The following is a 144,179-nucleotide window of genomic DNA, read 5'->3' as shown; positions in this document are numbered from 1 at the left end:
ATTATACACATGGAGGGGGAGGGGGGGAAAGCAGGTTTTTTCGAAGGCAGTTTATGGATTTATCAGGAAATGTGCGTCGATACGCTCGGAAAGTGGTTTCAAAATGTACTTGCTGTGTGGAGTAGCAGCGCAGTCTCAGGTGCCTTGCCACGGTTCGTGCGGCTCCCCCCATCGGAGGTTCGAGTCCTCTCTCGGGTATGTGTGCGTGTGTGTGTGTGTGTGTGTGTGTGTGTGTGTGTGTCTTTTGTACTTAGCGTAAGGTAGTTTAATTTAGGTTAAGTTATGTGTAAGCGTAGGGACAGATGACCTAAGCACTTTGGTCCCGTAGGAACTTGCCATAAGTTTCCAAGATGCACTTCCTCGGCTTTAGGAAACCGCAGCTACTGTTCTTCATAACGCGCCATACCGTTCCCGCCAAAAGTAAAAAAAATTCTTAATGCGAATTCCAGTAAGCAAAATGGCTAAAATCTAAAATATCGCTTTTGAAGACGTTCTGTTGAAGGAAGAACCATTAGAAAATGTAAAAATTATGAAATGAAATAATTGTAGCACATAACGAACATGCAGTAGATGAAATGGCAGAGTTAGTTTGGATCAAAATCAAAGGCTGTGTTGGCAGTAAAAAAAAAAAAAAAAAAAAAAATTCAAAATGTCAGAAGTTAAAAATCTTTTAGAACAAGCAGTAAGAACAGTGACTGCGAAGAGTGGAACAAATGACGGCCGGAGTGGCCGTGCGGTTATAGGCGCTACAGTCTGGAACCGCCTGACAGCTACGGTCGCAGGTTCGAATCGTGCCTCGGGCATGGATGTGTGTGATGTCCTTAGGTTAGTTAGGTTTAAGTAGTTCTAAGTTCTAGGGGACTGATGATCACAGTAGTTAAGTCCCATAGTGTTCAGAGCCATTTGAACCATTTTTTAGTGGAACAAATGCGTCCTCCGATACTCAAATATGGAAATTAGACGGAAATATAGATGGGAGAGAAAAATATTGCGTTATTAACCTAAATGAAAATAGTTCAAGCTCTACAGAATAAGCTTACTTGATTTTTACATTCTCTGAACGTTATTGTAACTGGTATTGTTCTTAAAATCACTTGCGCTTGAATCTGCTATGCTATCTGTCAGGTTTATACGCTTTCTTTCCTTATATTCGTAGTCCAAGGTCATAACACAGGTTTATCTCACGAGTGACACACGCTTTGCTGTGACGTCTATTAATCATTGCTTGTTTTTATGGGATCTGGGCGAATAAACTTCTGTAATAAGAAACATCATAAAGTATTTTATCTGCACTATTTTTTGTTTCAAGCCTTTTTTCCTATATTAGAGAGATAATTGCAGTATTCTTAATTTTGTGTAATTGAAAATGACTGTTTATTACAACAAAAACAGAAAATGTGACACTAAACCAATTAATATAAAATATAATTAAATTCACAAGTCGAGTTTGATGTCCGTAGTTGAATCGTGTATGGAACCTCAATTCCAGTTTTAAAGATCTATCATTAGTAAATAGCTCCTAACTATTGCATGCAAGTAAGCATTACAAAGGGAAAGGGGAGGGGGGGGGGGTTGAACGGAGAGAGAGAGAGAGAGAGAGAGAGAGAGAGAGAGAGAGAGAAGTATGTGTGGAATTATCAGATGTTATCAGACACTGTGTGTGTGTGTGTGTGTGTGTGTGTGTGTGTGTGTGTGTGTGTGCGTGTTTATGCATTTGAACCTGATGGTGCACTCTAAGATGAAATTTATTTCCAAGGCAGTACAATATTTACAGAGGTGGAACGCTATGCAGTATGAGTGTGTGTGTGTGTGTGTGTGTGTGTGTGTGTGTGAGTGTGTGTGTGTGTGTGTGTTTGTGTGTGACTGTGTGGGTGGGTGGGTGGGTGTATTTGTGTATGTGGCGTATGCACACAATACAGAGGCAAATAAATTTGAACAAAGGCTATTTTACCCAGTTCAGAGGCGTTCCAGAAATTAACTGAAGGGATGTTTCCGTAATTTTTTTCGAAATAGTGCATATCTTTCAGTTTCCGCCATTTTACCCCCGTTCATGGACCTGGCTGTACCGTTTTATACGACGCTGAAGTAGACTGGTGGGTGATGGGAAAGACTGACGGAGAGGAGAAGGCGTGGCTTGTCACATGACGATAATGATGACATCATTGATAATAAATGGCTTACTACAGTCCTGCATTGTGACGTCAGTGACCCTGCGTATAGGCAACCTGCAGTAATACTCGCACTTGACATGAGTGGTATCGCAAGATTCAATACCGCATTTAAGTGCAAAATACGGTGCTATCTAGTATGTTATCCGATGACCTACAGTTAAGGTAGGTTCCTAAACACATTGCAAATTCATATTTTTTACCTATACAAAGAGCTGTGTGCACTGAAAGAAACGATAACTGCCGAGGGGGACTAAACAGCGGACTTAGGGATTTTTAGTCTGAAACTTAGCAACCGAAATAATCTCATAGTAACGCACAACGCATTAAGAGATGTCGTGATATTAAGGTACTGAAAATAATAAACTTAATGTTAGACCTGTTGTGGATTATAGTACTTCAGGAGTAACAGACAAATGGTCGTTAATCACTAAACAAGATTCTGTTGACGGTCTTGTGTCTGAGGCTGCGGCCCAGCCGACCAATTATAAAATAGAGTTATCTAAAGTTTAGCTTGGAATGCGAATAACGATGCATTTTCGTGTTTTAGCATTCACAAAAAGTGACAAGGTTGAAACATATGTAAATAGGAGGAACCAACTCGTTTTCTTGGTCCGTCACATAATGAGCCTTATATTACATATTAAGTAACAGCAGATTGAAACTTTTGACCAACACGTATACAAAAAGTACCTCTCGGTTAGTGTTACATTATATGCACCTACCATCATAACAAGTAAACAGAATCGTTATCAGAGTGCAAAAACACCATATCGGGCAACAGTGAGAATTAGGCGGTTAATACAGGAAATTCAATGTACGTTTCTCTGTAAATCATGAGACACGCTGTTAAATGGGGGCGGTGGGTGACTACAGTATCGTTATCAACAAGTACACTGATGGAGCCAGAGGAGTACCAATGAAAACGAATTCTTTCGATATAAATACAGATAATCGCATCGAGTAATTATAATTACTTTTGTGATTTAATTGCAATTATCGGCCACTTCCGAGCACCATAAATTCGCTGACTGCCCACATTTCAGGTATAAAGGGACAAAAGCGGTTAACTCTGGCGTAGCGACAATGAAAACCCGTTAAATGTGAAATACGCCCATTGTCACCTGAATAATACACCATTAACCTATAACGTAGCGATTGGCAAAGGTGACGTACGAATAACGCGAGGCGTTTCGGGAACTACGAGAGTAATTTCCACGTAAATTCAATACTGGAAGAGAGGAAATTATGGTTTGGTATCACCAGCAATGAGAACAGTCATACTTATTGTTCAAAGCTAGACTGACGTTATTAATGCCTTCTCTTAGTCAAAACACGCTCTGATAGTTATTTATACTTTATTTAATGGAAATGACACAGGTAGCATACTCGCGGAAACTACTTAAATTTACGACGTATAACTTCTAGATGATTCACCAGGCCTATGTGCCCTACGTAAAAAAAAAAAAGAAAAAAAAATACTGAATGTTATGTGCAGTTAAATTACAAATGAGGAATGCTAACGTCTCAAGCCTTTCCGTGAAGCTAAGTATCTTAGTATTTGCTGTTAAGAAGTTCTGCCGCTGCAGGAACCTTCACGTTCACATATGCCAACGTTAAAACTAATGGTTGAGTTAAAATTAACGATGATAACCAAAATATACTATCGAGGATACGACAACATAGTTATTAATGCCCAACCATACACTCGAGTAAACAGTGAAATCACAGATATTGTTTTAGATTTTTGAAGGCTCTGGATAGATTCTTTCGAAAGTAGTGGACATAAAGGTAAGTATTCAGTTGTATCATATTCATCCCGTAATCCGTCCATCACTAAATTTGTAATCCACAAGATACCTAGCGATGCTTGGCGGAGGGCACTTCTGGTACTATTACCATTTAGCACTACTCCTTTTCTATTCGCAAAGAGTGCGTGAAAAGAATAATTGCCGCTAGGTCTCTGGGATTTTCTCCACTAGTGCGGTTTCCTAACGTGACTTCTCGCTAGCAATAGATGATGGCAGAAGCGGTACTTTCTGACTTACAAAATGTATAGGACTCGGCAACGCATCAACGTGTCTTAACTAAGGTACACTCATACGCAGCATCAACAAAATTTATGTTTGGACTGAGGATTCCTTGGTAGGGAGGACGAAGCAAATTTTCATGGATGGAGACTCATCGAAATATGTAGAAGTATTCTCAGGAATGCTTTAGAGAAGTATGTTTGGTCTCTTGCTATTCAGGATGTCTATAATGGTCTGACTGACAATATTAATTGAAACCACACTTCTTGCAGATGATACAGTCGTCTGTAATGAAGTAGGGACTACATTCCAAAAGAAGCTTTACCAAGATTCACACAGATCTTGCTAAGAGTTCCAAGTGCTACAATGACTGGCATATCGCTACAAATCTTCAATAATGTAAGACTGAGCATTTTGTAGAAAGGAGAAAAATAGTGTCCTACTATTACAGTAGCAATGAGTCATAAGCGGAATCAGAATCAGTCAACTCATACGATTACCTGAGTGTAGAGGTTTCCGAGGATGTGAAGTGTCTTTTATTTTATTTTTTATGTATTTATTCATTTTCCATCCTTGGATCACTTTTGGCAGTGATGTTGATTACGTCGGGATGTACATGAGTGTGTTACAAAGTATTTGGTATTTACCTAAAGGCACAAATATATATTATGGTGAATGATAACTTAGCAGCGGATGTAGGGAAAGCAGGGGGTAGCCTTCTGCACAGTGGTAAGAAACCGTGAAAACGCAGCCTGTCTAAAAATAAGAATGCTTACAATACTCCCGCTTGACCCCTCCGAGAAGTTACTTTGACCCGTGCCAATAGGACTAAAGGATATTGAACGTATAGATATTGTACGTACACAAAAGGGCATCGTGAACCGTCACATTTTTTTCTTTATAGTATGTCGCGGAAGTGCTGAAACCTTAAATACTGTTATTGAGTCAGCCAAAGTGCCGCTTTGATCGTCACTGTAGGAGCATTTTTTGTACAAGGGCTTTCGCCTGTATTGTCACACTTAAGATACGGATGGTTTGAATGTGGGCAGAGGGTCCTAACATAGTCACCATCAAGAAATAGAAAGAATACTTCTTAATAAAGGGGCCACAACAATTTATTATAATTATAAAACGAGTTGCGGACTATTTGTCTCATGCAGCATTCTGCAAGTTCCTAAATAGGGAAATTTTCAAGCTGTAGATTTTTTTTTAGTGTTATGAGGTGCCGGCCGAAGTGGCCGTGTGGTTCTAGGCGCTACAGTCTGGAACCGCGAGACCGCTAAGGTCGCAGGTTCGAATCCTGCCTCGGGCATGGATGTGTGTGATGTCCTTAGGTTAGTTAGGTTTAACTATTTCTAAGTTCTAGGGATTAATGACCTCAGCAGTTGAGTCCCATAGTGCTCAGAGCCATTTGAACCATTTTTTTTTTGTTATAAGGTGACGTGACGCGACATGTTTTATAGTTTGAGAGTCACCCGTCACTTGCCTCAAATCCTTCAATACCGAGAGACTGAGAGAAAGGATTTGGCTCTTTCCTTAAACATGAAACCACCCACGGGAACATTTCTTCCTCGGCCCTGATTTATCGACTTGAGAAAGCACGCGTCATGACGGGGAAATTCACTCTGACGTGACTTTCTTTTTTTTTATTTTATTTTAAATCATCATTGGTGTAGGTGATGAATTAGCAAAGAATTTAGCAACATCTTTTTTCTAATTTTTTCTTTCCACAGCTTCAGTAGCAAACTCTGTTTCATTAGTTGAGACACTTCTTCTCTCTAGCACCCACGGTTTCAAGAAACACAGGTTGACTACAACACAATGTGACAGCAGACTGCACTGGAAACAAATTACAGGTGGTCTGATTCTGTTCTAGGAATATGAGAGGAAAGGGGACTACAAATTATACGGAGTGCTGTAGTCCTGACTTCAAATTAAAAAATGTTGGCGACATAGGCGTCCGCAGTGGGGGAGGATGGGGGTTGTCAGAGGAAACACTTGCCCCCTTCTGCCATCCTTATCGTAGACACCTTATTCAGTACAGAAATAGTTCTATGACAGACTTAACTCCGGATTCAGGAATGCCGAGTCAACCGGGAAACACTGTGGCTGAAGTAAGGGCTGCATAACTTGGATTTGTTTGGTTGTCAGTATGTTCACGGTAAATCAAGGTTGTTGCAGCGGTGATTTTGACGCTGCGTTTCGGTCATGGCGGATGCGGACCTTTAGAACCATTGCCGAAGTATATTCGTGAATATTTTGCACGCAGGGCAACATACAGCCATCGGGTTAACAACTGCGAAGTTGGCTGCACAACGTACCATATTGAGGGGACGACTGCTCTGTTGGTCCAGTCGCCAGTTCAAATGGTTCAAATTGCTCTCAGCACGATGGGACTTAACATCTGAGGTCATCAGTCCCCTAGACGTAGAACTACTTAAACCTAACTAAGCTAAGGACATCACACACATCAATGTCCGAGGCAGGATTCGAACCTGCGACCGTAGCAGCAACGCGGTTCCGGACCGAAGCTCCTGGAACCGCTCGGCCACAGCGGCCAGCTCAGTGGCAGGATATTAAGCGTCTGTCTTACCAGTCAGTTTGAGGGCTATTTTGGAAGGTTTCTCACATTCATCTCGTTGAACGCTGGCCTTGAGGTATATTTTACTAAATTTTATTGAACTTAGTCAAAACAAAAAAGTGGAAGTACTGAAAGTAAGGAAATAGATACAGGGTGTTTCGAAAATGACCGGTATATTTGAAACGGCAATACAAACTAAACGAGCAGCGATAGAAATACACCGTTTGTTGCAATATGCTTGAGACAATAGTACATTTTCAGGCAGACAAACTTTCGAAATTACAGTAGTTACAATTTTCAACAACAGATGGCGCTGCGGTCTGGGAAACTCTATAGTACGATATTTTCCACATATCCGCAATGCGTAGCAATAATATGGCGTAGTCTCTGAATGAAATTACACGAAACCTTTGACAACGTGTCTGGCGGAATGGCTTCACATGCAGATGAGATGTACTGCCTCAGCTGTTCAATTATTTCTTGATTCTGGCGGTACACCTGGTCTTTCAAGTGTCCCCACAGAAAGAAGTCACAGGGGTTCATGTCTGGCGAATAGGGAGGCCAATCCACGCCGCCTCCTGTATGTTTCGGATAGCCCAAAGCAATCACACGATCATCGAAATATTCATTCAGGAAATTAAAGACGTCGGCCGTGCGATATGGCCGGGCACTATCTTGCATAAACCACGAGGTGTTCACAGTGTCGTCTAAGGCAGTTTGTACAGCCGCAAATTCACGAAGAATGTCCAGATAGCGTGATGCAGTAATCGTTTCGGATCTGAAAAATGGGCCAATGATTCCTTTGGAAGAAATGGCGGCCCAGACCAGTACTTTTTGAGGATGCAGGGACGATGGGACTGCAACATGGGGCTTTTCGGTTCCCCATATGCGCCAGTTCTGTTTATTGACGAAGCCGTCCAGGTAAAAATAAGCTTCGTCAGTAAACCAAATGCTGCCCACATGCATATCGCCGTCATCAATCCTGTGCACTATATCGTTAGCGAATGTCTCTCGTGCAGCAATGGTAGCGGCGCTGAGGGGTTGCCGCGATTGAATTTTGTACGGATAGAGGTGTAAACTCTGGCGCATGAGACGATACGTGGACGTTGGCGTGATTTGGACCGCAGCTGCAACACGGCGAACGGAAACCCGAGGCCGCTGTTGGATCACCTGCTGCACTAGCTGCGCGTTGCCCTCTGTGGTTGCCGTACGCGGTCGCCCTACCTTTCCAGCACGTTCATCCGTCACGTTCCCAGTCCGTTGAAATTTTTCAAACAGATCCTTTATTGTATCGCTTTTCGGTCCTTTGGTTACATTAAACCTCCGTTGAAAACTTCGTCTTGTTGCAACAACACTGTGTTCTAGGCGGTGGAATTCCAACACCAGAAAAATCCTCTGTTCTAAGGAATAAACCATGTTGTCTACAGCACACTTGCACGTTGTGAACAGCACACGCTTACAGCAGAAAGACGACGTACAGAATGGTGCACCCACAGACTGCGTTGTCTTCTATATCGTTCACATCACTTGCAGCGCCATCTGTTGTTGAAAATTGTAACTACTGTAATTTCGAAAGTTTGTCCGCCTGAAAATGTACTGTTGTCCCAAGCATATTGCAACAAACGGTGTATGTCTATCGCTGCTCGTTTAGTTTTTATTGCCGTTTCAAATATACCGGTCATTTTTGAAACACCCTGTATATTAGCATTATCAGATGTGACGTTTTGTAAGCAAAAAGGTTGTTATCAAAGCAGAATCAGTCTTTTTCTCCATTTACTAGAGGAGTCTCAAATAGAGACATTTGTTGGCGCTTATTTTCGCTGATTTCCAATAGGATTTCTTAAATGGGTATGACTTTTTTCTGTTTGGGACTTTTAATTTTAGGTACCAAACTGCCATTGTTGCCGTACGAATAAAACTGTATTGTGCAACTATTTTCGAACTGTATTTCGCAACTCGCAAGATTTCACCGTTTAATCATAAAAAAAAGAATTGTACTTCGCAGATAGTACTGAAAACAGCAACAAGAAACACTTCCTCATCTTAAAAGAAAACTACTACATTCAAAGAATGCATAACAGAAAAGAACCGACTCCTAAATGATCAGACGATTTTGGCAAACCACACACCCTCTTAACTGAAGGCCACGCGGAGTGGCCGCGTGGTTTGGGGCGCCATGTCACGGATGGCGCGGCCCCTCCCGCCGGAGGTTCGAGTCCTCCCTTGGGCATCTTTGTGTGTGTGTGTGTGTGTGTGTGTGTGTGTGTGTGTGTGTGTGTGTGTGTGTGTGTATGTGTGTGCTGTTCTTAGCATAAGTTAGTTTAAGTAGTGTCTAAGTCTAGGGACCGATAAACTCACCAGTCCGGTCCCTTAGAAATTCATACGCATTTGAGCATTTTTTAAACTGATTGACTAATTAATATAACATTAAATTAACCACAGGTTCCATTTACAACTACCATATCCTCCCAGATTCTATCCTATAATCACTGTCCGGGCCCATCCCCACCTCCCCCTCCCCGCCCTCCCCCACTCCTCTCACGTCTCTGCCTACGATAGTACTATTATTGGGGCAATTTTTTGTCATGTTAAGCAATGATTTCAGCTTGAAGCAATTCTACGTCCATAAAGTCTGAATATTCATATCTTCAGTATCATTGTCGTCTAAGAGAAGTCTACAAATTTCGCTAAATCTCTCTCTCTGTCTCTATCTCTCTCTCTCTCTCTCTCTCTCTCTCTCTCTCTCTCTCTCTCTTACACACACGCACACGCACACGCACGCACACACACGCACACACACACGCGCGCGCGCGCATACACGTATACTGTAGTTTCACTGGATGGCAACACTCACAATGTGAACAAAGACAAACAGACATGAACACACTGACAGTGCGGAATGAGAAGTAGTTTAAGAATGTGAAGTTTAAATAATGCAGCGCAGGAAATACTGCAGAATGCCAAAATCTGCCAAGTACAAATGTGAAATGAAGCCTTCAGACACCAACCGCTGCTATCAAGGAGGGAAGGAGAAGAATATGTAAAGGAAAACCGTAATAATTTGCAGACCAATTTTATAAAGAAAACGCTGCTTTTAATCTGAAACAATAAAAAATGTTCAAACGTATGTGTCCAATTTACAGAATAACCACGGAAGATGCTTTATAAATAAAAGCGAAACGCGTCTCGTGTAATTCTTTTTAATTAGCTTGCAGTCAGCTCAAGACGGATAACCTGTAATAACAGATACTGAAATATCGTTTACTTTTAGGTTTGAAAGTAATCCGAGCTTCAGAAACATACTGTGAATAAATGTCAAACGTTTGAGATACACGTTTCGTGTACGCCCTACCAAATTTAGTTCTTATGACACAACATGTTTTCATGCTCGCAGAACCTTATACATAAATGGCAGTTTAAGAATTATTTTATCTTGGAACTCATCCATATGGTCCGTGTTTGCATAGAAAAACAATAATATCAGAATATTGATGCAAAACACCTTGTTATTCGTTTTTTTCTTTATTCTCCCAAACTAGTTTCGGCGACAAATATCACCATCAACAGTGGGGATATTTTAATCTGAAACATGCAGAAAATAACATGGTTATACAAAGACTGTAGCACATTATTACATTTTTACTATTCTTTTTTTTTTAAATATAGTTTTCTATAGACACTTTTATACTACCTTATTTATTGTAAGTTAGAGCATGTTTTAACCTGTTATTGTCGCTGTCTTCGACATATTTTCTGTGCACTTTTTTATGTTGCCGTTTTTTACTTAGCGGACATGTTTACTAACAACCGCTCACATGGTTGCAGATGACATGATGTTGGCTAAGTAAAAAACGGCAACAGAAAAAAAGCGCGCAGAAAATATGTCTCAGACAGCGACAATAATTGCTTAAAACATGCTGTAACATATAATAAATAAGGTAGTATAAAAGTATCCATAGAAAACTATATTTCAAAAACACGAATAGTAAAAATGTAGTAATGTGCTACTGTGTTTCTATAAGCATGCTATTTTCTGCAAGTTTTAGATTAAAAAGCAACGGCCTTGCCGCAGTGGGTACACCGGTTCCCGTGCGATCACCGAAGTTCAGCGCTGTCGGGCGTGGTCGGCACTTGGATGGGTGACCATCAGAACCGCCATGCGCTGTTGCCATTTTTCGGAATGCACTCAGCCTCGTGATGCCACTTGAGGAACTACTCGACCGAATAGTAGCGGCTTCGGTCAAGAATACCATCTTACGGCCGGGAGAGCGGTGTGCTGACCCAACGCCCCTCCTATCCGCATCCTCTACTGAGGATGACACGGCGGTCGGATGGTCCCGGTAGGCCACTCGTGGCGTGAAGACGGGATGCCTATTTTTAGATTAAAAAACTCCACTGATGATGGTGATATTTGTCGCCGAAACTAGTTTGGGGGAATAAAGAAATAAACGAATAACATGGTGTTTTGCATCAAGGCGGACTCATTATTCTGATATTACCGGCAGTTTAAGAATTTCGCCGCTTCTCAGTTAAAGTTCTACGGACGCCAATGGTTAGCGGGAAACCCAAGGGACCGAAAGACATAGATATTTTTTTTTTCATTTTATCGAGAATGTTTGAAGGGACCGGGAGAACAATTCACTTTATTTACAGTTTCAAACTATCGAGTACATATCGCTTTCAATTACAGTGACAGTCTTAACAGCTCGAGGATCCCGACAATACTGCGCTGCAGATACCAGCGTCGAGAACATTCCCTGCAGAAGTTGGCAGTGTTAAAAGCAGGCACTAGTCGTAGTTGTTGCGGGCTCTGTCAGGGGTGATGGCGCGTCAGCGTGTCGTGTGCGAAGTGCGCACACGCGCTCTCGTAAAGCCAGCCCGCAGGTGCAAGTGCAGGTGGCTAACGGGCTGCGTACACCAGCGCGCGCCCGCTGTTTGCGTCACTCGCACAGTGTCCGCCAGAGCGCAGCGCTGCGCCCCTCTTTCCGTGGAAGCGTGCTGCGACGGACCGGGCGCGGCGCCGACCGGTGCTGTTAATCTAATTCACCGCGCAGGTACAGGGGAAAACGAAGCCATTAACGGCGAAAGCGCGTGCATTTACCCGCGCATGTCCGTGGCTTGGCCTGTTAATTCCGATGCAGATTCGGACGAACTACACGGTTAGCAAATTTTCACAGTTATTTCGCTGCTAAAAGTCCCGGCCCTAAGCGCATCCTGTTAATGCACTTTTCGCGCTTATCCTACGGTCTCTTAAGCCGTAGATATTTTCGAAACTGGCGCTCTCTTTCTGTTTCTCTCCCTCACACACAAACACACACACACACACACACACACACACACACACACGCACATGCGGACACACTCTTTATACGCGTGCTAGTGTGCTAGTGTTGGTATGTACGGGTCTTACATGGTGCTAATACAGGGTGTTTCAAAAAAGACCGGTATATTTGAAACGGCAATAAAAACTAAACGAGCAGCGATAGAAATACACCGTTTGTTGCAATATGCTTGGGACAAACTTTCGAAATTACAGTAGTTACAATTTTCAACAACAGATGGCGCTGCAAGTGATGCGAAAGATATAAAAGACAGCGCAGTCTGTGGGTGCGCCATTCTGTACGTCGTCTTTCTGCTGTAAGCGTGTGCTGTTCACAACGTGCAAGTGTGCTGTAGACAACATGGTTTATTCCTTAGAACAGCGGATTTTTCTGGTGTTGGAATTCCACCGCCTAGAACACAGTGTTGTTGCAACAAAACGAAGTTTTCAACGGAGGTTTAATGTAACCAAAGGACCGAAAAGCGATACAATAAAGGATCTGTTTGAAAAATTTCAACGGACTGGGAACGTGACGGATGAACGTGCTGGAAAGGTAGGGCGACCGCGTACGGCAACCACAGAGGGCAACGCGCAGCTAGTGCAGCAGGTGATCCAACAGCGGCCTCGGGTTTCCGTTCGCCGTGTTGCAGCTGCGGTCCAAATGACGCCAACGTCCACGCACCGTCTCATGCGCCAGAGTTTACACCTCTATCCGTACAAAATTCAAACGCGGCAACCCCTCAGCGCCGCTACCATTGCTGCACGAGAGACATTCGCTAACGATATAGTGCACAGGATTGATGACGGCGATATGCATGTGGGCAGCATTTGGTTTACTGACGAAGCTTATTTTTACCTGGACGGCTTCGTCAATAAACAGAACTGGCGCATATGGGGAACCTAAAAGACCCATGTTGCAGTCCCATCGACACTGCATCCTCAAAAAGTACTGGTCTGGGCCGCCATTTCTTCCAAAGGAATCATTGGCCCATTTTTCAGATCCGAAACGATTACTGCATCACGCTATCTGGACATTGTTCGTGAATTTCTGGCGGTACAAACTGCCTTAAACGACACTGCGAACACCTCGTGGTTTATGCAAGATGGTGCCCGGCCACATCGCACGGCCGACGTCTTTGATTTCCTGAATGAATATTTCGATGATCGTGTGATTGCTTTGGGCTATCCGAAACATACAGGAGGCGGCGTGGATTGGCCTCCCTATTCGCCAGACATGAACCCCTGTGACTTCTTTCTGTGGGGACACTTGAAAGACCAGGTGTACCGCCAGAATCCAGAAACAATTGAACAGCTGAAGCAGTACATCTCATCTGCATGTGAAGCCATTCCGCCAGACACGTTGTCAAAGGTTTCGGGTTATTTCATTCAGAGACTATGCCATATTATTGCTATTCATGGTGGATATGTGGAAAATATCGTACTATAGAGTTTCCCAGATCGCAGCGCCATCTGTTGTTGAAAATTGTAACTACTGTAATTTCGAAAGTTTGTGTGCCTGAAAATGTACTGTTGTCCCAAGCATATTGCAACAAACGGTGTATTTCTATCGCTGCTCGTTTAGCTTTTATTGCCGTTTCAAATACACCGGTCATTTTTGAAACACCCTGTATCATTATCGATGAAACTAAATTTTATTCATTTGTTTCGCTAAAACGTATTATTACCTAACAGCCATGTACCGCAAGTCTCTAGAGGAACGGAAAGTCCCAAATGATTGGAAAAGAGCACAGGTAGCCCAGTCTTCAAGAAGGGTTGTCGAGCAGATCCGTAAAACTATAGACCTATATCTCTGACGTCAGTCTGTTGTAGAATATTAGAACACGTTTTTTGCTCGCGTATCATATCGTTTCTGGAAACCCAGAATCTACTCTGTAGGAATCAACATGGATTCCGGAAATAGCGATCGTATAAGACCCAACTCGCTTTATTTGTTCATGAGACCCTCAAAATATTAGATACAGGCTCCCAGGAAGATGCCATTTTCCTTGACTTCCAGAAGGCGTTCGATACAGTTCCACACTGTCGCCTGATAAACAAAGTAAGGGCCTACGGAATATCAGACCAGCTGTGTGGCCTAATTGAAGAGCTTTTAGCAAACAGAACACAGCATGTTGTTCTCAATGGAGAGACGTCTACAGACGTTAAAGTAACCTCTGCCGTGCCACAGGAAAGTGTTATGGGACAATTGCCTTTCACATTATATATAAATGACCTAGTAGATAGTGTCGGAAGTTCCATGCGGCTTTTCGCGGATGATGCTGTAGTATACAGAGAAGGTGCATCATTACAAAATTGTAGCGAAATGCAGGAAGATCTGTAGCGTATACTCACTTGGTGCAGGGAGTGGCAACTGACACTCAACGTAGACAAATGTAATGTATTTCGAATACATAGAAAGAAGGATCCTTTATTGTATGATTATATGATAGCGGAACAAACACTGGTAGCAGTTACTTCTGTAAAATATCTGGGAGTATGCGCGCGGAACGATTTGAAGTGGAATGATCATATAAAATTAATTGTTGGTAAGGCGGGTACCAGGTTGAGATTCATTGGGAGAGTCCTTAGAAAATGTAGGATGTGGCTTACAAAACACTCGTTCGACCTATACTTGAGTATTGCTCATCAGTGTGGGATCCGTACCAGATCGGGTTGACGGAGGAGATAGAGAAGATCCAAAGAAGAGCGGCGCGTTTCGTCACAGGGTTATTTGGTAACCGTGATAGCGTTACGGAGATGTTTAACATACTCAAGTGGCAGACTCTACAAGAGAGGCGCTCTGTATCGTGATGTAGCTTGCTGTCCAGGTTTAGAAAGGGTGCGTTTCTGGATGAGGTATCGGATATATTGCTTCCCCCTACTTATACCTCCCGAGGAGATCACGAATGTAAAATTAGAGAGATTAGAGCGCGCACGGAGGCTTTCCGGCAGTCATTCTTCCTGCGAACCATACGCGACTGGAACAGAAAAGGAAGGTAATGACAGTGGCACATAAAGTGCCCTCCGCCACACACCGTTGGGTGGTTTTCGGAGTATAAATGTAGATGTAGATGTAGATTTCACACATCGTTTGTCCCGTCATGTTACTATGCCGATTAAGTATGACTAACAGGTTTTGAACCAGAAAATGAGAACATGAGGCAGATACGCAGTGCCTCGTTTGCCTTTTCCTAATCTATGTTAGTCGGAGCCACGTTAGTGAATTGGTGTCGTAATTATCACTATTACATTGGATGGGATTCTGAACAAATGAAGATATTGTAACAATTTAAAATTTTCACTCGTTTTAATGACGCTGCAACGAACCATCCTCCTCTAATTTTACCTTTTTTATAGAGATAACTGATACCATGTATACTATCGATTCTTTCATAAGTTAAAATTGTATCGGCTATTTCACTATAAGAATTCATGTTGTTGTTGTTGTGGTCTTCAGTCCAGAGACTGGTTTGATGCAGCTCTCCACGCTACTCTATCCCGTGCAAGCTTCTTCATCTCCTAGTATCTACTGCAACCTACATCTACATCTACATCTACATCTATACTCCGCGAGCCACCTTACGGTGTGTGGCGGAGGGTACTTATTGTACCACTATCTGATCCCCCCTTCCCTGTTCCATTCACGAATTGTGCGTGGGAAGAACGACTGCTTGTAAGTCTCCGTATTTGCTCTAATTTCTCGGATCTTTTCGTTGTGATCATTACGCGAGATATATGTGGGCGGTAGTAATATGTTGCCCATCTCTTCCCGGAATGTGCTCTCTCGTAATTTCGATAATAAACCTCTCCGTATTGCGTAACGCCTTTCTTGAAGTGTCCGCCACTGGAGCTTGTTCAGCATCTCCGTAACGCTCTCGCGCTGACTAAATGTCCCCATGACGAATCGCGCTGCTTTTCGCTGGATCATGTCTATCTCTTCTATTAATCCAACCTGGTAAGGGTCCCATACTGATGAGCAATACTCAAGAATCGGACGAACAAGCGTTTTGTAAGCTACTTCTTTCGTCGATGAGTCACATTTTCTTAGAACTCTTCCTATGAATCTCAACCTGGCGCCTGCTTTTCCCACTATTTGTTTTATGTGATCATTCCACTTCAGATCGCTCCGGATAGTAACTCCTAAGTATTTTACGGTCGTTACCGCTTCCAATGATTTACCACCTATGGCATAATCGTACTGGAATGGATTTCTGCCCCTATGTATGCGCATTATATTACATTTATCTACGTTTAGGGAAAGCTGCCAGCTGTCGCACCATGCATTAATCCTCTGCAGGTCTTCCTGGAGTACGTACGAGTCTTCTGATGTTGCTACTTTCTTGTAGACAACCGTGTCATCTGCAAATAGCCTCACGGAGCTACCGATGTTGTCAACTAAGTCATTTATGTATATTGTAAACAATAAAGGTCCTATCACGCTTCCTTGCGGTACTCCCGAAATTACCTCTACATCTGCAGATTTTGAACCGTTAAGAATGACATGTTGTGTTCTTTCTTCTAGGAAATCCTGAATCCAATCACAAACCTGGTCCGATATTCCGTAAGCTCGTATTTTTTTTCACTAAACGTAAGTGCGGAACCGTATCAAATGCCTTCCTGAAGTCCAGGAATACGGCATCAATCTGCTCGCCAGTGTCTACGGCACTGTGAATTTCTTGGGCAAATAGGGCGAGCTGAGTTTCACATGATCTCTGTTTGCGGAATCCATGTTGGTTATGATGAAGGAGATTTGTATTATCTAAGAACGTCATAATACGAGAACACAAAACATGTTCCATTATTCTACAACAGATTGACGTAAGCGAAATAGGCCTATAATTATTCGCATCTGATTTATGACCCTTCTTGAAAATGGGAACGACCTGCGCTTTCTTCCAGTCGCTAGGTACTTTACGTTCTTCCAGCGATCTACGATAAATTGCTGATAGAAAGGGGGCAAGTTCTTTAGCATAATCACTGTAGAATCTTAAGGGTATCTCGTCTGGTCCGGATGCTTTTCCGCTACTAAGTGATAGCAGTTGTTTTTCAATTCCGTTATCGTTTATTTCAATATTTTCCATTTTGGCGTCCGTGCGACGGCTGAAGTCAGGGACCGTGTTACGATTTTCCGCAGCGAAACAGTTTCGGAACACTGAATTCAGTATTTCTGCCTTTCTTCGGTCGTCCTCTGTTTCGGTGCCATCGTGGTCAACGAGTGACTGAATAGGGGATTCTGAATCTGTTTAGTGTATTCATCTCTTGGTCTCCCTCTACGATTTTTACCCTCCACGCTCCCTTCAATATTAAATTGGTGATCCTTGATGTCTCAGAATAAGCGCTACCAACCGATCCTTTCTTCTAGTCAAGTTGTGCCACAAACTCCTCTTCTCACCAATTCTATTCGATACCTCCTCATTAGTTATATGATCTATCCATCTAATCTTCAGCATTCTTCTGTAGCACCACATTCAGAGAGCTTCTATTCTGTTCTTATCCAAAATATTTATCGTCCACGTTTCACTTCCGTACACGGCTACATTCCATACAAATACTTTCAGAAATGACTTCCTGACATATCAATCTATCGATATTAACAAATTTCTCTTCTTCAGAAACGCTTTCCTTACCATTGCCAGTCTACATTTTATATGCTATCTACTTCGACCATCATCAGTTATTTTGCTCCCCAAATAGCGAAACTCATTTACCACTTTAAGCGTCTTTTTTTCCTAATCTAATTCCCGCAGCATCACCCGATTTAATTCGACTACATTCCATTATCATCGTTTTGCTTTCGTTGATGTTCATCTTATATCCTCCATTCAAGACAATATCCATTTCGTCCAGTGGCTCTTCCACGTCCTTGGCTGTCTCTGAGAGTATTACAATGTCATCGGCGAACCTCAAAGTTTTTATTTCTTCTCCATGGATTATAATTCCTACTCCGAAATTTTCTCTTGTTTCCTTTACTGCTTGTTCGATATATAGATTGAATAACATCGGGGATAGGCTACAACCCTGTCTCACTCCCTTCCCAACCACTGCTTCCCGTTCATGCCCCTCGACTCTTACAACTGCCATCCGGTTTCTGTACAAATTGTAAATAATCTTACGCTCCCTGTATCTTACCACTGCTACCTTCAGAATTTGTGAGAGAGTATCCCAGTCAACATTGTCGAAAGCTTTCATAAGATTGTATGTACGGTGGTTTATGTTTCAGGCTAGTAAAAAAAGGAATTAATGTGTTACAGTCGATATGTACTAACAGTTAAAATTACTCTTCTTTTAAGAACAATTGAAATTACAAAATTTCTGGCATACTTAAAATTCATATTATTAATTGCGCAATCAAACGTTAGTTATTAAATTTGTTTCCGGGTTTATTTATGAAATAAATTTTGTAACTCTGTTGCTTTTTAAACTCTTTCAAAATTCTGAGTACCGCAGAATGTAGGGTGTAGTGGGCATGCCTCAGATGAAGTAGAGGTTTTTAGAGGTTTGTTACCAAAAATATAATTTTTTTTAATGTGGAAATTATAATGTCGGTGTGATTTAGAAGATTGGGATAAAATAAGAAGATATTCTTAGCAACAGGAAACTCTTCATCAGTTATTTCGTCTTGGAGAAACGGTAACGTTAACTCAAAATTTTCAGCATCAAGAATGTACTCATAGATGCAACAAGATTTTGAGCCGGCAACAACTACCACAACAACGAAATAATCAAGATAAGTAAAAAAGTACTCCTTTTTTATCTTACTCCCCTTCAAGTTTTCAGAATTTGTGCAAAGAATGATAACTTTAATGGTGATGTGTTGGAGAGTAAGAATATGACACGTAACGAGTTTCTGAGCCTATACTCTACTGTTATGGACGGTTACACATTTCACCACTACACCTTACCCAATTTTCATATCGCTCACACACGATTTCACTCATTTACAGAGCTACGAACTTCCAAATACTCGTATGTCAACTACTTTCCTGAAACAGGAGAACCCTTAGCTTTTCTTAAGGAAAATTCAGAAATACTTCAGCAGACTTTCAGGGCGATTGGTCAACCATACAGGATAATTCTCTATTAGGATTATCATTTTAACGAGTCATAGGTGAATTACGCACTTCTGGGCGTGGTACACCAAGCATTCAGCGAAAACACAGTTGATGTGTTGCTCCCAAGCATAGGACACCAGTTATTTTGTCTTCATGTGAGGTCCTGGGTACAGATTGGACTGTATTACAATATCGACGGGACCCAAGAGGGAAAAGAATTATTTATTTTATGTGCATTTTCAACTTCTCGCGGCGTAATGAATAATCCATTAAATTTCGGCCATGTAGCCTCGCAAATAAAATTTCCTCCACTGATATTTCGGCTGGGTATCGTCCGGCCATCCTCAAAGTGAGGCAAATAAAATTTCCTCCACTGATATTTCGGCTGCGTATCGTCCGGCCATCCTCAGAGAGAGTCACAACACTTGTGACGCACTCTGAGGATGGCCGGACGATACGCGGCCGAAATGTCAGTGGAGGAAATTTTATTTGCGCGGATGCGTGCCCGAAATTTAATGGATTATTTAATTATTTTACGTGTTCAGGATGTAGATAATAGAAAATAGCGAAAATGCAGTACAATAACACAAAATAATAAAACAAGAACAAAATCAGGATTTTCTGTTAGACGGACCGTAAGCATTAGAATTCCGCTCTCTTGATGGCCTTATCGCTTCTGCGGTGCAGACAGTTCTGTCCTCAATCGGTTTAGTGCTTTCCGCGTCACACACGGCAGATGAAATCACGTAGTACGTTCCTCTTTAATGTTCTACCCGTCTCTGTCGGTTAATGAATTTCGCCATTTCTTTTCTTTTTCTTTCTTTTCCGTTTTGAGTCACCAGTCCTATATTGATTTGATGCCGCCCGCTACGAATCCCTCTCCTGCGTCAACCTCTTCATCTCAGAGCAGCACTTGCAACCTGCGTTCTCAGTTGCTCGCTGGTTATATGCCAGTCTCCGTCTGCCGCCACACCTCCCTCCGGTACCATGGAACTTATTCCCTGATTTCTTAACATATGTCCTAACATCCTGTCGCTTAGTCTTGTCAGTGTTTTCCACATCTTCGTTTCCTCTCCGATTCTGCACAGGTCCTCCTCATTCCTTATTTCATCAGTCCACATAATTTTCAACATTCGTCTGCAGCAACACATCCCAAATTTTTCGATACGCTTCTGTTCCTATTTTTCGAAAGTCCATCTTTCACTATTATTCAATACTGTGCTCCAAACTCATTACGCTGTCCATTCTGTTCATTAGGTTCTGTAATTCTTCTTCACTTTCATAAGGGATAGCAATGCCATCAGAGAATCTTAAGATTGATACACTTTCACCTTAAATTTTAATCCCATTCTTGAACTTTCCTTTGACTTCCGTCGTTGCTGCTTCCAAGCATAGACTGAACTGTAGGGGCGACAGACTCCATCCGTCTTGCAACCTATTTAATTTTAGCACATTTCATCCCGAGTCATATTGGTCCCTCTTGTTTCTCGTACGTACTGTACTTTCCCCGTAGCTACTGCTATTTTTCTTAGAATTTCGAACATATTACATCATTTCACATTGTCGAACGCTTCTTCTAGAGCGATAAATCCTATGAGGATTATCTTTTCTTTAGTCTAGCATCCATAATCAGGCGGAAAGTCTCTTCCTTTCTTCTGCTCATTATTATTTGTCAGTAACTGGATGCAATAGTTTTTCAGGTGATTGTGCTCTGGTTTTCGTATGTATCTGCCTTTGCTATCGTCGGAATTGTGTGGGTGATATTTTTCGGAGAGTTTAATGATACGTCGCCAACTTCATAATATTATATACCAATTTGAATAGTCGTTTGGCTGCCGTTTCCCACAATGATTTTTAGCAATTCTGATGCAATGTCATCTGTTCCTTATACCTTATTTGGTCTTACACCTTCCGAAACTCTTTTAAATTATGATTCTAACAGTCGATCCCCTATCTCTTCTCTACTGACTCCTGTTTCTCCGTCTATTACATCAGACAAGTCTTCCCCTGACAGAGACCTTCAATGTACTCTTTTCACCAGTCCACTCCCTCCTCTGGATTTAACAGTGGAATGCCCATTTCACTCTTATTATTACCACCCTTACTTTTAATATCACCGAATGTTGTTTTGACTTTTCTATATACGGAGTCAGTCTTTCCGACTATCATTTCTTTTTCGATGTCTTCACATTTTTCACCCAGTCATTTCGCCTTATCCACCGTGCACTTCCTATTTATTTCATTCCTAAGTGTCTTGTATATCTGCATTCCTGAATTTCGCTGAACATTTTTGTACTTCTTTTCATCGATCAACTGAAGTATTTCTTCTGCTACTCATGGTTTCTTCGCAGTTATTGCACGTATGTTCTCCGTTACAATTTCTGTGACTGTCCTTTTAGAGATGTCCATTCCTCTTCAATTGAACTGCTAACTGAGCTATTCATTATGGCAGTGCCTATAGCCTCAAGGAGCTTCGAGCGTATCACTCATTCCTTAATAGCTGCGTATCCCGCTCCTTTGCGTGCTGATTCTTCCTGACTAGTGTCTTAAACTTCAGCCTATTCTTCATCATCACCATAGCTGATCGAATTCCTGATGGGTAGATATCGTTCCTCCTTGACTTCAGCCTAGGTTTTTGCGGTTGATGTACAAGGTGTCTAGGATCGATTTCCTGATACCTTTTCTCCATTTCTTCGGATTTCAGCTGACACTTTACCCACAAGTTGAAAAATTTTGGCGATAGGAGTTGGTCGTTGGGAGCCAGCTACACCGTTTCCAGTCTCATTCAGCTCCGTACACAACTGTCTGGCATGTGTGAAGTTTCGCCAACCCAAGAACGAAGTGCTCAGATTAAAAGTAGCGTACTTAAGGGATGCAAAAATTTTTCTATAACGTTTTTCAGGCATACTGAAGAAGCAACGAAGAAAATTTAAGAAATAATGTGAAGTACCATTAAAATCTATGATGAAAGGATACTAAAGGTAAGATACACCGAGGACGTTAATGTCTTTTGATTTTACTGAGAAATAATTGATGGTAATTTTGAATGGGGTGCAGTATCTTCTTAGCCCGAAATAAGGACTGAGAGTGAACAAAAAGTGAACACACGTTTTAAGAAGCAACAGTATGAGATGTTCGGCAAAGTAAAAATCACTGTTAACCCCCACTTTTTGAAATTCGATATCACTTTTCACCATAGTTCACGCTTCAGTTACAAACGACGCGGTACACAATCTAGGAATCTCTTCCCCTAATCCAGACCCGTCTTTGGTACAAACAGAGTTCTTATACTGAAAGAGAAGTCTTTTTACGGACTAAATTATTTCTAACGTTTTTCTTAATTTGGCGATCTTAGGTAATCTTGTCAAGACACCGCAGAGCTTGGTGTTTACGAAATCGTTCTTTCTGCTTTGTTACATCAGTTTTAGTTTTGTTTTAGGTATAATTAGCATTACTCTGCTAATTGCACTGTCCTTTCCACTGAATATATCTTTCACTTCTTACTTTGAATCACAAGGGATACGTCGCCTGCATTTTTCTCTTTCTAGGGAAGAATACACATTATATTAGTTCACTATCTATTTCAGTAACGACATCTACCTGTATAAGCTGCGTTAACATCTTCATTATTCGACCACTTCAGGTTCAGTCCATCATAATGGAAACTGGCAGCGTACAGCATACAAAAGAATAGTTATTATTCTGCAAAACCGTTCCATCTAAACTTTCCTATGATTCGTTAGAATAAACCAAATGTTGTACGGAGTGTACAAAATGTGTTATTTAATCAGTAGGGATTTTAACTGTGCAAATGTTCCGGTGAAATTCATACAGGTCGTGATCTTCGGAATAATCTGCATTATGCACACACGCGATGTAGACAGGTCGTAGTCAGAGCAGCATACAGCAGGATAATTGCAGGCCAAAACATGTTATTCCTAAGTTCATTTCGTGCATCAGTCCCATTGGATGACCTACGTAAAGAAAATCTATAAGGGACAGTTGGCCTGTCTTTTCCTTGGTAGTGGACCACTCACGAATCCAGTCAAACAATAACGTTTTTAACGCAGCTGAAAAGTATTCTTTGAGATAACACGACATTCTCAAATTAATGCGATTTGGCCAGAGCACCATTTTCGCAATTATTTCTTAATTTTTGAATATGGAAGCTATGGCACATTTTTTAGCTTGGATTTCTTGTTCAACAAGAACTTCACTTCCGTCATCTAATTTTTAAAGTCTTTACTTATTTCCTGTACTTTTTCGTTATCTTCTTAAAAAATTCATTTAATTTTGTAAATCAGATTTGTCATCTTGTTCCTTCTTGAATTACCACGCCTAATATTAGACATAATTATCAGAATGATCAGCAAGCGAAATGTATTCACTAATAAGCAGTGGTGCTCCTGCAGCATGTTAACATCAAATTTATCCCCCCGTTGCTTTTTGAATCATTACGCATAATAGTAGGTGAAACAAGCAAAATGATCAGCACGCCAAATACAGCTACTAATAAGTAATGACGTACATGAAGCACAGCAAATTGGGATTTTCCTGATCAACGACCACTTCAGTAATTAATTGGTCAGTTCTACGAGAGACAAAACGTTTCAAATAAACATTAGCTCGTGACCGATTGAAGATCATCTGTTCTGCCTTTAACACCGGAAGCAGTTCGCTTCATGGGTTCTTCTCTTTAACATAAATACTTTAGTGCTTAAATGAATAACAGGCGACGTTTCATTACATTTCCAGGTACTTTATTTCCCGCTTCCGTTAAAGTCCCAAAATGGGCTTTTTCATTTTTTGGCGTCAATTGAATTCTCCATTGGCGATTGACAACGACAGACAATAATACGAAAAACTAAATATCATGAGAACGGTTCCGTGTTGATATCAAACATTTAGCCGTCGGAACTAAACAGCCGTTCTCATTTTAATCGCCTTTACTTACCATCAAAAAGTTTTAGACGCACAGCTGACACTGTACTAGATGATGCCAGGGACGGCTATTCTTGATGGCAGTGAAACTTCAACGTTAAAACAGAAGAGTCACAACCACGTAGAAGCCACAGAAATGACATTCCTTAGGACCCTACTGGGGGACACTCGTCTTTATGAAATAAGAAACAGGACGCACGAAGTCAATTACAAATATTTCGCACTACGGGAAAAGTGGACGAAAATAGAAGCTACTGAGAAGAGCGTTTAGAAATAGTGGAGAATATAGGCGTTCGGAAAATGCACTTTCATGTAGACCTACTGGCCTAAGAAATCCAGAAAGGCCGAGAGCAAACATAGACTGAGTTCGGCATCGGCCAAAGGACCTAATCGCTGACATGATGATGATTGTCAGTATACCAAATCGGGTTCTATTGGTCTAATGAACTAGACCGGATGATATATTTGTGAAGACAGTCGATATTTTCGCGTCTTGGATAGCGGATGACGATGTGTTTCAGCTTGGAACGCCTGTTTGAAATCTAGGGAGACAATATCTACCTCTCCACAGGCATCTATTATTTTCAGAGTGTAGAACAAGAACAGAACCTCAAATAGTGATGTATATACACTACTGGCCATTAAAATTGCTACACCAAGAACAAATGCAGATGATAAACGGGTATTCATTGGACAAATATATTATACTAGAACTGACATGTGATTACATTTTCACGCAATTTGGGTGCATAGATCTTGAGAAATCAGTACCCAGAACAACCACCTCTGGCCGTAATAACGGCCTTGTTACTCCTGGGCATTGAGTCAGAGCTTGGATGACGTGTACAGGTACAACTGCCCATGGAGCTTCAACACGATGCCACAGTTCATCAAGTGCAGTGACGGGCGTATTGTGACGAGCCAGTTGTTCGGTCAACATTGACCAGACGTTTTCAATTGGTGAGAGATCTGGAGAATGTGCTGCCCAGGGCAGCAGACGAACATTTTCTGTATCCAGAGAGGCCCGTACATGATCTGCAACATGCGGTCGTGTATTATCCTGCTGAAATGTAGGGTTTCGCAGGGATCGAATAAAGGGTAGAGCCACGGGTCGTAACACATCTGAAATGTAACGTCCACTGTTCAAAGTGCCGTCAATGCGAACAAGAGGTGACCGAGACGTGTAACCAATGGCACCCCATACCATCACGCCTCGTGATACGCCAGTAAGGCGATGACGAATACACGCTTCCAATGTGCGTGCACCGCGATGTCGCCAAACACGAATTCGACCATCATGATGTTGTAAACAGAACCTGGATTCATCCGAAAAAATGACGCTTTGCCATTCGTGCACCCAGGTTCGTCATTGAGTACACCATCGCAGGCGCTCCTGTCTGTGATGCAGCGTCAAGGGTAACCGCAGCCATGGTCTCTGAGCTGATAGTCCATGTTGCTGCAAACGTCGCCGAAATGTTCGTGCAGATGGTTGTTGTCTTGCAAACGTCCTCATCTGTTGACTCAGGGATCGAGACGTGGCTGCACGATCCGTTACAGCCATGCGGATAAGATGCCTGTCATCTCGACTGCTAGTAATACGAGGGCGCTGGGATCCAGCACGGCGTTCCGTATTACTCTCCTGAACCCACCGATTCCATATTCTGCTAACAGTCACTGGATCTCGACCAACGCGAGCAGTAATGTCACGATACGATAAACCGCAATCGCGACAGGCTACAATGCGACCTTTATCAAAGTCGCAAACGTGATGATACGCATTTCTCCTCCTCCCACGAGGCATCACAACAACGTTTCACCAGGCAACGCCGGTCAACTTCTGTTTGTGTATGAGAAATCGGTTGGAAACTTTCCTCATGACTGCACGTTGTAGGTGTCACCACCTTGTGTGAATGCTCTGGAAAGCTAATCATTTGCATATCACAGCATCTTCTTTCTTTCGGTTAAATTTTGCGTCTATAGCACGTCATCTTCGTAGTGTAGCAATTTTAATGACCAATAGTGTATGTAGACTGAACAGGTGAATGAAAATTTGTAGCAAGGCTGGATTCGAAACTGTGTCAAGTGCTCACTAAGCAGGGCTATTCCAATACACCTGGAGAGCCCCTGCAATGCTGTTTGAGTTTAAGGGGAATAAAAAATTCAATAAGACGTGAATGGAAATTCGGAGTGAGGAGGGAGGCGTGACGGGGTAGTCCTTGAAGTAGTGCAAAGCCTCTGTGCCTGGGTGGGGTAGTGGTTAGCGCATCTTCCTGGTGATCAGGAGACAATCAGGAGACCTGCGGTCGAATCCTGACCTTGGTGCAAATTTTCATACGTCGCTACAGTCTGCACGTATTCACCATAGATATCCGAGACTTGAAAGTATCTCTGGAACCATACTGTTTCGTTTGCTGAAAAAATTGGTTTCACACCGTAATACTGATAAACTAACGCTTGAGATATTCGTAGTTCGTCCTGTTATAAACGTTTGATGTTCTAAGGTAAACATAAGTTTGAGAGAGACATGCAAATAAACATCGTGAAGACTCCCGACACAAATTCTCCGCAGTAGTACCGTCGACTAAATGTCACAACACGCCTTTACATTACTGAGTTCGTCCTTTCTCCGCTAGTTAGAGTAGTTAGCACAAGTACTAAACGTTTGGTATGCAAATGACATCGGCCTCTCCCAACGTTATCCACTATCAACTTAGCCCCCAGACAGCTATTTCACGCAGCACAAGCAACTGTTGAAGGGGCTTGACACCGCCTCCTCCGGAATGTTAAGAGGTTACACATGTCACTCCTTATTATTAAGCCGTCCCGGTAACATTCCTCGCGAAACGGTACCGTAATTTCAGTTCTCGTAATCGAATCTTCTCATTCCGTAAACATCCTCTCTACCGCTCAATGGGACGGGTTCGCTCTTGCTACCTAAAATCATTACCATTAGTTTCGGCAGTGAAGTACGTGCCCGCTAAACGGCTGCCAACATGTATCACGCCGCCTGCAGACGAGATAACGAGGGTGTTGAGTGAGGGGGTGGACGGGAGAGGGGAAGAAGCAGCAGGGGGAAGGTAGGGGTGGAGGCGCTGCTGCGAGGGAGATACGAGGCGCCCTATTGTGCCCCGTACCCCACCCACCTACCGCCCTTTGCCGACTCCTGAGGGCCTCTCTGGCTTTAATGAAATCACCGCGCATTACGGTCCCTGCGCCACCCAGCAGCAAACTGCAAACAGACGGCCGCCTTTTCAAATATTTATTTCTCGGAAGGGATATGAATGGCGGAAATGGACGGATGGGGTGCCAGTCTGCAGGACACTACAAATAAAATCTTCCTTCTTGATCGCGGTAAAAGGAGCCGACAGATGTTGACCGATCGTCTTCATATCGACGAGTAGTAGAGAGAGAGATACCATTGTCGGTAAGAAAAGTTACACTGGAGTGATTTTATTTATTTATTATATGATGACACCGAGCTTAGATCAAATGCATAATTTTAAAAAGTGTACAGTGTAAGAAATGACAAGCCAAATATATGTACAGAATCAAATGATCAAAGTATTATGCTAAATTATCTACACATGACACAAGTTCTTAGATTTCCAAGTCCAGTCTGTTGATCCAGTTGAGCCCTTCAGGTGATGCATGGTGGATGTCATTTATTGATCCAAACTAGACATGGTTGTCTCACTGGGAATTCCGCGATTGTTCATTAAATAAAATATGGCGTTTCAGTCTTCGATCGCTATTCTTTATTTTCAATTACCGGTTTCGGGCTAGCTGCCCATCTTCAGATCTGTTAGACAATGTTAAAAATGTAATTAATAAGAGAGATACAGTTAGTGATAAAAATATCTTAATTTACAAAAAGAAATTTTGGAACGTATTAAATGCCAACATACAATGTGTTGTAGTTACAGAGTAACTTGTCCGTACAGAACACACAGTTCACTGTCATAAGTAAAGTAAATTTCAATCTGTTAAAACCTTATATCGCAGTATTTAAGAGTAACCTGATTGGTAACAGTAAAAAGTGCCCTCTACCTATAACAATTGTTCATCTGTTATTATTTCGCCGTATATATTAATGGCGAATATTTTTTCTAATAAAACAATTTTTAAGGTAATAACATATGAATAATCTTTTTGAGTGGACCAGGAAACGAAAGATTTTTACATTAATTTAAAATTTCTTTATAAAGAAACATAAAATATAATTAAAATGTAGATATTCTTCCGAAAATGTGCGTTTGCTCTTCTTTGTTTTTGATTGGTGGTGGAGTGAATTTCCCTACGTCAGAAGGTATACAACGCCACGCCGAGTCGTCTTGCGCCGCGCCCAATTCACCTCGCAGCCAGTACGCTCAGGGTCGTTCCGCTGTAGCTGTTTCCTAATGGGGCGTGCTGTTGCATTCAAGAGTAAGCCTAAAACAGGTCTTTAAAAATCTCATAATAATTCCTGTGCATAAAATCACTTTGCTCATTAAGTAGTAGGCCTGGGGTTTTTCTTTGATGTGCGTATATTTCAATCTCTTCGACCACGTTGAGATAGAGACTTTTCGGAGCTTTATGTAGCACCTCCATTTGTTCATTTATATTACTCACTTCATGTCTACTCTCTTTTACATGTGTTCCAAATGCTGTTCGATTGCTATGACTGCAATGTTCCCTGTATCGAATTTCAAAATTCCGCCCTGTTTGTCCTATCTCCACTGAATGTGACAGTTATTATATGGGACAAACAGGGCGAAATTTTGAAATTCGATACAGGGAACATTGCAGTCATAGCAATCGAACATCATTTGGAACACATGTAACAGAGAGTAGACATGAAGTGAGTAATATAAATGAACAAATGGAAGTGCAACATAAAGCTCCGAAAAGTCTCTATCTCAACGTGCTCTAAGAGATTGAAATATACGCACATCAAAGAAAAACCCCAGGCCTACTACTTAATGAGCAAAGTGATTTTATGCACAGGAATTATTATGAGATTTTTAAAGACCTGTTTTAGGCTTACTCTTGAATGCAACAGCACGCCCCATTAGGAAACAGCTACAGCGGAACGACCCTGAGCGTACTGGCGGCGAGGTGAATTGGGCGCGGCGCAAGACGACTCGGCGTGGCGTTGTATACCTTCTGACGTAGGGAAATCCACTCCACCACCAATCAAAAACAAAGAAGAGCAAACGCACATTTTCGGAAGAATATCTACATTTTAATTATATTTTATGTTTCTTTATAAAGAAATTTTAAATTAATGTAAAAATCTTTCGTTTCCTGGTCCACTCAAAAAGATTATTCATATGTTATTACCTTAAAAATTGTTTTATTAGAAAGAATATTCGCCATTAATATATACGGCGAAATAATAACAGATGCAAAATTGTTATAGGTAGAGGGCACTTTTTACTGTTACCAATCAGGTTACTCTTAAATACTGCGATATAATGTTTTAACAGATTGAAATTTACTTTACTTATGACAGTGAACTGTGTGTTCTGTACGGACAAGTTACTCTGTAATTACAACACATGGTATGTTGGCATTTAATACGTTCCAAAATTTCTTTTTGTAAATTAAGATATTTTTATCACTAACTGTATCTCTCTTATTAATTACATTTTTAACACTGTCTAACAGATCTGAAGATGGGCAGCTAGCCCGAAACCGGTAATTGAAAATAAAGAATAGCGACCGAAGACTGAAACGCCGTATTTTATTTATTGATCCCATAAAGGCTCATTTGGGGCATTCACCAAGAATGTGATTAATTGTTTGCAGGACAGCTCCACAGTCACAATCTGGAGATGTTTCCCAGCCCCATTTGTGCTGTAGATATCCGCAGTTCCCTTGTCCTGTTCGGATGCGGTTGATGGTTCTCCTCTGGCGCCTGGAGACTGTGAAACCTGGAACTCGCTTGGAGGGCTTTTCAACCAGATGACCTTTGAACACTGACGGTTCCTACCACTGACTTCTCTACGTTGATGTTAAAGTCGGAGGCTTCAAGATGTCGTGCAGTTCGCCAAGGTGGTTTTCTTGACTTCAGACGCCGATGTTCTGCTATTAATATATAGGTGTGTACGGGTAGCTGGGGGCTCTTCTGAATGTTTCTCCAGGTCTTCAGGAGAGCATCTGATCTTCGTAGAGCTGGAGGTTGGATGTTACTTAAAACAGGTAGCCCCATAGTTTGAGTGCTTGTAACGCCGGAAATGCATATCCTCCTATTTCCATCTATTGTACTATAAATTTGTTTTCCTTATTTTTGTTACCTGAATATATAACATTTCTGTGTCTTCGTATAATGTAATTGTTTTACTATTTGTATATATATATATATATATATATATATATATATATATATATATATATATGCATTTATGTCGATGTATAATTGGTTTGTTTCGTAAATATTATTTGTATTTTTACGCTGGGTCTTGCCTAGGGAAAACTGCTATCGAACGATTACATCGATAGGTCGTGTGAAGAATCAAAGTGTATAGGATCTTTGGTAGTGTTAACTCTGCCGCGCGGAGCGCGGGCAGAGGGAGTCTGGCTGGAGTAGCGAGTGGAGCAGGTGTGTTGTGTGAAGCTCCCGCGAGTTGCCGCGCTTTCTGGGTTTGGCAGCATGTAATTGCGCTCGACTTGCGATGATTGTTTCTGACATGGTGTCGCGGACGGGAAGCATTAGCTGGCGCACATCAAGAGCCCGTTTCGTCTGGTGACCGGGTCGAGAAGAAGGCGCGCCAACATCCAGCTTCTGCAACAGCGACTGCCGACAATGAGTGACTGTCGCCACCTCCTCGATCGACGGCTTCAAACCTTCAATCAACCAACAAGGAAGACAGGAAGCACGTAAAGTTTTAGAACTGTATGGCAGACCTCAGCTTTCCAAACTTTTAAAATTGTTGCATCACAAAATTACAGCAACTTAGCATGAACGTTTGTTGCTCATTGTCCCAATTGCATTACCAAGCAGGGTCCCTTCCTTTTCTGGAATGAACCCGAGTGTCGTTGAAATTCAAACGCCAGCATTAAAATAATATAATTAGATTTCACTGCTTTAATTTCAAAGTTCAGTTATAGTATTCATAGCTGGCTACAATATTCAGATTACACAAGCACAAATTAAGAGTGCGAGTTTTGTTACCGTATTTTAGCTTACCTGTGACTGCAGCTCAGCTTGGTACATACTAAATTTTACTATTGTTAATTGTTCAGAATCATTTAATTCAAGTTCAAAGTTAAGTCTCTTATTTCTAAATTGCGTAGATTCGAGTAGCTTTTGAAATGATTGTTGAGGTAGTCCAAGACTAACCGTATTTTACTGAATTTCGATGTGCTTCAGAAAGAAAGCTCACTATTAACTTCAGTCACTAAATTAACTTTCGATTTTCCTGTTTTATTAATTCTTTTGCTAAATTAAGTCAGTGTGTAGCGAAATTTATTACTTCTGACAAACTTTCAGTTTTCACACTGCACGTGTCAACCTTCAGTTGCCACGCTTCTAGTGCTAATTATATGTGTAATAACCTTTCTTTTTCAGTTACTATAGTATTTGTCCTTAGGACTGGCGACCGTAATTTCCCCCAAATCTCAAATATCTAATTACCGCTAGTTAATTGTTAACGTAACGGCCGCACATTTACTTTCTTTATTAACTTTACCCCTTTTCTAAATTAATTTCCACCTGTTTCATTAGCATTTTTCCTTTCATTTAGATGTAACCCTTTCCTCCCTTTTTAGCGACAAATTAACCTTGGTGACGATTGCTTTTCCCAAATTTCCATTAGGCACAGGCGGTTTAAATTTTCACTGTCATTAGGATCGATAAGTGAGGGGGAGGTTACATGCTACGAATGCAGCCTGTGATAAGTCGCATTGTCTGGTTGAGTTGCGCATATATATTGCTACAGTGAGCACTGTTCATCCAAGTTGGACAACAGTATTCAGCGACAAAGTATGATAGTGCCAAAGCAGTTGATCTTAGGGTTTGAGCGCTGCAACCTCAGGACGTACCACCAAGCTTCTGAATGATATTTTTACGGGTCTTCACTTTTGCGGCCACGTTGGAGAGATATCGTCGGGAAGTTTGGGACTATCGAGTGTTATTCCGAGGTACTTCGGTGTGCTGCAGTACTTCAAGGTTTGTCCTCGGAGTTTAACTTCTGGTTTATAGTCAGAGCATCCGTTCGGCAGATGGAATGCTGAAGTAACAGTTTTCTGAGGATTTAGGCGGAGGCATCATTTCCTGAAGTATGTGTCCAGGATTTCCAAATTGTTCAAATGGCTCTGAGCACTATGGGACATAACATCGGAGGTCATCAGTCCCCTAGAACTTAGAACTACTTAAACCTGACTAATCTAAGGACATCACACACATCCATGCCCGAGGCAGGATTCGAATCTGCGACCGTAGCGGTCGCGCGGTTCCAGACTGTAGCGCCTAGAACCACTCGGCCACTCCGGCACTCTCAGGATTTCCATGTCGGCAGCTAATGTGCATTCAGTAGTGGTGAAACTAGGGCTCTGGGCTACCAAACAGATGTCATCAGCATATATGAATTTCCTTGAGGTTGTGGCTGGCAGGTCATAAAAGTATAAATTGAAGTGATGAAAAGAACAAAATATGAAGATAATTTTTCAGCAAAAAAAAAAGCCATCTAAATTACTAAGACTGGCTAACGTTCTGTAGCTTCTAATGCAACTGCTATCATAAAGCACATTATGAGTAACCAACATGGGAAAACTGCAAACAGGGCATTGTCAAGGTGTTCAATGCACTACCAACATGATATACAACCACTACAATATTGACCTCTGTGCACCCCTGTGGCCTAACTAAAAAAGTCTGTCTCGTAGAATAACATCACTATAGTACATTAAGGAAAAGAATAATTACCACGCTAATTAAAAGATACAAAAAATTTCAATAACGGAAGGTAGAAGTTTTAATATCCTAACAAAAGAATCCTATCAGAAAACTGTGTGAGCAGCCATTCATAATAGAGCGTTTATTATGTACCTCGCTAACTACTATTAAAAAGCACGCTAAACATTACTGACGATTAATTAAAACATGGAAATATAGTTTAAGTAATATGCATTAGTGACTGATTTGACATCTGAAATAAAAACGTGCAAACTTTTCGCACTCGACACCACAATTAACAGTTTAGCATATTATATAATATTCCACTTATAGTTTATTGACTGCACACAATGGAAACACCATGGCATTGAAACAACAACTCAATATATTCCTGGCTATATTTGTTAAATCAGAGTCACCTAGTTATGGGACAAGTTGTAACAAGTAGATTTCATAAACGGAAGTCTAATTAACAATTACAAAATATTTATTTAAAATTAAACATACCTCTTGAAGTAACAAGACACATAAATATAACATGAAAAGCTGGAGCTAATTATGTGGGACATTGGTTATGATCCATAGGCAGATTGAAAGACGAAGGAACTCTTCGTTTACGATAATGATAGAAGCTGAAGAAATGAATTCAAATTTGTGCTACAGTCAGAGCTGAAACCCAAGTCTCTTTTCTTGGTAGAAAGGTGTGCTAGTTATTACACCACTGTAGGAGTGTAGATAAAATATCTGCACAGAGTAAACTAGTCTAATTCCCTCCATAACACACTTCACTTCTTCATCTTATTTTCCTCATTATAGATCGTCACTATTCACAAGGCTGAGCACCTTATCTGAGCAAATCACAGTGTCAAATTAACGGGAGAAAAAACCCAATGAATTTTGCGTTAAAGAAGGACAAAGAAACAGCTCAGTGTAAACTGCTCAGAGAGTATGGACTCCGAAATATGAAACTTACACTTTGCAAAAAGTGACTCTTACTTGTTTAAACTGCACAGTCAGCTCGTGACAAAATCTAGGAACTGAATCATAAGAATTCAAAGTTCTCCATTCTCCAACGGCATACTTGTAGCCAATTTGAGGAAAATAAAAGTGTTCCAGAAAATTAAAATAGCGTTGAAGGCTACATAAATTTCCCTGACATAGCGAGCAAATACGCATAAGCAGTTTATGAAGTTGGTATGGAGTCTGAACGTCCATTTAATATTGGTTGATACAGCATACACAGTGTCTAAGAAATAAACAGTAGTGGTCAGGAGGAAATTCTGTTGAGATGGTGCAAAAATTTTCACGTTTCATGGGAAACAAAAAGATGGCTTTCTTGTTGACATATGTGCTGAACAGATACTTGCCACATCTCATGTGGACACTTGGTGCTTTGGCACCTTTGCGACGGTGCATCAGATATTCACGCTAAGAAAACACTGCTGCAGAGTACAGGCAAAAGGCGCTGGGGAACTCCAGAGGCTGCCACCCAAGACCTGAGTAAAGCTTTTCTGGCAGAACTCGATAATAATAATCATGGTATGCACCCCTGCCTCCCCCCCCCCATCTACAATTATGTATTGCCCGCTTTTATTTACGAAATAAAATGTAACTGAATTGATACAGAATTCTGAAGCGACCTGTAACAGCCATATTGTAATAGCTGCTCCATAGGCGAGTGAGTAATAGCTTGCGATCCACTGGCCCTGTAAAAAATTCATAAGTAATGCTGACTAGAGAGGTCTGAGTTCGCAAATTCAGTAATTTAACCACAATTGTATCAAAATTTGTGGAATGTGGACAATGACAAAGGAGGAAGAACAATTAGAAAATGTAGATTCTCTGTAGGATCGCAACCCATGCCATTGATTTTTTAATACTCACTCACCAACGCAGACGCGTTCGTCCGTACCTGGGAAGATTTTGGACCTCCGTCGTTTGCTATAGGCTCCAGTACATTAGCTAAATTAATCTTTTTACTACTGTAATGGAGACATTGAGAGAAGTTGGGACGCAGAATTAGGACAAATTACACCGGAAGAAATGGAAATAGCTGTGAAGAAGATGAATGCGGGAAAGCCCCAGGACCTGATGAAGTATCAGTGGACATGATAGAGCAGCAGGTCAGGTGGGAATGGAGTGGCTGTGTAGACTACTATCAAGTGTGTGGAGAAATAGTACAATATCTGACGACTGGATAACAGGAGACATTGTTCCCATCTTCAAAAAAGGTAATAAAAGACTCATGAGTCATACAGCCAAGATTTTTGAAAGAATTTTACTAAATCGAATAAGTGAAAAGATAGAAAAGGAGCTGAGTGAAGCAAGATCGACCTGATATTTTCTATCCGTCAACTGATGGAAAAAAGTTGGGAGTGTAACAAAAGGGTGAAAATGGGTTTTATAGACATAGAAGAGGCATATGACTCAGTTAATAGAGAAAGACCCTGGGAAGAAATGAAGAAGATAGATATAGAAGATGGATACATTAATGTAATAAAGACAATGTACAGAGGACACAATTGTAGAATTAGAACACCACTGGGGAACTCTGAATACTTCGAAATAATACAAGGACTTAAGCAAGGAAGTATGCTATCTCCTGCACTTTTTAATGTTGCGACGGGGGGGGGGGGGGGGGGGAGGGAATGAATAGGGCAGTTAAAGACATAGTAAAAGAAAAAGACAAAAACATGATTTTTGCAGGTGATTTGGTAATATTGGGTGATTAAGAGGTAGATATACAGTTACAACTTGATGTGTGCAAGGAAATTATGAAAAGGTATGGATTAAAAATAAATAAAGATAAGAGTGAAGTAATGGTATTTGGAAGAGAGAAAGGTATCAACGGAAATATTACCTTGAATGGAGAACCCCTCAAAGTGGTAGGAAGTTTCATTTATTTAGGGAATGAAATGTCTAGGGATGGAAGAATAACTAAATTTCAGCCAAACAATAAAATACCTGATTTGGAATAAGGAAGTTTCAGAAAAAGCAAAGCTCCTTATGTATAAGAATTATTACTTCCCTATTGTCACCTACGGTGGAGAAACATGGACAATGACCGAAAGGGACTGGAGCAGACTGCAAGCGGGGGGAATGAAATTTTTCAGAGCAGTTAAGGGAAAAACAAGAATGGACAGAGTACGGAATGTAGAGATTAGAAAGGACCTTAAACAAGAAATTATGAGAGAAGAAATTGAAAAAAAGAGATAAAAAGGTATGTGCATGTTAAGAGGATGTATGGGCAGAGAGTCGACAAAATTATGGAAGAACTAAAGATGGATGGGAAAAGGCCTACAGGGCGCCCAAGAACACGGTGGAAAATGGGAGTGAGGATATCTGTGGAAAGAGAGGTGTGACCTGGCAGCAAGTGGAGGAAGAAAAGTGTAGGGAGGACCGAGCCAAATGGAGAGGACTCGTCAGCACCCAGAGCCGGCAGTAGCTGGAGCGGGATCCGGATATAGATAGAGACTACTATCACTGACTGTATACGGACTTTGTGTTAAATGGGAGAGCAGCTCGTGTTAAAATGATTTGTGAGATCAAGATGATCTTTTGCAATCTATAAAATGTGCATTTGGTTTATTTTAGCAGAGAAGATCCGTATCAGCGTTACCGAAAACAGTTACAACAGAGAAAGGAAGTATATTTTAGTGGTACATATGTACATGAACTTTCAGAAAAATAAACTGGGATTGTTTTAAGGTTAGTACATGAAAATACACCATGCCTAGGATTTTCACTTTATGAGTAGCACTCAGTTCCATCTATGCCACACTTTTGTTTAGGGCACTAGAAAATTACGCACATAAGATAGGTACGATCAGTATTGCCTCAGGTCATTGTGCTGCAGGAGGCCGGAGATAAATCGATTTTAGAATTTGGTATTTCAGATAAACTTTGAAATGATTGCGTAAACATAGTAACTGGTTGCTGCTTGACCTGCTCTTATACTACTATGCGAAGGAGTAAAACCCCCTAACCGCAGAAACTTTTAAAACCAAAAAGTAAACTGTTGTCAACCGTCAGAGGTCTCTGATAGCAGTAAATATTGTCGTCTGCTGGCAGATCCCACAGAGATGGAGTCAGAGACGACGTCGATGGGCCAAAGGAAAACAAGTGACGCGGTGTTAACAGTGAGTCGCTCAACTAATACTGGGAATTAGATCAAGGAACTCATTAACTGTATCACAACAAACCATCAAAGATATTAAAATGTAAATTCTTGTAGAGATCTCGTTCTTGATTTGCAAGGCGAGATCTTTTTACTGAAGATTTCAATGTCTTCTGTTATATTGAGTAACCTTCCCTGTAAAATACAACGTTTTCATGTTATTGTCGATGGCGCGAGCAGTGTGCCTTTCCGCATAATTAATCATTCCGAAAGTTGTTTGTTTTCGGTTTGCTCCCTAATCCGCAGCAGAAATTGGCGTCCAGTTTGGCCAATACAAAAAATACAGGTAAAAATCATTTAAATTAACCGTATACATTCTGGAATTGAAAAACGTATCACTTTTGTGACAGATTTTGTGCTGTAGTTATAATTGTAGGATTCTTACTTTTCATTCTGAGCGTATCTTTGATCCGTCGTTACAACTACAATAAAATGCGTGTTTTTCTCACCAGTGGGGTTTCGCTGTGTTGGAATCATTAGTGGTCCGTAATTCAATGCATTTACAACTTGATTCGGTTTCTGCAACCAAAAACAGTACTTTAACTCACTGCAGGTTTTTACTTACCGTAACATTAGCTTTGTTTTTCGCCCACATCAGGAAATGCCGCCTGATAGCACAGTTTTGGATCCTTTTTTCGCTTAGCATCGACAGTTATGATCTATTTTTACGCTAATTTGCAGATCTGTGCATTGTTTACGTTTGATACAGTACAATTTCGCATACCGCTATTAACTGTTTATTTATACTTCTAAGAGAGCATCGAGTTTTCTAGTTCTGCCGTCACTGAAATTAGTTTTTTAATGTATACTTTTTGTATAATGGTCAGCTCTTTTTTGTAATCGGAGGTGTATAGGAGGGTCATGTTCAGTCTGTTGAACAGAGCTGGCCGTTATAAAACAAATAGCATAAAAATGGACACAGAGGAACACTGGTAAACAAACCAAACCGGAAAATAAAGACACAGATAATGAAAAAACCTACCAAACCACACCAGTTACTCGATAACCAAAAAAATATCGGAAACTAGACACTATATAATATATATACAAATATATAAAATATTTATATAAAATGACATGAAAAAGGGGATTTTTCATCCTCCGCCCTCTCTCCCTCAATTGCCTCCCGCCTCCACCACCCCCCCCCCCCCCCCACAATTTTATTACACTTGCTGCTGCACACCTTTTCCCTCCAACTCGTTCTACATCACACTACTATGTTCTTACTGTCCACTCATCTTTGCTTCCGTCCCCAATCCCCCAACCATCTTTTCAACACACAAATTTTGAACACCATCAGAACACCTTCATTTCTGTTACCCAAAAATGAATCAGTGCATAAATGCACAATACCATAATTAAACAGAATAAAGCATAAACAATAAACTACAGAGAGAGAGAGAAAACATACAGATCGAAGAAAATCTAGTGGAAATGTTGACAACACCACGAAACACGATACGCACTTTGAAGTATACAAATAAACAGTGAACAGTGGTGCACGAAGTCGTGCTGTGTCAAAATTCATATCTGTAGTTCTACCAGTGGCTAAAGAAGAACAAAAAACGTGCTAGCAGACGTACCGTAAGTGGAAATCAACAGTTTGTTAACGTATGCATCCAGAATCAAATTGTAAATGTGTTTCATTACAGGCCACTGATGATGCTTTACTTCAATAAACCGAAATCCATCCGGTAAGAAAAAGCACGCATTTCCTTCTAGTTGCAACGATGGAAGAAAACTATCTTCGGAAACTGTAATGCAACTAGGGACAGTATGACCTTACAAATGAAGAAGTTTTACTTTATATTTATTAAATTCTTTCTAATTATTTGTGAGATCTTGTCGTTGTACGTTACGGAAACATATTTAGAATCTCTTTACTGTTGCTAATAGAATTATTTACATTGAAGTTTCTTTATTTCTGACTTCCTTGAACACTTTTGCGACGGATTCGGGTTTATACAATTCTGTCCTAATATTTTCTCTTTCATCTACTCGTATTTTTGTAGGCGTCAACCTTATTCACGTTAAAAAGTATGAGAAGTGAACAGAAAGTCGCCATATTATGCATTTGTCATCCAGAAACTGCGATATTCTTTGTGAGTTCCAGTCTGTTCCGTCAGTCAAGCTGTAGAATACACCAACATGGGCAGAATTCTGAATTTTCATTTCTCTTTTAAACTGGCTACACTAAAGTTTCATGCTTCGAGATATTTAACTCGAGAAAATTACATTCAAATTCCACGCGGAAGTATAGAAACGAAATAATTTGGCCTCTTATGCTCGGCTTTCCCCCTTTTCCTGCTGGCTTGTATTACATCCTCCACTTCTGCCTCCTTTTTTTTTCTTTTCTTTTTTTTTTCAGGCATTCATACGGGAGAGAACATCTGGGCCTTACATCGCAAAGTCTGTGAAATGCCGTGCTTCCCTTCGCCTTCATTCTTTTGTTTGTAATTTATATTTAAACGTGGTTTTGTTAGAGAATTTACGAAATAATAATTATTTTTTAACTTTATTGTCTGGTATCATTTGTTCTAATAACGTGGTGCAGAAATTTATCGCCCGTCATCAGACTGATTTGAAAGTACCGCTAGTAAACAATCGACAAGTTGTTAGGTGAATTAATAATAATTTTAAAACTAAAATGTATTAAATTTGCTGCAGAATAAGAGTGACGCGTCTGAGACCCTGTGATACTACACAATTCTCAATTTTACAACATATCTAGTTTATTTTTCCACATAATCATCGTTCACGTACACTTTCTGTAATGTTGCAACAGCTTCGTTAAACCCTCTGCATAGACGTCTGCCGCCTGGTAATTGAGCCAGTTGGTACCCCTGTCCTGAGTTCATCGCCCTTTTGAAATCTTTGTCTACCCAGCCCCTTTTTCAAATCCAACAACAAGAAATAGTCATCTGGTGGAAGAACGGGACTGAAAGGAGAATGATCGAAGACTTCCCAACGAAAATTTGGAATCTTCCCCTTGATTTTCACAGTGGTGTGAGGGCATGCGTTGTCATGAACAAGTATTATGACAAACGACACTTAATTCTATGATGAAACGACAGTTTCTTGTGACACCTCTTAGTTTGCTGACCCTTGGTCCATGACGTCAATCAAAAGGACGCTCATTTTGTCCCGAAAAATGGTAGCCATTATTTTTCGATTTGAGAACTGAGATTGCTTGAACTTTTAGGTCTGGACGAACTTGAATGGCACCATCGCATTTACTGTTGTTTCGCTTCTGCATCCGTGTACGATATCCACGTCTCATCACCCGTAACAATGTCGGAAGACAAATCATCTCCATCTTGTCTATAGCGCACCAAAACAGTGTACACTTCTCATTCTTCGCTCTTTGTGCTGATCAGTGAGCATTTTTGGAACCCACCTCGGACACAGTTAGTGATATCCAATCTGTTCAGCGACATTCCTGTAAACTGAGGTTCGAGAAACATTTTGGAATTCATTAGCCGGAACACTAACTGTCAATCCCCTATCACTTCAAAGTTTTTCGTTAACTTGATCAACAATGTCGTCGGTTCCAATACGGAGCCTGCCTCTCCGCATTACATTGTGAACATTTGTGCTGCCATTTTGAAATTCTCGACACCATTTTAGAACGCTATTGTCACTCATTATTTGAGGCCTATACGTTAGGCATCACTCACGATCTACTTCAGCAACTGAAGATCGTTTTGCCAGCAAAATTCTACCACGCTCTTCTTTACTAGAGAGGGAGGCCGCTGTGGCTGAGCGGCTCTAGGTGCTTCAGTCCGGAACCCCCCCTGCTGCCTTGGTCACAGGTTCAAATTCTGCCTCGGGCATGGATGTGCGTGATGTCCTTAGGTTAGTCAGGTTTACTTAGTTCTAAGTCTAGGGGACTGATGACCTCAGATAGTAAGTCCCATAGTCCTCAGAGCTATTTGAACCATCTACTAGCGGGATCTACGATTGTCTCGGCTATTGCGATCTGCACTTAACCGACTGGCAAAGACCACCGAATCAAACCGACACTGCAGTAGATTCCTACAGAGTCAGTAGACAGCGCGGCAAGCGTGAAACTCCGTTTAGGCCTACCATCAGTTAAAAGTCGGTCACCCGAGCTTAGTTTTGGAGTACGCCTCGTTCTTTAGTTGATGCAAGGACTAAGGGTATTATCCACGCAACAAAATTATGTTCCCCTCTGCCCAGCATCACTTTCAAAAACCTTCGTTTCTGTATCTTCAACCTTTCAGAAATAAAAGAGAAGCAATTTTTACGTAATTCAGTCTGTATAAGAAGCTCACCGAAGGACGGATGTGGCGTTACCGTACGCTATGAGAATGGAGTGAAAATATTTTATTATGCAAAAGCGTAGCCAACAACTTGAAAAGTTTACAAGTGTAATAGACCGTTCGCGAGATGACAGATGTTACTCTGAGACCTTCTGCAAAATACACTGTCCTAATTCTGAACTATTGACTAAAGTATGTAGTTGTTGTGTCTAGACAAGACAGCCTATGAGGAAGCCGAAAGGCACGCGCTTAAACTCACGCAGGCTGGCGTGAGGTCTGAAACAGGATACGTAATGAATGCTATAAAGAAAAGTACGTAGCTTCTGGAATACTTAACTTTAATCCACATTTGTAGAACATCGCTCTTGATGATCCATTATAGAATCTCAATATCAATTGAATACGGCGCCTTGCTAGGTCGTAGCAACTGTAGCTGAAGGCTATGCTAACTATCGTCTCGGCAATTGAGAGCGTAGTTGTCAGTGAACCATGGCTAGCAACGTCGGCTGTACAACTGGGGCGAGTGCTAGTCAGTGTCTCTAGACCTGCCGTGTGGCGGCGCTCGGTCTGCCATCACTGACAGTGGCGACACGCGGGTCCGTCGTATACTAGCGGACCGCGGCCGATTTAAAAGCTACCACCTAGCAAGTGTGGTGTCTGGCGGTGACACCACAGTAGTAGACTATGCATAGCAATTAAAGGAGTTAATTAGCAAATGTAGTGTAAATATAGCGTTTGCAACAACGAAAGATCAGGTGGCTGTTTGTTTTGATTAATTTCAAAGGAAGACGATCCATATGGCGTAAGGATTTGTCAGGAATATTTGCTGCGCAGAAAAAGGATAATACAAAAACATCGGCTAAAAATATAACTGAAGACAAAACAGCGATCTTGTCGCTTGTATTCGCTAATTCCTCCTTTCCATGGATACCACACACACCCCTTCCAACATAGTTAAACTAGGAAGTATAACTCTTAGTAGGAATTATGGTTAACATATGTATAACATTGTCTGTAACGTGGTCATTAGAGGCAAACCGCAGTTGTAGCTGGGTGAGGAGATGGGAGAGCGTTATTTCTGATGTTGTCTTTGGAGACCAGTGGACATCAAATGAACGTGATGGGATGTTGCTTCCCAACCCGCACTTCCCGAACGTAAAACCGATGTGATAACCGCAACGCCACCTTCCTCATTTATGTACGTTCTAGTAATAAAATGGAAGGTTAGGATTTAACGTCCCGTCGACAGTGAGGTCATTAGAGGCGAATTAGTGGAAGCATGAATTTAGGAGGTATGGGGAATCTTTCAAAGGGACCACTCCGGCTTCCGCCCTCACCAGTTTAGGAAAAATTACGGAAAACCTAAACGCTGATGGCCGAGAGGCGATTTGTGGATTTGAATCGTCGTCGTTTCGATTACGCCATGTTGCCGATGCATCCAAGAAATGTATTACGGCCACGTTTTTATGTGTCTTCTTGTAATGTGGTCAGACAACCTGCCTGTTTCATTTATGCATGGTGTGTCGAATGCTTGATACCACACACCGTTTTTCTTCACTTGGTTACAGTTTATAGAAAACCCTTTGCGGAACACTTTCGCTTAGTCTTCAGCTGCGCATTTAGCATGTAGACTTATAAACAGGACTCAGAAAGAATATATTTTAGGCAGCGGTAGCTTTTTTTAGCACAATGTCTGGTAGCACATTACGAAGGCCATCTTAGGTATTCCTTGAGATGCTGATACTTTACAGGTACGACATGGATCTACGTATTTACGTAATAATAACCAAGGAAACATTTGATATAAATAATTGTTCATTCATAGTACAAGACAAATGCCCTCAAACCGCAGCTGGGCTCGAACTTCACAGTGCATAGTCCAATTGGAGGTTGTATGCCCCCCCCCCCCCCCCCCCTTCTTTGACTTTAGAACTGAGTTGTTTGGTTTTGAATGGACTCACTCACAAATTAACATGGAACTGCGCTTCAGCATGTTATTTTTCACAAGTGCATTTCACAGTCATAAATGAAGGAACTGACAACTGACAAGAAAACCTTTTGATCATTTGAGGACTGAAACCCAAACTTTTAATCCCGCGACCGGCCATCCTGATTTAGGTTTTCCGTGATTTCCCTAAATCGTTCCAGGTAAATGCCGGGACGGTTCCTTTCAAAGGGCACGGCCGACTTCCTTCCCTAATCCGATGAGACCGCGATGACCTCGTAGTTTGGTCTCTTCCCTCAAAACAACCCAACCCAACCCAAACTTTTAGATTTTTAGTCCGACGCTCATCAACGTACAAACTCATGTCCATACCTAAGAGGACTGGAGGCTTTTATCATTTCCTGTAGACTCCAGTAAATTAAACTAAATTACGCTTTTTACTACTATTACAGACTTTGTGTAGTAATGAGAATGCAATTCGTGTTCAAACGATTTGTGAGATCTCGTTTATCTTTTTCAGTTTATAAAATGCGCAGCTTCTTAATTTACCTGAAAAATTCTGTAACTCAAATTTCGAAAACAGACACAAGAAAGAAAATAAGTATATTTTAGTGCTAGTTATGCACACAGAATTTTCGGAGAAAAAAATCTGTGATGATTTCAAGAGCAGTACATGGAAAATACGTTTTGTCTAGCTTTTTCACTTCATGAGTAGCATTCAGATTCGTTTCAAGTTACATTCTGTGTCACATTTTTGTTTAGGACACTAGAAGATTAACGATAGGAGATAGGTACCATCAGTATTGGTCCTCGTAAAGTACTCTGAAGTGAAATCGATCTTCGAACATCGTACTGACAATAATAAATTAAATGATTTCATGAATATGGCGTTTGCTTGCTGTTTCACCTGCTCGCATAGCTTATCGCGCACAGCGCTAGCTAGGGTCGACAGGAACGTGAGGTAGACCTGATCAACTCGGCACGGCGGATTATGGCTCTGAGCACTATGGGACTTAACATCTATGGTCATCAGTCCCCTAGAACTTAGAGCTACTTAAACCTAACTAACCTAAGGACAGCACACAACACCCAGCCATCACGAGGCAGAGAAAATCCCTGACCCCACCGGGAATCGAACCCGGGAACCCGGGCGTGGGAAGCTAGAACGCTACCGCACGACCACGAGATGCGGGCACGGCGGATTAATAACCTTTGGTCTGATATACTGACCTCTCTGAGTGTGATTTTGACGCAGTTTTCCACGTTCGTCTTGGCCCTAGGCAGATTCTGTGCTTGTGGCCGATTTGCGAATCAGAAATTACGAAACGCTGGCAATTTAAATTCAAAACACATGGTACAAAGTTTACGTGGTCCACAGACAGACGGCGCGCGGGAATTTCCTCCTTTTGGTTGAGCAATGACTATTGCCAGGCCAGAAAGTTAAAATAATTTTCAAGTTCATGAAAATTTTTCCTTTCGAAACTGTAGAAAAGCGACAGTGGCTGATTGCTGGGTTTTAATTTTCACCACAACTTATCTCAGTCTGCTGCCCTTCATACACGCTTATTGTCGTCCAGACTGTTGCTTAATTGGTGACTCCCCCTTTCTCCATCGACCGGGCGACGTCAGCGGCGAGGCCAAACCCACAGCCTTTGTTGGGTCGCCACGAAAATCTCGGATACCGCAACATCTGCTCGTCATCGGCAATCAATATCAGCGGCAGTAGAAGCAGCAGCAGCACCACAACCCGAGGCTGTGGCCGTGGTGATGGTGGAGGAGGAAGACACAGCTGCGGGCGAAAGACGAGACGGGCGGCTCCAGGGGGGAGGGGGTGGAGTGGAGAGGGAGAAGTCCACTGTGCGTCTCGGCGGGTGGATAAGATTCGGCTGAAGCAGAGAGGGCGGCAGCGAATACTCGATAAGAAATTAACCTCTCTGAGGAATTTTTCATACATGGATTATCCACAACCCGCGATTTGCTCTTCTACTGTAAAACATAGCTTGCGCATGTATGGCAGAAGCGGAACGAGCCGTCACACTTGACAGTTAAGAGGTGTAGTTGCAAAGTGAGAATCCTCTCTCTTTGTTCTTAAGGGTGATACGATGAAAACGATTAAAGATATCAGACAGATATAAGGGGCGCTGATGCAGAAACGACTGATCCTAAAGCTGAGAAGCGAGACGTGTAGCGGAATAACTCTACCAGACAGATACAAGAATCTCAGAATCGTTACTCTTTAGGAGAAAATGAAATTTTCTGCTTAGTAACCGACATTGTAATGTAGGCAAAGATTACCGACAGTTAAATGTACGTCTTAAGGAGAAGATCCGCACTGCTGTAGAATACATTTTATTGAAGGTCATGACCGGTTTCGCTCCACTAGAAGACGCATCCTCAGCTGATCTGTGCAAATAATACGGAAATTATTTTTACAGATCGTCACAGGATGTATCTTCTAGTGGCGCGAGACCGGTCGTAATTTTTAATAAAAAGTATTCTACAGCATTAGTATTCTACAGCATTAGTATTCTACAACATTCCATTACAACTACTGACAGCCTTGGGAGAGCCAGTCCTGACAAAACTCTACCATCTGGTGAGCGAGATGTATGAGACAGGCGAAATTCCATCAGACTTCAAGAAGAATATAATAATTCCAATCCCAAAGAAAGCAGGTGTTGACAGATGTGAAAATTACGGAACTATCAGTTTAATAAAGCACAGCTGCAAAATACTAACGCGAAATCTTTACAGACGAATGGAAAAACTGGTAGAAGCGGACCTCGGGGAAGATCAGTTTGGATTCCGTAGAAATGTTGGAACACGTGAGGCAATATTGACCCCACGACTTGTCTTAGAAGAAAGATTAAGGAAAGGCAAAACTACGTTTCTAGCATTTGTAGACTTAGAGAAAGCTTTTGACAATAGTTGACTGGAATACACTCTTTCCAATTCTGGATGTGGCAGGGGTAAAATACAGGGAGCGAAAGGCTATTTACAATTTGTACAGAAACCAGATGGCAGTTACAAGAGTCGAGGGACATGAAAGGGAAGCAGTGGTTGGGAGGGGACTGAGACAGGATTGTAGCCTCTCCCCGATGCTATTCAGTCTGTATATTGAGCAAGCAGTAAAGGAAACAAAAGAAAAATTCGGAGTAGGTATTAAAAACCATGGAGAAGAAATAAAAACTTTGAAGTTCTCCGATGACATTGTAATTCTGTCAGAGACAGCAAAGCACTTGGAAGAGGAGTTGAACGGAATGGACAGTGTCTTGAAAGGAGGATATAAGATGAACATCAACAAAAGCAAAACGAGGGTAGTGGAATGTAGTCGAATTAAGTCGGGTGATGCTGAGGGAATTAGATTAGGAAATAAGACACTTAGAGTAGTAAGGGAGTTCTGCTATTTGGGGAGCAATATAACTGATGATGGTCGAAGTAGAGAGGATATAAAATGTAGACTGGCAATGGCAAGGAAAGCCTTTCTGAAGAAGAGAAATTTGTTAACATCGAGTATAGATTTAAGTGTCAGGAAGTCGTTTCTGAAAGTATTTGTATGGGGTGTAGCCATGTATGGAAGTGAAACATGGGCAATAAATATTTTGAACAAGAAGAAAATAGGAGCTTTCGAAATGTGGTGCTACAGAAGATTGTCGAAGGTTAGGCTGGTAGATCACGTAACTAATGAGGAGGTATTGAATAGAATTGGGGAGAAGAGGAGTTTGTGGCACAACTTGACGAAAAGAAGGGACAGGTTGGTAGGACATGTTCTGAGGCCTCAAGGGATCACAAATTTAGCATTGGAGGGCAGCGTGGAGGGTAAAAATCGTAGAGGGAGACCAGGAGATGAATACACTAAGCAGATTCAGAAGGATGTATGTTGCAGTAGGTACTGGGAGATGAAGAAGCTTGCGCAGGATAGGGTAGCATGGAGAGCTGCATCAAACCAGTCCCAGGACTGAAGACCACAACAACAACAACATTCTACAGCTAATGCGGATTACGCCTTTCAAAAGTGGCTGCGGTTGCCATAACGTCTGATCTTCGCCATTAACAAAATTTGTATGATCACAGAAACATTTATAGTGTGTACATCACTGAGTAATGTCGAGTAGTTTGAAGCACCGCCACGAATTCCTCTCCTGTGCCAAACTTTTCATTCCAGGGTAGCGCTTGCATCCAACGCCCTTAATAACTTGCTGGATGTATTCCAATCTCTATCTCCCTCTACAGTGTTTGCCCTTGACAGTTCCCTCTCGTACCATGGAATTTATTCCATGATTACTTAACAGATGTCCTACCACCCTGTCACTTCTTCTTGTCATTGTTTTCCTTTCCTCGCTGAGTCTCTGAGAATTTTCTCTTTCTGTACCTTATCAATCCGTTTAATTTTCAACATTCGTCTGTAGCACCGCATCTGAAATACCCCGAATTTCTTCTGTTCCGGTTTTCCCCCAATCCTTGTTTCAGTATGATACAATGCTGTGCGCCAAACACACATTCTCAGAAGTCTCTTCCCCAAATTAAGGCCTATGTTTACTTCTCTGGACCAAGAATGCTCTTTTCGCCAGTGATTGTCCACTTTTTATGTCCTACTTGGCCGGCCGCTGTGACCTAGCGGTTCTAGGCGCTTCAGTCCGGAGCCACGCGGTTGCTACGGTCGGAGGTTCGAATCCTGCCTCGGGCATGGGTGTGTGCGATGTCCATAGATTGGTTATGTTTAAGTAGTTCTACGTTTAGGGGACTGATGACCTCAGATGTTAAGTTCCATAGTGCTTGGAGCCATTTGAACCATTTTTGTCCTACTTGCTCCGTTCTTCATGAGTTAATTTGTTTCTAGGTGGCAGATTTATTTAACTTCGTCTACTTCGTGATCATCAAATCTGATGTTTAATTTCTTGCTGTTCTCATTACTGCTACTTCTCATTGCTTCCATCTTTAATTGATATATTCTCAGTCCATATTCTGTGCTCATTAGACTGATCACTCCAATCAACAGAACCTTCAATTCTTTTTCAGTTCCACTAATGATAGCGATGTCATCAGCGATCTTATCATTGATATCCTTTCACCTTGAATTTTAGTCTCACTCTTGAACCTTTCTTTTATTTCCGTCATTGCCTTTTCGATGTATAGATTGAACAGTAGATTACAATTTAGTAATGATGAATAGTAGGCTGAAGTTTAAGAGACTACTCAGGAAGGATCAGTGGGCAAATAACCGGGATTCTGAGGTACTAAGGAATGAAGAGACACACCTGAGTTATCTGAGGCTGTAGTTACTGCCATAATCAACAGCTCAGTAGGCGAGTTCAGTCGATGTATCTAAATTAGCAACAACTGGCAGCTGTGTAAGCCAGATTGTGGCAGGTATAACTGACCTCTTGTGACATTTTAGATTCTATATTTTTGGGACATTATGAAGAAACACGTTGAGAAACACACAGCCGTATCTATAGAGTCTTCCACTACAGGTTTCTGAGTATATTTTGCCGCTCTCGCGCTGATGCAACAAATCCGTCGCGATTCGCTTGTCTTCTTCTTGAGTTTTCTTTCGGGTATCGAAAATGGTGTTTACCTCTGCCTAATGAAGAATTCTGAGTAACAGAACACATGGGAGTTCCTTAATCGATCTACATTTCTTCTAAATTTCCATCGTATTTCACATTTGTATCAGCTCTCCTCAGAACTAGATTTAAGTAGCCTTTCATCTTAAACAGCTGCAAATGGACTTTTGGTTAAGTCCGGCTTCTACTAATTTCTTAGCGATTATACAATTAAACAATATTGACCTTTACCACTTGTAAACATACACATTCTTAAATCCGCACACGTAGTTCAGCAATTCAGATCTTCCTGCCTCTTGTAAAACATTTTCCAATCATGAAACGCCATCATCTGCGAATCCCATCAGAGAGCTGCCGATGTTACCTGCCTTGTCATTGTTATACGTAATGAAAAGTAATCATTTTGCACCTCAGCAGTGATGCAGCTCTGCTGTTACGATGTCACATACCCATTTAGGATGGTTTAGTATCTATTTACTAACGAATCCTCCAAAAAATCATTTATTAGTATCACTCTCCCAGATCGCATGCAGCGCGAGTCAGGAGGAAAGGTACACGCTTTGACGGATGATACTACTGGTGATTCTGAACAAAAAACTTCTAACAAACATATGACCTTTTGAAACTTCCTGGCAGATTAAAACTGTATGCCCGACCGAGACTCGAACTCGGGACCTTTGCCTTTCGCAGGCAAGTGCTCTACCATCTGAGCTACCGAAGCACGACTCACGCCCGGTACTCACAGCTTTACTTCTGCCAGTACTTCGTCTCCTAACTTCCAAACTTTACAGAAGCTCTCCTGCGAACCTTGCAGAACTAGCACTCCTGAAAGAAAGGATATTGCGGAGACATGGCTTAGCCACAGCCTGGGGCATGTTTCCAGAATGAGATTTTCACTCTGCAGCGGAGTGTGCGCTGATATGAAACTTCTTGGCAGATTAAAACTGTGTGCCCGACCGAGACTCGAACTCGGAACCTTTGCCTTTCGCGGGCAAGTGCTCTACCATCTGAGCTACCGAAGCACGACTCACGCCCGGTACTCACAGTTTTACTTCTGCCAGTACCTCGTCTCCTAACTTCCAAACTTTACAGAAGCTCTCCTGCGAACCTTGCAGAACTAGCACTCCTGAAAGAAAGGATATTGCGGAGACATGGCTTAGCCTCAGCCTGGGGCATGTTTCCAGAATGAGATTTTCACTCTGCAGCGGAGTGTGCGCTGATAGAGCACTTGCCCGCGAAAGGCGAAGGTCCCGAGTTCGAGTCTCGGTCGGGCACACAGTTTTAATCTGCCAGGAAGTTTCATATCAGTGCACACTCCGCTGCAGAGTGAAAATCTCATTCTGGAGATATGACCTTTTCTTAACCGTCTCCGTGTACACCAATGAAAACAACTAGGGATGGGAAAGACGCTGTTATGGTTTGTTTAATTGTCTACGTTTCCGCTAAGAAGATGTTCATACAGTCCAACGTCAAATTCAGTGCATGTTGCAACTCTTGTAGACAGGTGTTGTGTCACTGATCGGAGCTCAGTTTAGCATTCCTTTACCTGGGCACAAGCGTGTAAAGTACGAGCGAGGAGTTCCTCTCTTGTGTCCACTCTGCACTTGTAGACGTCGCTCTAGACCCACCCTCACAAACAGTAATCAAATTAAGTGAGATCGGGTGACCTCGGTGGCCATGCGACGAGTCCACGGCGACCGATCCAACGAACAGGATACGTTGTGTTGAGATACTGTGTCACTGACCACACGGAATGTGTAGGAGCTCCGTCATGCTGAAAGCACAAACGAGCTCGTGTTGCCAAAGAGATATCCTCCACGTATGCTGGTAACACATTTTGAAGAAACTCAGCATAATGTGTCCCAGTAAGACGGTTATCTAAAACAACTGTACCGATGAGCTGGTCATCAATAATACCGCACCACACGTTGACTGAGAAACGTCGTTGAAAATTCGTTTCCACAGCAGCGTGCACATTTTCATTTGCCCATACAAGAGAGTTGCGCGTGTTGTTGATTTCGTTGCGGGTAAATGTTGACTCATCAGTGAACAGAATACGTGGAGTTAATCAATCATTGGCAATGACTGATTTACAGAATTCTTGCAGCATGTCGACCATGCAGATGTTGTACACTCTGCCGATGAAAGGGATAGAGACTGTGCTCGTGTACTGCGCGTATCACTCATGTTTGGGGAATACCAAGTTGCGCAGTAATCCTTCTAGAACTAGTGGCAGGGTTGCGTTCCACTACTTGAAGAATGTTCTCAACTTCATTAAGAGTTCGTTGTAAGGGACGTTCAGAGACAACGTTTACGCTGGGAAGCGTACCACGCTCACGCAATCCGTGAAACACACTGCTAAACACCCTGCTATCTGGTACTCTGCGATTCGCAAATCGTTGTTGGTATTCTTGCACAGCAGCTCTGGACTTCCTATTGGACAAATCACAGACAAATACCACATGAACATACTCTATATGTGTGAATATCCGTGACATTTTCACTGCACAAAACTGTATTCTTTGTTCACGTAACAACGCTGTGGTACCGTGCACGACGAAAAGCACTGTCGCACTGAGATTAGAGGTAAACAACTGCACCATGCGCAAGTTAACTGTGTACTGACACGGTTACTAAGGATGACGCTATACGTTTCCCGTTCCTAGTTGTTTTCAGTGGTTTACCCGGAAACGGTTAAGAAAAGAGCATATGTTTACTAGACGTTTTTTGTTCAGAATCACCACTAGTATCACCTTTCAAAGCATGTACCTTGCCTCCTGACTCACCCTGTATTAGTACATGGCAATGTGGCCAACTACTGAAAAGTCCCTAGAAGCTACGAAATATGTCAAAAATTTTCGTTTTGAAAACCATAATATGCTGGTCAAAACCAGGTTCCAGTGGAATTAGATTACAATCTCCACGATTTTTACCTGATAAGAGTCCTCATGGTGGGCGGTAATGGTGCTTCTTCGACAGGGAAATTATCGTTTGTTTCGAAGATTTTTAAATATGCTAGTCAATTTACCATTAAAATATGTGTTTTGGGCTATAGTTGCAATTTTCTTTAGTTTGCCTGCTGGCCACCGTTTCCAGTAAACAGTATACGGTGTTTCAAAAATGGTTCAAATGGCTCTGAACACTATGGGACTTAACATCTATGGTCATCAGTCCCCTAGAACTTAGAACCACTTAAACCTAACGAACCTAAGGACATCACACAACACCCAGCCATCACGAGGCAGAGAAAATCCCTGACCACGCCGGGAATCGAACCCGGGGACCCGGGCGCGGGAAGCGAGAACGCTACCGCACGACCATACGGTGTTTCAAAAAGTACTTTACAAGTTAAAAATTCCCTATACATTTGTTCAAAGAAGATACAGAGCTGGGTTTATTTTGTAGTGAAACCCATCAAGTTTTTCTCGACTTAAACTAAAAATGTTATATGTGGCTTTCGTTGATTATTCTGCACACATCCCGGCGGAAGTCATCTTCTTTCCAAACCCGCTGTACCATTGCAGGTGCAGCTTGCTCAGTGGCGGCGAAAATTCTTGCTCTACGTTCAGGTAGAGAAGCCGGTACAGGAGGTACAAACATGATATCCTTGATGAATCCCACTCCCCCTCTCCCCCCCCCCCAAAAAAAAAATTGTGTGGTGTCAGTTCTGGGGAACGTGGGCGCCATGCAATTGGTTCGTCACGGCCAATCCCTTGAGCCAGAAAGCGGTTACTAAGAAAATCCTAGACGTCAGCCAGGTAGTGGAGTGGTGAGCCCTTGCATGAACTAAACACTTCGTTCTCGGTCATCCTCATCGATCTGTGGTATAAAAAATTGTTGTAACGTATCCAGGTACGCTATCCCGTTGATCGTTCACAATGCACAAAAAACGTTCACTTTAGGGATGTCACGAACATGTGGCAATGTTTGATGTGGATTTTCACTGCCCCAAATCCTACAGTTGTGTGTGTTAACCTTGCCACTTAAGTGAAAAGTCAACTCGTCAGAAACTACGATTTTGTCCAAGGAATGTTCAACCTCATGTAACCGACTTATCATATCCGCACGTAAGTTCTTGCGAGAAATTTTATCACTGTCTCTTATTGCTTGTACTATCGTTAGTCTGTACGGTTTCAAAAGCATACGGTTTCTCAATACACGCTACACAGACCTCTGTGGAATATGCAGTTCGCGAGATGCATGCCGGGTCGAATTCGTAGTGCTGTTGACAAAACGTTGTCTCACTTGCTAAACTACGACGTCAGATGTTCTTGCACGACCTGATGATTTCCCATGTCTTACCTAGCATACTGTTTCTACAAAACATTTATGCCACTTATAAGCCGAATTCAATTCTTCATCCTGAAACACACCGCCGGCACGCTCGGGTCCAGTGAAGACAGACATCTAGCGAACTACGGTACACCAAACTTGAGGTATTTCCCTACAGATTGACACTGCAATCACCTCCGTAGATACAATCAATTAAATCATATGAATTTTCAAAGTAGTAAAGTCCTTTTTGAAACACTCTACAGCATCCTCAGGTTATCCTCTGGCACAGAGATGTCACGCTCGCTTCCCAAGTGGGTGTAGCAAATGCCCAACACAAATATTTGACACACCACCTTCTTTGACACATCTACATGAGAACGGAGCTTGACTACAGCTTTTCACTGGATGGCCTAAGAATGGTACTAGGTACCGAAACCGGTAGCTAGGAGGAAAAATAAAAACTTGCGATTAAATACTTAAAAAATAATTTTTTCTGTGTTGGTCGCTGATGCAACCGACAATGTGTAGGGAATATGTATACATATCAAGGTACAAATACAGAATGTATTGCTGCATTCCAAATTTTCGACCGTATTCACTGTCACATACTCAAAGTAACAATAAAATGTTGTGTTCGCTTGAATGATATGTACTGTACGTTTCGATAAATTTCCAACAGTTCTGAGTTTTCTGCCGTCGGAAAAATATTACGTTGGTCAACTACAGCGGATTACGATTCCAATTAAACGTTATTGTCTAAAAAATGTGCAGCAAATAAGTTCAACTTACACATTTAATTTTGTTGTTCGCGACAAGCAAACATTTTCAAATACAAAAAGTGTATAAGTCAATATGAGGAAACGTTTTTAATGTCGATGAAATTGAAGCTATATTTAAACTAGCTGGTATAACTGCTAAATTTATTTCAAATGCTTCTTGAAAAATTTGAAAGAATGTCTTGTAAAACTCAGTAAAGACGTTTCCTTTTCAGAAGAAGAAGGAGGAACACTGTGGGTTAACGTCCGGTCGACATCTACATCATTAGAGTTGTAACACGAACTCGGATCATTTCAATGAAGAGAGTGGAGACTGTCCACGCGTTCTCAAAGGAACCATCCAAGCAATCGTTTGGAATGATTTAGGGAAATCACTAAAAACCTAAATCTGGTCAGCCAGAAACGTATTTGAGCTGTCGTCCTGCAGAATTCGAGTCCAGTGTGCTAATCACTGCGCCGTGTCGCCCGTTTGCTTTTCAGGAGTGAACTGTTTGTCTAAGTACTGTCAACATTTCGGGCAAATACGCAAACGGGCAGGTTACAGTACACTACACAGTTGCGTATTTCGGTGCAGATAAATATGAACAATTAACACTGAATGCTTACCTGGTTGCCATATGTTTACAATAACAAAGTGATGAGTTATACTGTACGTCAGTAATCTATACGCCTGATGACTGACTTTGGAACATACTAAATGGCGCGAGAAATATGGCCGACAGAAAAATGACTTACAGTTTTTCGTGATTGTGATCACGTTTTATGAGCGTTAACATCCTGCTTTTCTAGCAAACACCTACTGCCCAATAACGATATTAAATTCCGAACTTTTGTATTGTGAATGACTGCGCTTAGTACCAGATTAATTTAGTTTAGGCGACGGAGCAGCTTACGTTTAAAGAGTATCTGACATTAGCGTACAGTAGTTACAGTAAAGAAAAAGTTACAAAAAGCTTTATCGCTCCAATTATTCGCATCTGTATTTTAAACCAACGATTTCAACGAAAACAGCTCTGTTACAGTTACAGAAAATATATGTGCGCTTTTTAATCGAAGCGTAAATTTTCACAAATGAAATAAGAGTCAATACGCAAGTGTTTGTGCAGTACTGATTAGTTCCCCTGTGATATTTGCGTTCCAGTAAATATACAAATCATGATAGTGAGACTCTGACATCTCGGAACTCCTGACTGGGCGGAAAAGAAATTTTGAATGAAATTGGGCTTCAAAACGATAATCAACAGGAAAAAGCACTTGTGCGTTTTAAACAAACACAGGATATAAATGTTATAAGCTGCCAAAAAATTCCTGTTAGTATAACACAAGAAATTGATTTAAAATGTCTAGTAACATGTTCCTCCTATTACTACGGTTGTGCCAGAAAAAAAGAGAAACAGTTCATCCCGGGACAGTTTCTTTTTTTTTCTGCTAAGCTCTTTCCCCAGCAAAGCTACGTATCTGTAAGCAATCGGTTCGTGTTATTTACCGCTGCGTGTATTGAGATCGCGAGCGTGAGTCGCAACAACGGCCTGCATGGTTGAGTTACTACAAAACGCCGATTATAGGCAGTCGTCGAGTTACCGGAGCAGACGTTATTGCAACTCTGTTAAACTTAGGATGGAAGAGTGATTTACTATTATTGAACTACGCGATATTCATTTAATATATGCCTAGGCAAAAGGTATCGCGATGGCAGGTGTACAAATTTATCAAGAAAGCTTCCCACAACGAAGACTTCTTGCACGATTGACATTTTTTGCGGTTCACCAAAGATTTGTACCATCATAATTTTCTACTTTTAGTCGATCACTTTCCAAAAAAATGGTTCAAATGGCTCTGAGCACTATGAGACTTAACATCTCAGGTCATCAGTCCCCTAGAACTTAGAACTACTTAAATCTAACTGACCTAAGGACATCACACACATCCATACCCGAGGCAGGATTCGAACCTGCGACTGTAGCTGGCGCGCGGTTCCAGACTGAAGCGCCTGGAACCGCTCGGCCACCAACGGCCGGCGATTACTTTGCAATTCATTCGCAATGAAGCACAGTAGTTATTTTTACCTTTTTGAATTTAATTCTGTATGCGAAACCTATTGTCTTTTCTGATATGGTTTCATTTTTTTATTAAATAAATCATGACAGAACACAACTTACACGTACGTATTTAATTTGCATAGATTGACAGATACTGGCTGTTTATTACCCTGTTCAAAAAGCAGAGGTCCAAAACGCGAAGAATGTGCACTGGAAACTGGGGAAACATTCTGGACCGCATCCACGAAGATCCTGCTCAGCGTACTAGAAGCAAGTGAGTGCATCGCACAATGTCGCTCATCGCACTTTGAAAGGGGAACGTCTGCGGCCGTACCACATTCAACGCGTAAAAGAGTTGTAAGAGCAAGATTTCCTTCTGCGACGGGAATTTCCCGAATAGTTTTTATTACAAAGTGCGCGGTATGATTTTGTAACCAAAATACTCGTCACAAATGAAGTATTTTTCACTAGCGACGGGATAACTAATTTCCGTAACATGCACATATGGAATGTACACACTGCGCACCAAGAAGTAGCAACATATTTTCAGCGAAACTTTTCCATAATTGTATGATTACATTATAGTGCATTACGTTTTACCTGCATGATTGACTGGTAACAATTACCGAACCTTCCAAGAGGACGCATTACTACCAACTTAATTAGAAAATATTCCGTTAGCCGTACATCATTACATGTTGTTCCTCCACGATGGAGCTCCACCCAACGTTGATCACAGAGTACAAAGACTCCTGAATAGACGATTTCCAGGACGATGGATAGAACGTTTTGCCCAACTTCCACGGCCAGCACGCAGTCCTGATTTAAATACACTGGATTTTTACTTTTGAAGCCATATGACCGAGCTTATTCACGCTCAGCTAGCAAGCTAGTCTGGCTTCAGCTGCCGGAGACTGTGGTCATTTATGTGTGTGAATTGCATTTGCCTGTGTGTGTGTGTGTGTGTGTGTGTGTGTGGGTGGGTGGTTGGGTGGGTGGGTGGTTGTGTGTGTGTTTGTGTGTGTGTCGTCTATTTTCGACAAGGGCCTTGTTGGTCGAAAGCTTATTTTGTGACAGTCTTTTTGTTGTGCATATCTGCAACTCAGCATCTCCGCTATACGATGAGCAGAAACTGTCCCTTTTATAATATTGCAGCAAGTAAATAATGTGGACGAAATTACGCAGAGGATTTTCGCTGCTGTCAATACCACAAAGGCAAATGTGCACGTTTGTGAACGAGTGCGACGAACCAGAAACGTGTGTCGAACCGAATGGTGATCACTTTGAACACTTATTGTAGTATTGGTGTAACAGGAAACAAAGTAATGTGGATTTCATTTTCGTTGCGGTATTGTTGCGAAAAAGAAAATAAACACGAATTTCATTTTCGCTTTGGTACTGTTGTAAAAAGAGGAAACAGTTGATTTAAATAATGAACAACTAATTAGGTGGTAATTGGTTGATTTTGTACTACGAGAAACACATTTTATTTGATGTTAGGTTTTATTTAGTACCACGACCTTCGTTATGGTAATGTTACAAAAGAGAAAATGTTTGGTTCTACTTAATTCACTGTTTCCGTAAAACGAATTACACATTCTTGACAACCCAACGACTGTTTAAATTGCTTGTCTCGGTAGTGTGCAGGCGAGGCACCGCGTCGTTGTAAACATGCAATCTGTACATTGTCTAATTCTGCAGGCTTTCGTGGCCGTTGTCACTGAAGTTAAAATCTTCTGGGTTACTAGGCCGCGTCATATTTCTACTAAAATGATCGACATTTCGACCCTTCTGCTGGAATCTTCCTCAGGATCTTATGCTGTCCATTACTGCTAGTTCTAGCAGTAGTTACTGCTAGTTCTATCAGTAATGGACACCATAAGGCCCTGAGGAAGATCCCAGCAGCAGTGGACACCATAAGTGCCCACTACTGCTAGTTCTATCAGTAGTGGACACCATAAGATCCTGAGGAAGATCCCCGCAGAGGAGTCGAAACGTCGATCATTTTAGTAGACATATGACGCGGCCTAATAACCCAGAAGATTTTAACTTCAATCTTTACACTGGTCCGGTTCGTCTGTTATCTTTCTCTGACCGCCTCATCGATGTTGGTAATAAACAAGCAAGGTCGTGTGCAGTCCGTTGACAACTTAAACAGAAATGCGTCTACCTACAAATGTCTGTCTTTTAGGAATACCAAGATAAAGAACGAGATATGATATATCATTAAACTTTTTTGTCAAGGTCACCGACAGTCTGTATTATTTTTTCAGCTTATACCATTTACACTCTATACTGCTTACTACTACAGAGTTTTACATTCCGGTGACGACGGTAAAAACGTATACAGGGAGATTCAAAAGCTGGCGGATAAAGTGAATGCCGGCCGGGGTGGCCGAGCGCTACAGTCTGGAGCCGTGCGACCGCTACGGTCGCAGGTTCGAATCCTGCCTCGGGCATGGATGTGTGTGACGTCCATAGGTTAGTTAGGTTTAAGTAGTCCTAAGTTCTAGGGGACTGATGACCTCAGAAGTTAAGTCCCATACTGCTCACGGCCATTTGAACCATTTGATAAAGAGAGTAAGCTGATAGAGGAATCGATATAAAACAATTTTGAAATAGGAACTTACGCTCTTAGAAGTAATCCACAGCAAGGGAAAGCTTGGAATCTCAGGAAAGCAAGGACAATCAATGCACATGCGCCGTAAATTCAGCAAAGATAATGCACTGTTTGTGTGTGCGTACAGCTACTTCTCATTAAGGCGAGTTCCTCCTGCTGTGGTGCAGTTAGGGCCTTTTTATCAGCTGCTGCATAGGTACGTGTGCTTTCCATTCGTGCGCTCTGAGGCAAGTTGGTTGTTTGCATTGCAGAACTGTTGCGGGCTGATAGTGCATACTGAGGCGCTACCGGAGGGAACGTGCAGTGTTTGTCACACGAACAGAACTTTGCGAAGTGGAAAGGTACACACTTGCAGAACTACGAGACATGCATTTCATTTGTAGCTGAACATCTGGCAAAGCGCACATAGCTCAGTATCCTTACAGACGCCACACACAACTTGCAACGTTACAAACAATGCACTGCCGACTCGGGTAGTCTACTGCATCATGCGGATCGCCTACAACGTACTTGAACAGTCGATGGAAAAGAAGATGCATGTGTGGAAGAACAACCATCAACAAGCACACATGCCACCGTTCATGTCAGAGGTATGTCTCAAAGTAGTGTTTGGCCCGTCCTACCTGATAACTAGTTTTAACCTCATCATCGACAGTGAGTTCGGTGTTTGGGCGAGGGTGATTTCCGAAAAGAGTTTGATTTTGTGAACGGATCGTTCAGCGTTGTGAGAATGAGCCCAATCTTCTAAGGGTGCGCCACGGTCCTTCCGTCCCATTAGTGAGGTATAAGGTCTTCATCGAAAAAAATTGTTAAAGGGTTTACCACTTGAGCTACGTTCAGGTTTAACGCATGTCGACGTGCGAAGGAACATCAAAAGCGTTCAGATGACGAATGGTACAGGGCGTTTCTACCTTGCAGTTTGCTCCAGTTTCAAGTTTCTTGCAAGCGGTTGTTCAGTGGCAAAGTTACACTACTTGTACAAAACTGGGAAATCGACTATGTATGGGATAATTCGTCTAGTACTTTGAACTTTCAGGATGAAATTAAAAGATATTGTGAGACTAACACCAGAAAAAGGAAAACGGATTGATACAGCAATTCTCTGGTATGTCAACATTACGTAGTATTTCCTAATTGCCGCGGAGGTTTCGATGGTAAATATTCAACTTCTTATACTTCACTTATAAACATTCATGTCTCTTGTGGTGTAAGCGTTATGTGACTTTGTTGCTTTGCCTGATTGGACATTTGCGCTTATGAACCAGACGGCGGCTGAGGATTTCTAAGAGATTCCAGTTTATACGAAGAGCGCGCTGGGAAATCTTAGAATGTAGCGAAACAAAAGACCTTTAACAAAAAAACCACGACTTGCCCACTTCGTACATGACCGTAGATGATGAAACCATTTGGCATGATAGAAATTGTGATGGGACATGCTGTGGAAAGCAAATGACTTATGAAAGAAGGATATGTAACTGCCGGCTACTTTTGGTGTAGCGTATAATGAGAGCAGAATATTACATACGCATGGGATTTCGGTGTGTATTGTGCCGAACACGTTGTAAATGCTATTACAGTACCTCAAAACTATGTTGAGATGAGAGATGTATTAAAACACGAAGACTTCTTAGAAATAAATTCCACAAATGCTACCAAGGTTGAATGAACCATTTCTTCATCAGATAACGTTCAGGCTGCATTTACCAACTATTTTGTTAATGAAGATAGACGTCAACATTCAGACCTATGCTATGAACGGAAGTGTACTTGTTAACAATAAATTTTTCTTACATTTTTATTAAGACATTTCCCTCATATAACACTCCAAATATAGAGCCCCTAATGACATCCCATTCGACAGCAAAAGATAAAAAAATTTGTTATCCTGACCTTGACGGTAGCTACTGGCAACAAAAAATTAACACTATTCAACGTTTGACCAACAGAAATATTAGGGGACTAACAACATCTGTTCCACGGAAAGAACTAAATGAAAGACTATCAGATGATCACTTAATCTACGAAGCATGAAACTCTAAATAAAGGCTTCAGAATATATGCTTTACGAAGATTAAAACCCAGACGAGATAAAGTGATCACAGATAACATTTATCCAAGAAAAGAGTTGTAACCGCATCAAGCTGTAAGTTCGCTGCGACTACAATGAAAAGCTTCAATGGAGATGTTAATTCTCTCTCTTGTAGACGTCGCGATAGAAGGACGCTTATTGACCGAACTAGATTTTTTCAGACCGACCTGGAAATTTAAAGTTTTTCAAGTATCGTCTTAACGTATTAGTCAGTGTTCTGAAGAAACGTGAAAGAACATTTACTGTTCAGCCAGACAACAGAACAGATATTATACGCGAGGGAAAAGTAACTCGTGTGATACTTAGTTATCGTGATCTGTGATCGTCACGAACATAGAGACACAGAACTATACCAAACGCCGACATAAATTCTACAAATAGACTTGAGTAGGAAACATATACACGCAATCATGAAGAATTCACAGGTACGCTGTGCTGTCGGAAGGTGTAGTCTACATCTACTCTACATCTACATCCATACTCCGTAAGCCACCTGACGGTGTGTGGCGAAGGGTACGTTGAGTACCTCTATCGGTTCTTCCTTCTATTCCAGTCTCGTATTCTTCGTGGAAAGAAAGATTGGCGGTATGCCTCTGTGTGGGCTCCAATCTCTCTGATTTTATCCTCATGGTCTCTTCGCGTGATATACGTAGAAGGGAGCAATATACTGCTTGACTCCACGGTGAAGGTATGTTCTCGAAACTTCAACAAAAACCCGTACCGAACTACTGAACGTCTTTCTTGCAGAGTCCTCCACTGGAGTTTATCTATCATCTACGTAACGCTTTCGCGATTACTGAATGATCCTGTAACGAAGCGCGCTGCTCTCCGTTGGATCTTGTCCATCTCTTCTATCAACCCCATCTGGTACGGATCCCACACCGGTGAGCAGTATTCAAGCAGTGGGCGAACAAGTGTACTGTAACCTACTTCCTTTGTTTTCGGACTGCATTTCTTTAGCATTCTTCCAATTAATCTCAGTCTGGCATCTGCTTTACCGACGATTAATTTTATATGGCCACTCCATTTTAGGTCACTTCTAATGCCTACTCCCAGATAATTTATGGAATTAACTGCTTCCAGTTGCTGATCTTTCTTTGTATGTATTTGCAGCACATTGCACTGGTCTACATTGAGATTCAACTGCCATTCCCTGCGCCGTGCGTCAATTCGTTGCAGATCCTCCTGCAATGCAGTACAATTTTCCATTGTTACAACCTCTCGATATACCACAGCATCGTCCGCAAAAAGCCTCAGTGAACTTCCCATGTTATCCACAAGGTCATTTATATGTACTGTGAATAGCAACGGTCCTACGACACTCCTCTGCTGCACATCTGAAATCACTCATACTTTGAAAGACTCCTCTCCATTGAGAATGACTTGCTGCATTCTGTTATCTAGGAAATCTTCAATCCAATCACACAACTGGTCTGATAGTCCATATGCTCATACTTTGTTCATTAAACGATTGTGTGGAACTGTAACAAACGCCTTGCGGAAGTCAAGAAACACGGTATTTACCTGGGAACCCGTGTCTATGGCCCTCTGAGTCTCGTGGACGAATAGCGCGAGCTGTGTTTCACACGATCATCTTTTTCAAAACCCATGCTGATTCCTACAGAGTAGATTATTAGTCTGCAGAAAAGTCATTATACTCGAACGTAATACGTGTTTCAAAATTCTACAACTGATCGACGTTAAAGACATAGGTCTATAGTTCTGCACATCTATTCGACGTCCCTTCTTGAAAACGGGGATGACCTGTGCCCTTTTCCAACTTTTGGAACGCTACGCTCTTCTAGAGATCTGTGGTACACCGCTGCAAGAAGGGGGACAAGTTCCTTCGCGTACTCTGTGTAAAATCGAACTGGTATCCCATCAGGTCCAGCGGCCTTCCCTCTTCTGAGCGAGTGTAATTGTTTTTCTATCCCTCGGTCATCTATTTCGATATCTACCATTTTGACATCTGTGCGACAATCTAGAGAAGGAACTACAGTGCAGTCTTCCTCTGTGAAATAGATTTGGAAAAAGACATTTAATTTCGGCCTTTAGTTTGTCGCCCTCTGTTTCAGTCACAGAGTATCTGGATATATTGTTTTTAGCCACCTACTGCTTTGAAATAAGACCAAAATTTATTAGAATTTTCTGCCTATTCAGTACATAGAACTTTTCTTTCGAATTCATTGAACGCCTCTTGTATAGCCCTCCTCACACTACATTTCGCTTCGTGTAATTTTTGTTTGTCTACAAGGCTTTGGCTATGTTTATGTTTGCTGTGAAGTTCGATTTGCTTCCGTAGCAGTTTTCTAACTCGGTTGTTGTACCACGGTGGCTCTTTTCCATCTCTTACGATCTTGCTTGGCACCTACTCATCTAATGGACATTATGCGATGGTTTTGAACTTTGTCCACTGATCCTCAACACTATCTGTAATTGAGATAAAACTTTTGTGTTGAGCTGTCAAGTACTCTGAAATTTTCTTTTTGTCACTTTTGCTAAACAGAAAAATCTTCCTACCTTTTTTAATAATTCTATTTATGACTGAAATCACCGATGCTGTAACCGCTTTATGATCACTGATTCCCTGTTACGCGTTAACTGTTTCAAATAGTTCTGGTCTGTTTGTCACCAGAAAGTCTAATATGTTATCGCCACGAGTCGGTTCTCTGTTTTACTGCTCAATGTGAGAATTGCTGACGTAAGTCGTAGCTTCAATTCCTCGAATGACAGATCGGTGCGCTTTCCAGTGCAGTGGTTAGATAATTCAAAAGTTCAATAGACTCAGTTATAACTTTAATACTTAGTGTCGTCTACGTAATTTAATTGAACATTGTATTACGACGCTTTCTATACGTTATTTAGAGAATGCATTATCTCTGGATTTATAATGTAGGAGTTGTTGAATTAGCACCGTAGCGACGCATTAACGACGCTGTAATACTTCACAAATCAACATCCTCGCAAGACTATAATGTGGCATCGGCTTGAATGGTGGAACTTATAATTCGAGATATCATATTATCTTCGTTTGAACATTCATTTGCAAACCGGGCATAAAAACTGCACTTATCAAGTCCACGTAAGCTTATAAGCCCGTCGCGAACACGCGAAGGATATTTGGTTTATTGTTTCGGATAAAGGGAGTTGTTGCGGTACCAAGTGTTGCAGTCGCTGTGTGTAGCAGTAAAGAAGACAAGACATCCTTCGAACACCATTGCTTCAATTATAAACGAGGGCCGCTTATACATTTCGGCGTGCTGCTCCATCGATATGCGGATATCTGTTATAGGTAGATAGTATCTGAAACTAAACAAAGGGAGGAGTTTGTTATAGCAGTTACAGATCGGAGATATCACGATCGACGGACGGTGACCTGTATGAATCAGAACTGAACAACCACCCCCATAGAGCCGACACACACACACAAACACACACACACACACACGCCACACTCAGAAAACAGCAAAACTAGTTGTATATAAGCTCACCGTGTCAAAATTTTATTCTTATGGAATTCTAGTCAATTACCAGCTTCATGTCAATACTCCCGCCTTAGTTTTCATTCACTTTTCGCTACGTCCATCAAAGAAAAATTGCATTAACACCCAGAAAATTCGTCTTGTCACGACGTTAACACGCGATCAACTAAACAGCACACGATCTCCATCTGTCTTCATGACCGAGCGACAGCGAACTTGTGCCCGCGTCTGCGTTAATGCGTCAACGAGCCTTAACTACAGCTCTTATGGTCGATTATGAATTGGTGTTAGATGTCTGAACGCGTGAACTGAAAACGAGAGTCACACTTCTGTCACTTGAGAATAAAACTAGGAGCACATGCGCACTTTTCTGTGCAAGTACATGAACTACTCAGTGCTACATACCTCAGGCTTTAGATCGAAAGAAGAGGTCCACCTGCAAGGCAACCTCACTCCCCTGACCTGAATCCTATTGGTATCCTTTTTTGGGGAAGTTTTTCAAAAGAGATGTTTGCTTAACACCAGCTCCAGACGAAGAAAGTCTTCCCGCCAGGATACTTTCAGCGTCTGATAAAGTTTGTGCGACTTCCGGTGTACCTGGTAGAGTGAGCCAGAAATTTCTGCGAGGATGTTACGCCTATAATAAATGTGGTGGCCAACATATTGAACAATCTCTGTAATGTAGAACATCGTTGAGCAAACAGTACTTTATCTTTCCCGAAAATAGGAAGCGTGTGCATTTAACCTGACTTCTAAAGCTTTCACTGCCTCAGGACTACTTCCATGATCATAAGTTTCAGTTCCAGGGTTGCAATATTTCATGGATATGTGAATTTTTACACATGTGCAATTAAAAATTCCTACAATATTTTTTTAAAAAGAAATTGAATGTCTCATTCTCCTGACTCGTCTACAATGAATCCTTAACATACGAGAGAGCGTAATACTGGTTAAATATGAGGGACAGAAAGTACTATCAAGAATTGTAGGCCCTAAGCGTTGCATTAAGAATATTAATGAAAATTTAAAATATAAGACTAGCTGATGTGTACACTTGTTAGTGTAGTTAACTGACAGGTGTCTTAATTAAGTTTTCTTTTCTTTTGTGTTTGTGGGAGGGTGAAAGTGATATATTTTCTATAAACTGTTTAAGAGTCGCATCTCCAGCGACTAAGTCAAATGAAAAATAAAAAAAATCTTGCGTTTTTTTCCTCACTGCATACTAAAGCAGGGAAGTTACAAATCCAAGGGAAGTCGTGGGGACTCAGAGGGAGGGGACTTGAAACGGCGTAGCGGTTAATAATAACGACAGTGGAAGTCACGTGGCTGAAGGTTTTCGAAACGTACTGTTCGGGCATGCGCATTGGCTTCCGTTCAGTTCATCGGCTGACTACGTCTTTCTGGCGCATCGTATTCTATCGATGTTGGTTACCGACAATGAGACATTCAGATACTCATTTCGTAACTTCCGTGTACTCGACCGCTTGTGAAGTGAATAGGCAGTATGTTATGAACTGTTACCAGGACAACTCCTACTCCATGCACGAGTTTCTGTTTCAGAAATGGCAAAAAAAAAAAAAAAATTGTACCTCTAAATGTAGTTGCATGTGTAGAACTAAAAATTTCAGTGATATTAATATTAGCACTATTCATGAGTGTATATATATCTTGTAATCTGACTTGTTCCACATCATATCGATAAAATAATCGGAAAAATGACCTACGGAACATGACATAACTAAAACTAAACTAAACTAAAACAGGGCACAGAAGTGGGAACATCTGGTGTACCAAAGAATTACAAGGTGCTTAATCTTACAAAAGAGCTTACACAGGCATGATATCTGACTGGATTTATGCCTTATGACTCATTCAATGAATAGACACCATCTTCTCCGTTTCCTAAGTGCACGTGCCTTACAACTAATGCCATATGCTTAGCAATTACTGTGTGACATACGCAGCAGCTGACCTGTTATACTACCATGACTAACAAAAGACATTATTTCTGTATGGCTATCCATGCAGAATGATAATCTCCGTTCCATTACGAACGTCTTCGACGAAATCGCGAACCTAATTAGAAGCCGTACGCATTTTTTATTTAGAAGACGTCACTATGGAGTTGAACCAAATACTTTTTGGAGGTACGGAAATACCGAATAAAATTTGTTTTCTCTTTGCGCGACATTAACAGTATAATATTTGACGAGAGCGACCGTAGATTTCCGTAACTACACGTTTTCTCATGGCGCATTTCTATTTCCAAGGGGATGTTGATTTTGTTTTATATACGGTACGTACAATGATTGAATTCAGGACTCTCTTGAGTCTTTTAGGATGGTGCATACATGACGGCTGTATCGAATTTTTGTTTCAGAAGAAGAGAATTTTTATTCGGTTTAATATCACAATGGCCTATTGTAGTATTTACATTAATGCATGTGAATATTTTCATTTATAGATATCATATTTAGAAGAACCGGGTTCTAAAGCCAATTCTGAAATGAAATAAAGTGATGGTTTGGTATTATTGGCCGGGAGGCCTGTTAAGACTCCATCATAAAAAATTATATTTTGTGTGGAAAATTTTGTGTTTGCTTGTACAAAGGAAAACGTGTTTGATATTTCGACTCTGGTTCAAAGAGCCCATATTTCAATATTAACACTATCTGTAGAAATAAATGACGGCGCTGCCTTCAGTTTCTTCGAAGGCTGCTAGATGATGCTTGGCTGTTCGCTTTTGTCTTTTACCATCCTGATATTGTCGTGTAAGCATCGTTCTCTGTAGCTCTGAATAATTTCTAATATTGTGAACTAACTTTTACTCAAAATGTGTTTAAATAATTTATTACAATATCGGTCCACATATCTTAATAATCATTTTACTGTCTCCATTTCTCGGCTTTTAGTGGGAGAGATGCAACTTTTCAAAGTGACGCCGATCCGTCGTTGGCGTGATTTTGTTACTAAAATGAAAACACTTCATACGCAACGATCGCAGTGAAGACACTTATATCGTTCCAGGACGACTGATTTCAGCAATCTTATGGTGCCATCATCTGATCTTATCGAACTTGTTATAAAACTGACATGTTACATTACATAAGGTAGGTATTAAAATCCATGGAGAAGAAATAAAAACTTTGAGGTTCGCCGATGACATTGTAATTCTGTCAGAGACAGCAAAGGACTTGGAACAGCAGTTGAACGAAATGGATGGAGTCTTGAAGGGAGGATATAAGATGAACATCAACAAAAGCAAAACGAGGATAATGGAATGTAGTCGAATTAAGTCGGGTGATGTTGAGGGTATTAGATTATGAAATGAGACACTTAAAGTAGTAAAGGAGTTTTGCTATTTGGGGAGCAAAATAACTGATGATGGTCGAAGTAGAGAGGATATAAAATGTAGACTGGCAATGGCAATGAAAGCGTTTCTGAAGAAGAGAAATTTGTTAACATCGAGTATAGATTTAAGTGTCAGGAAGTCATTTCTGAAAGTATTTGTATGGAGTGTAGCCATGTACGGAAGTGAAACATGGACGATAAATAGTTTGGACAAGAAGAGAATAGAAGCTTTCGAAATGTGGTGCTATAGAAGAATGCTGAAGATTATATGGGTAGATCACATAACTAATGAGGAGGTACTGAATAGGATTGGGGAGAAGAGGAGTTTGTGGCACAACTTGACCAGAAGAAGGGATCGTTTGGTAGGACATGTTCTGAGGCATCAAAGGATCACCAATTTAGTATTGGAGGGCAGCGTGGAGGGTAAAAATCGCAGGGGGAGACCAAGAGATGAATACACTAAGCAGATTCAGAAGGATGTAGGTTGCAGTAGGTACTGGGAGATGAAGAAGCTTGCACAGGATAGAGTAGCATGGAGAGCTGCATCAAACCAGTCTCAGGACTGAAGACCACAACAACAACAACAACAACAACACATTACATAAAGTGACAATATAAAAAGCTTTCATGTAATGTAACATAGCAATTTTATAATTATTTCCAGAAGATCAGATGATGGCAGCATAAGACTGTTGAAACCGGTCATCGTGGAACAATAAAAGCTTTTGCGAAGCGATCGCGGCGTACTAAGTGTGTTCATTTACAATCATACTGAGCGCCCCACAGCACAGCGTCTATATCTTACTTCGTTACTAACTTTCAGTATCTGTTTTGCCTTATCGTACAAACTGGACCTCCAGTCATTCGAATAAGAAGTCCGAGAATTTTAACTAATTACACAGCATAGCTACCAGCTCGTGACATGCAATTTACCTTTTCAAAAATTCCATCGGTCCATGCGCTGCTCACGACTCCAACCTGGAATAACTACGACATGTATTACTTCACTGCTTCAGTACTTATTTAGTGAGTGGAGGTGGAAGCCGACTAATAGACTCCCAGCTGTATCCGTTCGGCCGCCTGGTGCGTCTTTTTAATAGACGCCGCTTGGGCGATTTGAGGGGACAGTGAAAACAGCTTCCTTCCTGATGGTGTTCAGTGACAAAGGAGGTTTCAGTGCTGAGGCAACACTGTGTACTGCACGAGATGATGAAGATATTTGGTTTGTAGGCCAGTCAATTACGCGGTTATCAGCTCCCGTACAAATTCCCAATGTTTTCACTTTTCAGTCTCGCCACTGTCCCGGAAGATGATGAAAATGATGAAATGGTGAGGACATCACAAACACCCAGTCCCCTGGCGGAGAAAATCCCCGATCCGACAGGAAATCGAACCCGGGACCCTGTGATCCTTAAGGCAGCAACGCTAGCTACTAGACTACAAGCTGCGACTACTCCACGACCTATGATCGCAGTGTTGCATATAAGGTAATGACGGCACTTCTGATGAGAGCTGTGTTATTGCGGACCGTATACAACAGCGTACCTTAAAAAAGTTGAGCATTGAGTTCAGTACAGAATAGAGTGATATCATTTACGACAGCTGTGTTGGTTCTTCTTATACGTCAACGTCGGTATCAATACAGTGGCCACATTAAAAGTACATACAGATTTTCCTGTTCCGGATTACGAACGTCACAGTCATAAAATGAACTCTTTGTTCGCACAGTGCTGCTCAAAAGCTTTGCATTCAAATTCCAGGCAGCTGTGGAGTGAAATATGTCATTCGTGTTTCCCAGTAATGGTCCTATAAATACATAGTGACTAGCGCAGTGGATTGATGGTCAATGGAAATCCTACACTCAACAGATTTCCCCAGTAGCCACGGATGGAGAGCGAGATATCCTTTTCCATTAAACAATAATGAAATTATGAAAACAAAATATTCCTCTTATCACGCACGCACAGCTCGGACCGATATATCGGAGATAACATTTCTGCTAGTGAGTCTACATAAGCATCTACATGCGAATTTCGGATGCTACCGTCGATGTATGGAGTATTGTATGTAGTGTATCAAAATCATATTCCTCCGTTAGCAACCCACTAGTGGGTAGTACGTAGAATTAAAAGGTTTTGGTGAACTCAGTTAACTCGAATTTCTTTAATTTTACCATCGTAGTCCTTACATGCGATGTACGTTGGAGGCAGTGTATAGGAACGCAACACTATCTGAATTTTATGAGGAAGCGGTACACTGCGCCTTTCTTATGCCGTCCCTTGTTGTACTTCGTTGATCGTTCTCTGACTCTGTCACTAACGAAGGGTGAAAATTTCCTCTGTATCTTTCCCATTTCCTAGATTAGTTAAACGAAGTAAGGACCTTGAATATGAAACACTATTCAAGAAACTGTTCGAAAGGACTCTTTCCTTAACATTATGTCTGTAAATCTGTGGAATCCGCCTTCTCTCCATTCCTCCCTCTCTCCCCACTACTCCCCCCCCCCCCCCCGCCAACCCTCACACATCACACAGAAATTCTACTTGTCCTGTGTGGAACACTCCTCCGAAAAAGATTAGAATTAGTTCCAGATCGCTGATTACCACCAATTTTATCAGGAATATTTTTCTTGATTGCCAGGCGATTGTCACACTAGTAATGGTTTCTCATTTATTTTCAGCTGGGAATCACTTCGTCCCACTACCAGGTCACCCGATCCGAGGCCATATGAAGTGTCGGAACTCAAACCGTCCATTCTTTTCAAAGGAACTATCGAGGTGGCGCAGTGACTGGACTACCTTATTGAAGTCCGCGTATCTGAATTTAGGTTTTTCCGTAGTTTCCCTTAATCGCTTAAGGCAACTACTACAATGTTTCCTTTGAAAGGACACCATCCATTTCTTTTCCAAAATCAGAGCATGCCCTCAGTCTCTGTTGACCTCACCGTCGAAGGGAGTGAAACACTAAGCGTTCCTTTTTTCCCTTTCGAAGGCGTACTCCATAACACTGCGTGTTGAGAACATTTCTAGTAGCTCATAGGTGATCGCAGAGCCGTCCGCTGTTGGAACTTTTCTTGTATTCAGATGCCTTATATTGCATTTATTTGCCACAATAAAAAAAAAAATTTACACACTTATATGCTTATGATTTTCCACTACTTTCATTCATCTAACAATTTACCAAAAATGCTATTATTTCTTTACATGAACAGACGGATATAATTCTAAAGTAGCCCAGTCACCTTAAAAATAGTATCACTTTTTTAAAGGAAAATATAAATGTAATCTTCAATTATGCTAAATTATAAAAAAGTAATAGCATAAGGAAAATAAGAAATCTCGCAGCCTCTGATATTTCGCCCGGTGCCGTTTTACTCCTGTTTTGGTCTGTGGTTTTCCAGGCATCGAATCCAAGGAATAACTGCGATTTCCAAACCTACCACTTTTTCCCAATTAAGTTTCGTTTCTTACACCTACTAATTTTATACCAAATTACCAAACGTTACCAATGTTACCAAACGTTAACACTAAAGGCATGCAACTTTTAGCTTTTGACTACAGGAACAATGAATCTCAAGTGAATAACAACTTAAAAAAATGCCTGAATAACGAGTTTGTTTGTGTGACTATCATCCGCAGAACGTACAGAAATATTCGTTTTGGAAATAAAAGCCGCCTTTTCCTGCTGCAGTGTATTTTATCTTTCCCAGACGCGTTTCGCCTTTTACTTTAAGGCACCTTCAGTGCGATCTAGAATGATACAGCTTTGTTCTCATTTGTGCGACCTCCAGCATGTGACAAGACAAGAGGACACCAACCAAAAACGCTAAGAACTCTAAGTGTTCACATATTTACGTAAAAAGAGACGTGAACTCTTTTACAATGTACAAATATTACATATCAAAACTGTATTATTATGTATTCACTGAAGACGCCTTAAGTAAAAGGCGAAACGCGTCTGGGAGAAATGAAACACATAAATACCTGGATGTAGCAGTTTAAAGAGGTACTAAATGAACTGACCACATACGTTTCGTCGTAGGTAAGGCAGTTGATACAGTTAGTTTAGTAGGCAATAGACTGTGAAAATCCAGCAAAGGAGACTGCTTACATAACACTTGGGCGTGTCACTTTAAAATTTATCTATAGGGTTCGGAGCACATAGCAAATAACATTGATCGTTGACAAAGAAGCGTGGCACAGATGGTCACAGTTAAGTTTGCTCACGGGTAGTACGAAGAAAATTCCAAGAAAGACAAGACCTGATTTGGAAGACGTTTGTAGATAGTTACACAACATCCTTACAAAGATTTAGGAACTAATATTAAGTGAGGAATCTAGAAACCCTACGTATCGCCTCCTTATGGACTCTGAAGACAGGGTTAGATTAACTATACCAACCACAGAAGCATTCTGTAGTTCTTTTTCTTGCGCTCCATTCGCTACTGTGAGGAGAATAAACCTTAACAGTGGGTTTAATACTAAGCACCCTCCGCCCTGCTGTTATTTATTTTACGTTCCTCAAGGAAATTAGCAAAATGAAATAAGAAATTTGGAAATAGTGTGTAAAGAAATCCGTGTTGACGTCATAGTTCATGTTACGGAATAGAGGCGTTTTATCTTTGCAATCCACAGGAGAAGCAAAAAGACTAGATAGGCAATGCTAGAGGTTTAGGAAAGCCAGATAATGTAGTGTGTACGAATAATTTTTGCAACATCTTTTCTGTGAATTACGTCCACTATTAAGTTTAGTAAGGAAAATAATTTAAAATTTTCGTTATTTTAATATTCTTTTAAAAAAAATAACAGTTCTGAGTTAAATGATGTGCAAATAAAAGTAAGTGGAGAGACGATGGAGTATTGGTCTTACGAGTAAGTCGAAGGTCCGATGGCAAGCGTTTCAGTAGGCGCTGACTATTTGCACGACTTCTGCCTTTCATAACAGGTTCGCTAGAAATGTCACCCCCGTGTACACAAGTGCTTCGTCTGCGAACACCTCATACCAAGTACGGACTTTATGCTCGATTGATACTCGTATCTACAGGACTAATGCAACTTGCTCCCGATGACGAAAGGCCATTCTAGTCAGTGAGTAAACAAATGAATAAACAAGACTCACTCTCCGCTACGCGTGCGGCGTGCCAACCGCGTATCCCTCATGCAAGCACGAATCCACTTCGTCCACGCATTACATGCAAACTAACCGATGCGGCCGCAGCCTGGCGCTTATGTTACCCGCGTACCGCGTTGATGTCAAACCTGCGAACGACGAAGTACGGTGTTTATTTTCCTCCGTCCATGTTTCGTATCTGTGCATCCGAAACGAGTCACTACTGTCCGCTACAAAACAACTGGCATTTTAGTGATAGGGCGTTTATATTCTATCATGCATCAGTAGAATTCAGATATTTTTTCACTTCTTTTGTCCTACTCACGCATTTGTACATCGTGAATTTTTAACAGGAGTCTCCGCTCTCGTAAGTAAACAACTGCGTCGCATGATTCGTCACTCCTAATTCCAGGACACAGAAAGTAAGGAACACACGCATTAAAAGAGCAAAAAAGGCGAATCGTAGTGGTCAGTAACTTAGATGCTTCAACAAAGCAAATGGACATCCTTGCTAGCAGCTTACATATTCTTCGGTATGTTCGAACTATTGGTTACTCCAAATTATAAAAAGTCTTCTTAGTTTTGTTAGCTTGTGATATAACGATATCAAGTTTGTTTATTCACATAATATTAATCTTTTTTTCTGAATATATGTGGTTCGAGGAGTCAAATTCAGTGAAAAAACAATTTTGTACACGTGACATAAATTATGATTATAATATGGATTTTTCTGTTGTGCTTGTAGCATATTTAATGAGATAAAACTTATTTCACGCTCAATGTTCTCTTGATAGTAATATTCTGAGCAAATTTTCGCTGGATAGTCACATTAAGTACATTAAAGCACTCATTGTCATTCGAAAACACTTTTCTGCAGTGATATTTCTAAAAACTTCTAACCACGACACAACCATCTTCTCTGCGTCAATGACTAACATTCCTGTTAATGAACTCGGAGGGATTCTCCTATACGGTACAAACAAACTCCCTTTCACGTACCGTAATAGCCTCTTTCATCTACTATATTCATGTTAAAATCAACTTGCAGACTACTTTGTCTGACCCAAGAAGAACAAGGCCTCGTGATGTGCATCGCTGAGTATCACTACCCCTCTATGCCCTTTCGTCTTGATGCATAAATTAGTACATGTCAAAGAGTTCATTAGTGTTCAAAGTCACTGTGCACATAAAAATGAGTGACCATACAGTAACTGTTGGACATAATTTTCTTACTACTATTACGTCTAAGTTGAATGTCAGCATTAGTTATGTAAGTAGGCTGTTTATATTTTCTTATTGGCAACGTTACGTAGCGCTCTGTATGAAAACCACTGGCTGTGCTGTGTGCAGTCTGTGGCTAGTTAGCATTGTTGTCTGCCATTGTAGTGTTGGGCAGCTGGATGTGAACAGCGCGCAGTGTTGCGCAGTTGGAGGTGAGCCGCCAGCAGTGGTGGATGTGGGGAGAGAAATGGCGGAGTTTTGAAATTTGTAAGACTGGATGTCATGAACTGCTATGTATATTATGATTTTTCAACACTATTAAGGTAATCACATTGTTTGTTCTCTATTAAAATCTTTCATTTGCTAACTATGCCTATTAGTATTTAGTGCCTTCCGTAGTTTGAATCTTTTATTTAGCTGGCATAGTGGCGCTCGCTGTATTGCTGTAGCATGAGTAACGAAGATACCATTATTTCTACAAGGACTGCAGTGGGTCTGCACCTCTAGTGGCCCAGCAATACCGTAATCTCTACCAGGACTACAGTGGGTCTACTCTGGGATGACCTACCTACAAATATTCTTCAAAACTTGGACTGACTCTGCGGTGGCCCATTACCTGTCTGCATGTCAAGAGTCAGCACTGTCTTTCCGCTGGAAGGACAACACTACTTCTTCAAGACTGCATGGAAATCCACTACTTCCGTGTGCATTTTCTTTTACTGCTTAGACTTTGAGAAAAACACTGCAATTTTACTGTGATGAACCATCAGGACTGTCTTTATGGACTGTGAGAAAATTTTAGCTTTTGACCAACATTGTTTCAATTAGTGTGTGCATTTGATATCTTTGTAATCGTAATTATGAAAAATTTTATCAAATCATTAATGGCCACTGCCCAAAACAATTTGTAACATTTTTTGTGGGGAGCATGGGGGCTATGTAAGTAGGCTGTTTATATTTTCTTATTGGCAACGTTACGTAGCGCTCAGTATGAAAATCACTGGCTGTGCTGTGTGCAGTCTGTGGCTAGTTAGGATTGTTGTCTGCCATTGTAGTGTTGGGCAGCTGGATGTTAACAGCGCGTAGCGTTGCGCAGTTGGAGGTGAGCCGCCAGCAGTGGTGGATGTGGGGAGAGAAATGGCGGAGTTTTGAAATTTGTAAGACTGGATGTCATGAACTGCTATGTATATTATGATTTTTCAACACTATTAAGGTAATCACATTGTTTGTTCTCTATTAAAATCTTTCATTTGCTAACTATGCCTATTAGTATTTAGTGCCTTCCGTAGTTTGAATCTTTTATTTAGCTGGCATAGTGGCGCTCGCTGTATTGCTGTAGCATGAGTAACGAAGATACCATTATTTCTACAAGGACTGCAGTGGGTCTGCACCTCTAGTGGCCCAGCAATACCGTAATCTCTACCAGGACTACAGTGGGTCTACTCTGGGATGACCTACCTACAAATATTCTTCAAAACTTGGACTGACTCTGCGGTGGCCCATTACCTGTCTGCATGTCAAGAGTCAGCACTGTCTTTCCGCTGGAAGGACAACACTACTTCTTCAAGACTGCATGGAAATCCACTACTTCCGTGTGCATTTTCTTTTACTGCTTAGACTTTGAGAAAAACACTGCAATTTTACTGTGATGAACCATCAGGACTGTCTTTATGGACTGTGAGAAAATTTTAGCTTTTGACCAACATTGTTTCAATTAGTGTGTGCATTTGATATCTTTGTAATCGTAATTATGAAAAATTTTATCAAATCATTAATGGCCACTGCCCAAAACAATTTGTAACATTTTTTGTGGGGAGCATGGGGGCTATGTAAGTAGGCTGTTTATATTTTCTTATTGGCAACGTTACGTAGCGCTCAGTATGAAAATCACTGGCTGTGCTGTGTGCAGTCTGTGGCTAGTTAGGATTGTTGTCTGCCATTGTAGTGTTGGGCAGCTGGATGTTAACAGCGCGTAGCGTTGCGCAGTTGGAGGTGAGCCGCCAGCAGTGGTGGATGTGGGGAGAGAAATGGCGGAGTTTTGAAATTTGTAAGACTGGATGTCATGAACTGCTATGTATATTATGATTTTTCAACACTATTAAGGTAATCACATTGTTTGTTCTCTATTAAAATCTTTCATTTGCTAACTATGCCTATTAGTATTTAGTGCCTTCCGTAGTTTGAATCTTTTATTTAGCTGGCATAGTGGCGCTCGCTGTATTGCTGTAGCATGAGTAACGAAGATACCATTATTTCTACAAGGACTGCAGTGGGTCTGCACCTCTAGTGGCCCAGCAATACCGTAATCTCTACCAGGACTACAGTGGGTCTACTCTGGGATGACCTACCTACAAATATTCTTCAAAACTTGGACTGACTCTGCGGTGGCCCATTACCTGTCTGCATGTCAAGAGTCAGCACTGTCTTTCCGCTGGAAGGACAACACTACTTCTTCAAGACTGCATGGAAATCCACTACTTCCGTGTGCATTTTCTTTTACTGCTTAGACTTTGAGAAAAACACTGCAATTTTACTGTGATGAACCATCAGGACTGTCTTTATGGACTGTGAGAAAATTTTAGCTTTTGACCAACATTGTTTCAATTAGTGTGTGCATTTGATATCTTTGTAATCGTAATTATGAAAAATTTTATCAAATCATTAATGGCCACTGCCCAAAACAATTTGTAACATTTTTTGTGGGGAGCATGGGGGCTATGTAAGTAGGCTGTTTATATTTTCTTATTGGCAACGTTACGTAGCGCTCAGTATGAAAATCACTGGCTGTGCTGTGTGCAGTCTGTGGCTAGTTAGGATTGTTGTCTGCCATTGTAGTGTTGGGCAGCTGGATGTTAACAGCGCGTAGCGTTGCGCAGTTGGAGGTGAGCCGCCAGCAGTGGTGGATGTGGGGAGAGAAATGGCGGAGTTTTGAAATTTGTAAGACTGGATGTCATGAACTGCTATACATATTATGACTTTTGATGACTATTAAGGTAAATACATTGTTTGTTCTCTATTAAAATCTTGCATTTGCTAACTATGCCTATTAGTAGTTAGTGCCTTCCGTAGTTTGAATCTTGTATTTAGCTGGCAGTAGTGGCGCTCGCTGTATTGTTGTAGCTTGAGTAACGAAGATTTTTGTGAGGTAAGTGATTTGTGAAAGGTATAGGTTAATGTTAGTCAGGGCCATTCTTTTGTAGGGATTTTTGAAAGTCAGATTGCGTTGCGCTAAAAATATTGTGTGTCACTTTAGTGAATGTTTGAGTACGTTCAGTTTTGCTCAGCTGTTTGAAAAGCAAATAATGTAAGAGGTTTATCAGCACAGTAATTCAGAAAATGTTCTAAGGGGACGTTTCAGTTACAACGATCATAATGTATGTAAACAAAGGATACTCAGAATTTAGTACCAATTTTCCAAACTGGTTGTCAACTATTTTTGTCCCACTAACTCCTGTTTCCGTTGAGAGAGACAAACTGACGGAAGACGCGTTATTGACTCAGCAAATTCTTTTCTGGTCTACAGTATACTGAAACCACATGTTTAGTTATTATAGAACTAATAAAACAGGCTAATCTGTTTCATTAATTTCTCATACTATGTGTAAAGTGAAAAAATTTTCTCAGTCACTCTGCTCCTTGTTAAAATTGACTTGATTATCATTCAAGTACTGGTATCAGGGTTTAAAGAAATAGCATAAAACAGCTGCGATTTTGGCTTTAAGTACAAAGCAATTATCACCAGTGCTGTGTACCGCTGAATATCCCTTCCCGCTTCCCAATTCTGCTTTTCATTTCGGTGAATAAGTTAGTACAGGCCAAACGGTTCTTGATATTGTAAGCTCTATGTGATGTTCTCAAGATACATAATGGAGTTCCTAGTGCACTCGTTTTGGTTTGAAGTAATTATTTTAACGCGCATCCTTTATAATTGTTGTTCCATTTCATAAACAATTTACAGAAAATACATGGATAATTTTTACGTGTTATTTGCAACCATGTAATGTTCCGGTCAGCAAGAGTTAGATTACTCTTAATTTGTACTAAACAAGTATCTAGGGATACGTTAAGATTACTACATGCAAACTCACAAAGACATATTACAGAGATTATTTCTGTCGCTTGATTCATTTGTAATGTGTCACACATTTCCAAACTACACAATCTATGAAGGGAAAATTTAATCATTTACGATTAACGTTCTGATGACTACAGAAAGTGACTTTCTGTGCATCAATACTGCTATTAAGACTGAAAGAATTCACATAAAATAGTTACGAATTTTGTTTTAATTTCAACAAGCTAATGCTGGTCCTGTGTATATCGATAGCCTGTACACAAAGAACAGAGTTGCCAGAGTAATTACGCTTTCCAGATGATATGTTAGGAGTTTTTGCAAATAACAGTTGTAATACACAAATTACAAAAAAAAAAAAAAGTTTTCGCCGTTGACAGAAATCGCCACATAAGCAGTAAAGGTTTAATAAAAAATATTTTAAACAGGAAGGTGGGTAGGTATGTAGGTAGGTAGGTACGTAGAAATAGAGGGAGAGGAAGACAGATTAAGGCTACTGCATCACGGATCTTGTTAGCAACATCAGTAAGCGTTGACTATAGATGATTGTTATGATAAACATCAATAAAAGATTATTTATAGCCTTGTTCTCTGAATAGACGTTCAAAGCCATGCAGTAGTGTAATATGCTTACAAGAGGACCATCAGACTTGTTAATCACGGATTTTGATGAGTTTTAGGCACGTTCCAAAAGGACCTGTACAGTATAGCCGGCTAACTGTTTTTCACGCGACTGTCCATAGTTTCCGAGAAAATTGATTTTAAAGTTTTATGCGTACCTCCTATACCTGTAACTTTAGTTACGATTTGGCCGACGGACTTAACGCTGGCGGAAAGTGTCTAAATTCTACCCGTCTACTTTTTTTCTCAGTTTCTTCGTACAGAATATCATTAAGTAGTATACGTCATGCAAAATTATTCAAAGCAGACATTTTCGCTGTAGTAATTTCGTTAATAAATCAATCATTACAGAAAACTTTTTACAGAGGTTTATTGCCTTTGTCACAGAATAAATTACAGAATCACCATCGCTACCGCTTGATGCGCTGGAACACAAATTCGTCGGCCATGACACACATTTAATGGAAGCTAGTGCCTTGCAGGCACACAGAAATTTGAGAAGCCATATCGGAAGATTTTTTTTAATGGCAGTGAGATTGTTCTTTCTTCGATCGACTTCGATTCGAAACGCGCGTACTCTGTATTAGTCTGTGGTAAGTCGGGACATTTTGAAAATTTTTCGGGAAAATTTTAACCTATGTATAATGATAAGTGTGACAAAGTTGGCAAAATGTTTAAGGTGCACGTGCGTGCTTCTCATTCATCTACGAGGATTTGATCGTAAAGTGTTTAATCAGGCTGACATACCAACGAATCAGTCATGTACAGAAATTTTTCAAGTCCCACTTACGGAGAATGACAACTTTTAAAAATTCTTTTGTGCAGCACTTTCGGGAACTCACCTAATTTCGTGTAGGTCACAGTTACATTTTCTAATTTAGGAGTCAACGTCTCAGCTCCTTTTTGAGCAGCCCGACCAAATTTCTCGTATATGCGTTAAATGTATTCATAATTACGAATATGGACAACCATCGACTGTAGAATGGAAAAGCGACAAAATTCGTGCCGGAACGGTACTCGAACCCGCATTTCGCACTTAACAGCGGCCGGCTTACAATTTGACTATCCGTGCACGATGTCGTCAACCATGTGTCTACAACCTGTACTCGTACATCCATTATGTATATTCCGGTACAGGCGAGACATTTTACTTGAACATGTATGCATGCCCAAAGGAACTTTGCATTGTAATTCAGAATACCACAGGCACTGCAATATCGCGTCAAGTTTCTCTGATGGTTCTTGCATACATGAGAAAACGTAAGGGAATATATTTCTTGACGCAGTTATAGCATGGTGTGCAGTGAAAAAAGAATTTTTTTTTTGGTCATCAGTCTACAGACTGGTTTGATGCTGCCCGCCACGAATTCCTTTCCTGTGCTAACCTCTTCATCTCAGAGTAGCACTTGCAACCTACGTCCTCAATTATTTGCTTGATGTATTCCAATCTCTGTCTTCCTCTACAGTTTTTGCCCTCTACAGCTCCCTCTAGTACCATGGAAGTCATTCCCTCATGTCTTAGCAGATGTCCTATCATCCTGTCCCTTCTCCTTATCAGTGTTTTCCACATATTCCTTTCCTCTCCGATTCTGCGTAGAACCTCCTCATTCCTTACCTTATCAGTCCACCTAATTTTCAACATTTAAGGAAAAAAGACTACTCTTGTTCAAATCGGTTTCCGGAAGCGATCTATTGTACGTCGATTGGTACTGTGAACACTCTCGTCTGTCTTTGGTACACTTCCGCAGCTGCTATTACTTCGTCCATTGTTGCGAACTCTTTGTAATTGTCCAGATATGTGGAATTTAACTACGAACCACAAACGGAATACACATTTGAAAATTGTTTGCTGTTGTGATTGACTTATTAATAAAATTACAATGGCAAAAATGACCATTTCTGATTAACCATTTTTATCGGTGTTCTATACGATGAAATTGAAAAGAAAGAGGTACACAAGCCGGGTTTGAACCCGTACCGACAGCTTGTTAACTGCGAAGCTTAGCCCTGCACTATGTTCCCTCGGTTAAAGCGTAGTCAATGTTAGGGATATAGAAGGTACGCATAGAACTTCATCATCGATGTTCTCGGAAACTAGTGACCGCAGCATGAAAAGCCGCTGGCCAGGTACTCGGGGTAGATCCATGTACAGCATAGGCAAGACATACCAGAATTCGTAATTAACGGGTCTGATGGCCTTTGTAAGTAGTGTAGTATCTATCTAACGCACTTAAGAGTCTTTCGGAAGCGTTCTTTTGTAATTAAAACCTAATCGTGCTCTCACAACAATAAAAGTGGACGAATAAATACACTAACATTTTATCTCTAATGGTAATATCTCCCGTTTCCAGTTATCTCAGTTGCTACGAATCATTACTGGAACAGTTCCGGATTGTGCACTTAGCTCTGTACGCAACGTTTTGTTCAAATTTATCTGCCCGTATACCCGTGCATATACTACAGGGCGATACTAGAAGTTAAATGGGACAGATATGTTTCCTCATGAATTCTTTTAAAGTTGGCGGTTGACTTAAAAATTCAGAAAATACTCATAGAATTGTACGCCTTATGATAAACAGTATCTTGAAAGGAGGATATAACATGAACAACAACAAAAGTAAAACGAGGATAATGGAGTGTAGTCGAATTAAATCCGGTGAGGCTGAGGTGAATTAGATTAGGAAATGAGACACTTAAAGTATTAAATAAGTTTTGCTATTTCAGAAGCAAAATAACTGATGATGGTCGAAGTATGGAGGATACAAACTGTAGACTGGCAATGGCAAGAAAAGCGTTTGTGAAGAAGAGAAATTTGTTAATATTAAGTACAGATTTAAGTGTCAGGATGTCCTTCCTGAAAGTATTTGTATGCAGTGTAGCTGTGTATGGAAGTGAAACATGGACAATAAACAGTTTAGACTAGAAGAGAATAGAAACTTTTGAAATATGGTGATGTAGAAGAATACTGAGGAGATACTGAATAGAACTGGGGAGAAGAGAACTTAGTGGTACAATTTGACCAAAAGAAGGGATCGATTGGTATGACAAATTATGAAGCATCAAGGGATGTACATTTAGTACTAGAGGGAAGGGCGGGGGGAAAATCTAGAGGGAGACCAAGACAGGAATACAGTAAGCAGATTCAGAGGGATGTAGGTTGCAGTAGTTACTCGGAGACGAAGAGGCTTGTGTAGGATGGAGTAGCATGGAGAGCTGCAGCAAACCAGTCTTTGGACGGAAGACCACAACATCAACATGATGGAGTATTTTTATTTGCCTGTGCTATGTTTCAATGGCAGCCAGCTACATGTCAACAATTCATAGTATATTAAGAATACTAAGGAAAATTACAGCAAAAGATGACTTCTGTCAATTGGGTTGCCACAAACGATATTTATCAGCTGTGACTAGCGAGAGATGGAGTTCTCTGCTCTTGTGCAGTATAAATTAAAATGTAATTATTAACAAGCACACAGAGTAGCATGACTCCCAATTCAAATGGAAGAGGTAGAGCTTTCTGAAATTCTCTGACATGCATCACAATAAGAAGGAAATACTTAATGGTTATGAGTCCAAAAGCATGAGCTTTCTGGCATGAGAAAATGTGACCACGTTATATAGCAAGAAATATCCAAGAGCTTGCAGATGGAATACAATTAAGAGAAAAGGATATTCACACGAAAGCTGGCGTTTCACCATTAGAGAAAGAAAATGAGTGAGGTCTAATGACGTGACACTACCCGTAACCATATGTTCAAGCAATAAAGTAAATCACAAATAAATGGCATCGTGCACAGAAATCACGCTTTATAATGGGAAACATCCGTTCGTGCGAAACACAAATAAAGATAAAATCGTGAATAGTAACGGAAAAGTTATTTTATAAACAAACCCACTGTTTTTACAGTGTCAGACGTTTAGCAACCATTCGTAACGGATCGAATCAAATTGAAGGGGAGCACTTACTATTGTAAAACACAACACCTTGAAGAAAGTTATCGTTCCATGATCAAGAAAAAAATAGGCGTCATAAGGAACCCACTTTTATTACGAGTTTCTGTTGTTTGTTTATGTACTTTACTATTTCGAAAGTTACACAGCTTAAAATTAAAGAGGTGAACCAGAGTGGTAATAAGAGCACACTAAGTGCCTGTCCTGGATTACAATATATAATGACTCACTGACCGCTCCCCCCCCCCCTCTTTCATTAACCCATAGCTCAATCAAATGCAATTCTTAGATAACTGTATTTAGATTTTTCACTGTAAGAAATGTTGGCAGCACAAAATTTGTGTAATTAATCTATTTAATTTGTTGAGTTCATATCTAAGTTAATGATTTTAGCTATCAGCTGTTACATTTTCTTAAAAGGGAAGTGCGCAGAATGTTAGGCGTACGTCTCTCGTGATATTGCAAAAGTGCTGGACGGAAACTTGTAGTAAATTTGTAGTTTCGTGGGATTTTGGAATAATGCTGTTCATTTTCTGTATTCACGTACATAAAAAGAAAAACCCTCATAAAACCTTAGAAAATGTAGTTGCTTCAATAGTAATCGATTAAAAGCTAGATTCCTTCGTGACTTCATACTACTCGAAGTAATAGTAATTAGAGACATCAAATGAAAAGACAGCATAATCTCAAGTGAAGGTAAGACAAATGGCAAACTTAGATTAATTGATACTGAGAAACTACTGTTTATTTGCAAAACACATTGTTTACAACAGTCTTGCATGGCCTCTCTTCGAACATTGTTCAAGTGTGTGAGATCAGTCTCTCAGAGGACGGTTAGGAAACGAGATAGAGATAACTGTCGGGTCATTAAGTCATAAAAACGCTGAATAAATATATACATAAACCAAAAAAGTCCATGTCTTGCATTCGCCTGATATCTGCTAACAAAATTCCATCACCTACTCCCCAGCATAAAATTTACGAATGCTCTGTACCGTCCTACTAGTCACTGCCGTATTTACATTAAGAATCTCCATGTCTTGCATTCACCTGTTACCTACTAACAAAATTTCAACACCTGTTTTCCAGGGTAGGATGTAAGACTATTCTGTGCCCGCCTCCTTCTCACTCCCGTATAAATTGTGAGGATTACATTAAGACAGTTCACGGAGCCATATCAGCGGTCGCGGTCGTGCGTGAACTGAACGGCTGTTACGAGATTATTAAATCCTCCGTCACGCTATTTGCACTGATTTGCAATGTATGAAGGTGTAAACAGTGTAATCGGAGAAGGAAAGGAGGCGACTGTTTGACGTGCACATGATCGTGAGAGTTGGAGGACATCTTCAGTTGGATAAAGATGACAAACGAAATCGGTCGTGATTTGTTAAAAGTGATTCCTGAATTCGCGTGACTTGATTTAGGAGAATTGATATATGTTGACAAATGAATGCTGTTAGAATCTTTCTCGTAAGAACATCCAGATGTCTTACATTCAGTGCTACCTCGCTCTATCGGATAGAGGAAACAAGGAATTACAACATGGCATTTTGAGAAAGTTGATATAGGGTCGCTACTGATTCTTAAGATGCGTCAGAACATGAAATATGCTGAAACAAAATTAACCATGACCATACATGGATATTACAGTTGATTGTATTGCAGCTTTAGTTCTATTAATACCATATCTCTACCTGATGAACAAAAGCTACCACGAAACACCTGAATAACAGGCCATTGACATGATTATACCAGTATAAAAGAATAGTTCGCAATTTGGAAGCAGCGCTATTCAGATACAGGCTGGCATCGGCATTTAGTAAAAAGAAAATTGTCATATTCGGCGGGACGTTGAAGAATAATTTACATTACTGAACATTATGTTAGCATCATTTGAAGCCATTGACATCTACCGTGAAATATAACATACTTTTATAATTAATGTCCATATTCAAGCTTAAAGAGCTTTGTAGGTTATACCACACCACAGAAAGGAACTGATTCGTTACTATGAACGGACGTTACAATTAATTTTCTTTTGATTGTAGCTTCTCCACTTACAAGCAAAATAAATAATTATCTAAATCCTGTGTGGCAATGAGAAGTTGCAATGTAATGCGTCATGAATAAATTTGTCTGATATCGTTGAAATGTGCAGAATCGGTACCCCGATATTTTCACACTACATTTTTATTCTCTTGAAACAACAACCGTATTGACTTTAATTTGAGCCTACGTCAGTCGCAGATTAAATTCACTGCATTAATATTTTTAATTCGTTCCATTTCGCATTCCGAGGGTTTCACTCCACCATGTTATGACGTAGCCTCTGGGTGGACAGTGAAATATATTTATGTGTGTCTGCATCCACATCTAAGCTCTGTGTACTACGAAGAATTGCGTGGCATAAGGTAGCTCTCCCATTGTGCCAGTTATTAGTGCTTCTCTCCAATCCAGTTAGGGGTAGAGCGCGGGAAAAAATGTTATTTAAAAGCCTCGGGGTGTACTATAATTAGTCTTTCCCGTAGCAGTCCCCACGGGAACGATACGTATGGGATTATCGTATCCTCCTACAGTGACAAAGACACGGGAACGATACGTATGGGATTGTAGTATCCTCCTAGAGTGACAAAGACACGGGAACGATACGTATGGGATTATAGTATCTTCCTACAGTGACAAAGACACGGGAACGATACGTATGGGATTATAGTATCCGCCTACAGAGACAAAGACACGGGAACGATACGTATGGGATTATAGTATCCTCCTACAATGACAAAGACACGGGAACGATACGTATGGGATTATAGTATCCTCCTACAGTGACAAAGACACGGGTACGATACGTATGGGATTATAGTATCCGCCTACAGTGACAAAGACACGGGAACGATACGTATGGGATTATAGTATCCTCCTACAGTGACAAAGACACGGGAACGATACGTATGGGATTATAGTATCCTCCTACAGTGACAAAGACACGGGAACGATACGTACGGGATTATAATATCTTCCTACAGTGACAAAGACACGGGAACGATACGTATGGGATTATAGTATCCTCCTACAGTGACAAAGAGAGAGTCATCTGTGATGTTTATGGCCTTGTGTAGCAAACCCGCAGCACTTCCTAGAAATACCTGCACTTCATTCATTTAACGGAGATGTTTTACTTGGATGTGGCGTAATAAAGGCGTCGAAAAGCGAACTCGCACAAACATAAAAGGTTAGTGGACTTTTGCAGTGTGTTATATTTATGTGCAATGTTCCGCATTTGAGCATCCTCTCTCTCCCTCTCTCTCTCTCTCTCCCTCTCTCTCTCTCACACACACACACTTTCTCTCTACAAGAATCACAAGAACAGAAATGCGAAGTTCGTGCATCAGACGGCAGCTCTCAAACAATTCGTCGAACTGTTCTTTATAAAGCGTCTATCTCGGTAATTATATCACTGTTTTTGTCCAGACGTACTCTTTGATGTTCTCTGTGAGAACGGGCCAGATGGGTCGTGACACGCCCACTTCACTGGTGGAACGACGCGGACGGCCCGTTTAAGCCAGTGAGAGCCCGTCCCCCCTCCCCCCCCCCCCCCCTCAGTAGTTGAGCTGTGCCGCCTTCGCGATATTAACGCAGGCCGGCCCGAGTACTCTTGGAATGTAGCCATTTTGCCCGCACAGTGGCGGAAATTGCGACTCTGCCGCAACTGTAAATTCCGTCTCAATTGAGAGCGGCCCCCCGTGCAGGCCAATAACGATATTTCACGGCATTCATACCTGTGGGCGGCCGCACCACCGATAGCGAAGTCGCTCTGTTTTTGTTCGGACAAATTCAGTTTTAATAAATTTCCGGCGCCGCCCTTATCAGAGGCAACAGTGTTCTTCAAACGGCTCAGCGCGACCGGCTGGGGCGCCAACGAGGTTAGTGCAGGTGTAGTGTGGAATGATACCAAGCAGTTAACGTTGACTGCTTTCCAGTCAGATGCTCACTGACACTCTTAGGTAAGCTGCAGTGAAAGTGGAAAGGCTAGAACGTCTTTGTAATTTGACTTGTTTTTACATTTGTTTCCAAAAGTTTTCTTTATGAACTATTTCTCCTTTATATGTTTGATAGTTAAATGTACTTCATTCTGTGCTGAAAACATCGTATGAGAATATACTGTGAAGAGCTGTCTATTACTAAACAATTATGACTAACGACGAATAGAGAACCTAACCGATTCACTCACAGATTTCATAAATAAGCACACGTTTATAGACTTTCTGAAATGCATGTGCATCAACTAAATTTGTTAGATCATGAAACGTGCCTTCAGGAATTAAATTTGTGAATGAATCTGGTAGTATTATTGTGGGTCAAACGTACATTCCAATCTCAACTATTCCAAAGTATTCCTATTTGTGATATTTATTATGGAAACTGAGCTAGTGAGAGTAAACTAGAATACTACTTTTCGTGTTGTATTACGATGCTTTATTGTCCCTGTATAACATTTATCTTAAAAATGGCATCACTTATGTGTATGGCAGAGGTCCATCGCTAACTGAACTAACAAAGACAAGGAAATAAAACGAATCATTCGACAAAATTTATTGAATACAAGTTGCAGGCGTGTTGTAGGTTCAAGAGTTAAATTTGTGAATAAAGCGAATAAGTTAATTGCATTTTAAAGATACTTTGTACTTTATTTTCAAAGAACAACTATTTGAAACTAGAGCTGGAGTGGTGCAGGTTGATAATAAATTAGATTCTCACATTTCATGTTGCCTTACGACACTCAGTTGTCGCTTTAGAGCCTTTGTTGAATAAAATCACACCGCCGACCACAGTGAATTTGACAGCTCGTGGCGGCTGACGTTTTGTTGCCATTTGTAGCTCTACTGGAGCTGTAGACAGCAGTAGCAACGTCACCAGAGGGCGTTTGGAATCTGAGTTGTAAAGAAAAAGCGACGATAAAACAAAACAGATAATTGCAAGTATCTGAGTCCTTCACAAGCCTGATAATTTCCACTCGCTGTACCTCTTAAGCGTTCAGATTATAACATGTATTGGTCTGATGTGTTTGTTTCGAAGTGACCACATAATCGAAGCCTAGAGTGTATCCATTTCCTCCCAAGCACGTTGTACGAACGATCAGGGTAATATTCAAAACGTCCTATTTTGTATATTTATACTGTAGCTACGTTTTCGTGACATTTGACATCTGTAGTAATGGCTAGAAGGAAGTCGAATATAGTTTAAAACAGCTATAGTTTATACGAAATGAGCCACGTCGTCGTGCCTTTGACGCAGGACTACAAAAAAATATTTTTATTTTACGCTCAATATGTGGAAGTCATCGATACAATATTTTGCGTGTATAATTTCCGACACGCTATTAAATATATGTGTAGTTCATAGCACAGTCCTTCACACGTTGCATCTACTGTCTTCGTAATACGAAGAGTAAGGAGGCAACAATTCTCATTTTAATACTGTGTCGCAGTGGGAATGAGGTATGATGTTCTCTCCGCGAAGGTAATGGATCGCCGGCGGCTTCGCGGCGCTTAATGTCGCCTTACACACAATTATAAGCCAGTTATGAGTTTACGCTCCGAGTCACGTCGAGGAACGTAACCTAATTCCCGGCGAAGACAAGTGTAACGCGATTTAATTATAAAATTTGATGTTCGCGTAACTCGTCGGGTAACTGGTTTACATCGGATCCAATTACATCCTACAGACGGCAGCAATTCTCAGAGCAACACAAGGAGAGAGGGAGACAGAGCGCGCGAGAAAGTTAGACGGGCCTCCTCGGAACGCTGCAAAAGCTATCGAGGAGTGATACAGCAAAGTAACACTCACCACTGACGGACAGCTGTAAGACGAGGGCCAACCACAACGAGTAACAGGCCACCATGGTCCCTGTCTTCGGGCTCGGACGCTGCTGTCGCTTTTGGTCGTGGCTGAGGAACACCTTCTCTTTTGTCGAAGCTCGCATTGTCCCGTCACTGGTTAACCGTTTAGAGGCCTTACTGTGCTGGCACGGTGCTTCGATACGCCACCGCTAAGCATACCTCCGCGAACGTGAGCTTTCAGCGTCTTACGGAAAAAAAAACAAATGTCACACGGGAGATAATGACTGCGAGTGGATACACTTCGCGGATGTGACAGCGTCTACGAGCACGACGCCTAAGGAGGGCAGTGGAGTAGCTGACGCCGCGCGAGTCCCCTGTCGTAGCCTCGGACGTACCGACCGCGAGCGTGACGCGGCGAACAAGTGGACGCCGTGAGAGCGAGCGGGCGGCAGAAGGGGCGGGCGCCGACGCCGAGTCGCGACCGACTACTGCCTACCGTCCTCGCAGCCGCCGCCGCCGCCGCCGCCGCCGCACGTCCGCAACAGCCGGCGCGCAACACGGCGGCCCGCGCATGCGCAGACAGCACGCTGGACGCCGCCGTCTTGACATCCACGCCTCGCGCCAGCACGCTGCGAGCACTTTCGCCTGTCGCCGCTCAGCTCTGCTGCGATGTGCGGGGGATTCAAGTGCCACAGCCGCACCGAGGTGATACGTCGTAATTGCCAAAACAACGCCCCCTGTCCCTTCATCTTCCACCGCAAAACTACCATTCTGCAACTGCTTTTACTCAGAAATATGTATCTTATAATTTTGCTAGGGGCTAGATGGAAACCCAGTTCTAAGCAAAGAAGGGAAAGCAGAAAGGTGGAAGGAGTATATAGAGGGTCTGTACAAGGGCGATGTACTTGAGGACAATATTATGGAAATGGAAGAGGATGTAGATGAAGATGAAATGGGAGAGATACTGCGTGAAGAGTTTGACAGAGCACTGAAATACATGAGTCGAAACAAGGCCCCCGGAGTAGACAACATTCCATTAGAACTACTGACGGCCTTGGGAGACCCAGTCCTGACAAAACTCTACCATCTGGTGAGCAAGGTGTATGAGACAGGCGAAATACCCTCAGACTTCAAGAAGAATATAATAATTCCTATCCCAAAGAAAGCAGGTGTTGACAGATGCGAAAATTACCGAACTATCAGTTTAATAAGCCACAGCTGCAAAAGACTAACGCGAATTCTTTACCGACGAATGGAAAAACTGGTAAAAGCCGACCTCGGCGAAGATCAGTTTGGATTCCGCAGAAATGTTGGAACACGTGAGGCAATACTGACCCTACGACGTATCTTAGAAAATGGATTAAGGAAAGGCAAATCTACATTTCTAGCATTTGTGGACTTAGAGAAAGCTTTTGACGATGTTGACTGGAATACTCTCTTTCAAATTCTACAGGTGGCAGGGGTAAAATACAGGGAGCGAAAGGCTATTTACAATTTGTACAGGAACCAGATGGCAGTTATAAGAGTCGAGGGGCATGAAAGGGAAGCAGTGGTCGGGAAGGGAGTGAGACAGGGTTGTAGCCTGTCCCTGATGTTATTCAATCTGTATATTGAGCAAGCAGTAAAGGAAACAAAAGAAAAATTCGGAATAGGTATTAAAGTCCATGGCGAAGAAATAAAAACTTTGAGGTTCGCCGATGACATTGTAATTCAGTGAGACACAGCAAAGGACTTCGAAGAGCAGTTGATCGGAATGGACAGTGTCTTGAAAGGAGGATATAAGATGAACATCAACAAAAGAAATACAAGGATAATGGAATGTAGTCGAATTAAGTCGGGGGATGCTGAGGGAATTACATTAGGAAACGAGACACTTAAAGTAGTAAAGGACTTTTGCTATTTGGGGGGAGCAAAATAACTGATGATGGTCGAAGTAGAGAGGATATAAAATGTAGACTGGCAATGGCAAGGAAAGCGTTTCTGAAGAAGAGGAATTTGTTAACATCGAGTATACATTTAAGTGTCAGGAAGTCGTTTCTGGAAGTATTTGTATGGAGTGTAGCCATGTATGGAAGTGAAACATGGACGGTAAATAGTTTGGACAAGAAGAGAATAGAAGCTTTCGAAATGTGGTGCTACAGAAGAATGCTGAAGATTAGATGGGTAGATCACATAACTAATGAGGAAGTATTGAATAGGATTGGGGAGAAGAGAAGTTTGTGGCACAACTTGACCAGAAGAAGGGATCGGTTAGTAGGACATGTTCTGAGGCATCAACGGATCACAAATTTAGCGTTGGAGGGCAGCGTGGAGGGTAAAAATCGTAGAGGGAGACCAAGAGATGAATACACTAAGCAGATTCAGAAGGATGTAGGTTGCAGTAAGTACTGGGAGATGAAGAAGCTTGCACAGGATAGAGTAGCATGGAGAGCTGCATCAGACCGGTCTCAGGACTGAAGACAACAACAACAACAGGGGCTTTCAATAAGTAACACAACACTTTTTTATGAAACGACGGGGCTGATCCTCCCTGGCAGACAAAACGGGTTAGAACAACGAAACAAACATGTCAAATTTAAACAGACGCAAAATGCCCACGATTGGCGATCCTTTACAGAAGCTCGAAACTTAGTGCGGAGTTCAATGCGAGACGCCTATAACAGTTTCCACAACGAAACTTTGTCTCGAAACCTGGCAGAAAATCCAGAAAGATTTTGGTCGTATGTGAAGTAGGTTAACGGCAAGAAACAATCAATGCCTTCTCTGCGCGATAACAATGGAGATACTACCGAAGACAGTGCTGCCAAAGCAGGGTAACTAAACACAGCCTGCAAAATGCCTTCACAAAAGAAGACGAAGTAAATATTCCAGAATTAGAATCGAGAACAGCTGCCAACATGAGTAACGTAGAAGTAAATCTCCTCGGAGTAGTGAAGCAACTCAAATCACTTAATAAAAGCAAGTCTTCTGATCCAGACTGTATACCAATTAGGTTCCTTTAGGAGTATGCTTAAGCATTAGCTCCATACTTAACGATCATATACAACCGCTCGCTCGACGAAAGATCCGAACCCAAAGACTGGATTATTGCACAGGTCACACCAATATGCAAGAAGGTAGTATGAGTAATCCACTAAATTACAGGCCCATATCGTTACGTCGATATGCGGCAGGATTTTAGAACATATATTGTGATCGAAAATTATGTATTACCTCGAACGAAACGGTCTATTGACACACAGTCAACATGGGTTTAGAAAACATCGTTCCTGTGAAACACAACTAGCTCTCTATTCACATGAAGTGCTGAGTGCTATTGGCAAGGGATTTCAGATCGATTCCGTATTCCTGGATTTCCGGAAGGCTTATTGACACGGTACCACTGAAGCAGCTCGTAGTAAAATTGCGTGCTTATGGAATGTCGTCTCAGTTATGTGACTGGATTTGCGATTTCATGTCAGACAGGTCAGGTCACAGTTCGTAGTAATTGACGGAAAGTGATCGAGTAAAACAGAAGTGATTTCAGGCGTCCCCCAAGGTAGTGTTATAGGCCCTTTGATGTTCCTTATCTATATAAACGATTTGGGAGACAATGTCAGCAGCCGTCTTAGGTTGTTTACAGATGAGGCTGTCGTTTATCGACTATTAAAGTCATCAGACGATGAAAACAAACTGCAAACGAGTTAGAAAAAATATCTTGAAACGTCCCCTTAGAAAATTGTACATGACTGTGCTTAACCTGACACACAATATTTTTAGCGCAACGCAATCTGACTTTCAAAAATCCCTACAAAAGAATGGCCCTGACTAACATTAACCTATACCTTTCATAAATCACTTACCTCACAAAAATCTTCGTTACTGGAACTACTGCAATACAGCGAGCGCCACTACTGCCAGCTAAATAAAAGATTCAAACTACGGAAGGCACTAACTACCGATAGGCATAGTTAGCAAATGAAAGATTTTAATAGAGAACAAACAATGTATTTACCTTAATATCATCAAAAGTCATAATATATGTAATTTCAAAACTCCGCCATTTCCTTCCACACATCCACCACTGCTGGCGGCTCACCTCTAACTGCGCAACGCTATGCGCTGTTAACATCCAGCTGCCGCTGCCCAACACTACAATGGCAGACAACAATGCAAACTAGCACACAGAGCGCTACGTAACGTTGCCAATAAGAAAACATAAACAGCCTACTTACAATCTGACTGGTGTGAAAAGTGGAAGTTGACCCTAAATAACGAAAAGTCTGAGGTCATCCACATGAGTACTAAAAGGAACTCGTTAAACTTCGGTTACACGATAAATCAGTCTAATCTAAAAGCCGTAAATTCAACTAAATACCTAGGTATTACAATTACGAACAACTTAAATTGGAAAGAACACACAGAAAATGTTGTGGGGAAGGCTAACCAAAGACTGCGTTTTATTAGCAGGACACTTAAAAAATGTAACAGACCTACGAAGAAAACTGCCTACACTGAGCTTGTCCATCCTCTTTTAGAATACTACTGCGCGGTGTGGGATCCTTACCAGATAGGACTGACGGAGTACATCGAAAAAGTTCAAAGAAAGGCAGCACGTTTTGTATTATCGCGAAATATGGGAGAAAGTGTCACAGAAACGATACCGGCTTTGGGCTGGAAATCATTAAAAGAAAGGCGTTCTTCGTTGCGATGGAATCTTCTCACGAAATTCCAATCACCAACTTTCTCCTCCGAAAGCGAAAATATTTTGCTGCCGCCGACCTACATAGGGAGGAACTATCACCACGATAAAATAAGGGAAATCAGAGCTCGTACGGAAAGATATAGGTGTTCATTCTTTCCGCGAGCTATACTAGATTGGAATAATAGAGAATTGTGAACGTGGTTCGATGAACCTTCTGCCAGGCACTTAAATGTGATTTGCAGAGTATCCATGTAGATGTACACTCCTGGAAATTGAAATAAGAACACCGTGAATTCATTGTCCCAGGAAGGGGAAACTTTATTGACACATTCCTGGGGTCAGATACATCACATGATCACACTGACAGAACCACAGGCACATAGACACAGGCAACAGAGCATGCACAATGTCGGCACTAGTACAGTGTATATCCACCTTTCGCAGCAATGCAGGCTGCTATTCTCCCATGTAGACGATCGTAGAGATGCTGGATGTAGTCCTGTGGAACGGCTTGCCATGCCATTTCCACCTGGCGCCTCAGTTGGACCAGCGTTCGTGCTGGACGTGCAGACCGCGTGAGACGACGCTTCATCCAGTCCCAAACATGCTCAATGGGGGACAGATCCGGAGATCTTGCTGGCCAGGGTAGTTGACTTACACCTTCTAGAGCACGTTGGGTGGCACGGGATACATGCGGACGTGCACTGTCCTGTTGGAACAGCAAGTTCCCTTGCCGGTCTATGAATGGTAGAACGATGGGTTCGATGACGGTTTGGATGTACCGTGCACTATTCAGTGTCCCCTCGACGATCACCAGTGGTGTACGGCCAGTGTAGGAGATCGCTCCCCACACCATGATGCCGGGTGTTGGCCCTGTGTGCCTCGGTCGTATGCAGTCCTGATTGTGGCGCTCACCTGCACGGCGCCAAACACGCATACGACCATCATTGGCACCAAGGCAGAAGCGACTCTCATCGCTGAAGACGACACGTCTCCATTCGTCCCTCCATTGACGCCTGTCGCGACACTACTGGAGGCGGGCTGCACGATGTTGGGGCGTGAGCTGAAGACGGCGTAACGGTGTGCGGGACCGTAGCCCAGCTTCATGGAGACGGTTGCGAATGGTCCTCGCCGATACCCCAGGAGCAACAGTGTCCCTAATTTGCTGGGAAGTGGCGGTGCGGTCCCCTACGGCACTGCGTAGGATCCTACGGTCTTGGCGTGCGTCCGTGCGTCGCTGCGGTCCGGTCCCAGGTCGATGGGCACGTGCACCTTACGCCGACCACTGGCGACAACATCGATGTACTGTGGAGACGTCCACGTGTTGAGCACTTCGGCGGTACGTCCACCCGGCCTCCCGCATGCCCACTATACGCCCTCGCTCAAAGTCCGTCAACTGCACATACGGTTCACGTCCACGCTGTCGCGGCATGCTACCAGTGTTAAAGACTGCGATGGAGCTCCGTATGCCACGGCAAACTGGCTGACACTGACGGCGGCGGTGCACAAATGCTGCGCAGCTAGCGCCATTCGACGGCCAACACCGCGGTTCCTGGTGTGTCCGCTGTGCCGTGCGTGTGATCATTGCTTGTACAGCCCTCTCGCAGTGTCCGGAGCAAGTATGGTGGGTCTGACACACCGGTGTCAATGTGTTCTTTTTACCATTTCCAGGAGTGTAGATGTAGATGTAGGTCGGTTTTTTCGGGATTCCAATACTGCATATTATTCGCCACTCTTTTGGCGACAAAACCTTGTGTTTGAATATAAGCTCCGTTCAAAGCCGCGGCCTTACGCAACCTTACCGGGAGGGCCTTTAAATCCTCGTGGTACCACTCTTAATAGTCGACGTTGGAGGCAACGTCTTGCTGCATCAGTAACCTACCTATCATCCAGTTACTGCGTCTTGCGGAGTGCTTCGTTCGGCCGAAACAGATAGAAGGCAGGGCTCTAGCGTGGATAAGGATGAACAATCGAATGAAGTTTCGTGAGCTCCTCTCGGGTGCACTGCATTTCATGAAGCTTTGCCTCCTCGTGGAGAAGGAGAAGTTCGTTTGCGTTTTTGCGGAGACGAACACTCTGAGGGCTTTTCTTCAATTTTCTGAGTTGATCGTTGCACAATGAGAGAGGACATCAAACGGAATAATACCTTCAGAGTCCCAGAACACTGTCGCCATGAATTTGCCGGTTGAGGGTGCGGCTTCCAACTTTTTGTCTTCGGAGGAGAAGCAGTATGGCACCACTCCATGGATTGAAGTTTTGTTTAAATTTCGAGACGATAAACCCACGTATCATACGTGTGAAGATGTCTGACAAAAAACTGTCGCGATCAGCCTCTTAACGCGGAAGCAACTCCGTCCAGGCGGTCTTTCGGTGGTTTTTCTAATCTTCCGGTGGGCGGCGAGGAACACAGAGCCCACAACCCTCTCAGTACCCCAACTTGTGGACGAGTACGTCGCCACTAGTAACAGAGCAGCCAGGTATTTGATTGTGATCCGTCCATTGACTCGAGTGAGAGTGTCCGCACGTTTCTACATTGCAGGAACCCCAACCGTGTGTCAGCACACAGGAGATCGGAGAGGCTTTTCACGCTCTTGTTGCGATGATGACAGACATCTCGTCCAACGACTCAACGTACTTTTCCTTACTGCCAGGTCTCCGCAGACATTCTGCAACAGCCGATGAATATCTGCGATGCTCTGGTTTTCCGCCAAAAGAGACCTAAAACAGCTGTGCTTGGAATGCAACTCGTTTACAGACGTTATTTTGAAGTCTACTTTTAACGCCACTACCTACCGTATCTTCATGAAACTGTAGGGGCTGAAGCGGGATTATTCACGATGTACCACAACAAATTCTCTATTTTTTCAGCAGAAACCGGCCGAGAAAAAATATATGTTGCGTTACTTATTGAACGACCATTATACAAATAGTTTTTATAAAAATAGATCAGCTGTCAGTCAGTATACATAGAAAAAAATGCAGGAAACTTAAAACAAGGTGCTCAGTGCACTATAGATCTTTAAAAAGAGGCAGCGTCCGCTTGCTGACCACCTGACAACCTGCAACAATCAACTAACCGCAGTAGAAACATATAAAAATACTAAAATAGAGCTGCCGCCTAAACCATAAACTTACGATTGAAGAAAATTCCACGTACGGAAGGCACTAACGGAAGGGACAGAGAGGCAGGGAGAGTGAGGGGGAGGGAGAGAGAGAGAGAGAGAGAGAGAGAGAGAGAGAGAGAGGAAGACAAAGATGGAGAGAGAGACAGAAAGAGACAGAGAGGGAGAAAGTAAACAAAACTCAAATTAATCTTCGTACATTGATACTTAAATTGGATGAAGATGGGAAACAGCTTGTGTAATTTTTATTAAATATGAAACCCCGCCAGCTGTACTTAAGATTTTATATTTATTTGGCTACTAGTTTCGACGTTGCGTCAACGCCATCTTCAGGCCCGTGCACTTTAATGAAATCAATTGTGTGTGGCTCAGTACTAGTAGTCCGCGGTGAGACCAACACGTGCTGCACATGGATGGCGGGCCGTACGTAAAGGGAGATGAAACTCTAATAGTCATGTGGTACTGCAATGCAGTTGTAGGTGAAGGATTAGAAGAAAAGGCTGTCGGAGAATATGGACTCATCATAAGGAATGAGAAAGGAGGAAGTCTGAGTTCTGTAATAAACTTTAGCTAGTTAAAGCGAATGCTTTGTTCAAGAATCACAAGAGAAGGATATATATTTGGAAAAGTTCGAGTGATACGGAAAGATTTCAGTTAAATTACATCAAGCCCAGACGGAGATTCCGAAATAAGATTCTGGATTGTAAGGTGTACCAAGAAGCAGCTTTAGACTGAGATGTAGTAGAGATGAAGAGTAGGTTGAAGTTTAAGAGATCAGTAAGGAGAACCAATACACAAATAAGTGGGATACGGAAGTATTAAGGAATTATGAGATACTCTTGAACTTCTCTATGGCTCTAGATACAGCGATAAGCAATAGCTCATTAGGCAGTAGAGTTGAAGAGGACTGGACATGTCTAAGAAGGGTAATCAAAAGGGTAATCACAGAAGTTGGAAAGAAAAACATTGGTACTAAGAAGGTAGCTGCGACGAAACCATGGGTAACAGAAAAAATACTTCAGTGGATCGATAAAAGAAGGAAGTAGAAGAATATTCAGGGAAATTCAGGAATACAGAAATACTGTACATGACACTGAGGAACGAAATGAATAAGAAGTGCAGGGAAGCGAAGACAAAATGGCTGCATGGGAAATGTGAAGAAAAGGGGGTAAGAAGGGATGTAGTCTTTCACCTCTACAGTCCAACCAGTACATTGAAGAAGCAATGAAGGAAACAAAAGAAAGGTTCAGGAGCGGAATTAAAATTAAATGTGAAAAGATATCGATGACACGATTCGCTCATGGCATTGCTATCCTGGCTGAAACAGAACAAGAATTACTTGAGTTCCTGAATAAAATGAACAGTCTAAATTGTACAAAATGTGGACTGAGAGTAAATCGAAGAAAGATGAAAGTAATAGAAGTTGCAGAAATGAGAGAGACTTAACGCCAGGATTAATGGCCACGAAGTAGAAGAAGTTAAGGAATTCTACTACCTAGGCAGCAAAATAACCAATGACTGAGCAAGGAGGACATGAGACGTAGACTAGCACTGGCAGAAAGTTCATTCGTGGACAAGAGAAGTCTACTTGTGACAAACATAGGCCTTCATTTGAGAAAGAAATTCCTGAGAACGTACATTTGGAGCACAGCATTGTTTGGTATTGAAACGTGGACTGTGGGAAAACCGGAACAGAAGAGAATCGAAGCATTTGAGATGTGGTGCTGCAGACGAATGTTGAAAATTAGGTCGACTGATAAGGTAAGGATTGAGAAGGTTCTGTTGAGAATCGGAGCGGAAAGCAATACGTGGAAAACACTGATAAGGAGAAGGGGCAGGATGATAGAACAGCTGTCAAGACATGACGGAATGATTTCCACGGTACTAGACGGAGATGTAGAGGGCAAAAACTGTAGAGGAAGGCAGAGATTGGAATACATCCAGCAAATAATTGTTGCGACTGCTAATCTCAGAAGAAGAGGTTAGCACAGGCTACTCGCTACTGTCCTTGCGGAACTGCATTTCCTATGGAAAGCTTTTGTCACGCCCATGGGTTCCCGCCTTCCTCTTTACTACTTCTGTCACACTAATGAGAACTGCCCAATGTAAATGCTTCTAACAGAGCTGTTACTGTACCTTTATTCTTGAGAGAGTATGATCAGATATTCTCACAAGGGAACCTCCCCATCGCACCCCCCTCAGATTTAATTACTAGTTGGCACAGTGGATAGGCCTTGAAAAACTTTACACAGATCACTCGAGAAAACAGGAAGAAGTTGTGTGGAACTATGAAAAAAATAAGCAAAATATACAAACTGAGTAGTCCATGTGCAAGATAGACAGCATCACGGGCACAGTAATCTACGAAGCGCCGTGGTCCCGTGGGTAGCGTGAGCAGCTGCGAAACGGAAGGTTTTTGGTTCAAACCTGCCTCGAGTAAAAAATTTTTTATTTTCAGACTATTATCAAAGTTAAGGCACTCAAACATAATCAACTTCGCTCTCCAAAATTCCAGGACATGTTCAGATTTACTTGGACAGATGCAGGATTTGACGGTCTACACACGGAAAAATTTTAAAGCGTTAAAAACATATGTTTTGACAGAGCACAGGGAAAACTGTGCGACTGTGAAACTGTTGCAGCCATTTGTTTCAGTTCATGTGACAAACATGTTTTCATCACTTTTTTGGGAGTGATTATCACATCCACAAGAAAACCTAAATCGGCAAGGTAGAAGAACCTTTTTACCCATTCGCCAAGTGTACAAGTTAGATGGGTCGACAACATATTCCTGTCAGGTGACGCACATGCCGTCACCAGTGTCGTATAGAATGTATCAGACGTGTTGTCCTGTGGAGGAATCGGTTGACCTATGACCTTGCGAGCAAATGTTTTCGGTTCCCATTGGAGAGGCGCGTCCTTTCGTCTACTAATCGCACGGTTTTGCGGTGCGGTCGCAAAACACAGACACTAAACTTATTACAGTGAACAGAGTCGTCAATGAACGAACGGACAGATCATAACTTTGCGAAAATAAATAAATTTTTCATTCGAAGGGAAGACTTGAACCAAGGACCTCTCACTCCAGAGCTGCTCACGCTATACACGGGACCACGGCGCTCCTGAGCTCACAATATCCTTTATGTTGCACATGCACTAATCAGTTCGTATATTTTGCTTTTTTTTTTCATAGTTCCACACATCTTCTTCCTGTTTTCTCGATTGATCTGTGTCCAGTTTTTCAAGGCCTATCCACTGTGCCGACTTATAACAAAATCTGAGGGGGGTGATGGGGAGGTTCCCTTGTCAGACACGATTATGTGCAAGTAGTGCTTATTAACCTAGATGAGTGAAATCTTAGCTGGCCTCTGGTGGCCGAGCGGTTCTAGGCGCTTCAGTCCGGTACCGCACGACTGCTACGGTCGCAGGTTCGAATCCTGCCTCGGGCATGGATGTGTGTGATGACCTCAGATGTTAAGCCCCTTAAAGCTCAGAGCCATTTGAACCATTTTTTGAAATCTTATGTAGTGCCTACCACGTCATTTCCAGTATGTCAACAATATGTACTCAGTTTTGACCTTGCTTGTTAAAATATTTAGTGGCCATTTCTGACTGTTGACGTTTGTTTAATGTGTACTAGTTTTATGGACCTGTGTCCGCACCGAAGTTTGTTAATGTTCAGAGGCAATTGCAGTGACTATATTAGCGCAGACCGTGTCCACTAACGTCATTACTTCGTACTAAGGTGACTGCATTCTGTCCTTCTACTTAATTACTGTAATTTGCTATCAACATCCGTTTACGTGCAAAACCAGAGTTGTAAGTTAACACGTTCCAGCTGAGACCAGATGACGGTTACTCGTTGGCTCAATCAAAATTTATGTATTGTCCGAGGTATTTTTCCTTGTAGATCAGACGTGTTATTTCGTCACTTTTATTGATAACTGTAATTAGAATTATATTTAGAATTTAAATCTTATTTTAAGGCTAACCATATTACTTCAGCAGTAGGCGCTGCACCACTTCTGTTAAAACTTACGCCTTAATCGAAACCTGTTCTTATACTTGACTGCGCGACTGAAGTAATTGCCATTTGGCATCTACTGCTAAGGCTCCTATCTGACTGGTGATTACTCCAAAAATCTACAGATTGCTTTAATGTTTGCCCTGTATTTGACATTTAGTGTAGCGTGTCTCACAGGTAGCAATGACTCTTAAAAGGTTGATTCTTCTATCCTATTGAGGCACGGGCGGTATCATATTATTTTCCAAATCTGATTCGAGTTTCAACTGTTTATTAAAAATAAAAATGGAAGACTTAGAACATTTTATGGCGCCGCACCTCAGGGCCTTAATGAATAATTTGAGATCATTCCCGTTAATCGTGCTTTCTTTCTTTTAAAGCCTGATGTGACGTACGTGAAGTACAAGCTATATTATACCTTTTAATGCTGCTTAAGTTAATTTTTTGCTTTCTTTAAAGTCACCTAGATCACACTTAGCCGCATTGTCTCTCTGGGTTCTGTTTAAAGAAATTTCTGTTTCGCAAGAGTGACATATCTCATATTTGGCTCTCTGGTACATGTGATCCAGTGTGAGTAAAATTTGTCTGTCTACAAAGTGGCATACGACACATTTTGATAAATCGTACTTCTAGGCTGTTACGGTAAACGCACATTTTGCATCAGAAATTTCATGCTGTTAAAGTAAATGCCCATTTTGCTTAAGGGACGCAAGTGTCCTTCTGTGTTTTGGAATATTTTCGTAACCCTGATGGATTTAGGCCAGTCTCTGGGCTAGTACAATTAATGTTTTGGTTAAAGAGATCTTTTAATGGTTTTATAAAAATAGTTTGTACCAACGAAAAAATTATAAAGAAGGAAAATTTTCAAATCTTTTTCTAAATTGTTTCAATAAAAATTTCATTGTTAATTGTTTGGCTGTACCAGCACCTTGTCACTCCCCTCATCCGCTACCCTGCCATTTCAAACATATTTACTGCAACACTCTCTGGTCAACCTTTGATACACTTCGACGGAGTGAAGGAACAGCAAGAACTCCATGAAACGAAGTACTGTAACTATGGGTAGGCGGCAGCTGTGCGAACCTAGTGCACTGTTGCCATATGAACCACGTTAGCATTAGACATGTATTCGGCGTTAGTTGTGGACGAAATGACACAGTAGAAAAGTCTTTCCGACAGCAGCATGCTCATACAGACGCGGGCTGAGAGAAAGGGTTCTCTTTGAAGGAAGACGATGGACGATGGGAATGGGCAGCAGGAGAATTCACGTAACTATGCCAGTTAATTCTTACAACGCTTTCGTATCTTACTTTTTCCGGTGAGCTTATACATCCCCTCCGCGTGTGCACCGTAGGCGTGGACTTACTTCGTTACTTCGCCTCACCATCGGCATGGCCATTCTCAGCCGAGAGCTACGGAATCACTCTCCATTGAGAGCAACCTATAGCTTCCGATTAGACATAAACCAAGAGAAGGGGCTGGACAATCTACTCCTTAATCTGAACTCCATAATTAATTGTAGAGATGAACAGTATTCAGGGGATAGGCAAAATAATGTGAACAGTGGTAGTAATGGGTGTCATGCTGGACAGTGCGCGTTCAGTAAGAACTAGGCGTCAGTACAGGTTGTTTTCGAGTAGTGCACACTTCGTATTTGAATTCGGAGGCCGAGGTTGACATGCAGTGAAAGACCTAACAGGTTTTCAAGGAGGGCCGGTTATGGGGGCCCGATTAGCTTCATCAGTAACCAATACAGCCAACTTCGTTACTTCGCCAACCATCGGCATGGCCATTCTCAGCCGACAGCTACGGAATCACTCTCCATTGAGAACAACCTATAGCTTCCGATTAGACATAAACCAAGAGAAGAATGTTTCAAGAGCAACTGTTTCAACACTTATGACAGCCTACACAAAACATGGAAAGACATCATCGTGTAAAAGTAATACTGGGTGCAAATCAAAACTAAATGACAGGGAATTGTGTGAAAACAACTCAAAAATACGGCGATTAAAGTGACTCCAGAGCTCGATAACCACCTTCTAGACACCGCATATATCGTCACTGTCCGCCGAGAACTCCATAAAGTGAATATTCACGGGCGAGCTGCTGTACCTAATCATTAGTGACGACAATCAACGCAAAGAAGCGTAGAACATGGTGTCAGGAACATAAATCCTGGACCGCTGATCAGTGACAACACGTCATACGGTCCGACGAGTCAACGTTTTCGTTATTTCCAACACCGGGCCGAGTTTACGTCTGGAGAACGCCAAAAGAAACCTACAATCCTGAGTGCTTGATTCCAACGGTCAAGCACGTGGGTGGAAGTGTGATGGTGTGGTCAGCCATATCATGGTATTCTGCTGATCTCATCATTACTGTCAAAGGCCATGTTACGGCCAACGACTACGTGAACATTTTACGGAATCATGTGCACCCAATGAATCAAATGTTGTTCCCCAACAATGATGCCGTATTTCAGGATGGTAATGCACCCATTCACACAGTCGGGACTATACAATCGTGGTGTGCAACTGTAGCGTCAGCCCTTGCCAGTAAAGTACCTGGACTTGAGCATTATCGGAACGTCGTGGGCCATATTGGAGCGCAGACTCCGTACCAGATTTCCACCTCCCTCCTCACCTCAGGAGTTAGGTTTCTTATGTAAGAATGGCGTAACATCCCGCTGAAGACTATACAATCATTATAGGCCAATGTTCCAAGACGAATCGCAGCTGTATTACGGATAAGGGGCTCCATCCCCTTAGTAATAAAAAATGGATCGAATGGCTCTGAGCACTATGGGACTTAACTTCTGAGGTCATCAGGTCTCTAGAAGTTGGAACTACTTAAACCTAACTTACGGACATCGCACGTATCCATGCCCGAGGCAGAATTCGAACCTGCGACCGTAGCGGTCGAGCGGTTCCAGGCTGTAGCGCCTATAACCGCTCGGCCACCCCGGCCGGCCCTTAGTAATTAACCATTCCCATGTAAGTACAGGTGTTCACATTATTTTGCCTATCCGTTGTACACCTATGTATTAAAAACTTTCGATACGTAGCACCGATACACCTAAATGAACAGTTGTGTTGTTAACGCCTCGACTTATTCGTTGCGTTGATAATTTCTTTTACTATCTCATTTGTTTTGTTCGTGTGACTCAAATCATTCTCGTCACCTGGGGGGGGGGGGGGTAGAAACGCAGTAAATGGCTATTCGTTTCAAAAGAACGCCCTCTACGATTCAGTACTTTGTATGAATGCTATGACAAAAGTTAATAATTTGTGAAGAACGAATTACATCTAAATGAAGAAACTGAATCCGACTCTGACTTGAAGAGACTTCTACATTATGATCATCATAAATTTGTAGATTGAAATTGGAAGATTAATAAAACTGAAATTAGTTCTTCTGATACATCATTCACCTAAAAATTCTCGTATGAAGACACGTTCGAAACAATTTAAATTCTCCTTCCAAACTACACTACTATAGAGGCAAGTCTTCCACTAACATAATTACCAAAATTCTCGGAATGTACGTGACCGACTATCAAACCTTTTCGCGATACTGTACTAATTCTTACATAAATATAAAGCGAAATAATTGTTTGTACGATTCTTTAAAATTGTCAAACATAGACAAGACGATACTTCTAAGCGATTTCAACAAAGTAAGAGAAATTACCTATTACATGTCTCAGGATTAACTTTCTTTTTTTATTGTGATGTGTTACAATACAGCATTATCGATTTTTTGCGGTCTAACTGTGATCGTGAGTGTTACAATACAGCATTATCGATCTTTTGCGGTCTAACTGTGATCGTGAGACAATAAATTCATCCACAGCGCAATAATGCTGCATCACTGCAGTACACATTGAATGATTTCATAAACAATAACATACAATGCTTAATGATACATAATATACTGAATGACGCGATGGACAGTACAATATACAGCAACAGTAAGACTGGAACAATGGAACTCCGAATATGCGGAAGCAAAGAACTTTCCACTACAGCAGAGTACCGATGGTAAATATACAGGTTATCTGTTGAAACTGACTGCGAGAAAGAAGATTCTATGATGTCCTCTGCAGGGAAACGTGTGGTTTCGTTTTCTTTCTTGCAGAGAGTTTCACCTACGATAGTGGGGCGTGAGATACATCGTTCTCACCCATACGTTCCTTCCCCTTATACTTAATTTTAAGTACAGCTGTATACACAACGAAGTTCTGTATTGTTTTGTTCCTCACTGTCGGTTTTCCAGAACACAGGAAAGTTTTATTTATAGCTTTTAACTTATGATTAGAATACTGCAGTGGAATCAGATCTTCCGGATCTTTGGCATTCTCCCCATTCAAAGATCAATAGTATGCGAAATACCGTCATTAAAGCTACTATCCTTACGGATCCAGCAGCTGGACAGGTCTTTCTCATAACCCGAGTTCAAATGATCACAATTACTGTAAGAGATTTCAATTCCCAGTCAAGGTAACAATAAACAAAACTCACTGTCAGAGACGGCGAAAAAATGAAGTTGGACAGAAAGGAGACGAGGAAATGGACATACAAAGGGTGAAGGAAGACATGGGCAGGGAGAGGGGGGAAAAGGAGACGGAGAGAGAGGTTGGTTGAGTATTAGTGCTCTTACATGTTTTGTAATCTTATAGAACAAATATTTGTAATTTTAATGTATGGTACAAAGATCGAATTAACCTCATTAACTAACACGTAATTTATTTCAGTAGTACCAATAAGTGAGTCGTGTGTAATTTGATAAGTATACGGGTATTTTTGATGTGGAAATATTTAATTTTCCTGTCCATTCTTCTTGTAAGGTGTGATAAAGGAAAACTTCATTTGTCAATCAGTGCTGCCCAATCACGCGAACCTTTTTTTTCTAATGTTTCAGGACAAACAAGTTATGGCAACAGTGCCACAAGTGTCTTGTGCTAGAAATCGTACATATTTTGAGACATAATTTTACTGTTGTTGCAAAGTTCGAATATTCACAGCCAGAGAGCTGTTACTTCATTGCGTGCGCGTTTGTGTGTGTGTGTGTGTGTGTGTGTGTGTGTGTGTGTGTGTGTGTGTGTGCGTGTGTGTGTGTGTATGTGTGTGTGTTTATCAGTGTGTGTGTGTGTTCGAAGTCTTCATTTTCTTAAATAATTTTATTTTGGCCCAAAGATTATATTTCTGAGATACAGGCAATTCATTTCTGTTCTGCTCCACAGTTGTGATTGGCCATGTCTGACATTTGTCTTGTTCCTCTGTTACCCACGGCCAGATTGTATGTACATATTTCTTATTCCATGCATCAAGAAGGTCTCAAATATGCACTTCAAGGGACATCAGAATAATATTCTCATGCACGCACCTTGGGTACCTTATGTCCCTGTGACTAGGTTGTGTGTTTCTACATCGCATATTTCGGAGTATTATGATTAGAGTTTGGCATTATTTGGTAGGTAATTATGAAAATAAAGTGCGTAAATGTCTGAGAGATCCTTGACATCGTAGTGTACATCGGTAAATGTTCCAGCTTTAGTCAAAAGTTTGTTTTTGTAGATAGAGCTCGAGCGGGCCTAGCCCAAACTTAGTAGTGACCACTGTTAGCCAGTCAGTAAGATCGGTTACATTTTTCTAATGTTGAACATGGTGCATTATCTTCTTCCAACCCAAAAACACAGCTTAGTGAGGTGATGCACTACTGAAGCCCTGATGAAACGTTTCGCGATGTCAGTTTGTCCTCTGGAACACCAGTAGTCTCAGATCGAAATTCCCACACTCTTTATGTATTTCGACACATAGTTTAGACACGTCAATGAAGCATAACACTTGACGTAAGCGTTGTGTGTGTGTGTTGCTGACGTATTTTTTGACAATATGCTGAGTTAACATTGACAAACATTTTGTTGCTAATGAGGTCTACGTATTTCTGCACATGCTGTAGATCTAGAAGTAACATAGTGACACCTGACAAGTATCATTGAACAATTAAGGTGCGGAAGACATTTAATTTGTGCGAGCATGTGCCATATCTGATGCACAATGGAAACTCAAATTAAATGTTTTACACGTGTAAATTGTTCTGTGATGCTTTTAAAGTGACACGAGTGTCGCTTAACCTGTAACTGTATGGCTTAAACCTGTTGTGTGCATATTCCATAAGGTTACACGTTAAACAGCACTTGTGATACTACATATATGTATATTATGAGGGAGAGTAAAATTAAAACCTTAAATATATTTTTAAATATATTTATTGTGCAGAAATGGTACAAAGCTGTATCATTATTCAACATAATCTCCCCCACGCTCAATGCAAGTCCTAAAGCGCTTACAAAGTGCATAAATTCCTTTAGAAAAAAATCCTTTTGGTAGTCAGCGCAACCACTCATGCACCGCGTGGCGTACCTCTTCATCAGAACGGAACTTCTTTCCTCCCATTGCGCCTCTGAGTGGTCCAAACATACGGAAATCACTTGGGGCCAGGTTTGGTGAGTATGGTGGATGAAGAAGACACTCAGAATGCAGGTCTGCGATTGATGCAACTGCTTTATGGGCAGTGTGGGGCCTTGCATTGTCATGTTGCAAAAGGACACCTGCTGACAGCAATCCACGTCGCTTTATTTTATCGCAGGCCGCAGATGAGTTTTTAGGAGATCTGTGTATGATGCACTGGTGATAGTGATACCTCTAGGCATGTAATGCTCCAAAATGGCGCTTTTTTCGTCCCAAAAGAGTGTCAGAATAACCTTCGCTGCTGATGGTTCTGTTCGAAACTTCTTTGGTTTTGGTGATGAGGAATGGCGCCATTCCTTGCTCGCTCTCTTCGTTTCCGGTTGGTGGAAGTGAACCCAGGTTTCGTCCCCAGTAACGATTCTTGCAAGGAAGCCAGCACCTTCTCGTTCAAAGCGCCGAAGAAGTTCTTCACAAGCATCAACAAGTTGTTCTCTCCTTTCAGGAGTCAGCTGCCGTGGCACCCATCTTGCAGACACTTTGTGAAACTGGAGCACATCATGCACAATGTGGTGTTCTGACCCATGACTAATCTGTAAACACGCTGATATGTCATTCAGTGTCACTTGGCGGTTTTCCTTCACTATTGCTTCAACTGCTGCAATTTTCTGTAAAGTCACAACTCGTGCGTAACCTGGACGAGGAGCATCTTCCACTGAAGTCACACCATTTGAAAATTTCCTACTTCATTCGTAGACTTGCTTCTGTCACAAACATGCATCACCATACTAAACCTTCATTCGTCGATGAATTTCAATAGGTTTCACACCTTCACAACGCAAAAACCAAATAACAGAACGTTATTCTTCCCTGGTGCAAGCCGCAAGTGGGTCGGCCATCTTTACACTGATACTGCGACTGTATGTGTTCATCTGCACTATGCTGCCACCTACAGGCCATTCTGCACGCTGTTTGTAGCACGATTACCAACTTACAGGATAACGGCGCGGAATTTCGATTTGTTATTACAAATTTAAGGTTTTCATTTGACTCACCGTCGTATATATGAATTAGGAATTGGAACAAGATGGCGGACTCTAAAATACTCTCACAGACTTTCGCCCTCCTCCATCGCTTACTATATGACAGTAAATTAACCTTTATCCACCTGCCTGTATGTATGAAGGCACTGTATATTTTTGTGTGGTGTCGTGCCTGTAAACGTATTGTACGATTACTACCACTAATGTTGTCCACGGGAGACTTCATGAAAATTAGCCGGCCGTGGTGCCCAAGCGGTTAAAGGCGCTACAGTCTGGAACCCCGCGGCCGCTACGGTCGCAGGTTCGAATCCTGCCTCGGGCATGGATGTGTGTGATGTCCTTAGGTTAGTTAGGTTTAAGTAGTTCTAAGTTCTAGGGGACTGATGACCTTAGAAGTTAAGTCCCATAGCGCTCAGAGCCATTTCATGAAAATTACACCAACTCTGAGTCTAGATGGCAAGTTTACTGATGCTCCAAATGCAGTTTACCAGTTTGGACTACCAACACCATCCAGACCAAAGTGATTGCTACTATTATAGCGTATTGCGGGAAGAATTACACAGCTGTGTGCTGTAAGTAGATTCACTGACGTTAAAGGGAGCCACTATTCGTGATGCGACTACTGTTTGCATATTGTGTTTTAAGATGGCGATTTCCGAAACGCTTAAAATTGTGTAAAGTGCTTAAATAAATTTTAAGTCCTCAGCGAACATCGGTAGAAACAGAAATTCGATTGCTGATTTCTATCTAGAATTTGTGTTTGACACTGCGCTCGTTAACGGGCATGTGGCATGAAATTTAAATCAGTAGTTCGGATAAAATAGTCATGTTTGGTCTGGTACGACATCAAGAAAGGTGTAGATTTCCATGCTGTCTGTCTATTTCGACAATGCAGATGAATCAACGCATTCTTTTCAAAGCGAAATAGGATAACATATTTGCTTACTTAAACCAGCTCTAAATAATTGAGAGGAATGGATAAGCAAGTGATTTATCTACCAAGAAATGATATTATCTTTAGTAGAGGAATTAATGAGAAAATGAAATGGGTGGAAGGAAAGCTGCCATTATTTACCTCTTTGTAAAACTGCGTCCTCTCGTTATTCTGGCTGTGTTAAGTAGTAATATTTAGGATAGTGCTAAAAGAGCACCTGTTACCTGTCCTCATGTGGATCCTACGTAGTACAAGAGGAAAAATAAGTCCTTGGACCAACGTAACACCAGTTTCAATGAGACAATTTCAGTTCTGGTCGAAACAAAGAAGTTGAAAGCGTCAGCCATGTTCAGTAAAACCTGGTTGGAGATAGTTCCGTAGTACTGTAAACTGCTACTCATCCTAAATATTATAGTCTTGAAATTCTTGTGCCAACACTAAACTTCTTTTCACGAGAGATATTTGATAATCCACTTAAGTGAAGCATTCGTGTCAACAGGAAAGTTTTTTTCTAATTATCCTTCTTGAACTTTGCAATAAAACTTTCCCCACTCTACAATATTTGCTTTAGAAAGTCTTAGTAGGGGCTCCACGTATTCAAATTTCCTTTTCTACAGCCATCTAGGAACTGCTACATAGTACTTCAGTTTCCTGTTAATTTTCTCATCTACTCAAGTTACAGTGGTGCGTTTTGTCTATGGTCACTCCTATATTACCTCCAACGGGCGGTTTCCTGTTGTCTCTCAGCACTAAATTATCACCAATACTTGCAGATAAACAGTTCAACAAACAACATTTTTGAGTATTCTAAAGGGACTTTTGTTACGTTTGTGAAAAACGGAATTTACTTTTATTTTTACATAGTGGCATACGTATGTGTAACACAGACTTAATTATCTTTTTTAGCCTGATAGAACATGAATTCAAGAAAAGATAACACGTTCTTGATGTTCTATTTCCGTATTTACGTCTTCGCTAAAGACATTTCGGACTAGTCGGCTCTGATCAAGTAACAAATAAATGACACAGTTAGTTAATTAATTAGTTTTATATCCCAGTAAGATGGATCGTACTGACGTGGAACGAGTCATTTTATGTTGACATCCTGAATTATTTTGTAAATACACATTTTGATCACATAGAAGCTCCTTTTTTTCCCAAAACATAGATACGTGAGTAATCCCAACCCACCACCCTTTTATACATTACAATGATATCAGTTCTTCTTCTACGAATAGAAGGAACTGTCAAGGGTAAACTTTTACAGTTTGCTTTCAAATTTAACAGTGCTGTCTGTCAGAGATTTGATGTCATTCAATAAGTGATAAAAAATTCTTGGTTCAGCGTTGTGCACCCCTTTTTGTGATAAAGGCGAACTTAATGTTGCGTAATGAACGTCATTTTTTTCTTTTTGTACTGTAATTATATACATCATTGTTCCTTTTGAACTGCAGTGTATTATATACAACAAACTTCGTAAGGGAAAAAACATATTGTGAAACAGTAGTCAAAATGCCAAACCCTAAAACAGATGTGTAAAAGATGTTTGTGGGTAAGCATCAACCACTATTCCTACGGCAAGCGTTTGAGCAGTGCCGACTTAAATATTAGTTTTAGCATTGATAATGACCTGACACAGGTCGAAATCTGATCTGCGTTGTGACTATAAATGCCATATTAAAACAACTTAATTCCATGAGTGATTGCTGCTCTATCTAACCCAATATAACCACAGTCGTTGCGTGCACCCACCCCATGGAGGGCAACCTGATAAGTTCATTTTAATATTGTAATAATATATTATGCCATTTATAACTAAAGCTCAATTTAACAGATGATAAAGGATAAAAAATGTACTGTAATACAGAACTAAGTTTTGTGATTACTTCAAACTGCTGTTAATTTATGACATTACGAGTACTGAAACCTTCCATTTTACCTAGCTGCACGAAGAACCTCACACTGTACGCCATATGGACGATGTTCCGGTGGAACTATAGAACATGTAAACTAATGTTTACTTCTGCATTATCACCTCAAACAACTGTTACCGTCTTCGGATGGTTATGACTTTTTATTCGTCAGAGTACGACCACTTCAATAATGGCCATCCAATTCTCTGGTTCTGCCAGATAGACCAACGTAAAATTTTTCCAAAATGCTTGCGGATGATATAGTATTGTACTTTTGAAACATGCATTGACTGAGCGTTGGGCTCATTTACTTCTGAAGAGCTATTCAGTAGGAATGCATTTTTAATCGGAGTGATAGAGACATGGCATTTGTAGGAATTTTGGCAAAGTTGAAACACTACACAGGCTGTTAAAAAGAATGCAGAGTATATTGAGAGTGTAGCAAAGAAAGATAAGTCTAATAAACAGCGCTCTGGATACGTATACTTTCTGAGAGCTGAACACTTGTGCAGAAGAAAGGCTCAACGTTACGTCTGTTGATGACGCTTGACTGTAAGAGGTGCTGAACGTGTCTTTCATCCATTCCACTGCCTCCCTCTGTGCCTTCAGCTTAAGGGATCTCCCACTTTTTGAAGTGCAGCAGTTGCTCGCGAAGGCCTGGAAAAATGAGTGACCCATGGTTTCCGCTCCTACTAATCTTCGCTCTTGCTTCCAGTCTTTCTTTCCTTTTCTTTTGTAGGTACCATGATCCTTGTTCACTAAATGTACCACACGCTCCTCCATATCAGGTATGCGATCTTAGCAACTCTTTCCAGTTCTTACATATAAGGTGTTAGAGAATCTATATCACTAAGATAGTTGGAAAGTAGGCCGTAGACCCCATGAGATGGTTCACTGTGACGTCACCGTAAATGGTGAAGTCAAGCAAACGATGCCCACATGCTGCGCAATAGCCGATGTTTATCCATCTTATCACTCTTGTAGGATCCTTTTATTAACGCGTGATTGAATGGAGAATAGAAAATATAACTAAACTACACTCCTGGAAATGGAAAAAAGAACACATTGACACCGGTGTGTCAGACCCACCATACTTGCTCCGGACACTGCGAGAGGGCTGTACAAGCAATGATCACACGCACGGCACAGCGGACACACCAGGAACCGCGGTGTTGGCCGTCGAATGGCGCTAGCTGCGCAGCATTTGTGCACCGCCGCCGTCAGTGTCAGCCAGTTTGCCGTGGCATATGGAGCTCCATCGCAGTCTTTAACACTGGTAGCATGCCGCGACAGCGTGGACGTGAACCGTATGTGCAGTTGACGGACTTTGAGCGAGGGCGTATAGTGGGCATGCGGGAGGCCGGGTGGACGTACCGCCGAATTGCTCAACACGTGGGGCGTGAGGTCTCCACAGTACATCGATGTTGTCGCCAGTGGTCGGCGGAACGTGCACGTGCCCGTCGACCTGGGACCGGACCGCAGCGACGCACGGATGCACGCCAAGACCGTAGGATCCTACACAGTGCCGTGGGGGACCGCACCGCCACTTCCCAGCAAATTAGGGATACTGTTGCTCCTGGGGTATCGGCGAGGACCATTCGCAACCGTCTCCATGAAGCTGGGCTACGGTCCCGCACACCGTTAGGCCGTCTTCCGCTCACGCCCCAACATCGTGCAGCCCGCCTCCAGTGGTGTCGCGACAGGCGTGAATGGAGGGACGAATGGAGACGTGTCGTCTTCAGCGATGAGAGTCGCTTCTGCCTTGGTGCCAATGATGGTCGTATGCGTGTTTGGCGCCGTGCAGGTGAGCGCCATAATCAGGACTGCATACGACCGAGGCACACAGGGCCAACACCCGGCATCATGGTGTGGGGAGCGATCTCCTACACTGGCCGTACACCACTGGTGATCGTCGAGGGGACACTGAATAGTGCACGGTACATCCAAACCGTCATCGAACCCATCGTTCTACCATTCCTAGACCGGCAAGGGAACTTGCTTTTCCAACAGGACAATGCACGCCCGCATGTATCCCGTGCCACCAAACGTGCTCTAGAAGGTGTAAGTCAACTACCCTGGCCAGCAAGATCTCCGGATCTGTCCACCATTGAGCATGTTTGGGACTGGATGAAGCGTCGTCTCACGCGGTCTGCACGTCCAGAACGAACGCTGGTCCAACTGAGGCGCCAGGTGGAAATGGCATGGCAAGCCGTTCCACAGGACTACATCCAGCATCTCTACGACCGTCTCCATGGGAGAATAGCAGCCTGCATTGCTGCGAAAGGTGGATATACACTGTACTAGTGCCGACATTGTGCATGCTCTGTTGCCTGTGTCTATGTGCCTGTGGTTCTGTCAGTGTGATCATGTGATGTATCTGACCCCAGGAATGTGTCAATAAAGTTTCCCCTTCCTGGGACAATGAATTCACGGTGTTCTTATTTCAGTTTCCAGGAGTGTATTTGTATACAGAAACAGCGTAACAACAATAATAACAGAAGGAAACTCATTCGTAGAGTAAACTCATAAGTATTTAAGAGAGCAAGATAACTCAGCTGAAAGTATAAAAAGAAAAAGCGCACAGTAACAGTATTGACACTACAATGCAACACAATCATCTAATGCTCAGAGTATTACTTACACGAAGTGCTGTTAACACAGAAAAGGCCGAAACGCTGTGTTGACCCTATTGGTGACGTTTCAGTACCGGCAACCGGACTTCTTTCTTACCCTCCTGTGGTCAAATTTTCATAACTCTGAAACTCAGAAGAGTATTTAGCCCTAGGTTGATTAGATTGCTGGCTAGGACAGCGGTTTTTAAGCGGTGACTTATTAGCTCTTACTGTTCTTTTAAAGAATTTTATTCACATCTCTTGAAAATAGACTTCTAACATAACTCACAGAGAACTGGGAATGAATAAAATTGGCAACAATCATCTCAAATTTCGTAAGCGGTCTGGTCAGACGACGGAAAAGAGGACAGGTTTTGTTTTACCAAAGATGTTACCTCGTGACAATGTCATCATTATTCACGTTATTCACCTTAGTTCCTTCTTATGTGATATACGTTAGGAAAGCAAATCTCGTTGTCGGTGGTTAATCCGTGCGGCAGAGGCCGTTAACATTGTGGTAGGAGTAACCAGTGTGGACGCTCATCCGTGCCCACTCTAACTTTAAATGTGGTATTTAAAGCAAAAGCCACCAGTCAGAATGACTTGGCTGACAGTTGTGTTTGAAATTGTAAAGAGTGCAGTCGTTGAGATTTTAGTCTGTGATTTACTTTGTAATACTAATTAATATGAGTGGCAATCGGGAAAGAGTAAGTGGTTCCGGTACCGGAAATTCGCCTAATATGAGGCAATGATGAATGAGGAAATTGTGGGAAAGAAACCAAGTTGGTGTGCTATTTAAAAATCAAACACAGCCACCTAGTTCCAGTTAGTGCTCATGCCTAAAAATATCAGAGTGTAATAATGTGGTGAACGCTATCGAAAATATTGCAGCGTGTGGTTTTGAGTCATGCGGTTTCTATATTAGAATTGACGGAAATAGCGTGAAAATAATCATTTCAGTTGACCCAAATGGGACATATGAAGGGAATGATAATAATGATTCAGTTTCTGACGATCCTGCGAACTGGACAAGGTCACGAGGCCGAGAATATGGACAGTGACTTCAGTATTTCACGTAGGCAGTATTCTGACTTTCAAAGGTTTGTTTTTCAGAAGTGTGACGAACTGTGAGAAACAACATAGACTATTTTTAGTATACTCTCCAAGAAAGGATAGTGTATTTTGTGTCAGACGATTACTGTTTTGTGGAAAATCGCTGTTTGGAAAACGTAATGAGAGACTGAATCACTGGAAAAACGGTCAGTCCCGATTAGCTGCACATAAACATTCAGCTGAACGTAGGGAATGTGGGTTAACTTTAACAGCTAGACGACAAATCACGCGGAGAATGGATAAGAATCTAACATCTTAGCTTGAGACTGAGGTAAAATATTGGAGGGAGGTTTTAAAACAAGTTGTTCCTACGGTCAAAAAGTTTTTCATGTGAGCCCTATCTTTGAGGGAGTTACAGCCATGGGTTAGGTCAATACATTGCGGAAATTTCGAGATGGCTTTACAGCTAATAGCTTATATCATTTGTTGCAGAAAGAGAGGTGATTTATATTGTAGATGAAGTGAAGCAAACTAAATATTTTTCCGTCATACGAGGCTGGACTCCTGGCATTACACACGTAAATCAGCTGTCTTTTGTTATAAAGAATTTTACAAAAAATGGCTTTCCGGTTGAAAGATTTACGTGTTTAGTCGCAAATTCGGGGCATAAATCGGAAGAATTAGATGATTAGTTAATAAATTTATTAAGTAAATATGACTTGGACGTTCACTTATGCAGAGTTCAATCATGTGACAATGCAAGCAATATAGCTGGTACTTATTCCGGTCTCCAAGCTAGAATTAAACACGTCAGCCACTTGCTTAGCGTATTTTGTGTGCATCTCATTCCCTTACTTTACTAGGATCGTGTGCAGTACCGTGTTATCATCAAGCGCCTCATTTCTCCGTTTGTTGCAATAAATTTACTCCTTTTTTCTCTGCTTCGACGACCAGTCGGAATATTTTGTAGTCATAATAAAATAGTTCAGTGTCCGTAAAACGACCTGCAGGAGGCGCTGCTCCTGGGGTCACGATAGCTGCTTAAGCTTCAGTGTTAACTGGGTACAAATAGCTCTGGAAGTTACTCAGGGAGATGAAACTCCAAGACATCTCCAAATTGCGAAGCGACTGGAATGCTAAGCAGTCTACAGAGTATGGAAACTGCGGTAACGACAAATCTTAATCAGCGATATTATAAATGTTAGTCTGCAAATTACCACATTTACACATGTGGATCACTTCAGGCTCTGTAAGACACAAATAAATTGTTACAAAGTGTTGATGCTGATTATGGGACGCTGCTAAAGTTGTGCGATTCTTTACTTAAATTCGTTAGAGTGAATTGATCTATCAACGAAGCATACCAAACTGTTACAAAAGATGGAAAAATCAAGGAAACTGAAAGTCGCCGCAACAGTCGAACCAGATACTAATTTTTAATGAAGGAAGATCTTCCTGCGAATTCATTTCTGTTTATTATATACAGATACATATCTGTATTAGAGAAAATTAGCATACGTGATGAGCAACGAAACAAAAAACTCCACCTTAAGTGCTCTGTGTAGGGTGCTGCATGAGAACCACGTTCAAGAACATTCCTGAATTTGGAGACTGCACTACGCATCAACCTATATACACTCCTGGAAATGGAAAAATAACACATTGACACCGGTGTGTCAGACCCACCATACTTGCTCCGGACACTGCGAGAGGGCTGTACAAGCAATGATCACACGCACGGCACAGCGGACATACCAGGAACCGCGGTGTTGGCCGTCGAATGGCGCTAGCTGCGCAGCATTTGTGCACCGCCGCCGTCAGTGTCAGCCAGTTTGCCGTGGCATACGCAGCTCCATCGCAGTCTTTAACACTGGTAGCATGCCGCGACAGCGTGGACGTGAACCGTATGTGCAGTTGACGGACTTTGAGCGAGGGCGTATAGTGGGCATGCGGGAGGCCGGGTGGACGTACCGCCGAATTGCTCAACACATGGGGCGTGAGGTCTCCACAGTACATCGATGTTGTCGCCAGTGGTCGGCGGAAGGTGCACGTGCCCGTCGACCTGGGACCGGACCGCAGCGACGCACGGATGCACGCCAAGACCGTAGGATCCTACGCAGTGCCGTAGGGGACCGCACCGCCACTTCCCAGCAAATTAGGGACACTGTTGCTCCTGGGGTATCGGCGAGGACCATTCGCAACCGTCTCCATGAAGCTGGGCTACGGTCCCGCACACCGTTAGGCCGTCTTCCGCTCACGCCCCAACATCGTGCAGCCCGCCTCCAGTGGTGTCGCGACAGGCGTGAATGGAGGGACGAATGGAGACGTGTCGTCTTCAGCGATGAGAGTCGCTTCTGCCTTGGTGCCAATGATGGTCGTATGCGTGTTTGGCGCCGTGCAGGTGAGCGCCACAATCAGGACTGCATACGACCGAGGCACACAGGGCCAACGCCCGGCATCATGGTGTGGGGAGCGATCTCCTACACTGGCCGTACACCACTGGTGATCGTCGATGGGACACTGAATAGTGCACGGTACATCCAAACCGTCATCGAACCCATCGTTCTACCATTCCTAGACCGGCAAGGGAACTTGCTGTTCCAACAGGACAATGCACGTCCGCATGTATCCCGTGCCACCCAACGTGCTCTAGAAGGTGTAAGTCAACTACACTGGCCAGCAAGATCTCCGGATCTGTCCCCCATTGAGCATGTTTGGGACTGGATGAAGCGTCGTCTCACGCGGTCTGCACGTCCAGCACGAACGCTGGTCCAACTGAGGCGCCAGGTGGAAATGGCATGGCAAGCCGTTCCACAGGACTACATCCAGCATCTCTACGATCGTCTCCATGGGAGAATAGCAGCCTGCATTGCTGCGAAAGGTGGATATACACTGTACTAGTGGCGACATTGTGCATGCTCTGTTGCCTGTGTCTATGTGCCTGTGGTTCTGTCAGTGTGATCATGTGATGTATCTGACCCCAGGAATGTGTCAATAAAGTTTCCCCTTCCTGGGACAATGAATTCACGGTGTTCTTATTTCAATTTCCAGGAGTGTAGTTCGATCGAGCGATCTTCCTCTCTCCTGAAAGACTTAACAATTATTTGCGATCATCCATGTCGCAGTATTGAGTAAACAGTGTTGCCGTTTTCTCCGTAAGTTATGACATTACTGAGCAAATAGACTATGAAGATGTGATCAAGGAGCTGCTACAAAGAAAGTAGTTATGCCTGACTTGTAACGGTGTAAGACAGAAGAGTAGTATTTCGCCCCTACAGCTGAAACTATATACCTAAGGAGCAGTGACGGACATGAAAGAAAGGTTCAAGAGTGGAACTAAAGTTCAAGGTGAAAAGATGTTAATAATGATATTGCTGTCCTCAGTGAAAGTGAAGGAGAATTACAGGATCTGCTGAACGGAATGAACAGTTAAATGGGTACAGAATGTGGATTGACAGTGCAGTAAATCGAGAAAAACGAAAGTAATGTGAAGTAGCAGAAATGAGAACATCCGTAATAGCCATAACTTAGCACCAGGGTCGATGATCACGATGTAGATGAAGTTAAGGAATCCTGCTATCTAGCCAGGAAAATAAGCTAAAATGGTATTCCTGGCCAAGGGAAGTCTAATAGTATCAAACAAAGGGAAGATGTTTTTGAGAATGTACCGGGTAATCAAAAAGTCAGTATAAATTTGAAAACTGAATAAATCACCGAATAATGTAGATAGAGAGGTACAAATTGACACACATGCTTGGAATGACACGGGGTTTTATAACAACCAAAAAAATACAAAAGTTCAAAAAATGTCCGACAGATGGCGCTTCATATGATTAGAATAGCAATAATTAGCATAACAAAGTATGACAAAGCAAAGATGATGTTCTTTACAGGAAATGCTCAATATGTCAACCATCATTCCTCAACAATAGTTGTAGTCGAGGAATAATGTTGTGAACAGCACTGTAACCCAAGTCCGGAATTATGTTGAGGCATTGGCGTCGGATTTTGTCTTTCAGCATCCCTAGAGATGTCGGTCGATCACGATACACTTGCGACTTCAGGTAACTCCAAAGCCAATAATCGCACGGACTGAGGTCTGGGGACCTGGGAGGCCAAGCATTACGAAAGTGGCGGCTGAGCACACGATCATCACCAAACGACGCACATCTCTTGGACATTTTATGAACTTTTTTTTGTTCTAATAAAACCCCATGTTATTCCAAGTAGGTGTGTCAATTTTTACCTCTCTATCTGCATTATTCTGTGGTTTATTAAGTATTCAAATATATACTGTCTTTTTGATCTCCCAGTACATTTGGAGTACCTCAACGTATGGTAGTGAAACATGGACTTTGGGAGACCGGGAAAGGAAGAGAATCGAAGCATTTGAGACTTGGTGCTGCACAAGAACGTTTAAAATTTGATGGACTGATAAGGTAAGGAGAGCGGTCGTTATTCGGTGAATCGGCGAGGGGAGGAATAAATGGAAACCACTTATAAGAAGAAGGGACAGATTGATAGGACATCTGTTTAGATATCAGGGAATGACTTCCAAGGTACTAGAGGGAACTTTAGAGGGTGGGATCTTTAGAGGAAGAGAAAGATTTAAATACATGCAACAAATAATTGAGGACGTAGAATGCAAGCGCTACTCTGAGATGAAGAGGTTGGCACAGGAAAGGAATTCGTGGCGGGCCGCATCGAACCTACCAGAAGACTAATGAAAAAAAAAAAAAAAGGTGATTCATTTGTGTCGAAATGAGGGGCAGAAGTGTTTTTCTCTGCCTGTCGGTGGGAAATAGGTATTCCCGCCTCTGCTGAAGCTACGAAGTATTTCTGGCGTTTATTGGATGTATAACACTGGGCAACAACCAAAAAAACGTCATGGGTTTCTCAGCTGATTTAGACTAATTTTGGTGTTCTGAGTCCGAATATCACATTGATTTCGCTCTATCACGTCAACTTTTTGAGATACAGCCATAGGCCTACATGACCATTTTTCCCTGAAATGTAAGCCTTTTTATAGGCTTCAATATGCTAATATTAGGTGTTTTAAGGGGATTATTCAGGACATATGAAAACAAAAGAAGCCTTTAAGATTGTAACAGTTAATCATTCCAATAGATGCCTTTTTTTCTTACTATAGTATAAAATTTATTCTAATTCTTATTGTCTGGCAGTCAACTGCATATTTCTATTACTATTTCAGATTAATATGGCTTCTGCGCGACGTTCATGCATGAATAATCCAGACGTTTTCTGCTACATCTGCGGAGAATACACGCTTTCAGTGGACAGGAAGAACATCACGGGATTTGTGAAGAACGCCTACCAGGCTTACTTTCAAGTCAAGCTGGGTGACCAAGATAAGCCCTGGGCACCGCACACGGTCTGCAAGAAGTGCGTGGAATACCTCCGGCGGTGGACGAAGGGCACGAAAACTTCACTGAAGTTTGGGATTCCGATGGTTTGGAGAGAGCCCTTTGACCATGCATCGGATTGTTACTTCTGCGCCATCAATACTACTGGCATCAACCGGAAGAATCGGCACAGCCTCCAGTACCCCGACCTTCCATCTGCCCGCCGTCCAGTTGCTCACTGCGAAGAAATTCCTGTACCAGCGTTCACAGAGCTTCCTAACATCGACGACGAGGCCACCACTGCAGACGAGGGAGGATATATAGCAGACGAGGAGTATGAAGCAAAAGATGGTCGGCAGCTCTTTTCACAATGTGAGCTTAATGATCTTGTTCGGGATCTCAGCTTGTCGAAGACTTCATCCGAGCTGTTGGCCTCCAGACTCAAAGAGAAAAATCTACTTGGCGAGGACGCGCGTATCACTTTATTTCGTAGAAGGCATGAGGACTACATGGGCTACTTCTGCCAGGAGGAAGACCTAGTGTACTGCCGAGATGTCGCCGGTCTTCTTGTTAAACTCGGGGCTCCTACATACGATCCGAGAGATTGGCGACTCTTTATTGACAGCTGCAAGCGCTCTTTGAAGTGTGTGCTCCTCCACAACGGGAACGAGTTCGCCTCAATCCCTCTTGCTCACTCCACAACTCTCGTAGAGAAATATGAAGCAGTGAAGTACGTGCTCGACAAAATCCAATATGAGCAGCACCAATGGATCATCTGCGTCGACTTCAAGGTGGTGAACTTTCTACTTGGTCAGCAGTCCGGGTTCACGAAATACCCATGCTTTATATGTATGTGGGACAGTCGAGACAGAGCCCAGCACTATGTAAAGAAAGTGTGGCCGCCACGAGAGCAGTTAGTACCTGGTGCGAGAAACATCATAAACGAACATCTTGTTGACCGGGAGAAGATATTGATCCCACCGCTACACATGAAGCTTGGGTTAATGAAACAGTTCACGCGTGCTCTGGACAAGGATGGGAGGTGCTTCCACTACCTGTGCCGAGCCTTTCCGCGACTGACCATTGAGAAGCTGAAGGCCGGCATTTTCGATGGGCCACAGATACGGCAGCTCATAAAGGACACAGAGTTCGAAAACTCCATGAACACTTTAGAGTGCGCCGCGTGGAAATCGTTTGTGCAGGTGGTGAACAACTTCCTGGGGAACACGAAGGCAGCAAACCACGCCAGACTCATCAGCAGCATGATAGAGGCCTTTCAAAAGCTCGGGTGTTTGATGAGTATAAAGATGCACTTCCTGTACTCACACATGGAGAAGTTTCCTGAAAACCTTGGGGCGATGAGCGACGAGCAGGGAGAAAGGTTCCATCAGAACATGCGCCAAATGGAGGATAGGTACCAGGGGAGGTGGGACGCAGTCATGATGGCGGACTACTGCTGGATGCTGAAGAGAGACAACCCAGTAGCTGCTCACAAACGGGAATCGAAGAAACGCCGATTCATGCCGTGAACTCTGAACTTTTGTGTCACGTAACGCTCATTGTTATGCTAATATTATGATAAATATGCTTATTTAATTTGATGGAGTAAATAATAACTTAATGAATTTGCATACGTTGACTTTTATTTCTTGAGGAAAACGGAAAAAATCTTCCGGGGTTTCTCAGCAGATGATACATAGAAATTTGTTTTTTTTTACGAAAAATCGATTTTTAAAAATTTCTGTAGCAAAAAATCCTGACCTGACAGAACAAAACCAAGGTCATTTGCGGACTCAGGGCATCAAAATTAGTCTAATTCAGCGGGAAAACCCTAGACTTTTTTAAAAAAATCTTTTTTTGTTGCCCAGTGTAATGAGTGCTGCCACATGTAAAAATATTCAGCACTCTTTCCTTTAACACCCTCTATAATTTAATTACCATGGTAACACCACCAACTAACGATCTTACATTGTAAATTGATTCAGAAAGTGAGCGTCAATATTACTCTGATTATTGTAGTTATTTTTATGATGCCACAAACTAATAACAGGCTAAACAGCCCAGGTTAGTATGCGGTACACGTCGTTTACATAATGGGAAACATCCTCTCTGGGTAATACGGTCCGAATGGCAGCAGCGGACGGCGCAGGCACGCTGGACCTCAACTGTGAGCTGTGCAGAGCCGTGGGGCCGTAGCGCTGTTGTCTGAATCCGGCGGAACATGCGCCGGTCGCAGCTTCATCTGGAGGCAGACGCCGATGCCCATTGCCGGCAATAACATCGCATTAGGCAGCCGCCGTATCGGCCCACCCGTTAAGATACAGAGCTGGTGTGAGGGTGGGTGTAAGTGGGGCGGAAGGGGGGGGGGAGCAGTTGAGTGGGGTGAGGAGTGGAGAGAGGGGGGGGGCGGCGGGCGGTTGGTACGTCCCCTCCACAAGCACCTCGGGCCATCCACTGCTCACCCCCCCTCACACCGCCGAGTCGGTCTCCGCAGCCGAATAGAAACACCGTAAAACCCTAATTTTCCGCTCGGGTCGCCGCGTCGATATAAAGGTTTACAGAAGATAATTGCTGGCTTTATTGAATTTCCAATTGTTTGAGAACGGGCTCAGGTAGAGGGTGTTAATGCGAAGCCCGTTCGACAGCGGCGATGGCCACACAGTGTATTAAGGAGTGAGAGAGGGGGGGAGGGAGGGGTGAGAGAGGGAGAAGGGTGCGAGTGAGACAGTGGAAGGCGAATAAAAGCGAAGAGGGCTGAGGAGGGAGGGGGACGACCTCACCGCTGCTAGACGCGGCAAGTCAGCGCCGTTTCCTGCTGCGGCGCGCGTATGAATTATGACAGTCGGCGCGGAGGGCGAGAGATTCAGAGGGGGGCTGTGCGGAGCGATTTTCTTGAAATTTGTGGAGATGGGAGCTCCGTTCCTCATATTTTTATTTATGCAACGTCACGGTCCCATTGTGTGCGCCGTACGGAGAAAGGCAACCGAGTTTGCTCTTCCGCAGCGTGGCGCGCGGGTGCTGCTGCGATACCCGCCCATTGTTCCGGTGAGGGGCACAGTGGATGGTGCGGTATCATTATCGCCTCCGACGATTGATGAGAATGAAGACAGATCTCCCCTCAAACGTGCGACTGAGTGCTCAGCCAATTGACAGCACACACTGACAAGATTCTCTGTCGTCTAGTAGTCCATTATACGATTTGTGCCCGTTCCCTTAGCAATAATTACAGGTTCAAATGGTTCAAATGGCTCTGAGCACTATGGGACTCAACTGCTGAGGTCATTAGTCCCCTAGAACTTAGAACTAGTTAAACCTAACTAACCTAAGGACATCACAAACATCCATGCCCGAAGCAGGATTCGAACCTGCGACCGTAGCGGTCCTGCGGTTCCAGACTGCAGCGCCTTTAACCGCACGGCCACTTCGGCCAGCAATTACAGGGAATAAACATCTGTAATAAGGGTGGTGCACTTAAACCGACACAAAGAAAAGCAGGAAAATATTAATGTATCAAAACTGCTTGGCTTCCACTGACTACGAAGAAGCATTTGACAAGATGAATTAGCAATTCTGGTCAGCATAGTATATACACTGAGAGTAAATCAAAGAAAGACGGAAATATTGTGGAACGTCAGAAATGAGATTAGCAACAAACTTAACATGGAAATTTGGGACCATGTCACAGGTAACATTAAGGATGTTTACTACTTTGGAAGCAAAGTGATGATGACGGGCCGGCCGGGATGGACGAGCGGTTCAAGGCGCTACAGTCTGGAACCGCGCGAAAGCTACGGTCGCAGGTTCGAATGCTGCCTCGGGCATGGGTGTGTGTGATGTCCTTAGGTTAGTTAGGTTTAAGTAGTTCTAAGTTCTAGCGGACTGATGACCTCAGAAGTTAAGCCCCATAGTGCTCAGAGCCATTTGAATCATTTTTTGATGATGACGGGCGTAACAACGATATGAATGCAGACTAACAGAGGCACAGAGTCAAAAGAAAGTAACTACTATCACACAGAGACCTTGAGGAGGAAATTTCTGTGAATGCCTGAGGACGTGAACCTTGGACTGTGAGAAAGCTAGAAATGTTGATATTTTTAAGCGATCGAGGTAAGGTGCAACAGAAATATTCTATATTGACAAAAAAAAAATCGTTCAAATGGCTTTGAGCACTATGGGACTTAGCATCTGTGGTCATCAGTCCTTTAGAACTTAGAACTACTTAAACCTAACTAACCTAAGGACATCACTCACATCCATGCCCGGAGGCAGGATTCGAACCTGCGATCGTATCGGTCGCGCGGATCCAGACTGAAGCGCCTAGAACCGCTAGGCTACTGCGGCCGTCGTATATTGACACCTAAGTGGATTAATGGGGTAATAAGCGCTAATGTTCTTTAAATCTTGTTTTGAAAGTTGGTCCAGTTTGTCCTACGTAAATCTTATAAACATCTGAACGTGCAAATTCACAGGAGTGTTCTATCCTACAACAAATTTGTGATCGATATGTGTTCTGCCCTCTAAAACTTATTTTTAGGTTACTTCTACGGAGCGCAAGTCTGATTTTTTTCTGAAATTTTTCCCCAAATACTGTGTGATAGTGACTTGTGCATCTTTGCTATAATTTGTCCTTGTTAAGATGTAACTGTCTTTTATTTATAATAACAAACATAGACAATTCACCTTCATTCCAGATTCGCGAAAAACTTAAAATAAAAAGAGACCAGCACTTAAGGAAGCAACCTAAAAATACGATTCAGAAGACATAAAACAATACGATTACAAATTTGTTGTAAAGTAGAACATCCTGTAAATTTGAACATTCAGATGTTTATAAATTAAAATTCGGCAACTGTCAGAAAATTTACTTTGGACAAACTGGACAAAATTTCGAAGTAAGATTTAACGAACATCAGGATCTGACTGTTATGGATCTGTCTTCGTTTAGTATACACTTAAAATAACAAAACCATACAGCCAGTGACATTACACAAAGCGTATCAGTTCTATATACCGCCGAAAAAGGCAGTTTACTAAAATTTTGGAAGAAATATAAATTTTCATACGTATAACGATACATCCAGAGGTTATTTTAAACGAACAAGCCATTCAAAAAAACAAAAATTCATGGAAGATTTCGTTAGTATACTTCAGCTGCAGTAGGAAGAGATGACGTGGCAAAGGAATTCAATGGACCTGTTTCGGTGGAGAATATCACCGAAATGAAAGGAGAATCGGACATGTTATTAAGTAAAAGTGGAAAGATAGACAATTTGTGCGAAGGGGAATCGTTAGGGATCGCAGAAGGGCGTGATGATTTGATTCACAGTATAAAGCAATATGAGCAGGAAAAATCTGAAAGAGGTTATACGGCCAAAGATTTCACAAAAGAGAGAAACGTAGATGGAAACGTCGGAAAGACGACGTTGTCCGAAAATGAAAAGGATGGAGCCCGCATCTCGTGGTCGTACGGTAGCGTTCTCGCTTCCCACGCCCGGCTTCCCGGGTTCGATTCCCGATGGGGTCAGGGATTTTCTCTGCCTCGTGATGGTTGGGTGTTGTGTGCTGTCCTTAGGTTAGTTAGGTTTAAGTAGTTCTAAGTTCTAGGGGACTGATGACCATAGATGTTAAGTCCTATAGTGCTCAGAGCCATTTTTGAAAAGGATGGAGAAATAGTTAGCGCCGCTCAATGTGCGCGAGCAGGAATTTTAGAGGAAGAGATTGGTAACGGGAAGGAAGGTGCCGCGCAAAGCACGGGAGCTGCCAATGCTAGGAAAATTTGTGCTGAAAATAGAAACACGGTCGCTATAAATAGGAATCTGGAAGGGTATGAAATCCTCAATAGTATAGATGCGGTCCTGGCTGACGAAAATCTCGTACTAGCAAGGGTTGGTGATGGTAATGAATGTATGCGAACTACTGAAATCCAAGATGATTATACTAAATATGAAATTAAAGTTGACGTCATCGGGAGTGATATTGAAGAGACACCTGTGACCGATAATGAAATAGAAATTTTAGGAAAGGTTCAGAAACTTGAAAATAATGACAATAACGAAAGATCAAAAGAAGAGCTGGCTCGTTGTGTAAGAGTAGCTTTCATGCTGGAATAAGAAGTTTGGAAATTTGTGATACGGTCTTATGGGACCAAACTGCTGAGGTCATCGGTCCCTAAGCTTACACACTGCCTTATCTAACTTAAACTAACATACGCTAAGGACAACACACACAACCATGGGCGAGAAAGGACTCGAACCTCCGACGGGCGGGAGCCGCACAAACAGTGAAAAGGCGCCTGAGACAGAGCGGCTACCCCGCGCGGAGCTAGAATCAGACATGTGAATGCGAAATGAGTGATATTTCAGGCGAAGAACAGGTAAAAATAGAGGGAAGTGAACAAAGTGTAACCGAAAATATATCTAAAAAGCAAAATGAAGTTTTTTTCTAAACAAAATCCGGCAGTAGATACGGAACCGAAAAAGAAATAACCACCAGACGATACGGTACTGGGGCAAGATTTGATTAGAGTCGTAAAAGACTTCGAACTCAGAAAACCGAAAGAGCCACTGACAATACGATAACGGGGCAAAAGTTGATGAGATCTGTAAAAGAACTAGAAATAATAAAAAAAACAAAACGTCCCCAGATATTTGTGATTTTCTAATAAATAACATCTTGAAGCGGCCTGATGGTCGAACAAGATTTGTTGTGGGAGGATCAAGAATATGCGGAAAGTAGAAAACAATCTATCATCCCAGTCGAAATTTACGGTATTAATTTGCAGGTAGGAGCAAATGGCAAATCTAGTAAACCTATTCGAAACCAAGTATTCGTAAATCTGAAGTTAGTGGACAAAAATTGAAACACGATTTCGTACCTGAGGTTAGTGCTGAAACGATTTTCGATATTGATTGGTTAGACAAGGGAAAAGGATTGATTGATTGTGGTAACAGGATTGTCAAAATTAGTAGTAAATCTGGCATTTTTGAAACTGGGTTTGCTGAAAACGAAACTTCACAGGACACCAAAGGTAAGTCATTGGTATTAGAATTAGACCAGGGAAAGGATGGTTTGTCCAATTTATATGAAATATACCATATAAAGAATGTAATAATAGATGCCACAAAAACAGAAACTTTTAAATAAATTATTGAAGAGATACAAGAACTTAACTCAGAGCGGAAAGCTAATTTGTTTAACATTCTAACTGATAATCAGGAAGTGTTTTCAGATAAACCAGGGATAGTAAAGAATTTTGAATACCGTATTGAAACAGTAGAACACGAACCATTTATCGTGAGACATTATACAGTACCACTAGCAAAGAGCGAGGCCATGCAGGCAGAAATAGACAAAATGATTGAATGATTTTAAACGATAGGAAAACCAAAGGCAGTTCTATCAGATAATGTGCCTCAGTTTATTTTAAAAATATGGAAGGTAGGGATGGAACAGAAAGGCATCCAAGTGATTATGTGATAGTGAAGTGGGAACGTGGAGGGACACGTACAGCAAAAAAGCTTACAGGCCGACCTCGTCTGTTGACTGACAGAGACTAGCGACAGTTGAAGAGGGTCGTAATGCGTAATAGGCAGCCATCTATCCAGACCATTACACAGGAATTCCAAACTGCATCAGGATCCACTGCAATTACTATAACAGTTAGGCAGGAGGTGTGAAAACTTGCGTTTCATGGCCCAGAAGCTGCTCATAAGACGCACATCACGCTGGTAAATGCCAAATGACGCACCGCTTGGTGTAAGAAGCGTAAATATTGAACAGTGGAAAAACGTTGTGTGGAGCGACGAATCACGGTACACGATATAGCCGTTTGATGGCAGGGTGTGGATGGAAAATGCCCGGTGAACGTCATCTGCCAGCGTGTGTAGTGTCAGCAGTAAAATTCGGAGGAGGTGGTGTTAGGTGTGATCGTGTTTTTCATGGAGGGGCTTGCACCCGTTACTGTTTTGCGTGGCACTATCACAGCACAGGCCTACATTGGTGTTGTAAGCACCTTCTTACTTCCCACTGTTGAAGAGCAATTTTGACCACATAGTGTAAATGTGTTTTTGCGGGATTTGCCCAGAAAGATACAATGTGCAAAAAGAATGGGTAATAAGATAGGACATCAGGATGTCAGGGAATAACTACATGACGCTAGACAAAGCCGGAGATTGTAAACCGTTCAGAGAAGACGGGTTTGAATATATCCAGCAAATTATCGACAATGTTGGGAGTAACTGCGACGCACAGACCACAATTCTACTCTTTGATAACCAAAGAAACAAAAAGGAAACTTAACCATTTTTCGCAGACTTTTCTCGTACACTGTTGTTTATAGGTCATTCGGATGTGCAACGTATCCTTGGAGAAATATAGTCACATGTGATGGCGGGGAAGTTATCCCTACCTCGAAGCCGTGACGTAATTGTGGCGAAATGGATATGTGATGGTGTCGGACGTTGTGGATAACGACCTTGATAAAGGCGACGAGGAGCTCTTCCTCGAGCTGCGTCTTGCAGAAGGATCATGTCGGTGTAGTCTGCTAACGTGCACTAAACCACGCTGCTCTAACACTCACAGACACGTGAATGAGTCTCGAATCATGTGAGAGAGGGCGGACTGACGTCAAATGACGTCAGCCGATCCGACGTAAGCAGTCCCCACTATGACTATCCTGTTGCTTTCCTCCCTAGCGAACATGTTTTCACATGGCTGTAGCAGGGAAACGGTACATTTTCGGACATTGGTTCCAGTTGAAAATATTGTCTACTCAGTCACCTCTAGAAGTCGTACAAGTCTGGAAAGGATATTTTAGAGCATCCTCTATAACACGTTCTTACAATTGCAGAAGTTCTCTAGGACAAAACGCAGGGGGAAAAAGGTACAACTTATACAGGAGCCAACCGGCATTCGTAAGCGTCGACTGGCTTGAAAAGCAAAGAGTGGCGAGACGAGAGTGATACACACAAATTAAACAGAACGCCTTTCCGAAAATGAGAAGTATGTTAGCATCTAAGATAAAATTGAGAAGAGTAGAGGCATCGGAATATGCAGTGCTGCTGAAGACCAACGAAGGATGGATGGCTAGTTAGTATAACTAATGAAAGGTTAATGAATCTAACGGATGGCAAGAAATGCGTGCAATCACATGATTAAACGAATGTAATGGTTGGTATTTTACATCGTGGGGCATCAACGACTACGTAATTTGACGAGGGAAAGAATTTATAGTTGTGAAAGACGGACTAAGGCGTGAATGCAGTAAGCAGGTTGAAATAGATTTAGAGTGCAGTTGTTGCGCTGATGTCATGAGACTGTACAAGACTCACTCGTGAGAGCTGTGTTAGAAATTTCTCTGGATAGGAGGGAGAAGGCGGTACGGAGATGCTATAAAATCAGCCATTTTCCTGGAAATCGCTCTTCATTATTTAAGTACTGTTGTTGTTGTTGTGGTCTTCAGTCCTGAGACTGGTTTGATGCAGCTCTCCATGCTACTCTATCCTGTGCTAGCTTCTTCATCTCCCAGTATCTACTGCAACCTACATCCTTCTGAATCTGCTTAGTGTATTCATCTCTTGGTCTCCCTCTACGATTTTTACCCTCCACACTGCCCTCCAATGCTAAATTTGTGATCCCTTGATGCCTCAAAACATGTCCTACCAACCGATCCCTTCTTCTAGTCAAGTTGTGCCACAAACTTCTCTTCTCCCCAATCCTATTCAATACCTCCTCATTAGTTACGTGATCTACCCACCTTATCTTCAGCATTCTTCTGTAGCACCACATTTCGAAAGCTTCTATTCTCTTCTTGTCCAAACTAGTTATCGTCCATGTTTCACTTCCATACATGGCTACACTCCATACAAATACTTTCAGAAACGACTTCCTGACACTTAAATCTATACTCGATGTTAACAAATTCCTCTTCTTGAGAAACGCTTTCCTTGCCATTGCCAGTCTACATTTTATATCCTCTCTACTTCGACCATCATCGGTTATTTTACTCCCTAAATAGCAAAACTCCTTTACTACTTTAAGTGTCTCATTTCCTAATCTAATTCCCTCAGCATCACCCGACTTAATTTGACTACATTCCATTATCCTCGTTTTGCTTTTGTTGATGTTCATCTTATATCCTCCCTTCAAGAAACTGTCCATTCCATTCAACTGCTGTTCCAAGTCCTTTGCTGTCTCTGACAGAATTACAATGTCATCGGCGAACCTCAAAGTTTTTACTTCTTCTCCATGAATTTTAATACCTACTCCGAATTTTTCTTTTGTTTCCTTTACTGCTTGCTCAATATACAGATTGAATAACATCGGGGAGAGGCTACAACCCTGTCTTACTCCTTTCCCAACCACTGCTTCCCTTTCATGCCCCTCGACTCTTATAACTGCCATCTGGTTTCTGTACAAACTGTAAATAGCCTTTCGCTCCCTGTATTTTACCCCTGCCACCTTCAGAACTTGAAAGAGAGTATTCCAGTTAACATTGTCAAAAGCTTTCTCTAAGTCTACAAATGCTAGAAACGTAGGTTTGCCTTTTCTTAATCTTTCTTCTAAGATAAGTCGTAAGGTCAGTATTGCCTCACGTGTTCCAACATTTCTACGGAATCCAAACTGATCTTCTCCGAGGTCGGCTTCTACCAGTTTTTCCATTCGTCTGTAAAGAATTCGCGTTAGTATTTTGCAGCTGTGACTTATTAAACTGATAGTTCGGTAATTTTCACATCTGTCAACACCTGCTTTCTTTGGGATTGGAATTATTATATTCTTCTTGAAGTCTGAGGGTATTTCGCCTCTCTCATACATCGTGCTCACCAGATGGTAGAGTTTTGTCATGACTGGCTCTCCTGAGGCCATCAGTAGTTCAACTGGAATGTTGTCTACTCCCGGGGCCTTGTTTCGACTCAGGTCTTTCAGTGCTCTGTCAAACTCTTCACGCAGTATCTTATCTCCCATTTCGTCTTCATCTACATCCTCTTCCATTTCCATAATATTGTCCTCAAGTACATCGCCCTTGTATAAACCCTCTATATACTCCTTCCACCTTTCTGCCTTCCCTTCTTTGCTTAGAACTGGGTTGCCATCTGAGCTCTTGATATTCATACAAGTGGTTCTCTTCTCTCCAAAGGTCTCTTTAATTTTCCTGTAGGCAGTATCTATCTTACCCCTAGTGAGACAAGCCTCTACATCCTTACATTTGTCCTCTAGCCATCCCTGCTTAGCCATTTTGCACTTCCTGTCGATATCATTTTTGAGACGTCTGTATTCCTTTTTGCCTGCTTCATTTACTGCATTTTTGTATTTTCTCCTTTCATCAATTAAATTCAATATTTCTTCTGTTACCCAAGGATTTCTATTAGCCCTCGTCTTTTTACCTACTTGATCATCTGCTGCCTTCACTACTTCATCCCTCAGAGCTACCCATTCTTCTTCTACTGTATTTCTTTCCCCCATTCCTGTCAATTGTTCCCTTATGCTCTCCCTGAAACTCTCTACAACCTCTGGTTCTTTCAGTTTATCCAGGTCCCATCTCCTTAAATTCCCACCTTTTTGCAGTTTCTTCAGTTTCAATCTGCAGTTCATAACCAATAGATTGTGGTCAGAATCCACATCTGCCCCAGGAAATGTCTTACAATTTAAAACCTGGTTCCTAAATCTCTGTCTTACCATTATATAATCTATCTGATACCTACTAGTATCTCCAGGATTCTTCCAGGTATACAACCTTCTATTATGATTCTTGAACCAAGTGTTGGCTATGATTAAATTATGCTCTGTGCAAAATTCTACAAGGCGGCTTCCTCTTTCATTCCTTCCCCCCAATCCATATTCACCTACTATGTTTCCTTCTCTCCCTTTTCCTACTGACGAATTCCAGTCACCCATGACTATTAAATTTTCGTCTCCTTTCACTACCTGAATAATTTCTTTTATCTCGTCATACATTTCATCTATTTCTTCATCATCTGCAGAGGTAGTTGGCATATAAACTTGTACTACTGTAGTAGGCATGGGCTTTGTGTCTATCTTGGCTACAATAATGCGTTCACTATGCTGTTTGTAGTAGCTAACCCGCACTCCTATTTTTTTATTCATTATTAAACCTACTCCTGCATTACCCCTATTTGATTTTGTATTTATAACCCTGTAATCACCTGACCAAAAGTCTTGTTCCTCCTGCCACCGAACTTCACTAATTCCCACTATATCTAACTTTAACCTATCCATTTCCCTTTTTAAATTTTCTAACCTACCTGCCCGATTAAGGGATCTGACATTCCACGCTCCGATCCGTAGAACGCCAGTTTTCTTTCTCCTGATAACGACGTCCTCCTGAGTAGTCCCCGCCCGGAGATCCGAATGGGGGACTATTTTACCTCCGGAATATTTTACCCAAGAGGACGCCATCATCATTTAATCATACAGTAGAGCTGCATGTCCTCGGGAAAAATTACGGCTGTAGTTTCCCCTTGCTTTCAGCCGTTCGCAGTACCAGCACAGCAAGGCCGTTTTGGTTAATGTTACAAGGCCAGATCAGTCAATCATCCAGACTGTTGCCCCTGCAACTACTGAAAAGGCTGCTGCCCCTCTTCAGGAACCACATGTTTGTCTGGCCTCTCAACAGATACCCCTCCGTTGTGGTTGCACCTACGGTACGGCCATCTGTATCGCTGAGGCACGCAAGCCTCTCCACCAGCGGCAAGGTCCATGGTTCATTGGGGGGGTACTATAGACTATGAATTCCATTGTGCCAACGGTCAGGAACATCACTGTTGTGCTACAGCGCCGCACTCAGATGCAGCAGCACCAGCTCTGGTTGGCTCAATATTCACCAGAGAGGTTAGTTCAGCATCATTCATAAGTGCAGAAGTCTTTATTCTGGATCAGTGGAAAGAGACCCGAATCCTGCTCCGGAGCCTGTGCCTTCTCCTTCGGCATCACGCTGTATGCCCATAAAAAAAAAGACTTGTATATTAATGGTTTTGGCTACCCTCGGTTACTGTAAAAACCGATTGTATGTATTCTACAGCTATTTTAACAGCTGCTAATATTCCAGGTACCACTTGTTTGAAGTGCACTATTTATACGTCCGTGGAAACAGGCGGTTATCTGCCAACAGTTAGAACAATCAAGTAGCCGTTTACGTGGAAGAAACAATACTGTAACATCTTACAGTTAATTCCGAAACTAACCGCTAAGAAATCAAAGAGAGAAATACTGATGTACTCAGGAGACCGACAATTTGTTGTTCTAAAGAAGTAAACGAATTAAGAATAATTAACAGGTTTTTAATTAACCATTCTGTTACTGTCACAGGATGTTGATTTCTTTCACTGTAGCTGGTATGCTCTTCAAACTAATACTTATCCCAAAAAATTGGCTTTTAGGTTCGTTTAATTTTGGTGCGATGTTCATTCGTTCTGTGAATCATGATAGCTTGTCAGTGACGTTTGTGCAAAATATAGATCCTTATAGTTAAATCTAAAAATCTTCTTAGGTACCGGTTTTGTATTGGAGCTCTTATAACGTGAATATTTGAAGACTTTTTGGAGTGGGATATGAAGTGCCGAAGTCACTCAGAAGCCTACATGTGTAGTATTCATTAACTTTCCAACTGACTTATATTTCATAAGCTTTAAATGCGGGATAAATGAAAATAGTCTTAGAATATTGAATGACAGGACTTCCATTAAATGTCATGGACATTAAAATTAGATGTTTCGTTGGTGTGATTCGTGGATGGATGCAGTATGCTGCATATAGATCTCACTAGCCAATATTATTCACAGATCAACGTAGCCCTACATTTCGTTCACGATGATAATCACGGTCTGAAATTTTAGACGCAAAATCTCATTTGTTTTTTCGTGACGTCCGCACTTGTTGTTTGTGTCCTTATACAGTGTTTGCAAACCTAATATGATACATATGCCTACAGTAATATGCTGCAAACAGCTGCTAATTTTTGACACTAATTGATAATGCTGTAATTCTAATCTTCTGAAGAAGAGTACTAGCTGCCAGAAATAAAATCTATTTTTAACAAATGTGCCTCATACTGTACATCTTATTGTTGAATGCCATGTCGTAACATACACTTTTTTGTCTGGGATTATGAAAAAGATGGAATACATTGGGATAACCTTGCGATATTACATACGACAGCCTAATCTTCTCCAAACATCAATTCATTCCTCTGCTTATACTTTCTTGCCTCTTTTGTAAGGAATAGCCGTCTATTCTCCCACCCAATACCAAATTCTCTCACCACAATGAAATTTTTACTCTGCGGTGGAGTGCGCGCTCATATGAAAAGTCCTAGCAGATTAAAACTGTGCCGAACCGAGACTCGAAATCGAGTCCTTTGCCTGTCGCGGGCGGGACCATGTGAGCTACCCAAGCACGACTCAGCACCCGTCCTCACATCTTCAATTCCTCCAGTACCTCGTCTGTCTCCTACCTTCCAAACTTCACAGAAGCTCTTTTGCAGACGTTGCATAACTAGCACTCCAGGAAGAAAGGATACTGCGGGGACATGGCTTAGCCACAGCCTGGAGAACGTTTCCAGAGTGAAATTTTCACTGTGCATCTGCGCTGATATGAAACTTTCTGGCTGATTAGAGCTGTGAGCCGGACCGATATTTCAATTCGGGACCTATGCCTTTTACGGGCATATGCTCTACCATCTGAGCTACCCAAGCCCGACTCGCGAGCCGTCCTCACAGCTTCAATTCCGCCAGTACGCCGTCTCCTACCTTCCAAACTTCACAGAAGCTTTCCTGCAGACAGTTTTAATCTGCCAGGAAGTTCCTAACTCTCACGACAGTCGCATTTACTAGCTTACCTTTCTATTAAGAAGACTCACTAAAATATTGTACCGCCTGCGAACCACCGACACAGCATAGAGACGTAACTAGGACACAGCTGCGCACAACGACGTGCCTGGTAGGCAACAATGGAGCGTTTTCACGCTCATCCTGGGACACCGACCAACCATCAGTAAGTTACCGTCGTTCAGCCCGCTACCGGGCGATGACACCAGACCTCAGTCAGTCAATGACTCTCATTCGAGGCATCTCTGCGTGACACAGACCTCCGCATGGTCGTCCCCAGAGACCTGCCTTTAAAGCTCCCAGGCAAAGCTCCCTTCACGGCAAACAGCTCAGCAGCAGCATGATGTCCTACCTGTGCGTCAACCGGCGACGCCACGGTCAATGCACTTGTCGGGCCTCGAACCGCTGTCCTCCATCTGACCACCCTAGTGCTTGGGCAGCTCAGCTCTCTGCACTTTCACGGAACTACAGTGTTGTAATCCAGCCATCACCGCATCTGTCAAGGTTCAATGGAGGACTCCATCGCCCTGTGCCACAGGGGCGAGACACCGTTTACCGCGTTCACAGCGACATCAGCCGGTGATTCGTCATCAAACTACAGGTAGTTCCACGAGACTGCCACTTAACGCAGTGTCGACGGACGGCCTGCACTCCTACTGACACCAAGCTGGAGGGACAGCACATCTTTAGAAGCCAAGTCGTTCTATTTGTCATTCTCGGCAGGATTCATTTACATTTACATTTAAATTTACATTTATACTCCGCAAGCCACCCAACGGTGTGTGGCGGAGGGCACTTTACGTGCCACTGTCATTACCTCCCTTTCCTGTTCCAGTCGCGTATGGTTCGCGGGAAGAACGACTGTCTGAAAGCCTCTGTGCGCGCTCTCATCTCTCTAATTTTACATTCGTGATCTCCTCGGGAGGTATAAGTAGGGGGAAGCAGTATATTCGATACCTCATCCAGAAACGCACCCTCTCGAAACCTGGCGAGCAAGCTACACCGCGATGCAGAGCGCCTCTCTTGCAGAGTCTGCCACTTGAGTTTGTTAAACATCTCCGTAACGCTATCACGGTTACCAAATAACCCTGTGACGAAACGCGCCGCTCTTCTTTGGATCTTCTCTATCTCCTCCGTCAACCCGATCTGGTGCGGATCCCACACTGATGAGCAATACTCAAATATAGGTCGAACGAGTGTTTTGTAAGCCACCTCCTTTGTTGATGGACTACATTTTCTGAGGACTCTCCCAATGAATCTCAACCTGGTACCCGCCTTACCAACAATTAATTTTATATGATCAAACTTCAAATCGTTCCGCACGCATACTCCCAGATATTTTACAGAAGTAACTGCTACCAGTGTTTGTTCCGCTATGATATAATCATACAATAAAGGATCCTTCTTTCTATGTATTCGCAATACATTACATTTGTCTATGTTAAGGGTCAGTTGCCACTCCCTGCACCAAGTGCCTATCCGCTGCAGATCTTCCTGCATTTCGCAACAATTTTCTAATGCTGCAACTTCTCTGTATACTACAGCATCATCCGCGAAAAGCCGCATGGAACTTCCGACACTATCTACTAGGTCATTTATATATATTGTGAAAAGCAATGGTCCCATAACACTCACCTGTGGCACGCCAGAAGTTACTTTAACGTCTGTAGACGTCTCTCCGTTGATAACAACATGCTGTGTTCTGTTTGCTAAAAACTCTTCAATCCAGCCACACAGCTGGTCTGATATTTCGTAGGCTCTTACTTTGTTTATCAGGCGACAGTGCGGAACTGTATCGAACGCCTTCCGGAAGTCAAGAAAAATAGCATCTACCTGGGAGCCTGTATCTAATATTTTCTGGGTCTCATGAACAAATAAAGCGAGTTGGGTCTCACACGATCGCTGTTTCCGGAATCCATGTTGATTCCTACATAGTAGATTCTGAGTTTCCAAAAACGACATGATACTCGAGCAAAAAACATGTTCTAAAATTCTACAACAGATCGACGTCAGAGATATAGGTCTATAGTTTTGCGCATCTGCTCGACGACCCTTCTTGAACACTGGGACTACCTGTGCTCTTTTCCAATCATTTGGAACCTTCCGTTCCTCTAGAGACTTGCGGTACACGGCTGTTAGAAGGGGGGCAAGTTCTTTCGCGTACTCTGTGTAGAATCGAATTGGTATCCCGTCAGTCAAGTTGCACCGAACTACGATGGATCTAAATAAACAGTTGTACAGAGTTTCCTGTATTTAAAATCACTCCATAGTTAGGTTTTGCGAGCATCTACTGACTAAAAGAGGTTGAAACAGAACTTGTTGTCCCGTTCCATATTTTTTCCAGTAAATTCCGTTACAGGAGAACTATAGCCACAGTGTTTTGACTCTGCAGAAGCGAATTCCGTGTATGACAAACAGAAGAGCATGGACCAAGTGGTGTGTATTTATTTATTTATTCATTTTATTTCATGTGTGTCACCCTACCTTGTATCCTTTCCCGTATGTGACCTTGGACTGTATGACTGAAATAGCATGTGATGTAGCAGAAATTTCAGGTCAGAGGTCGTAGCATTGCATGTGTAGAGTCGTTCTGTGGTAGGAGAGTGCCAACCCCCTAAACGTGAACAAGTTTAGCATAGATGGTGCGCACGTCAGGTCAGAGAGATTGCGAAGGCCAGAGGATTGGCTCTGTTAGGTTGGCGAACCATCCCCTCCACCACCTTTTGAACGAAGCAGGTTAGGCGAGGTATCCATCCGGTCGAGCACTTGTTGCTGGGTCGCGGCGCTGGACAGACGTGGAGACACAGCTCTCGTTTTGGTAATGGTAACAAAGGTACTGGATCGTCTAAAATATGCTCGGTAATGAAGTCCAGGTGCTGAAATCAGGTGCGAAATTATCACTAATCCCCATAAGGGAATTTCTTTTCATAATTCATTCGAATTTTAGTAGAACTTTGCCTTTGTGTATTGGTCACGCCACGCAGTATACGGTCGTATTATTGCTCTGTGCTTAACAGAAATTCACTCATTCAATGTATTTTAATTTGCTCATTAGTTTGCAGTACTATTTTGGGGGATATTTTTTATTCATTTTCCATATGATTTCTTTGTGAACTTGCTTTCACGCCACGTGGGCGGTTCGAGCAACCGCCACATTGATGAACTGTAGTTTCGGTCTGAAAATGTATTATATGTAAGTAGGCTGTTTATGTTTTCTTATTGGCAACGTTACGTAGCGCTCTATATGAAAATTACTGGCTGTGCTGTGTGCAGTCTGTGGCTAGTTTGCATTGTTGTCTGCCATTGTAGTGTTGGGCAGCGGCAGCTGGATGTGAACAGCGCGTAGCGTTGCGCAGTTAGAGGTGAGCCGCCAGCAGTGGTGGATGTGTGGAAGGAAATGGCGGAGTTTTGAAATTACATATATTATGACTTTTGATGATATTAAGGTAAATACATTGTTTGTTACCTATTAAAATCTTTCATTTGCTAACTATCCCTATCAGTAGTTAGTGCCTTCCGTAGTTTGAATCTTTTATTTAGCTGGCAGTAGTGGCGCTCGCTGTATTGCAGTAGTTCGAGTAAGGAAGATTTTTGGTGAGGTAAGTGATTTGTGAAACGTATAGGTTAATGTTAGTCAGGGCCATTCTTTTGTAGGGATTTTTGAAAGTCAGATTGCGTTGCGCTAAAAATATTGTGTCAGTTTAAGCACAGTCGTGTATATAATTGTTCTAAGGGGACGTTTCATATATACGATGAATAATCGTACGATAGTTGGCTCAGTCTAAAATAGGGAAGGAATAAATTTGTGTGTCCATATCTTTCTGGATTTCTGTTTGCTACCGGAACTTGGCCACGTGTTTTAAATAGCATTGGTGTGATGATGTTTCTTGTGCTCCCCCATAACTATTTGATTTGTTGGCGATGTAGTGCGGTAAGTAATATACATGGTTTAAACTCGTGCCACTAGGAAAAGTATCAGATTTTAATGCCCATTGATTTGACAAAGACTTGCGAAAGACTCTTCCACCCTGACCTAGTTTTGCTTGTAGTCTCATTGCTGAACTAGTTCTGAGTCACCTATGGCAATTAAATGTAATACGCATGGATTTAGGTATAATTGTGTGTCTTTACGAAATTAAATTCTGCACTCCCCTATCCCATTCCACGATTACGTGGCGAAACTGCACCATAATAACTAGAGAGACCAGTTTTGATGATGTATATTGCACGAGAAACACGACTAGTTGTTGAAATACGATCGGTACCGAATAAATATCAATTGATCTCTATCTTTGACTGATTATTTGCTCCCACCATCATAAAGAATAGGTGAAAGTCAGTACCGCAGTAGAAGTTCTGGGTCACGAAAGCAAACAAAAGCTATATACTGCGTATTAATCCCCGTACAGGTGCCCTCTGTAGTGGTTAAAAAAAATTGCGTTATCCGTTGCATTCAAATTTTTACCGGTTGGGTAAATCCTTCCGTTAGAAAATATTAATGCCCGACAATAGCTCGCAGGGGCCAGTAATTTCGGGGACGACCATTTACTACAGACGGTAGCTAGCAGGAGCTGTAGGACATGACAAAGCGACGGTAATCTTCCTACATAGATAGAGTTTTACCACCACTAGTACTAGAAGGTTACGTTGCAAGTTCAGAAGTAAAAATTTTCCCCCTTTGCGCAGAATCTCAAATATTCTGGCTATCAGGCGCCAGGTCTACGACGTCTTAGTCCTTCACGTGGCGAGCAAAGGCAAGAAACTGAATTTATTGGAAGAATTGGGAAATATCTAAACATATCTTTATCAAACTTACGAATCTAATAACTGAACAAGTCTTCTCGAAGCATCAGATGTTTTTTGGATATAATGATGAGTATCTTTAAAGAATGGTTGTCACCTACATTAGATACTGATTATTTAATTTGAGCTTTAGAAATGACTTGGTTACGTTTTAACGGGTCACTTTGTATACCTTTTCTCGCTAAGGATCCATGGGGCCTTGACACTTGCTTGGCGCTCTAGTTGCCAGCATGACATCGCATGCTCACAGTATACTAAACAGTCCATATTTGTGTTCATGAGCTGCTTCTTCAAGAACAAATTATCATCGTTACAGTTAGTGTTCCTGTTTAGCGTTGCTTCTGGCTTAGCTGCTACATACTTTTACTAAAGCTTTTAGCTGTTTCTTTGTTTTTATTAGTGCCCATTCATATGCAAAAGGTGAATTAGCCTAGCCATTATGTGGGTGTATTTTGCATTCGTGAGTTTTTCTGCTCTCTGAATATACCTACGTTCCTACGTTAGGTACCCCTCGCACGATTCAGTAGCTTTCTTTTTCTTCTGTCATTACCTTTTTTCGGGTTGCTCCTAGGTGATATACTGAAGCGTTGACAGTGGCTATCTGGATGTTACCTCCCAGTTCTTTGGGACTCTTAATCACGTTTGACGCCTCGGTTAAAAATAAGAAGAGTTGCCCTCTGGCGGTTACCTGCCAGATTTATGAAACTATTAATTACACTCGACGCCTCTGTTATTTTATTGGTAAGTCCAGCTATGGTTCAGTATTTTAGGAGTCGAAATTTATACGCTTCATCACCCACTGAAACACAAAATAGCCCTCTGTTCCACAGTTCAACGGGTGTATGTTTTCCTCCTGTTATTCTTAATTTACTCATTCATTACTGATTACTACTTTTCCCAGTTTGTAATTTCCCCAGTTTGTCTGATGATGCCTAGAACAGACGAGACTGTTTTTTTCTGTTCTAGGGTTTCCTGTATGCACAAGCTGATGCTTCTGCTACATCCATCTCTGGCAGAGAATCACCGCCCACACACAGTTGCCCTAGACACCCTGTCATAACATCCTCGAAATCCAAAATTCTTCTATATCTAAAGACTTAGTAGTAAAACGAACTGCATCTTAAAAATGAAACTCCTTTCATAAACAAAATTTTTCATTTTAGGAAATCATAGTCATGTTGTAAACTGATAATCCTTCGAGATAGTAAAATGTTTTCTGAAGACGAAACGGTTTTCAATAATCAACTACTCTTGAAAATCTTCCTTCTAAGCTAAATTTTCTAGCATATACGAAGTAGTTGTTCTTCTGGAGTGGGAAATAATCAAACGGGTATAATTCACCAGAAACATTTAAACGAGTTGGAAGTATGGTGTAATCAAAATTTCTGTTCTCTGAACCAACAGCAAAAAGGGGCAAAATGTGCAGAGACGGCAATGAGGCGAGTAATGGCAAGAGAGGAACTGGCAGGGGCAGAGGGACTGAGGTGCGCATCTCTCCTTACAATTCCACTTGTTATATTTAAACCAGACTGTCCATCCTCAGGTGCGTAGAAATCTACATATAACAAATACGTGACCATTAATGTAGAAGAGGCTGAAATGAAAGCTGTCTAAAGTATACAATATTTCAAAAATATTCACCCAGTTTTACAAGGCTAAAATTTATATATGGATGACGATTAAAAAGTTAGACATCGAAACTAAAAGTTTACCTTGGTGCCACTTGTAAGTTTCCCGTTGATGTGGTTACGCTACGAATGTTCGTTGTGTGTACGTTGTAGGGCAGGTTGACCTTTCGTGAAAGGTAAATTGCAACGAGAACTCCAAGGTTATAACTGCATGCATTTCAGCGACATGATCTTGTAAAATTTATTAGTTCTTTCGAAAACAAAAATTTTGTAGCAATGCGCTTAAGTAAAAATTTATTCGAAGTATTTGTTTTCGCTCATGTAGAACATGCAGCAGGAATAATCTTGTGGTACTGGATGAATCATCTTGTAACATCCCGTATTATGTTTGTTACTCAAAACGACGGCTCTTTTATAACCATTACGGAGTGTGATGTTTCTAGTTTATGGACAATATTCCCATACTCAACAACACGTGCTGTACCTGTTTCTACTGCAAGGTATATGTTGGATCGTCGACGCTAATTGCCGTGTTCGAACATCTAACCAAACTGTGCCCGAAGCTCTTCGAAGCAGATGTTAGTCAAACCTTGAGTCCTATCACATTGTGTTCTTGATTTTGTGTCCTTTGTATCCTCTTGTATCCTTTGGATCAACACGCCAATATCATTGCATATCTGTATCTACCTCAATGCGTCTTCTTTTCACGTTGAGCTCTTTGAGATGAGTAATATCTCAGGAAAAAAATTTTTGATGCCCGAATGTAAGTCGCAAATCACTCAAGCAAAGGTACGAATTTAGTTAGACTCACGAAAGCATAAGCTGAACTTTCAGGTTTGCGAATGTTTTTAAAACTGACTCTTATACTGATCAGTTTTTGTGTACATCCTGGGATGTGGAGACAGTCACTTTATTTAACTGTTCGGACGTATTAAGTGGCGAACGTCTCGCCAAAAACTGGCGTCAGGCGCGGACTCTTCCTTATCTAGCATATGTTTCTTACTTCGCCGGTTTTTTTACGACATAAACAAGGCGCAGTAAAACTGATAAACTGGGGAGTGGGATGCAAAAGCTGGAGAGGACTACTTGAGCAGCGAGATACATTAAGGTAGAAGATTTATTCCGTAAGACGTGGAAGGTTTTATGGTTAATTTCTCTTGAGCTAGTAATAAAAATTCCACAGTGGTTCATTAAATCTAGAGTGCGAAGTGCGGCAAGGAAGAGAATGACCGCTATGCTAATGGTCATCATTTTTCATTACATTCATTTACGGTTTATTGCTATGAACGGAACTATATAAAGTTGTATCTCGCAGATACTAAACAAGAATACTAAACGTTGACCCTGTTCCAAGGAATCTACACTAAGTTCAATACTCCATCAACATGGAAATGATATTAGTGGCATCACTGATCTAACTGAACGTAATTTCAGTACAAATGAGATTTATTTTCAGGTTCTTCAATAATTTATTTTCTCGTTTTAGTAATACCTTTTAGCGTTCAATTGCACGGTCAGAACGATAATTTCCAAATTATCTTGTCGTTATCAACAAAAATGATACTACTGCATGGAACTTCAATTCCATTTGAGAAAGAAGTGTTACCATACAATTTAACGTTCGACGAATTTCGCCATTAACGCTACACAGACGACGGTGTATTTTTTCCACCAGATATCTTCTAGCTCTCACGCCTTCGATCTTGTTACCACACAGTATAGCGCACCAAAATACAGAAACGACTCTTAGAACACATGCAGTGCTCGATGTACCAAGACATAACACCTTTTCCGCAGTGGTTCGTATGGCCTTTGAGAATTTAGTCAGTCAAGGAAATTTCATGCTGCAACCTTCATTGCGACCATTAATAGTGTTCGGAATACGAACTCGTAGCACGTGTTCTTGTCTGTTGAGGAAGGTAGAACTACGTTTTACTAATGGTATGGTTTTCAACTCTCGGCTGACTTTCGTATTATGCATGTGTTTTATTCTAGCGAATGGCAACGACTATTGACATGAATTACCCTCCGCCGGGCACTGTATCGTGCCTTGTGGAATATGAATGTTGCTTCAGACATACGGTCTTGTATGAAAATGGCTTGACCTTTTTTTTCCAGCAAGACTCACGTTGGGCGAAACTTCAATGACGAATTACATGGAATTACCTGAAACAGTGAGATTCAAAATTGCAAATGTAATGATAATTAAAAACAGCCGGCCGCCGTGGCCGAGCGGTTCTAGGCGCTTCCGTCCGGAACCAAGCGACTTTTTATAGTGCTCAGAGACATTTGAACCACTTGGACAAAAAAAAAAAAGAGGTGAACTCATGCCCTTAAACCTTTGTTTCGCGTCGGACTTTTTTATCTTACTCCCAGTTATTTACCAAACAATTTAATGAATCTAACAAGTTTAATATAGTTTACAAGAAATTATTGTAAAGAAATGCTTAAAAACACCTTTTTAGGCCTACGAAGTTACGCATGGTGCATTGCTCCTACTCCTTGCATGTATCCCTTTAGATACACACAATTACAACGCAGTAGTAAGTTCCGACAGAGTACAAGCAATGTACGGCCCTTAATTTTGACCGTGACTTGCTATAGTCGATTTGGGGTGAGGGTGGGAGGGTGACCGTACAGTGTAGTTCTTCAGCCCAGTAACTCAACATGTTTATTTCAAAAGCTTATGTTAGCAATGAGACATATTTGCGAATAATTTAATGAAAAATGAAATGCGATTGGTTATGTTGCTTGGAATCCCTAAAGACAATAACATTGCTCAAAACAAACTGATTTTAACTTTAATATCAATCCGTTTTATTTTTCAGAAATGCAAAATGCATGCGAATGGTGGCCACTTAAAAATAACTCGGTGAATAACTGTGTAGAACCTGTCAGCGGTGCAAAATGTGGGATTACTTTTAGCAGACATAGCATTTCCATCCAACAGCATGCGCTAAATAATGAAGCACATCAGTGCAATAAATTCTCGAAAACTGAACTATCAATGTTTGCTAGCATGAGCTTTATCATTCCCACCGAATGTAAATATTTCAGTTAATAGTGGTATATCAAATAAATCAGTTTGAGCCCATCACAACAACATCCTGTTAAACCACAAGTCTTTACAAGTTCACAATGATACACAGTAGAAACTACGTCGCTCATGCGAGATCTCATCTCTAAGTAAAATGCCTCAAGTGACTGAAACCTGAGTCCTAGTAAGTTCTGTCAGAGCACAAGCAATGTATGGCCATTAAGTTTGAGCGTGGCTTGCTATAATCGATTGGGGTTGGGGGTGA

The sequence above is a fragment of the Schistocerca cancellata genome, chromosome 1, assembly GCF_023864275.1.
Source record: "Schistocerca cancellata isolate TAMUIC-IGC-003103 chromosome 1, iqSchCanc2.1, whole genome shotgun sequence".
NCBI classification, from domain to species: Eukaryota; Metazoa; Arthropoda; class Insecta; order Orthoptera; family Acrididae; genus Schistocerca; species Schistocerca cancellata.
The sequence above is the reverse complement of the archived record's forward strand: the minus strand, read 5'-3'. Positions refer to the sequence as shown.